The sequence below is a fragment of the Mesocricetus auratus genome, unplaced genomic scaffold (assembly GCF_017639785.1).
Source record: "Mesocricetus auratus isolate SY011 unplaced genomic scaffold, BCM_Maur_2.0 Super-Scaffold_100009, whole genome shotgun sequence".
NCBI classification, from domain to species: Eukaryota; Metazoa; Chordata; class Mammalia; order Rodentia; family Cricetidae; genus Mesocricetus; species Mesocricetus auratus.
Window position 1 is genome coordinate 74,219,857 of NW_024429193.1, and position 144,179 is coordinate 74,364,035.

Sequence of the window (144,179 nt, forward strand, 5' to 3'; positions counted from 1 at the left end):
GAAAGGTCATGAGATCCTTTATGCTTAGAAATGAGAGATTGTTGCTTCCCTTATCTCCTATTATATGAAAGGACAATCCTAGACAAATCCATTAGCATTAGGGAGACACTAGGTGTTAAACCTGGAAATGGCGATGACCTTTTTTTTTTTACCATTGTGTTACCAAAACACAATAATCTTCTACCTTATGAGTAGGACCTACAGTGTTCTTCAGAAAATTCTACGTTCTTTAGATGTAGTCTGATTTTTACCATTAAGTTAGCTAATGCATCAGTAGTTTAAAAAGTTTTAACAAGGGCTTTATGAGAAGCTTCAGAGGGGATAACATGACATGGAGCCCCAAGGTTCTAGGACAGAGAATCATATCACTTCCACCAGATTAATTGATGCCTTTTGAAGAGCAGTTCCTAGCCTGGTGCATTAATTTTTGTTCGCATTCTAGCCAAGCACTGGAGCATTATAAATGACAATGTGATGAAAACCATGCAAGATAAGCCATAGTCTTCCAAATCAGCCATGAAATGAAGTCTGCTAAGTCCACCAACAACCTTCTGTGAATGAGAGCTGGTACATCTTGCAGACCAAGTATGGGCATACCTAAAAGCCCACACTTTTACTTGAGGGTTACGCTGGCTAGCTTGAACTGTTAACTTGACACAGCCTGCAGTTGCCTGAGAAGGAAGTCTCAGCTTACTGATTATCCTGGTCAGACTGATCTGTGGTATGGCTGGTGGAGATTGCCTTAATACTACTTTATTTAGGATAGACAAGACCGCTACAGGTGGTATCATTCCCCAGGAAGACGGTCCTAAACTATAAAATGCTTTATATAATGCTTTATATATATATTTATATATATATAAATATATATATAAATGCTTTAAAAATGTGGGTCTGCAAGTGAGCCAGAAAGCAGAACTCCTCCAAGATTCTTCCATGGACTTTGATTCAGAAGTATAAGCAAAAAAACAAACCAAAACCTTCTTCCAGTGAATTGCTCTTGGTGATGGTGTTTGTCACAAAACAGGATGAAACTATAACAATGCTCAAAACCCATGTTATCCATCACTTTTGCGCACTTCTCTCTGCTCACACGCTTTGCTAGATTGATGGTCCAGAGGAATAAAAGTTTCAAGGTTTATTCTGGAGTGGGTTAGCCTGGGGTATGGAGGAAAACCATTCTAATGAGCGTAGCTTTAACAGCCTGCTTATTAACTTTGTGTAAAAGGGAAATTAGCTAAAAGCGAAAATATATACCAATGGTCAGCAGCAAATGACTTGTTCAGTTTGTCAGTAGTTTAGAAAGGAAAGAATTGGAAATTTGAGAGAAGCCATTCGGTACAAGCATTTGAAATGAAGCCACAGAGATGGGCACTGTATGTGAAATATATCTCTGTATCACATGTGAATGTCCATTACAGAACACCCATAAAGAAAGAAGAAACAAAAAAATGGACATGACTTTTCATATAGTCAACTCCATCCAGTTTCTGTTACCATGGTATCCCAGAACTGCAAAATATATTCATGAAAGAAACAATCACAATGGCTGGGGTGGAATATACCTCAGCCCAGAGGCTTGGGCTCCATTTATAAGGTTGGAATTACTTTTTCTATCAAATTACTATGGTTCAAAAAGAAAACAGAACCCAAACACATCACTTTAAGAGTCTCTTCTTTTGAGGAGTTCTACCAGTCACTCCACTGCCATTGGCTGCATAGAGAGCCTGTCAAGAGGAAATGAACATAATGAATTTGACAGGAAAACTACATAAAATAATGATAGTTTAATTTTTCTGTATTTAGGGCATCAATGAATACCACTGATGTGAATTTACTAAATATTTAGTCCAGCAGTATAGGATCCTTTGTAACAATCATGACAGCAGATCCTACAACTCAGTCTACCACAGAGATGGTGTAAGCCCATACTATGTTCAAGGAACCTTTCCCAAAGATGAAGGAGGTTGTATAGTTTGTGCAGGAAGAAATGATGATTATCAGGCATCTTCAAAATCCAGGACAGTAGTGTGTCTCATTAAGATGCCTTTTCTAAATTTCCCTGAAAGGAGAGGCTCATTACAATCCCTGAGGAAATAGATCTGTGTCATATAAGAGTTATACTCAAGGTCATGCCTCCTGCTTCATGAACTGGTCCTCCTATGACCTGGTCCTCCTTCATCTGCTAGAAAATGACTTTTAGTTGTCAGTCCTCTTTAAAATTATATTCTTAGCTACACTTAGTCAGATTATAGATACAAGACTGTGCTTCTGTTTTAGGTGTGTATCTAATGATTGAACAACTCAAGAGCTTGTTAGAGAACTCAGCTTTTAATCTTAGCTCCAGAACATCCCATATGGTTTACTACTTCTGTCATTGGTGCTGTATTGTAATACCTCTTTCTCTCTCTTTCTCTCTTTCTCTCTTTCTCTCTTTCTCTCTCTCTCTCTCTCTCTCATTTTCAGTCTCCTCTTTCCTCTGATACTGATATTGATCTTAGGAGCATTCAACAACAATCATTAGATCTGCTAAATTCCACCTCATGATCTGTTTCCCAGGAGCAACACCAACCATGAGGAGTTACTTATAGGAGCAGAACTGACATAAAGATAGCTGCATCATCAAAATCCATCCCAATATTGGTGGACAGCTCATAGATTCTGGGAATGAATCATACTGCACAGTCTGATTGTAGTTTAACAGGCTGGAGAGTGTCCTTTCCAAGTGACTTAGTTGATCTAAATCTCTACGAAGCATCTAAGTTGGTTTGTGCTTCTTTTAGGCAGCTGATTTTGTCTCAGAGTCTTCTTTGCCACTTGATTTGTCTGAGAGAGACTCTTGGCTATCTCATATTGCTTGTTCTGAACAAAAGGGGCCTAGTGAATTTGATCGGCTCCAGGGACTTCCTGAAGGTATTTTGAGTTGTTTTCCTTATGTCTTAAGAAACTTCCTTTGGTGATGGAATGTTTCGGGCTCTGATGAAACAAGATTAAAGCTTGCTCCTGGCCATGTAGTTGCCTAAGAGTTTGCATTCACAGTGAGTGACTCCATTGATTTTCACCCATGGTGGGCCATGGTAGGGAGGGCATATTAAACAATTTACAACAACTAGGAAGCGAAAAGAGATGATGATGCAAAGTCCCACTACCACTTTAAGGGTTACTTCTCAGCTAGGCCCAACCTCCCAAAGATTCCTCTATCTACCTACAGTGCCATAGACTACTGATCAAGTCTTCAACATAGGGGCTTTGAGGGATGTCTTTTATCAAAATCCTAACAGTTTAATATTAACATTATATTATCACTCTAACTAAACAGTTAATCTACAATGACTATTTCAGATATTTCAAAACCCCGCCTGTTTTTCCTCCCATTTTTTCTAACTCAGGAAGTAACTATGCCTATGCTTCAAGAATCTAAGAGAACCTTTATATCTTAAGTCAACGTGCAGGCACAGCCATTCCATTCATCTTCCTGTAATGCTAAGTGTCTGACTCTTGACCCAAACCTCTTCCTCATGCTGTCTGCCTCCATGTCCTTTCTCCTCTCTCTTCATCTGGGAATTGGAAACATCAGAAGAGGTTGTGCAGGTATGTACCCAGGGAGATGGAATTGATTTGATGGTCATTTATCTGGGCTCTGAAAATCTTCCTGTGTGTTTACAAAAATAGCCTACTATTCTTGTGATTAGAAAACACTGACCTTCATATTGGAGTTTAATCAGAGAGAGGATCACGGGACTGCTGTAGAAGATGGGATTTATTACAAGTACTTACATGTTTAGCAATTATTTTGATGGCTAATTTGAATCTAAAGTTTGGAAAGAAAATGGAGATCTGCTAGGAATTGAATATCCTGCTGGCTGAGGATACATCAGGCCTACAAAGCCAACTAACATGCCAGCTATTTGGATGAGCTGCCACAATGCAGGACAGTCAGTGTAGACCATCAGAGCAGTGACAGAAAGACTATTGCTTCTATTGCTCTGCAGTCCTGATGCAAAATGAGTCTTCTTGCCCAGACTAGTTTTGTACCTTACAAGATAGGAATTTTCACAATATTAAGATTTTTATAAACAGAAGTACAATTTTATCATGTCTCCTTACCCATGAAGATGACAAAATTCTACCAATTTCTAAATGTATGGGTGTCTGGGTGGTTCACTGTGTCTGTGAAATCTAGCTGCAACTTCTATTTTTGCAAGTCCACAATATATGACATCATACCATCACATGGAACAAAAGGAAAATTTGGGATCTACAACAAATACCCTTCAAAGCAATGCTAAACACTAGTGGCCACATGCCAAAGGTCTTTTCTGATTTGTTGAGCAGAATTGCTGAATGAAATCTGTGAATGTTCATGGGACGGATCCTCATGTACACCTCATTTCATAGTGTCTGCTGGGCCTTCCCACAAGGCAGCTCTCACCGTGTCTATTATTCTCTATGAGTACTTCTAAATTGAGGCTTGAGGCCTAGACCCCCTTAGGGGCATCATCATCTTTACAGGACTTCTATCACCAGCAGATATGGGGTTCAAGCTTTTGCTTTTCACTAATTCAGGTCCAAGTTCTATGAATGTTTATTTGCAGCCAGTGTTAAAAATAATGTAATTGAAAATACATTTAGTGTATTAAGCTGAAGCTCATTTATTTGTTAACCTATCCTTTCCAGAATAATTTTAAAATGTTAACATTTTTTTAGACAGGCCCAGCAGTATGTCTGACTCCTTGCACCCTTTGTATCCTGTGTCATTGATCACTTAATACGTGCAGGGAAGATTCCTTCTGCTCTACTTCAGAAAAACTCACAGCATCTAGGAGGGCTTTCATATTTTGCTTTTGTAAGTAAATGAGATTCTCACTTTTGAACTAGCTAAAGTGAAGAAATACATCCATGTTTATGTATCAAAAGAACTCTCAATTTTTATTTTTATATGACTAAGCTAAAGTGTACCAATTAATGATGTTCTATTTATTTAGAAAATAATCTTTCTGATAAATTGGGAAAGTAAACACATCTACTTCCCAACTCTATTTGTTTGCCACTATAATGAGAACTGAACAAATTACTTCCCAAACGTGGAAATGGTATTAAACCTCCTGCATTTTATTCAGACACTCTCGTACCAGTTTGTTTTAACCATTTGAAGTTGAAATTTGTTACAGTTAATGCTTCAGAGCACATGAGGAAGTCAGTAACCATGCACTGCCATACACTATGAATTTTAAATCTTCTTTCAGATGCCCCCTTTTTTATTTAAATTAGAAACAAGTTCGTTTTACATATCAATCCCAGTTTCCTCTCCCTCTTCTCCTCCCATGCCCCCCACTGATTCCCTATCCCATCCCTTTTCTGCTCCCCAGGGAGGGTGAGGCCTTCCATGGGGGATCTTCAAAGTCTGTCATATACTTTGGAGCAGGGCCCAGACCCTCCCCCCTGTGTCTAGGCTGAGAGAGTATCCCTCTGTTTGAAGTGGGCTCCCAAATTCCATTTGTGTACTGGGATAAATACTAATCCACTACCAGAGGTCCCATAGATTGGCAAGGTCTCCTTAATGACACCCATGTTCAAGGCCTCTGGATCTGTCCTATGCTGATTTCACAGCTGTCAGTCTGGGGACCATGAGCTACCCCTTGTTCAGGCCAGCTGTTTCTGTGGGTTTTATCAGCCTGGTCTTGACCTCTTTGCTCATCATTCCTCCCTCTCTGCAGCTGGATTCCAGGAGTTCAGTTCAGTGTTTAGCTATGGGTGTCTGCCTCTGCTTCAATCAGTTTCTGGATGAATGCTCTAGGATGGCATATAAGGTAGTCTTCAATCTCATTATAAGAGAAGGGCATTTAAGTTAGCTTCTCCACTATTGCTTAGATTGTTAGTTGGGGTCAACCTTGTAGATTTCTAGACATGTGCCATTTCTCTTTAAATGTATAATGGCTCTCTCTATTATAGTATCTCTTTTCTTTCTTTATATATTTTATTTTTAAATTTAAATTAGAAACAAGGTTGCTTCACATGCCAATTCCAGGTCCCTCTCCCTTTCCCTCCTCTCCTCTTGAGCCTTCCCACCAACCCCCCCAATATCCCCTCATTTTCCCAGGGAGGGTGAGGCCATCCATGGGGGTGTCCATAGTCTGTCATTTCATCCAGGGCAGGGCCTAGACCCTCCCTCAAGAATCCAGGGTAAGAGTGCATCTCTCATTGTTTGATGAGAGTCCAAAGTCCATTTGTATACCGGGATAAATGCTGATCTACTACCCAAGGCCCAATAGATTACCTAGGCCTCCTCGCTGACACTCACATTCAGGGAGTCTTGATCAGTCCCATGCTGGATTCTCAGGCATCAGTCTGGGATTCAAGAGATAACCCTTGTCATGTCAACTGTTTCTGGGGGTTAAACCCAGCCCAGTCTTAACCCCTTTGGTCATCAGTCCTCCCTCTGTGTCACTGGATTTCTTGAGCTCAGCTCAGCATTTAGTTGTGGGAGTCTGCCTCTTCTTTCATCAGACTCTAAATGTTCTGTTTCCCAGACTCTCTGGCCATGGGATTGTAGGCTGGCACTCCCCAGATCTATGTCTAAAATCCATATATGAGAGAGTACATGCCATGCTTCTCTTTTAGTATCTCTTTCCTTGCTCTCCTCTGTTCTTCTCCTGACTCGATCTTCCTGTTGCCTCACGTCTTCCCCTGTACCTCACCTTGCATTTGTACTGAACATCCTGATTTGTTTTTCAAATTAATGTGATTAACTCAATCTAATGGGGATTGATAAGTGTAATTTCTAAAAACAAAATGGAGAGGAGTGGACAATTTTTGTTTTTTCTTAGAAAATCCAAGTAAAATATGCCTATACAGTATAAACTTTCTATGAGGTATACAATCAAGATTATTTTGATACATTTATTTCTAAATGCATCTTATATCCCCATGAGAAAAGAAATAGCAAGTAACTATATTGTATTAATGATATTTAAGTATAAAATTTAGACATTAAATAACGAGGACTTGTGGGCTTTTGTAATATATGGAGTCATAGACATGCATAGAGTCAGTTTTGATTGATTGATTAATAAGCCAGCTTAGGGATTCCATTTCGCAGTTTGGATTTAAGATATTCCCACAGGTCCCTGTGTTAAGGTTGCCAGTTTGTGAACTAAAGAGACATAGGAGGAACTTTATGGGATGGAGTATGTAGAGAAGTTATTGGGGTTTACTTTCTATGGGGCTACTGGGATTCTTGCCCTCCTGTCTTTGCTTCCTAGCAGCCATAAAGTAACTAGATCTCCTTTACCATGTACTCCCATGACCGTGGACTATGTTGCTGCAGGAATACTAGAACAGGGTCAAGTGGGGTGCAGAGATGGCTCAGCACTTACTCTGAAAGCAGAAGACCTGAGTTTAAATTCCTAGCACTTGTGTGAAAGCCAGGCATGGCCATGTCTACCCAATAACCCAATGTGGAGGACAGAGGCATATAGATCTAAGGGCCTGTTCTCCAACCAGTCTAGCTGAAACAGGAGAGCTTCAAGTTGACTGAGTGACACTGTCTCAGAAGCTAAGGTGGAGAATTCTCTCCAGTCCCCACATTGGTACACATGGATGTTTCCACATGTACCCACAGAGAAGCAGGAGGTTATTCTAAGAAGAGGTAAATGTAGAAATTCCTAAGGTAGAAGTTCACTGAGGTTAATTTTAGAGGAAAGCTTGAAGATGGGTTTGAATAAAGGGGAAAACTAGGAAAGAGGCCAATATCATCAAGAGAAATAAAATAACTAACAACAGAACAGAACAAGTCAGACAACAAAATAAAAATCTAACAAGAAAAAATGAAACTGAACCATCTGCAACTAAGAGCCAAAGTAAATCTCCATCCCTTACTTGCATAATATTGATGTTTTGTTACAGTAGCAAAGAACCCACTAATGTGTAGTCACACCAGCATGCTGTGGAATATTCCTTTATACTATGTGACTATATGTCGATGTGGTTGGTTTAGCACAGAAGCTGAACGGCCAATAGCTAAACAGGATACAGTTATGTGGGAAAGCCAAACAGGGAATGCTGGGATGAGGAAGGAAGAAATCTGGAAACATACCAGCAGACACAGAGGGAACAGGGATGACCATGCCATGCTAGTAATGGTACCACCATGTGGCAGAGTATAAATAAGGAATATAGGTTAACTTAAAATGTAAGAGCTAGATAGTAATAAGCCTCAGCTATTGGCTGAGCATTTACAATTATATAAGTCTCTGGGTGGTAATTTGGAAGCTGTCCTGGGGTGGAGAAACTCTGCCTATACCAGCAGAAGCAGAAGTTACTAGAATAATACTTATGGCATCAGCACAAACTTTTTGTTGCTACCATTGTTCTGTTTTCTTTATCTCTTTTATTTTGAGGAAAGGACAAAATTTTCAAATGAACAACACTGGAATGGGGCTGTTATCATTTGAGGAGTTAGAAATAAATTATATCTTAGAGTTTGCACAGATTTCATTAATTGGAAGATTTATAATTTTTACAAATTAGATAATTATTTGAATTCAATTTGGAGCAAATTTAATAAAAAGAGCAAAAGGAGGAATATTCAAGAATGAGCAAAATAAAAGGGCAATTGTTTCAGAATCACAATTCTTGTGGGTTCACTCTCAACCAAAGTTCATTACATTGTCTGCTGATTCTGTTATTGAAATTCCTTAGTATTTGGAAATAAGTCAAAGTTACCATGTTCTTGTAGTAAGCTTAATAGTGGATGTTTTTGTTACTGTTATATTGTTGTGAAGAGAAATGATGATGAAGGCAGCTTATAAAAGAAAACATTTAATTGGAGTCTTGTTTACAGTTTCTGAGTATAGGGAACCTGGCAGCAGGCAGGCCAGATTATCCTGAAACAGAAGTTGAGAATTCACATCTCATCTGCACACAGCTTGCAGAGATATATGACAGACAGACAGACAGACAGACAGACAGACAGACAAAGACTGAACTTGTCCTGGGTCTTTTAAATCAGTGATACATCTTCTCCCATAAGGCTACACCTATTCTAATAAGGCCTTCTAATCATTTCCAAACAGTCCCCCTAAGTAGGGACCAAACATTCAAAAACATGAGCCTATGGGGGTCATTCTCATTCAAACTACCATAGTAAGTCTCTCATTTTTATTATTTGTATTAGTTACTTTTATGCTGCTGTGAAAAAACACTCTGGATGAGACAAAGGATTTATTCTGTCTTACAGTTTAAGAGTATAATACATCATGTTGGAGCAGGATCTGGAAGCAGCTGGCTAACTCATATCCAAGTCAGGGAGCAGAATAAGAGATTGATCTATATTCAAAATAAAATAAATTATTTTGTCTTGGGCTTAGACTTATATATCCAGTGTCACTCAATTGGAAAAAACAGATTTTCCCCCCTCCAGCAGATATAAAGGATTGCTAAGTTCTAACTTCACCAAAGTGGCTAGGTTTTCATTCATTCATTCATTCATTCATCAATTAATTCACTTTTTTTTCTGACACTGGGCTTCTATGTGTAGCCTCTGCTGTCCTGCAACTCACTTTGTAGACCAGGGATCAAAGGCATGTACTACCACTGCTCAGCTCATTCACTTTTGAAATGTAGCAAAGCAAAATATAATAAAATAAAACAAAACAAGCCAAAAAATCAGTCACATTGAAATTGGACAAGACAAACTAACAGAAGGAAAATAGTCCAAGAGAAGGAATAAGAATCAGAGATCCAGTTGTTCATACACTCAAGAATCCCATAAAAAACACTAACTGGAAGCCATCGTATCTACACAGAGGACTTGGTGCAGACCCACGCAGGCCCTGTGCATGCTTCGGTCTCTGAGCTCCTATCAACAGCTTTGTGCATATTGATTTAGTGGGCCTTGTTTTCTCAGTGTCCTCTAGACCCTCCGGCTCTTGTATGCTTTCTGCTTCCTCTTATGCAGGGCTCCCTGAGCTCTGAAGGGTGGGTTTTGATGGAGATATAATGTTCAAGTCTGGGTGTTTCAAGGTCTTTCATTCTCTGACTGTGAGTCTCCATAATTGTTCCTATCTGCTACAGGAGGAAGCCTCTCTGATGAAGACTTTTGAAGGTACTGATCTCAACATAGCAGAACATGGTGATATTTTGTTTGTGATCTGAAGATCTGAGTACAAAGCTAACTACACTAGCCAGCCCTCTATAGGCCAGGCAGTGGTGGTACACACCTTTAATCCCAGAACTCAGGACTGACAGAGGCAGATGGATCTCTCTTAATTCAAGGCCACCCTGGGCTACACAAAATTGATCCAGTCCAAAAGACAGACACCTCACGGAAAGGCTATCTCAGGATTTGGAATGACACTCCTTTAACCCCAGCACTAAGGAGGTGGCCACTTTGCTTCTCTTATCTTCAGCTTTAACCCCATTATCTGTCTCTGAGTTTTTATTACTAAGAACAATTAGAATTAGTGCTACAGCAGAATATCATTAGGTGTCATTTTATGATTACCTTTTTATTTTTTGACTAGTATATTTTTTTTTGTTTATACGTTAGGTCCCTGAGCTATCTAGTCTCTGGTCCTTGGTCACCCAAGCAGTAACAGGTATGAGTTCCATCTCATGGAGTAGGCCTTACATCAAATCAGTTATTTCTATACTGAAATAAAGAGAGAGGGGAGAAACTTTTCTTATTTCTGATTTTAGTGGAATTGTTTTGAGTTTTTCACCAGCAAGTTGATGTTGGCTATGGGCTTACTGTAAAGTGCCTTTATTATATTAAGGTATGTCCTTGTATCCTTAATTTCTCATGAAGGAGTGTTAGATTTTGTCAATGGCATTTTCTGTACCTAATGAAATGATCATATGTTTTTTGTCTTTCAGTTTGTTTAAATGGCGGGTTACATTCATCAGTTTATATATGTTGAACCATCCCTGCATTCCGGGATGAAGCCTTCTTAGTCATGATCTTTTTTATGTGTTCATGGACTCAGTTTCCAAGCATTTTGTTTGGAACTTTTGCATCTATGTTTATAGGTAAATTGTTTGTAATTCTCTTTTTTATTGGATCTTTATGTGGTTTGTGTATCAGGGTAACTGTAGCCTTGTAAAATGAATTGGACAATGTTCCTTCTGTTTCTATTTTGTGGAGTACTTTGAGATATATTGGCATTAACTCTTCTTTGAAAGTCTGGTAGAATTCTGTTCTAAAACAATCTAGCCCTGGGCCTTTTTTGGTTGGGAGACTTATTTCATAAGGGGCTATAGATTTCTTTAAATTGCTCATACAATCTTGATTTAACTTTTGTTCATGGTATGTATCAAGAAAATTACCCATTTCTTTTAAATTTTCTATTTTGACATAGTACATTTGTTTTTAGAAAGCATGTTCTTATAATTCTGTGGATTTCTTCAGAGTCTATTGATATGCTTCCCCCACCAACACTTTTCAATCCTAATTTTATTAATTTGGATCTTGAATCTCCATATTTTAGCTATTTGGATGAGGGTTTGTTAAATCTTTTGATTTTCTCAAATAATTAAGTCTTTGTGTCATTGATTCTTTGTACTATTTTTCATTTTTAATTGATTTTAGACCTGAGTTTGATTATTTCTTGACTTTTACACTTTTTGAGTAAAATTTCTTCTTTTTTGTTATAGAGGTTTCTGGTGAGGCATTAAGTTACTAGAATAAGCTCTCTCTCTCTCTCTCTCTCTCTCTTTCTGCGCAGGCATTTAGTGCTATGACTTACCGCTTAAAAGTATCTTCACTGTGCTCATAAGTGTGGGTATACTATGTATTAATTTTCACTGAGTTTTAGAAAGTCTTTAATTCCTGTCTTGACTCATTTTCCATTCAGTATAGAGATGTTCATTTTCTAAGAGTTTATAGCCAGGTGGTGGTGGCTCATGCCTTTAATCCCAGCACTCAGGAGGCAGAGGCAGGCAGATCTCTGTGAGTTCGAGGCTGGGCTAGACTGACAGCCTCCAAAACAATACAGAGAAACCCTGTCTCGTAAAAAACAAAAGAGAGAGAGAGAGAGAGAGAGAGAGAGAGAGAGAGAGAGAGAGAGAGAGAGAGAGAGAGTTTGTAAGCTTTCTGATGTTGTTTATACTCAACTTTAATCCATGGATGTCAGATAGGTGTAGGCTGTTATTTTGATTTTCTTGTATCAGTTAAGACTTAGTTTATGTCCAAGTATGTGGTCAATTTTTGAAAAAATTTCCATGAGGTGTAGAGAAAGTATGTGTGTGTGTGTGTGTGTGTGTGTGTGTGTGTGTGTGTGTGTGTGTGTGTGTGTGTGTTTGGGTGAAATGTTCTGTAAGTGCCTGTTAGGTTTATTTGGTTTGTAACTTCAGTTAGCTCCAGTATTTTTTCTGTTTAGTTTTTGACTGGGGGACCTTTGTATTGAAAAGAGTGGGGTACTGAAATTTCCCACTATCAGTGTGTGAAGGTCAATATATGATTTAAATTGTTGTAGTATTTCTTTTACAGACTTTGATACCCTTGTATTTAGGGCATAGATGTTAACAATGGAGATGTCCTTTTGCTGGATTTTTCTTTTTATGAGTATGCAGTGTTCTTCTCATTAGTTTTGATTTGAAGTCTAGTTTGTCATATGTTAAAATGGATACTTCAGATTGTTTCTTAGGTTCATTTGCTTAGGATATCTTTCTTCAACACTTTCCCTAAGGTAATGTCTATAATTTGATATTGAGATGTGTTTCTTATAAGCAGAAGAATGTTGGATCTTGTCTTTGTATCCATTCCATCATTCTGTGTCTTTTTATTTGTGAATTGTATCTGTTGGTGTTGAGAGATATCAATGATCTATGACTGTTGATTCCTGTTCTTTTGTTGTTATTGTTGGAAGTGGTGGTGGTGGTGGTGGTGGTGGTGGTGGTGGTGTGTGTGTGTGTGTGTGTGTGTGTGTGTGTGTGTGTGTGTGTGTGTGTGTGCCTCCCCTCCCTTCTTTTGACTTTGTTGATCTGGGATTTTTATTTCCTATATTTTCTTGGTTTGAGTTTCCCTTCCAGCATCTTTTATAGGGCTGGATTTGTAGATACATACTGCTTAACGTGAATATTGAAAGGTTTCCATAGCATAGTATTTTAGGTGGCATTAGTGGTGTCTTAGGGTCTGCACCACATGTGTCCAGGCCCTTCTGGTTTCTTTGCTCTATATGAAGTTAGTGTTTTGATTATTATGTGCTAAGGGGACTTTCTCTTTTCATCCTGTATTTTGATATTCTGTATGTTTTTTACTTCAATAGGCATCTATTCCTTTGGGTTAGGGAAATTTTCTTCTAAATTTTGTTGAAAATATTTTTTGTAGCTTTGACCCGTGTTTCTTCTCCTTCCACTATTCCTATTCTTCTTGGATTTGGTCTTTATATAGTGACCCAGTTGTCCTGGATGTTTTCTGCCAGGAGGTTTTTCTAATTTAACATTTTCTTTGACCAATGTGTCCATTTTCTTTTATTATGTCTTCAATGCCTGAGATTCTCTTTTCCATTTTTTCTATTCAGTTTTTGAAGTTTGCCTCTGGTTCCTGTTTGAGTTCCTAGATTTTTCATTTCCATATTTCCCTAGTTGGGTTTTCTTTCTTGATTCTGTTTCTACTTTCAGATCTTTAATGGTTTATTTATTTCTTTCAACTGTTTGTTTATGTTTTCATTGATTTCCTGAAGAGATTTATTCATTCCTCTCTAATGACCTCTATCATATTCAGAAATGCTCTTTTAAAGTCTTTTGCTTGTGCTTCAACTATGTTGGAATCTTCAGGTCCTGCTGTGGTAGGGTTTCTTGGTAATAATGGAGACACACTGTTCTGACTGTTGCTGTTGTGTTTTTATGCTAGCACCTAGGCATCAGGGACTGGAAAGATTGTAATTCAAGATGCTGATATCTGGACTTGTCTTTGTTGTGTGGGTGTTAATCCTTGATTTCTGTTTCCTCCCTGGTGCTGAGGAAAGTGTATGTAGCAGGCTTTTTCTTTTGGGTCACCAACCAACTCCCAAATCATGACACAGAATCTTAATGTCAGTCAGTAATGCTCTGCCTTATCTTATGCTTGTTTCTTGCTAGCTCTTATAAACTTAATCTGTTTGTCTTTACCTATGTTTTTTACCCCATGTGACGGGGGAAGTCATGTGTATATGTCAATAAAGCACTGTTGGCCAATAGGGAACCAAGATAGGTGGGACTAGGAGTCCAGGAGGACTCTGGGAAGGAGAAACACAGGAGGTCAAGATGTAATGCCATGGGGTAGGAAGCCCGGAAATTTCTCTGGTAAGAGAAATACTTAGATCAACAATTATGGGGTAATTACTTAAGTCAGAGCTAGCCAGTAAGAAACAAGCAAGGCCAACAGCTTCATAATTAATACAGTGTCTTGTGTGTTATTTGGGGACTACAACGCGGCAGTGCCCAGGCAACTGGCAGCTGATAAACCAAAGCGGCTAGCAAGGAAAGGCTTCTCTTTACTTTATGTCTGAGAGGAAGATGGGACTAGGAGTCCAGGAGGACTCTGGGAAGGAGAAACACAGGGAGTCAAGATGTAACTGCCATGGCGTAGGAAGCCTGGAAATTTCTCCAGTAAGAGAAATACTTAGATTAAAAATTATGGGATAAATACTTAAGTCAGAGCTAATCAGTAAGAAACAAGCAAGGCCAACAGCTTCATAATTAATATAGCCTCCTGTGTGTTCATTTGGGACTGATGCAGCTCTGGAACCAGGCTGGCGGGAAGGCTTTTCCTTTACATAATGGTGATCAGGAGTGGGATCATGAATTTCCACGCAGAATGACAAAAGCTTTAAAGGAATTTTTAGAAACAAAAGAATGGAAAAAAGCTTGGGTTCTTGGTAGCAGCATTTTCTCAGGTGGGCTCTGTTTTGCTATCGACAAGCAGAGACCCGTGGCTTACTTAAGGGAGTCTTCCTGACTCAGCATAAAAAAAAAGAAAAAAAAAACCCAACAAGTTTCTTTTAAGAGGCTCTGCTAATGACTGAAAGGTGTGTACATACAGCTGGAAGTGGCAGTGACCACATCTCCAAGCCAGTAGCTTTTGCTGGATGTCAGCATGGACTGAGACAGTGAGCTGGAGTCATGCTTAAGCCTGCCATCTTGGAAAAACTGCAGTTTAAACTGCCTCGGTTTTAACAGATAAGACACGTGGTCAGAAAAACGTAAAGATTTACAGTAAAGTCAGACTTGGATGAACAAAACCTCTAAAGGTTTACAGTGTGTTTAAAAATATACATAGGATTGAGAGAGAAAAAGAAACAATATAGTGGTAAATAAATAGAGAAGCCGGCTCTGGTGGCGCAAGCCAGTAGGAATTGCTTCAGAGGCAGAGGCAGGCGGATTTCCAAAGAAAAACCCTGTCTCAAAGAAAAATAAATAAAAGTAAAAGAAATAAAGTAATAATAGATAAATAAATAAGCCACGTAAAGATGGAAAATACACAGAGTCTGGATACTGTACGCTGTTGTGTTTTTCAATTGTTTGATTGCTCAGAAAGGAACAACTACTAAAGTACACTTGATTATAAATGCTGCTGAATTAATTCAACGTATATCATTTGAAAATGCCTTGACTTCAAAATTTAAGTATAAGGATATGTTACTTGGGAAAGGGGTTTTTGTTTATGCTTGTTTCTACAGAAAATGAAAATCTGAGGATTCCTTCCAGGCTTCTATGGTTTGATGAATCAAGACCCCCGGAAGCAGTGGACCAAGTGATTCAACATCTAAAACAGCTAGGATGATGCAGTATTACGGACCCTGAAACTAAGGACTTATACAGGTTTCTGAGTTTTGTCATGATCCCCATGGTGTGAACAGCGCCCCCTCCCAGCACGAAGCAGTTTGGAATGAGCGACGTTCTAATTCCCATCTTGTTTATAAATCTTTGTTTTCATTTAAATGGGGTTGTTTATAATTGGCTAATGATCACAGCCAATCTCTTTTTAATGGTAAAAAGGGGAATTGTGGCATGAGTATGGTTTTTCATTTATTGATACAAATTCAAGGTCAATTTTGTGATATGTATATTTTTCCTCTTGATTAAGTATTGTGCTTATACTGATCTTTTAAAACATAATGCATAATTAAATACAGATTATAGATAGTTACTTATAATAGTCAGAACTTATAGTTAGGTAAGTTAGGTTTTCTAGATATACAGAAATATATTTGAGATAGATAGTCTTCAAACCTTTCAAAGACCTTCAGAAAATGGCATTTAAAATGGTTTAGGGTTTTTCTTGACAATGAGAAAAGTCTGTTCCTGGTAGCACCAATTACGTCTGAGAGGAAGATGGGCATCGAAGAAACTCGTTATGGAGTTTGCTTTCAACATGGCAAGATTAGCCATTTGGGCAAGAAACTGCTTTTGCCTAGACTGTTTAACTGTTACTGTATAAACTGGACATGCAGAACCCACAGGAAAGTGATTGCTGAACTCAAACAGTCCTACAGGGTTCCTGCTTCATGGAAGAGTTTACGAGAATTTCTGCAGGACACAGAAAAATGACTGACAGACTGCTGATGCAGATGAATATTTTGGAATTTCTTGCTTTGCTGAGAAGTGTTCCAGACACATTGTGGCCTATGGGCTGAAGATGGATGCCCCAATGTTACAGAGGAACTTCGGGTGACTGTCCAGGAAGAGAAATGTCTCCGTCAGTTCTAGTGTTTATATATTATCCTTCTGTGGTCTTTGATAGAATTGAAGGCAGATAGTTATAGTTATAGTTTTCCTTAGTTATGATAAAAGATAAGTTACATATAGAACTTTGGACTCACAAGGATGGGATGGATAATTTCTTTAAATCTTGCTAAATGTTGATAGACAAAATGTTGTAACTGTGTTCTTGATAACTGTTCTGCTATATATAATTTGACTATGTTAAAGTTAAGACCTTTCTTTTGTTTAGACAGAGAAGAGGAGATGATGGGGAAAGTCCTGTGTATATGTCAATAAAGCACTGTTGGCCAATAGGGAACCAAGATAAGTGGGACTAGGAGTCCAGGAGGACTCTGAGAAGGAGAAACACAGGGAGTCAAAATGTAACTGCCATGGGGTAGGAAGCCTGGAAATTTCTCCAGTAAGAGAAATACTTAGATTAACAATTATGGGATAAACACTTAAGTCAGAGCTAGCCAGTAAGAAACAAACAAGGCCAACAGCTTCATAATTAATATAGCCTCCTGTGTGTTTATTTGGGACTGATGCGGCTCTGGAACCAGGCTGGCAGGAAGGCTTCTCTTTACACCCATGGCTTTTTACTTTTCTTTCCTTCTTTATGTCCCACTCTGTCTAGGTGACTGACAGCTGCCTGGCTGGCTGGTCCTGGCTGTCTCTCCTTTCCTTCTTCCCTTCTCTCCTATTTATTCTCTCTGTCTGCTAGCCCAATCTGTCTCTCTCATGCCTAGCTATTGACCATTCAGCTTTTCATTAGACCAATCAGGTGCCTTAGGCAGGCAAAGTGAAAAGACATCACATCTTTGCATAATTAAACAAATGCAGCATAAACAAATGTAACACACCTTTGCCTAGCTAAAGTAGTAATCCATAACAGTGTGGTAGCTGTGAGTTGCCTGTGGTCCTAATAAGGTGTTCCAGGTAAAATGTGCTTCTAGATTGTCACAGGGTTTCTAATGCTGTGACAAAACACCACTACCAAGAAACAAGTTGGGGACAAAAGGGTTTATTTGGCTTACTTTCATATTATTGTTCAATATTGAAGGAATTCTGGAATGCAAACATTGCAGGAATTGATGCAGAGGCCATGGAGGGGCGCTGCTAGCTTGTTTCTCCTGGCTTGCTCATCCTATTTTCTTATAGAACCCTGGTCCACCAGCCCAGGGATGGCACAATCCCTGCTCCATCAATCACTTATGAAGAAAATGCCTTACAGCAGGATCTCATGGAGGCATTCTGTGAAATGCGGCCCCTTTCTCTCTGATGACTCTAGCTGATGTCAAATTGACACAGAACCCGCCAGTAGGTGCATATTGAGAGCTGAGACTTAGGAATGGGGATGAGCTGAGGACAGTGAAGCTGCTTCATGAGAGGATGGAAAGCAGATAGATTCAGCTTAAGTGGTCTCCTTGGTGGGACAGAAAGTGAGAAAGTTCACAGCAGAAGGTCTGCTGCAGCGCTGGGCATGAGACTGTGGGATTTGACTTGGAGGAATGGAAGGAGAGGTGAGGATCTTCAATTAGCCTACTTGACTTCCTGTTTAGAGCAGCCTGTAGGCACCCAGGGAGCTCCTGTTGGAGTTGGGGGGTGGGGTAGTGCAAGGAGTATGGAGAGGGAGGTGAGATGGAGGTTAGAGGATAAGATCTCTGTAGTTCACTCTAGGTCAGGGAAGGGGGAAGGGAGGCCTCAGCAGTAGTCTGCTACAGAGTTTAGAATGCCACTGGGGATTGAACATGGAAGAATGAAGGGAAAGGTGCAGATCTGTCTGTCATTTGCATCCCTGCTTCCCTGGCCTGGCAGGAGTAGTCTGTGGGTTCCCAGGCTGGGATAAAGCAAGGAGAGGTGGAGGAGGATTAAGAGGGGGATGTTCTGCAAACTAGGGGAGATCTCAGAGGAGCTCAACCCCAATGCCCCACTGTCTTTAATTTCATATGTCACGACTGTTTAAATGACTCTGACTGTGGGATTTTATTACGGCAGCAATAGGAAACTAATTTCTTATCAAAATGTTCCAACTCCTTGGTAGCTGGTGTTGTTTGCCGTTTAAGTGCCAGTTAGTCCTGTGGAAAGGGAGAAGGCAGTACTAGCAAAGGGAGCTGAGTCAGACAGAGCTTCAAAGTCAAAAGGCTTTTAGTCCATGCCTTTCCTCTTTAAGTTAATAATAATTAGGCTATAAATTTATTGCTAGTTTTCAACAAAAACTATAAAGCATAAATTTTATAAAATGAAATGAAAAACATGTACCCTTTTCTTGACTTGTTGGATTATCCCCATGGGTGAGAAAAGTGAAATTAAAAACCAAATTTATTTTTGACTTACTGCAAAAAGGAATCTATATATTTAAAAAATGTCACCCCAGTAAATGACTTCTTTGAAGAATACAGTATTCTTGTAGAATATTCCCTACCTATTAATACTACACATTGCTCTTTTTGCTGTTTTCATTATTCTTCCCTGGCCCAACCATCCAGTCTTCTTTAATTCAGTAGCAAAGAGAAATATTCAAGAAGTTTGTTTGCTTATTTGTTTGTTTTGTGTTTTTTTTTTAATTTCACAAGTACAGAAAGTATTTTGGTGAGTACGACTAATTATCTTCTGGGAACCTTATGTTTAACAGAGATAAAGAAGTAAAAGACTAACACAAATAAGATAGCTGGTGATGGTGAAACGATTATGAAGACACAGAGTGTGTTGAAATGAGAAACACCATGGAATGTTAACGTGGACAGTGGAGACTGAGTCTCAGAGAAACTATTCCAGGTGGAGTTTCAGGATAACATTTTTGCTGTCTCAAGAACTAGCAACATATATTCTCCATCGTACTCATAATCTCAAGGGTCTGCAAGTGAGGAGGATAAATTTGGCCTGTTGAAATGGAGTGAAGTCAGTGTATCAAAGCATAATCTGTGAAGTAGCAAGTGGTACATAATGCTTTGGGAAATGGAAATAATAACACGTGGAGTATGAAAAATTTGGAAAGATCTGGGAGAATCCTATTTTTCACTTGTGATCTTTGCTGTTTTTACAAGTAGAGATGGCAAGAAACACTTGTTATACTGAAAGACCCCTACCCAGGACCCCCTAGGAAAAGAAAAGCAAGGCCAGGCCGTTGCCTAATGAAAGAAACCCAGACCAGGTGTTTCACCCTCAAAACAGGATGCCTGTGATCACTATAGCAGTCATGGGACCCGGATAATAATTGCTGAAGCGTGCTGGGAACTTTCATATGACAATACTAGAAAACCTAGTCCTTGGCAACTACCCTGGCCCCCAATTGTGTCTGATCACTGTAGCAATCATAGGACCCGGATACTAATTGTTGAAGCATGCCGGGGTCTTTCATGTAGGAAACCTAGTCCTTGGCAACTACCCCTGCCCCCCCAGATGATCTCAGCCCATGCTTCAGTAGCCAATGAAATATCTGTTGCTATGCTGATACTTATGTAATCATTAAAACTCCATAAATAGTGTACTCCCTACAAGCCCGGGATGCTCTGCACCCGAGTTGCAGTAGCCTCCGCAGGCGCCTGTGTACTCAATAAATCACCTCTTGCATTTGCAGCCAGTGGTCTGGCCCCGGTTCTTGGGCAGAGGGTTCGGTTCAGTGCCCAGCGCTTTGATGCCAAGGTTTTTCATTGGAGGTTCCACCGAGATTTCTGCCCCAGAACCACCAGTGCCACCGGGAGGTAAGCTAGCCGGCACCCTGTCTGCTTTGTTCTTTGTTATATGTATGTATGTTGACCTGTCTCCGAGCAGGTTGGCTACGTAGTCATTCAGTAACTAGGGCGGCTTGAGAAGGGGCTGACGAGCCCAGACTTCTCTCCTGCCACCCTGGCAGACGTGCCAGGGATCTGGAGAGCTCAATTGTTTGGAGCTCACGGGCCTGAAAAGGGAAAAACGGGACCACTACTCCTGTTGACCCGTCTGAGTATTTACTTTCGGTTCTCTGCCAAAAGCGCGCAGTGTGTCTCATTGTGAGTTGCTTAATTGTGTTATTTGTCTTGTTCGTCTATTTGTCTTTGTATTTTGAGTTTTCTGATTCAAGCATTGGACAAACCATAACCACCCCTTTGAGCCTTACTTTAGATCACTGGAATGAAGTGCAGATTCGTGCCTCTAACCAGTATAAACTGCACATCTGAGTGGCCAACCTTCGATGTGGGCTGGCCATGGGATTGGACCTTTAACCTAGAAATTATCTTACAGGTTTAGGATCGGGTCTTTGACAAGGGACCCCATGGACACCTGGACCAGATAGCATACATTGTTATTTGGGAAAATTTGGCTAAAGACCCCCGACATGGGCAGCCCGGTTTGTGACTCTCTGACCTCCTCTGAAGGCAGTCTCGGAGAAAACTGTCAGCTCCTCCCCTACCCCCTTCTTCACCCTTGGTCCCTGTCCCAGCTCCAGATCATCATCTACTCCTAGATGATGCAGTTCTCATAGAAATATTACAAGGGGAAAACTACAAGTAACAAGTTTTGTAAAGTTAATTTAAATTTGCTAATAGGTTTTCATGTTCAGGATAAATAATTTTTCAACCCTGTTGATAAGGTGACTTTTACATTAAGACAGCTGTTACATGCCAATTTTTTATGTGTGTGTACAATTGGTTGAGTATCTAATATGCCCCAGGTTCAGTAACTAAACACTTCTTTTTATAAGTTGGTCCTGTGGCTGAGGACTTTGGCCAAGCCTAGCTAGTCACTGGCCCATCGTGTCCCTCTGTCTCTGTTCTTGCCTGCCTATACACATGGTGCAGGTCAGGGGTCTTCTCTTGCTGCCCTAAACACATGGCATGCTGGGCAAAAGTCTCCCCGCCATGTGCCATGGTATAGAGCATGCTGCAGCAGGGTCTCCTATCCCTGAGCATGCAGTGAGGCAGCTGCTCTGTTCTCCAACTGCTCCTGCAGCCCTCACAGCTGAGCCTGCTCCGTCCTCACCTGCCTGCCTTTGAGGTGTGCAGGATGTGAGGATGGGGTCTCTCTCTCTTTCTGTCTCTCTGCCCCATGCACATGGCGTGCTGGCAAAGGAGCCATCTGCCAGCTTTTCCCTCCACCAGAGCTCCCTGCTCAAACACACAGGGCTGGAGCAGGTAAGCCATTTGGCCAGATCAGGTCTTTCCACAGAAACTAAATGGCTTTAAAGTTATAACTACAAGAGAAAAAAATGTAAGCTGTTTACTATGATGTTTCATTTCTACAAATGCTAAATTTTAAAAATTAATCTCTCAAAAATTATGTATGCTTGTTTTGTTAAAAAGTTCTATCTGTATTTTCTGTCATAATCTAAGTTTTATTACAAGCATAAAGCTAAAACCAAAGTGGTGCAGGTTGCCACTGTTTTACAGTCAGTCACATGCCAAGCTGGCCACATGGCTGGCTGGTAGCCATTTTACAAAGAGAGATACCTGATCCACCATCTTAACTAAAGGTGACCACATGAAAGTTATGAGGTACCATCCTATCAACAAGTTTTTATTCAGATTTAAAATGTTAATGCTTTTATACACAGGAATGCTAAGTTTTATAATTTAACAGTTACCCAGATAATAATGGGTTTAAAGGCCTAAAATGTATTTTAATTTTCAATAAAAAACATTAAGGGATTTCAGAAGTTTTTAAAATGTTTTCAATTTATAAGGTTATAAGATATTTATACTGTTAAAATGTTTAAAGCTAGACCTAACAATATATAGTTCTAGTTTTATAAAGGTTAATAAAGTTTATACTTTTAACAGTTAAGCTTAAGGCAGACAAACCTCTAATACTTCAGAGACCTGAAGAACATGGCATTTAAAATGTTAATTTAAAAGTTTATAATATCAGACAGACTGCCAGATCCTAACAGTGACCCAAAGTCTCCAAAGAAGATTATGAGGCACCCTGGTCCCTACACCTGGATTGTGTTAACTCTAACCAGTGAGCAAGATGCCCAAAGGTGACACCTGCTGCTGCTAGGACCTGGCCCAGAATGTGGACAAAGCTGCTGGACACTGGAAAATTGATTGCACCCCTTTTGCCGAGACAAAACAAGGTCAGTCGTTTCCATGTCCCTCTTCCACAGAGAGAAAGAAAACTCACCTTACAGGCCTGGTAGAGATTGATGCTGTTCCTGATACTTGTGCCTCCAGTGCTAATAGAGGAGACTTGGGTATGGCTGTATATGGACTGGTACCTGGCACTTTTTAATAGATTCGAAGACTGTATAAAATTTATCCTTCTTGGATCTCTAAAAGTATTAATTGTTGTCAGCTTGGCATTAGGCAGTCAAATCCACAAGACTATAGTCAGGTTGATAACTCGTTTTATTTATGTAAAAATCAAGCCTTAATATGTCTCAATAAGGATCAAAGGATGTAAATACTTGTTCAGTCATAAGCTCAAGGTTTTCAAGTTTATTTTGGTTGTCATCTAAGTATAAACATAAAGGGCTTTTCATCATGCCATAAATACCTCTGTCCAATTCATACTTGGCTCCCTGGACAGAAGACAAATGTACACTACTAGCCCAAATCTGTAGTTTCTGCTAGGACAAAATACAGATACCCAGATATCTGCTTTTTCTACAATGTAGAGTTCAGTACCAATTGATAATGCTACTGTACCTATAACCTTTATGTCCTTTTATATAACAAAATTTATATAGGCTTCAGAGGATCAAAAGTCATACAGCTTGGATCCACTTCTCACAGGTCAAAGAGGACTCCAGATAAGTACAGCCAGTTATCCCACCTGTCTGTTCCTGAGAATGAGATTTTCTCTCCTGGTCATGGGATTCCTGACCTTCCTGATCACTAATACTATGGGTCTAAGGAGTTCCAATTAAATACATAAGTTTTAACTTCTGTTCGCAGTTTTAAACATGTCTTAAACAGGTTTCCACTTCTGGCAAACACATCTGAACATCAGTTGCTGACCACAGCCTGCTCCTAAAGACTGCGAGCCCTAGACTTGCTGAGGATGTGAACCAGTTCAGCTGATGTGGACACCCCCTGTCTCTTCAACACAGTCTGCCAATCAGCTGCTCCTGGATAGATACCCCATTGCCTAAATTCCCTTTTTGCTTTTGACTTGCATTTCAGCCTTCTTGGGTCCCCTAACTTCGTCCCAAAGTCAGCAAGAAGTAGCATGGAAAGGAATACATCGCCCTCTTTCCCCTGGTTGAGATGCAAAGTCAAAAGAAAAAAATTCCCTTACATAGGGAACAGTATAATAAGAGGGGAGACATATATGCCACTCTCAAAGAGGAATGTTGTTTTTATGCAGACAAGACTGGGGTAGTAACCAAAACTCTGGATAAACTCAAGGAGAGGCTCACTGTTCGTCAGAAAAAAATTTAAATCCCAACAATACTGGTATGAGGGTTGGTTTAACAAATCCCCCTGGTTCGCTACACTAGTCTCTACTCTTATGGGCCTCCTAACCTTTGGGCCCTACATTCACAAACAATAATTCAAGCCTTAGTCCTAACTCAACAATACCATGCCCTCAAACAGATGGAACCATAAGTAAACCTTAAGTAGAGAGGGCTGGACAATAGGTAAAAGATTTTACCTATGCACAAGAACAAGGGGGGGAATGAAAGACCCCTACCCAGGACCCCCTAGGAAAAGAAAAGCAAGGCCAGGCCGTTGCCTAATGAAAGAAACCCAGACCAGGTGTTTCACCCTCAAAACAGGATGCCTGTGATCACTATAGCAGTCATGGGACCCGGATAATAATTGCTGAAGCGTGCTGGGAACTTTCATATGACAATACTAGAAAACCTAGTCCTTGGCAACTACCCTGGCCCCCAATTGTGTCTGATCACTGTAGCAATCATAGGACCCGGATACTAATTGTTGAAGCATGCCGGGGTCTTTCATGTAGGAAACCTAGTCCTTGGCAACTACCCCTGCCCCCCCCAGATGATCTCAGCCCATGCTTCAGTAGCCAATGAAATATCTGTTGCTATGCTGATACTTATGTAATCATTAAAACTCCATAAATAGTGTACTCCCTACAAGCCCGGTATGCTCTGCACCCGAGTTGCAGTAGCATCCGCAGGCGCCTGTGTACTCAATAAATCACCTCTTGCATTTGCAGCCAGTGGTCTGGCCCCGGTTCTTGGGCAGAGGGTTCGGTTCAGTGCCCGGCGCTTTGATGCCGAGGTTTTTCAATACCACTCTGGAACGATAAGAAAATCCTAGACTGTCACAAACATTTGAATCCAGGAACTTGCATCCTCAGAGGTAACTGTGGGAAAAGGCACATCCCCCGCCCCGACTTCTGATATTTGGGATTCTTCCCTACCCCATGTGATCGTATCAGAATGTGGACCTTTGGAAGGTGTCATGGTCATGAAGGTAAAGCCCTTGAGATAAACCTGTACTCAGAAAAGCCAGGTGAGGTGACATTCTTTCGGTCCTTTGAGGACTCAGTGGAGAGCGAGCCTTTTACAAAGGAGGAAGAAGCCTTCTTCAGACATTGCATCAGCTGGAGCTCTGACCTTGGACTTCACAGCTTTGGAATTGTAAAAAAAAATAGGTTGTTTAAGCTACCCACTCTATGGGATTCTGCTTTAGCAGCCTGAACTAAGACATCTACATCTGATGGCAACTGAAATGACCAAAATGGATGACTGAAGAGAAGGGTCTGTATATCGAGGGAGGCTGAAGACACAAGAACAGAAAGGACCCAAGGATCTTAACAGATAAAGACAGCAATCAATGGGATGAAAAAAGAAAAACAGCCACCAAGGCAGAGTAGGTTAAAAAGGAAGATGTTTTGAGTAAAGAACAATAATTTATACAATGGAGAAATGAGAAGTAAAAGCAAAGATGTATGGGCCCCTGAGGTGCTGGTTAGAGCAGTCTGAACCGGAGGACAACTGATCATCTTATAATCAAGAAATGTAGACAGATGAGTAAGCAAGTAAAGGTCAGAAGAAGCAGAGATTTCTTCCTTTATATGACGGAAAGCCTTGGTGTCCAAATGATGATGCCATTAGAAAGAGTGGGTATAAAGATCAAGTCAGGGAGAGAAATGATGTCTCTCAATGCCTGAGACAAGATGCTGTTTGAAGTACAGAGGAAAAAAAACCAAGAGGCTTTATTGAATGTCAGCAAACAAATACAGTTCAAATGACACATAAATTTATTCAGGGCACATCAGAAGATTTACAATCTCATGCCTTCTGTTTTATCACCTTTTTTGACTGATAAGGAAGAGGGATGTGTGGGAGTTTGGGAAAATGGAAGAATATATAAAATAACCATGAAAAAATAAAGGGAAACAAAACTAAGGTTGCTGGGCAAATGTTCCTCTGCAATAACTCATTGGGACGTTAACGCGGTACTACTAGCCTTTCTCCACTGTTTGGGAACGGGTAGCTGGCTCCTGCTATTGGAACTGTGCTGTGAGAGTGTAGCAGACAGACAAGGCAGTGGGACTCAGACTGTCTGTTAGAGAGTTATTCCTTTAATTGTCTGACCACAGTTTGTATTCCCCTTGGTGCCAATAAAACTAAGCAAAGCAAAACACACATGTGCATGCCAGCTACCTTGTCCGTTCTCTGGGTTTGGCTTGGTTTTTGCCTCTTCCTTGCCCAACCACTTCCTCCTTCCTGCTTTCTTACCACCATCCCTAGGGATGCTGATTCATTATGTCCTCGGCTTTTCCTGCTATGCTCAAATGTATGTTGTTCTGTGATAAATATTTGAACTCCATCTATGTTCTTCCTGTCCTAAGCTTCTCTCCTTTACCTACCTACATTCTCAGAGGGCTATTACTGTGTGTTGGCCAAGGAAACAAATCTATTCTCTGATATGTCCTTGTCTTTAAAATAAATACCATTCTGTATGACAATATTAAAGATGGTCTCTACTAACTCCTCAAACACAGTTTTCAATCACTTGCATTTTTTATTTTAAAAATTAAAATATAATTGTATCATTTTCCTCCCCATAATCTCTATCATACCCCTCCACTCCTTTTAAAACTGATGCCCTCTTTTTCTCTAAATATATATAGGGGTGTGTGTGTGTGTGTGTGTGTGTGTGTGTGTGTGTGTGTGTGTGCGCGCACACGCACATGAATATATAAATACAATCTGTTGGGTTCATTTAGTATTGTTAGTATGGATATGTTTTGAGGGCTGATTACTTGGTTTTGGAAAACCAATTAGGTACTCATCCCTAGAGAAGACTAATCCTCCTCTCAGAAGTCCTTAGATGACTGTAGCTTTTTGCCTAGGTATGGGGTTGCAGGAAATCTGCCTTTTCCACTGTGGCTTGTTGGTCCATGATGTCATGGCTCAGGTCTTGTTTAGGTATCTTTGAGGTATCATGTTGTAGCTTCACTGACCTCTTCTTATATCACTAGCTGTTTATCTTCTGCCAAAATAAAACTCTTTAGAGAAATATCAATGTGCCACATACTCTATACCTGTCTTATACTTGCTTTTGCAACTATTAGAATTTCCCATTTTCCTTTTGGTCATTCTGACCACTGATACTGAAGGACCAATATAAGCATAGCAAGGTTTTCTTTCCTCCTGAAGTTGATTAAAAACTCCCTCCCTGGGCTTAGGAAGCTGTGAGCACCTTGTACATGAGCCTATTGTAGTCATTATAGTTTTTTGTTTGTTTGTTTGTTTGTTTTACGAGACAGGATTTCTCTGTATTGTTTTGAAGGCTGTCGGTCCAGCCCGGCCTTGAACTCACAGAGATCCGCCTGCCTCTGCCTTTCGAGTGCTGGGATTAAAGGCGTGCGCCACCACCACCTGGCTTATAGTTAACATGATAGTATTTTATAATATCCACTGACACTCCACTAGAGAGCCGGTACTTAAGGAAGTAGGCAGTATTGCTTTTGATTCACTCTAGCCCTAACAGGTGATTATGGCATTTCCTTGTGTTCATTGTGCAAATACTAGTTTTTCTTTTTTATTTTAAGGCTGGTCTTTTAACATTATTGTGGAAATTGCTCCCTCTCTTATCTTGCAACTAATCCTTGTTGTCTCTCCTTTTAAGAATGCCTTTCTCAGGCTAGGAATGTAGCTCATTATTATAGTGCTGCTTTGTCTGTTTAAGACCCTGTGTTTAATTTTCAGCACTAGAAACAAAACAAAATCAAATGAAAGAATCTCTCCCTGATCTTGGTTATAGTAATATTTTAAGAAAGAAGATCCACGGCTGAATGAAGCTTTCCTTGGTGATTTCTTTCATGTTGGTCACCTATTCATTTTATCATTTATGTTCTCAAGAATCTCCTTATGTTGCCTGAAGGAGTGTGTGTGTGTGTGTGTGTGTGTGCGTGCGTGCGTGCATGTGCGTGCACACGTTAGTGCTGAGAATGGAACCCATTGTCTTAAGAACTCCCGTCAAGTGATGATATCACTGAGCTGCACCTAGCCCCTGAAGTACTTTCTTATCTAAGTTGGGCACTTCTAGATCAGAACTTAAAGGTCATTTAACAAGGGTGATTTGTTTTACTTTTTTTAGTAGAATCTGTACAGTTTATTTTTCGCTAGACAGTCCTTACTATTTCTCCGGAATATCTATGGAATTCTATAGTTTCTGTCTCCTTCTGTGGCCTCTATGTAAATAGTCTTCTCCCTCACTCTGTGGTAGCTGTAAGATGCCCAGTGAGACTCCGTATCTCAGCTCTCACAGATGCCCAGTGAGACTCCGTATCTCAGCTCTCACAGATGCCCAGTGAGACTCCGTATCTCAGCTCTCACAGATGCCCAGTGAGACTCCGTATCTCAGCTCTCACAGAATGCATGGGTAGTGTTTGCAACCACTCCTTTGTTCTGCCAGCACTCCATTCTTACAGGTTGGCTATTTTTCCAAAGATGAAGGACAACATTTCCCTTATTTTTCCCACAGCAGACATACCAAGGGATAATGTTGTACTTTAGAAAATACAGAAGTATTACATTTTATCAGAGTATTTTATTTTGTTTCATTTTTCTTGACTGAATTAGTTACTTTTTTGTTATAGTGACCAAATACCTAGCTGGTAGAAAGTTGAGGAAGGGAGGGATTCCTTTCTCTTACAGTTTAAGGGAACACAGAAAGTTTTAGCTAAAATATATACTTTTGATATAATTTATATTGGAGTGAGTAGCCTTCAGAAAACGAATAACCAATATATTCATTTTTTCCCTAAGGCTTATTTTAAAAACAGTAACAATATGGCTTACAAAATCAACTAAGCTCATAGGGGCTCACAAACATGCTGTGGTTTTTAACTGGGGTTTTTGTGGGATTCCTAATATTGGGAGTGGGGGTGTGTGACTCTTTTGCCTGCTCTTGGGACCCTCTTCCTCCTCCTGGATTGCTTTCCCAGTCTTATTGCATCTTGCTATGCCATGTTCAATTGATATCACTGAGAAGCCTGTTCTTTTCTAAAGGGAAAAAGAGGAGCAGTGGATCTGGGGGAGAGGTGAGCTGTGCAGAAGCTGGGAGGAATGGAGAGAAGGGAAACTTCAGTCAGAATTACTGTATGAGAGTAGAAGAAGCAAAAGAAAACTAAAAGATAAAATGGAAAGAAAAAATATGTTATTTACATAGTATGTGAATTTTCATTTATGAATTTTATTAAGGACTTAAGTTATAAGTCTAACTTATCTAATTACTGTATCACATCATGAAAATACTATTGCATTGAGAACTCTAAAAAATGTTACAGTACAGAAAAATATTTTAAGTTCATACATCATCAACTATAGATTGCTCCTTCCTGTGGGTAGACCATAAGCCCAGGTTGGTAAATGTTAAGGTGGGCAATATGATGGTTCTAAGCAGTACCCACAATGTAATCAGACAAAGTTCACTATACATATTGAAAAGTAAGTCTAACTTATTTATATCTAACTCATCTTATTCTTATATCATAATTAATGTGAAGTTTATATTGACTGTGTTTGTTCTTCTTGATAGTATGTGATTGTATCAAATAGAAAATATTTTAAGGACCCAGCTTCAAGAGTCAGGTATATATTGCTCTAAATAATTTATTAGCAAAGTGACTTTGGAAATTTTATGATATCCTCTGATCTTCCTCTATAAATCACCATAGGATGATTGTTGATCTCATGAAATTGTTGAGGATATAATAAATTGAAAGTACTGCATAATATTGGAGAGTAGTAGATTATATGCAACCTCAATCAATATAAAACACAGAACATTTCATTAAAAATTGATGATATAGTAGCTAATGTTTAGGAGCAACCTGGAGCCTGAGGGAAGAACCTGCTTTGCTTCAATTCTTTGGTCAGTTTAAAGTTGTTTATGTCTAGACACTGAGCTGTTTTCCTTGTTTCACCCATACACAACTGGAACCAACCAGGTTTTGAGCTGATGCTGGGGGATTAAACACAGGACCTCACACAGTGAAGTGTAGGGACCAGCACTGAGTGTCACCTGTGGCCCCTGGAATCAGTGTCTTGATATTGCAAACAGAATTAAAGCTGAAGTAGACGTCTAACTTCCTTTCTGGCTCTTTTGCTTTTGGTAGTTTAATTTTCTTTTCTGGCCCCTGTTTTGTCACAAACATATAGTCATAAAAATAACTTCATATTAAATCGTGAAGTTCTTAATGTACAATACTAATGATACTTCTTGTAGTATGACTGGGATTAAGAAAATGTACTTCTTGCTTAAAATTGAGATTCTAAAATAATTATATGATTGGAGACTAGTTTAAGGATAATATGTGGTGTCAGGAAAACATGTGGAAATGATCTTGGATTATCGACTTTTTTGTCATTATTTCAGTAAGCCTGGCTACTAATCATCTCTTGATGCAAATCTTGTTTTTCTTTCCAATTCATGAATAGAGCTTAACAGAGGACACCAAGCCCATTGCACTCATCAAATCCTGTTGTAGTTTTCTCTTTTATATTTATACTTTTCTATTTTGAGAAATTTTAGAGAATGATGATTTATGAAAAACACATCTTAAGCAGCTGGCTATGCTTTTTTGCTGATATTTGATGATTATAATGCCAAATGGGCTGGAATACTGATGAAAACATCAAGAATGACGATTAAAATTCAGGCTATTATTATAGAATGAGTCAGGTTGAAGACAACAATAAAGAAATGAATTTATATTTAACATTTTATTTATATTGAGAGGACAAGAATAAAAAGTATCTCAAAAACCAAATGGTATTACCTCTTCCAATATTTTATTTAAGATGCTTATAACTTTATTTATATTACATGTTCATGAAATATGAGATTGACATACTTTTGGGTAGGTCTGTATACTGGTTATTCCGAAGTAGGCATGCAACGTATCTCCAGCTAGTTGCAAATAAAAGAACAAAAATAGGGCAGAAAGTAATATCTAATTGGATTCCATGATTCACAAATCTACCATTCTATGAAGCAAACAGAAGCAAACATAAATGGGACAGGGTATTATTTGTGGCTTCTCTTCTCTTTTTCAAATATTTAATCCCAATTAACATGCTTGATTCTTGGAGCAATTCTCCATATTATGTATTGCCATTTGCATTTTGCTTGAGCAATATCAGTCGATAAAAAGTGAGAGAAGCTTCTGGTTTTATTGAGTTTATGACTCAACCAGAGGAGAGAACGCATGAACAACCCTGCTTTCTGTAGTATGTCAGAATGTAACGAATACCATGAGAAAGAAAGTGAAAGGAGGTCTAAAGTAGTAAAATTTGAATTTCTAAATAACATTTACTGAATCTCCATAAGGTCTTGTTATCTGAGAAAGAAGACAGTAGTGTTGAAGAGTTAATTCTTGGCTGTCTGTGGGAAGAGCATTTTGACCACAGGGAACAAGTGGAGGCAAGAAGCACAGATTTCAAGGATGGACAAAATCAGAGCAGCTGAGGAGATAGAAGAGGGAGAGGGAAGCAAACAAATTCACAGAGTTGTGGGGGCCATGGAAAAGGTCTTGGCGGTGATTGTACCTACTTTGGTTCATAATGTCCTAGAGTCACACTGCTGAGTTTTTAGTGAAGGAGTAATATAGTGCTGCCTGAAGCACATTCTGAAGCTGTCTCTCTGGATGATGTGCTGAGAAGATTTAGAAATGGGAGAAGAGTGGGAGAGCAGGACGAGCTGTTGATGTACCACTGTTGTAGGTCAGTTTGGGGATAGCTGATGAGGACTCCTTCTGGGGTGGTTGCAATACATATGGTCAAAAGTAGTTGGATCTCAGGATTTCTACATACATGGTAGATGTGAGAAAAAGAAATCTTGAACAGCTTCACCATTTTTGGTCTTGCAATCCCAGATGATGAATTTCCACCAATGGGAAAGAGAAAAGCTGCTTGTGGAGACACTTCAGCTTTTAAAAGTGTTGAGCCTGATATGTGCAAAAGTTAATAGTGATTGCCATCTTGACAACTCTAGATTCATCTATGAAACAAATCTGGGCATGTTTATGCATGAGGTGTTTCCACGATAGGGTAACCAAAGTGAGAAAATAGACCCTAATTGTGGGCGGCACCACTCGAAAGCTGAGCTATTCACTAAAGAGAATACAACACCACTCCAAAACTGAGCTATCCACTAAACTAAATATATAGGAGTAAGCAAGCTTGAGCCGGGATTTATTGTCCTCTGCTTCTTGACTTTAGAAGTGATGTGACCATCCCACTCCCATTCCTGCCACCAAACCTTCTCCACTGTAAAAATAAATAAATAAATAAAAATATGTATTCATAGAACTGTAAGCCAACAAATTATTTCTCTTTAAGTTTTTTTCTTGTGGAGGAGAATTTATTCACAGCAATGAGAAAAGTCATTAACACAACATCCAAATTATGTGTGAAGGTTTTGATTTTGAAAAAAGCATTTGGATATATAGTACCTAAAGTTCGTCTGGGGTTTGAAGCCAGCCTGAGTCACATAGGGAGACTCCTATTTCAACACACACACACACACACACACACACACACACACACACACACACACACACACACACGCATGTACACACCAAAACAAACCATATCTTTTATCCAAGAGCATACATCCCCCACACAAAGCTGCTTCTTAACCATGGAAATGAAAGCTAGAGTAGTTTAGTACCAAAAGGCAGACACTAACTGGCACAGTCATGCAAAATCACTGTGCATTTCTGATAAATCCCTTCTAAGATCTGTAAATCCCTTAGCGACCTGAGCTTCAATTTTGCCCTCTATAAAACTGGGAAGGATGTGCAATTGTCCAGGCACACCGAGGGGCAGCTGAGACCGTGTGAGCCCAGAGGGGATCCTGTTATGCCCAATGCTCATTGTGCACCGACGTTAAGAGCAGTGTTCTTTGAGCGCTGTACTGCTGCAATGATTCTTACTAGATGAAGCTTGCATGGAAAGGTCAGGCTTCAGAAATTGGAACTGTTGTTCTGACATTTAGAAGCCAGCAGAACAGGCAGAGGATGAAACCACAGGAATTTAGTTCAGTTTGGATCAGGAAGGCCAACTGCTGTCCTACCTCATGTAGCTAGAGTCACAAACCGACCCTTGAGCCCTATCACCCTGTTTCACCTCTTTTTCTCCCAACTGTCTCCCCTGGGGCCCTTGCTGCTACTGCTACGGTGCCCCCTGCAAGGGCCTCGACGTCCTCCCCTCCGCCTTCCCTTTGGTGCGGAGTCTGTTCCCTCGTGGCCGCGACCCGCTCCTCCGCCCGCGGTCCCCGCAGATGTCCGCGGCGCGCCACGGCGCACGCTCGGGGGCGGAGCAGGAGCGTCAGGCTCGGCGGCAGCAGCGCGGGCGGCGGCGGGGACTCGCGGGACGCAGCTGCCTCTGCGCCCGCGACCGGCGCCACCGTCACCTCGGTGGAGGGCTGCGGGGCGCCTACGGTAAGGCCTGGAAGCGAGGTCCCGGTGCCGCAGGCTCCCGATTTGCGCACTGCGGAGGGGCCCAGTGGGGTCCCGGGGTGGGCTCGAAGACGATGCGGATGGAGTCCTATGCTTGCTCGCAGGGGACGGAGCGAGGGCCCGGGATGGGGACACCGGGCGGTGAGGGCCCTGGGGTACTGCGGGGAGGCATCACCTGGCCCTGCATCGGCCACTCTGGAAAGCCACCAAGGGTTGGGGACAGGGGCGCGGGGAGACTGGTTGTGGCAGCCTGCACTGCTACCTGAGGACAGGGGGCTGCGAGCCAAGGGGGGCAGCTCTACTGCTCACTGCGGCGCTGGGACTCTTCCCTGGGGGTCCTGGTGGATGCTGGTGAGGAACCTAGTAACATGCCCTTTGGGCCTGCCGTGGGTTGTAGAGGATAAATACCGGGTAAACCTGGGGGAGGGTTAAAAACAGGACATTGGCAATGCAGATAGAAGAGTGGGGTGGGAATTGGGTGTTTGGGTCTCAATTTTATGGTCTGAAAATGAAGCACACAGAAGTGATTTTAACTATTCTGCTGTCAGTAAATGCTTGATGGTTTGCTTTTTATGTGTTGGACCCTGGCAAGAATATTGTCTTCCAGCCTTAGGCAGTGATATTAAGATCTAGGGGGGAGACTGTCTGAAGAGTGTGAGCACGCTTTCTGTTTTGTTTTATTACTAACACCCAGAATAATCTTTTTGATGAGGAGTGTTACACGAGTTCTCACATGAATGGGAAAGCTAACAAGCCAGCTTATATTAATGCATGGAATTTTCAGGGTAAAAAGTAGCATGCAGAATTAATGATGTAAGTAAAAGCAATGGATTTAGAGTGTGAAAGTCTTTCATACTAGTCTTCCTTTATCTCTGTCAGTTGCTTAATACTTTGAATTAAATACTTTGGTTGCTTTTGAAAAGAAACATGCATTAAAAATCCATACAATATAGATTTTCAAAAATCACATCAAATGTACTAGCCAAAGAGAATTATTTAAACAGTGTGCTAAAAGTCCTTACCGGTATCTGTTTGAACCTATTTTTGAATACTCTCCAATTTAATGCCAAAATTTAATTTTATATAACCTCAGAGTTAGAAAGTGTACATTCTCCAGTTGTATCTTATTGGAATCTTGCTTTCTCCATATGTTCATTTGAACTGAGTTTTACTGTGATATTCAAAAAGGTTTACTGATATGTAACTTAAGTGGTCAGTAGTGTAGGATTTGAGAAACAAATACATTTGCCTATTGGGTAGCCTTAAAAGAAGTCACAGGCTTGTCAAGTGCTTCTTAAGTGTAATCACCTTCCTGTTTTCTCTTGTAGACCGAGCTGCTGAAACTCCATTTTCAAGATGAAGTTTTCATTGGCAATCTCCTTTTTTATTTTCATGTCCTTGTGTGTTGAAGAAGCTTGTTCTAAAGAAAAATCTTCCAAGAAAGGGAAGGGGAAAAAGAAGCAGTATCTGTGCCCATCGTACGTTCTCCACATGCTCACCTTTTATATCCTTCCGCATTCCCATCTTCACCTTATATCCTTCTGAGAGCCAGGCTGCCGCTTTTGCTCGGAAGCCAGACTGGCTACTGAAGTGCCCATCCACGGCTCTTTTCACATGCCCTCATGCAGCAGAACGGCAGAGTAGACAGAGGTTTGGAGTGTGAGGGTGGTCTCTTCCTGGTGCAAAAGGAGGCTTTGTTCATATACCTTTACATACCATTTACAGGAGTGAAACAAGTTATTATAGCTTTCAGAGGCCACTTATGAAACTTTATTTGCATGGGAAGAGTCCATGTTTTGAGTAAACACTAGTTCAAAAAGTATATTTAAAAATAATCTGAAATGAAGACTCATTAAGCACCAGATAAACTATGATCTTGAGGTCTGTTACGTTTGTGTTGGTACATCACCATGGACGTAAATAACATTTTTTTCACTATTTGTTTATAAAGGACTTGCCAGAGAAATTTAGCATATCCCTCCAAAAATGTGTGATAAAATTTGTTAAAACAAAAATCCAGCTACACTTCTCCAAAGTCAACGTTTATCAGATTAGGATCTTTTCTGGGAAGGGTTAATATTACTGGTCAATAAAAGATGAAAATATCTAGCAGGTGAACATTATATAATCATTTATATATATTATAATGTATCTCTAGGTAATAATACAACACATGTGATTATTTTGCTATTATAGGCCATTTCTCAGTTGATTGTTGATATGTCGTGTTGACCACGTACAACATTCTATTCCAGCATCATGACTTGCATATGAGCCATTGTAGTTTTCCAGATGTCTGTAAGAAACACAAAGTATCTTTTAGGAAGAAAAAATTGTAAATTAAGAACTTTAGACTTGATATATTGCAGCTGATACTTGAACAGATGTGAAAAACTAAAAGTCTGAAGTCAGTGTCATGGAGAAAATGTCTAGTGTTAAGTAAGTTCCATGTCATGTCAAGAGGCATCTCCTAATTTTACCATTGACATTCTACCTATTTAACAGTATTATGTCAGGGTCAAATTATGGAGTGTCCTATAGGGTAACCTTGAATTCTATGCATGCCTCTTCTTGACCTCTGTAGCTTTGGGTATCTGCTGAGTGATGAGTGGGCAGGTTTAGGCTTACGCATCACTTGCTGACATCAAGGATTCCTCAGAGTTATGATTTTTGTATCTTAATCAGGAAATCAGCTTTGGAGGGAGCTAGATGATGTTAGAACTTCTTGTCATTTGAAAGACAAATTTCCGAGTTCTAAGTACTTTTTATTGATACAAACTGGTATGTGCCATGGTGGTGGTGTGTGACATGTTTTTCCTGAGGAAGTGCTTTAGTTACCTGCCTCACCATCGAGACCCTGCCATGCTTGCTGCACCAAAAGTCAAACTGTTTCACATTCACGACAGTAAGTCCTGTTCCTGCCATTTACCTTCAGTAGTTTTTAGAGGGCCCATGTTCTTTTTCTTCCAAAACTACAATATTAAATTGACCAACATATATAAATAGTCAGTATATATAGTGTCTATAGTTATTTAAGACAGATTATTTTAGTAAGGTAAGACAGGAAAGTTTCTCTTGAAGAATGTGAAAATTTTCAGACTTCAAAAGGTGCTATCTATCCCTGTTGAGCCCTTGTCACAGTACTTCATGTATGAGTGGAAAGTTGATCTTTGTCAGTTTCTGCCATTGCCTTGAATTTATTTTATTGTATTTTTATAACTTTGAGATTAAGTAAAGCTTTACTGATGGTCGTGGTAATCCCATGAAACATCTAGCTCACCAGTGTGGGAGTAGGGCAGAGATGATGGCTCAGCAGGTAAAGGTATATCCATAAGGACCTGAGCTTGCTCTCTCAAACCCATGTGGTGGAAAGAGAGAGCCAATTTCCAAAGGTGTACCTTGATATCCACACGCATGTGGCAACATGTGCATAGACACATGGTCATTTAAATGAATAAATGTGTTACCAGTAAACATGCCCTGGTGAATTACAGTTGTATATTTTGGGGGTTGAATATTTTTCTTATAAACAAGTATCTCCTGGAAAAGGAAAACAATTCCATAATTCCAACAGTTGAAAGGAGGGTTGGTAGTTCAAAGTCATCCTGCTTTACACAATGAGACCTAGCTGATAAAAACAAAACTAAAGTATAATAAATAAAAAATCTGACTCAAGAACACGAGCTTAAGAAATGAAAAAGTCATTTTTCTGGCTAGAATTTGGTCCACTATATAAAAGTTCTCTAAAAACTTAGGCTAGTATATCAGACATAGTAATGCAGTGTTAAATATTTCTGTTTTTCCACTTGAATAGAAGTTTTTCCCACTGAGAATCCCATTAAGAGAATACCCATTTTAAGATACAGGGAGGTGCTAGAGAGATGTCTCAATGTTATTTTTCTCTTCTGCCTTTGAGACTTCACCTAAAACCAATATATAGCTGAAGTCACTCACTGTTACTTCTCAGGTCTTTATTTTTCATTCAGAGCTGTATATACCCTCTACTTCATGTTACAAAATTGAGCTGCACAGGCTCATCTTGCACTCAGAACTCCTCCACACCACCTCTCCTAATACAGCGTCCCTTTGCTAGCAAATGACTTCAACACCTCCTTTCCCATCCTAGGGCCAATCTTGACGTACTGTCTCTGCCTTAGCGTCCCAAAGCCGGCAGTCATGAAGACTCAGCAGCTCCTCTTGGGCACACATGGAGAATCTTCACTTTCATTCCTTTACAGACATCGCTTGAGTTATCCTCCCTACAATCTGTAACACAGCTTGCTTTAATCTTTCTACCTTTCCACTTCTTATTGTTTTTTTTCCCCCTCAGATCTTATGTCTAATTAGGTCATTCCAATATTGAGAAGCCTTGCAGGAATTCCATGACTTTCTGGATATGGCTGATATTCCTTGTCTCTACATAGAAGACCATTGATGGCTAGAGTCTGGCATCTTCGTCACTATCCTTCCTCTCCATCTTAGTCCCTGGACCAAACAGCGCACATGAGTCACCTGCCACTCACACTTGTTCTTTCCCCTCACTACCAGTGTTCTTCTCAATAAAGAACCATTGCTCTCCCTGTGTTACTTGACTTCCACCTTGATGCTGCTACTCCAAATTCATGGTGGTAACCATCACTTATTCACTGTTGATTCTCAGTCTGTGTGCCTAGACTTTATACATACTACTGCATGTATTCTTTTCAGTCAGCATTTTAAACCGACAGTTCCATAATGACATCAAACTCAACCCAAACTTAAGACGAGAGTTTCTACAGAGAATTGTGTGTTTGTGTGCACGTGCATGCTGTTGTGAATCAAGCTCAGGGACCCATGTATGCTTGGCTGGCACTGTGCTGTCGAGAGACATCCCACTCTTTCCTCGTTTTGACATTTTCGATAATCACCTTCTCCATCTCCTCAGCCCTCTACTTGACTCCCATGTCCGTAATTCTTCCTGTAGCTTATCGGTCAAATCTGTATGCTTCTTCAGGTGTTTGTAAGCTTAGGAGAGAACAATGCCTTACTTGACTCACCAAAAGAGAACAACAGAATGCCTCGTGCAAATTATAGGTAAAGTGAAATTTACTTACTTAATAAGTGCAGGAATGTCTGCTTCTTACTGGCTCTGTTAAGACTGGATTTTACATCACTTGATATGGTCTCAACATATGGACAACAACATGTATTCACAATTGTGTGGATGAGTGGAACATTTTCACCCTAGGTTATGTTTGAATATGGTAGAATTTTGACTTCATAATTTTCAATATTTTATCAGTGGTTAAAAAGACACTTTAAAGAAAAAGAATAATGCAAACTGAAGTGTGTAATACTGGAAAATTACTGTGAGACAGAATTGGTATCCAGTATAACTCTGAATTAGGGCACTAAGACTCAGAAAGAAGAGAATTGCTTATTGAATACTACATGCAGAATCATATATATAAATATGTATATATGTATGAATGGCAGGGTAGGTGAAGAGGGCCTATGTTGGAGAAGGATGGGAACCAGCAGGACTAGGGAGGGCTGATAGGAATGTGTACTGAGGTGAATGTGAACCAAGCACAATGATACACATATCAGAAAATGTCATAATAAAACCCATTTATTTTTATTGATAACAACATCAAAACTAAAATAAAGCAATGGACAAAGCTTAGTAAGATAAGGAAATGAGTTGCCCTCTAGTTTAACTGAGTTGGAATATTTTGAAAAGGTTTGAAGATATCATCATCTTGATACAAATGTATATAGCGTTATAATTGACAGATATTTAAACCAACGTTTATGACCATTTCTACATTGTTCTACTTGATATTTCCAGGACAGAGAAAGGATAGTGGAAGCAATTAAGATCTTTCTGTAACAGGAAGTGTTAAAGGAACTGAGATAGATATTTGAAGGTGTTTTTACATGTTTGAAAATGTGTGAGGTAAATAAGAAACTAGACTTTAGGGCTTGGTACAAGCTAAAAGCCAGGCTAATGAGTAGAAGCTACAGGGAGTGAGATTTTTGGCTCCCATGTAAGAACTTTCTATTAGAGATCAGAGGAGATATGATTGACTTGGTAGTTGTTGTCATTAGAGTCATTCTGGCATGGGAAACTTGTTTGTCAGGCCTATGTTACAGGATTTGAAATTGGGTATCTAGGTAGACCGTATGTTGTTGTTTAAAGCTGTTTCAAACTTGTGAGAATTTAAAACTGTAACCCTAACATTATAGTTGGTTATCTAATAGCAACAGGAAATGGGGGCTTCATTCTACAAAATTGTATTTTATCTTTGGCCAGTTAGGTAGATCTGGCTCTGATTTTTGGTGGATTGACTTGGAAAGTTCTAGTATATAAAATGTATATGACTGTGACTTTGTCCTGAGTTGCTAATGAGAATTTGAAGACCTTAATTAACATAATTTCCCTTTAAACCGGGCTTGATGGTATATGTCTTAAATCCCAGTACTCAGAGGGAGAGGTAGGAGGTTCTCTGTGAGTTCAAGGCCAGCCAGATCTCCATAGGGAATTCCAGTTCAGTCAGAAATACAGAGAGGCACTGTGTCAAAAAACCCAAAAACAACAAACCAAAGAAACAAAAACAAAAACACTGTCATTTCCCTTTGAAATTTCATAACCAGTTTTTGGTTGTTGTTTTAAAATCTTTAAACCTAGAAAAATCTCTTTTCTGACATAAACCAGTGGGAAAGGATAAGTCAGTCCACCATACCTCTCAGGCAAAGACTGCAGCATGACAAATGGAAATAATTGACACTTCCATAGTCAATGGACATGCCTATGTGTTAGTATTTGCATATTCTAGTAACTAGAACGAGCTGAAATATATTTAATAATATCAAGACTAACAATAAAGCAATTTTAAAACACAGAAGGGCACCGCTGTCCATCTCAATTTTGCTCATAGGAGATATGGTAACTCCTTTTCCCTGAGCTCACCTGGGCACTGTCCTGGCTTGCATCACTGGTTCTGCCATTACTGTGCTACTGGTGCTCATTGTTATGCTGAGGCCTCTGAATTTCAAGCATCTGGCAGCTCATCATAGTAAGTGTAATTAATGTGTTTGTGAAGTGCATTAGAGAGCTGTCTAGAACATGACGTGTGTGTCCCAAAGAGGCCATTTAGTGTGTTTTCCAAATGCATCATTTCTTATTCGTACATAAAAAAAATGGGGGACAACTGACAGTGAACAAATCTAACAACCTAGCTCTAAGTTACATAACCAATATCTACAGGCAGAGTTCACTCACAGACAGTAGGGAGAGGCAGCAGGAAGAGAGCTGAAAGTCAGATTGGCCAGTGCACAGCAAGCTATCACACACCCTAGTCCACTGGTTGGGGAGGACAGTGAATGGATGTTGTCTCTGCAGCAGATGCTTCCTGAGAACTGTGCTCCCTGATAGCACTTGATGCTACCTGTTCAAGGCCTCAGTTGTACTTACCTAGGCCAGGAAGGGTGTTGGACACTTGGTATTCACTAGGAAACCCTGGTGCGAGACATGATCACTGGAAAGCCCCCACGGCTAGAGTACATGGTTGCCTGAGTGGTATTGACTTCTGAGCTTTACCTTTTCTTCTCAAACATCTATACATGATTGGTATAGGCTGCTCATCCCCAGGGCATGGCTGGTTATACTCAGGCACTAACTAACTTCTGCCATCTGGAATCAGGATGCTGAACAGGAGTTCCAACATCTTGTGAAACACCATTTAGTTTTCAGATTTTTTTTTAATCTAAGCGCTCACTACAAAATCTTTCTTTTCTCCCTTTTATTTGGTTTATACTATGTCTCCTGTCTGAGGAGCTTCACAAGAAGCCTTTCGTGACTCAGGTAGCTCTTCTTGTGTGGGTGTACAATCATGTCAACCTACATTTACTGTATCTTCCAATATGTTTTCTCAAGCCCTTGAAACTATAGTGTTAAAATTATGTCTGAAGTAACTTAGGTTTTCATCTGGTTCTGTGTACACACTGGAAAGGAATGAGAGTTATTTCAATAAGCTTGTTAATAAGCTAGAATATTTTTTATAAATATAAGGGCACTTGATATCTTTTCTGAGAACTTTTGTCTCTTTCAACATGCAATGCTAGAATATATGCACTTCAGTCACATGTATTGATGAGAGGCAAAATCACAATGAAAAACAAAAGCCACCGTGTTTAGGCAAATTAGTATGGTCACCATTAGTCTCTATAGTTTCTTTCATTTTTTTCTTTTCATTATCAGGCTGAATGGATCTTTACTTAGTTCCAGTTTCTTGTTTACTTGTAGAATTTTCAAGATAAAAATGCTGACCAAAGATGAGATGCTGATTGAAAACGATAATTTACAAAGTGGATACACATGGAACTTGCCTGCGCTGTCATCATTAGATACCTGGACCAGGATGTTTTTTTCCTAGTGTTTGGTTATGTATTTTCATACTATCTACTTTGCAATTTCTCTTTGATAGCATACTGTTATTTTGCAATCACTTGAATTAATGGCCTTGTCTTTCCAAATAATTCTCCAGTTTTTAAAATTGGCATCCTCATTATTCCAGTTAGTCAGGCATGAGAATGAAATGAAGTCTACATCTTTCCTTTGGAATGATATCCTCTATTATCATGTTCAGGTTTCTTTTCAAAGTCTCTCCTCTTCATTTTATTACCAATAGATATATTGTGGTCTTTTCCCAGTTAGTCACCTTACTGTTACACATCTAAGCATACTGTTTTCTTTTTCTTCTTCTCAGTGTTATATTCAATAACCCACAAGTTTTTGTTCTTGCCCGATAATCCTTTAACCCTAGATTTCAAGAGCCTCTTAAATTTATATTCCAGACTTTGACTGCAGTACTATCTCATTTTAGAAAACTTGATCTACCCCCTTTCCCTAAACTTTCCTTGCTTTTATTGTTAATATTTTATAATTAGAAACATAACTTTACATTTATTCCAATTTTGCCAGTTTCTTCAGGATTTAGCTGATCAAATATTGCCTTGTCCTAACAGTCAGAATTTCTAAATAGTTAGCAGTTTCAGTTGAGAGTGAGTTCTATGAGCTAGCAGCATCATGTAGAAATGTGACTAGGTAATGTCTTGGAAATTGATTAAAATTCAACATTTAGAAGGAGTAAAAAGAGTTCATCATCTGATTTTATCTCCCCTGCAGTACTGTGCTAAATGCTGTTGTCATCATTTTCAAAAGTTAAAATTATATAGAACGTTGTTTAGGCAGTCCCAACTGGTACTTGCTTGGTCATAAATGTCTGTTGTGTGTTGTTGGGTTAGTTTTACTGCAGTTTTTTTTTCTTTGATGAATAGAAGAATAAGTCACTTCTAAGTGAGGTCTTGTCTTTATAAAATAAATTATGCCTCTTTTATATAATTCAAATTATAAAGCCAAAGACTAAGGAGAGAAATGCAGAAGACATATGTAAGTTAAAGGATACTATACATGGGTCCAAAGGAAAAAGAATGGAACATTTTAGTAGGATTTTTTTTGTCACCACAGTGATTTTAAACTGGAAAATGTACAACCAAAGTCAAGCATCACTTGGATACTAATAATATTTGAATTTATTTTCATAAGCCTTTTATTAGCACTGATGTTGAACTATTTCCTCCCTCGGAATCCTTTTTCTTTCACATCATGTATTTTGACAGTTGACTAAATTGATTATAATATGATGTCTTTTACTTTTTAGTTAAATCGTATGTGTATTAACAGTCTATGTTGCAAACAGTTGAGAGGAGGTAGCCATATATAGTTTCAGAATATGGGTATGTCAAAGCTTTATGCCTAAGAACTTCATTTATGCTGGATAGCGCATTAGAATCAAATGGGTAAGCAATTAAATTGACAAATCAGAGTGAATTTTTTTATACATCCATGGTTTGATGACAGTACATTTTGAAGTTATATTGGTATGATAAATTCACTTTGCACAAGTCCTCACAAATGATTGACAAGACATTGGGTCATAGCGAGAAGACCATGGCACACACTGAAGAACACTAAGTCAATAGATTTGGCTTTCAGTTTTCTCATGCATGCAGTGAAAAATTTTGATCTTATTCAGTCATGTACATACCTGTTCAATTGAGGCAATTTATATTGTTCTTTATGACTGGTTTATAACCTTCTTATTCAGGGTAAACAGTTTTTTTCAATTATTTTTGTTTATCAGCTTTGATATAGTGAAGCCTAAATAAATAAACGAATCCTACCCAAAATTCAGTTTCTTAAGCAAGTTAGTTCTTAACAACTCCAGTTTTAGATTTGACTTATCAAAGTGTAGGAGTTTCAAAGTAGAATAATGCATATGGGAGTTGAATTGTTGAGGTTATCAACTTCTCATGTTTTCACAAATTAAGGGAATTGACTTTCAGAAATGTGTCCTCTTTTCTTCCTTTGCAGGTACATAATGTCTTTAATGTGGTAAAGAATCAGGTATACTTATTACACAATTCTCTTTTGTTGTTATGCTAGATCCTGAAGAAACATTTGCTCCCTCTGCTATATTTTATGGAAATTTATACTCAGAATGCAGGGAGCAAGTAATCTAAGTTTTTGTACATGTCCATGGTCCCTCTGAGAAATAATGTACATGTGAAGTGAAATTTCATAGAGCCTTCATTTGAATAACAGTGAGCTACAAAATAAATTGCTATTGAAACACGTTGGATAACCAGTCATCAGCCATTTGTTGAAGGCTCCTTGTTGTCTTTTCCTGTGCTGATTTGTCTCACCTGCTGGTGGTGTGTTCGTGGATGTGCTGTGTGATTCTGCTCCTGTGTTTGGGGATGTGTGGTGTGGTTCAGAGGTCCTCTAGTGGCTTCCCTCAGCCTTCTCACTCTGTTTCTTGCTTTCTCCAGTGTTCAGCCTTTCCTCCTACCTTGTTCAGTTCCAGCATGACATTTAGTTTTTGTTACAGAAGAAAGGAATCACACTCTTTGGTAGATCCTCCCAATGTCTGTGCCATCTTCACCCTGCGTCTTTGTCTCCCACTATTCCTTTCTTCCTCCTCAGCTCCTGACTTTAAAGAAGAACATCCTCTTTGGTGAGGGCACCCTGGGATCCACCTTCTCCACTCTGGAAACAACAGCTCTCCCTCAGTTTTATTTGTCTCTAATTTCTCTTGTCCTAAAGGATCTAAAAGCATATGCAAGGGCCTCTGGCCTGAAAAGAAAATGGAGTGTATTCATAGTTCATTAACATTTCCATCTACTAATTGCTATATTTCGTGAACTAAAATGACCTGATTTCTGAGCTTCACTTTGATGTTTCCTCCTTTGTTAGGCTCCCTTTGGTTACCACAGCCACATATTATCTTAGGAAGCAAAACACCCTTGGTCATTCATTAATTTGCCCTCCTAACTACTTTACTTTTTGATACAGATATTATTTTCTTCCTCTTAAATAACTCTAGTCACTTCCTTTACATCATTATTCTTTGGTAAGCACCATGTGCTGTCCACCTGCTTTGTAGTTAGCATCTCACAGTCTTGAGTCTTTTTTTTCCTCTACCAGTCTGACTAGAAGTTATAAGTCACTTTCACTGTCTCCTTAAACACTGACCTTTTCCTGATAGTCATCCTTGCTTCTTACAGCTTCTGACTCATCAATATTTTATCCACGGCAGTTTCTGGTTGTGTGTGTGTGTATATGTGCACAATCAGAATTGTTGCATCTATATCTTTATAGATGTGTATAAATAAGTGTATCTAAGTGCATTTATTTTGTAATATCCAAGCATTAATTTTCCATTTTGTACTGTACTGTCATACAGTCATACAGTATTTATATAAGGGCCTGGTTTTCATTCCTAGTGCAACCACCAAACAAAAAATTAAAATTTGCATAAATGTAGGTATTAAATATTAACAAAATAACCTTTTGAAAAGTTTATGATGATAAATAAAGTTTTAATATCAGTGAAAAGAGCATTTTGGTTTACATTTTTATGTGTTAGTTGTTATGTGGCTGACTTCATGGAAGATACCTTATTTGTTGTCTGCCCTGCACAGATTTGCATTAGGTTCACAATGATATATTAATTTGGCTGAATTATGTGACGAAGGGATGACCACATGCAGATATGACGTTGGGAAAGGGAAGGGCGCTTAAACAACCTTTCCCAATTATGGGTGCTTTTTAATGTTGTGCCAAAGTTAACAAATGATAGCTCCTTGAGAGTTGTTATGTGAAACCTAAAATCAGATCAGTGAACATTTTGTTCCGTTTCATTACAATTCCCTGGTCTGGCATGCACATTGAATGGACTCTTTTGTTCACAAATGATTTTATAACAACACACAGAACAGCTAGAAGATTCTCAGTTGCCTGCTTTGGAAGTCTTCCAGAGGTTGATTATGTCATTGCACAGCATCAAAAGGCACTTCCATTTAGTGCCACTCTCTTTGTTACTGGAGGGAGTATATGAATATTGGGAAGCACTCATAGCAACTAATGCTTTTCTAAGATTATGATTCATATTTGAAATTTTATTTTTATCATTAGCAACAAAGACAGCCATTTTTGGTCAAAGTTATGTGTTCGTTCTATTTACTTTTCTTAAAATAAATCCCAAATATCCACATCTGGAGTGACATAGCTTTTAGTGGTATTAATAAATGATCTTCCAAGAAGAATAGAAATCTAGTTTAGTCAGTGAGTGAAGCCATCCAAGTGTTTTATTCCTGAAACAATTCAGTTTGGGTTATAGCAATAACATTGTGTGTGACTCCCCATATTGTCAGGTACAATGTTAGGATGATACTGATTTAACTTTTAAAATCCAGTGAAGTTATGTTTCCCTAAGTATATCTTTAGAAACATTGCATAGGAACACTAACTTAAAAAATGCCTCAGTTGCCTCTATGTTGGTGATGTTTTCTATGTTCTGAAGGTTTGTGGTGTTATGTATAATTTGTGTAGGCTTATATGTTGTTGGTATGTGATATGTTTTGATTTTGTGGGGATATAGGTTTTAGTGATATGTGGTATTTTGGTGTGTGGTTATATGTTGTTAGTGTGTGGTCTGTTTTCATGTTACATGGTATGTTTTGATGATATGTGATATAATGTGTTGGTTGTGTTGATTTATATGTTGGTGGTACCTGTTGGTGACCTGTAGTATTATGTTTTGGTAGTATGTGTCATGTTGTGGTTATGTGTGGTGTTATATATCAGTGGTGTACAGTGTTGTTTGTTGAATTGTGGGTGTTTATGTATTGATGTGTAGTGCTATGATTCAGTAATGTGTATTGTTAAGTTTTGATGGTGTGTGGTCCTATATATTGGCAGTGTGTGGTCTTAGGTTTTGCTATTGTGTGATGGTGAAGAATCCATTGACATTACATTCATGTGTTTCTTGGTCTGTGCTAACGCACAAGCAGTTTTATCCACCATTGCTTTACTACTATGAGCACAACTGTCAATATTTAACCAAGTACATAGCGTGTTACTAGTTTTATGAAAATAGTTTTGACTGTGGTATGGCCAATTTGCAAACAGGCAAGCCAGGCTTTGAGAACTGTTATTCTAGTGGTCGGTCATCTGTGATGTTTGGAATAGATACAGCTGTTCACTTCTGCTGTGGCCAGCCTTTCCCTCCTCTAGCTTTGCTCTGAATTGCCAGCATCTTGTGCTGGGATACACTACTCAGCCTCTACTGTGGTTCATTCTGCTCCTGCTTCCTGAAATTTTCCCTGCTTCCCTTAGCGTGCACCACCCCTTCTTATCTTAACTGCTTTCAACCAAAAGTCACATGTTCTTCAGACTCCCTACCTTGTAACCTGCACAAAATTCAATACTAAAGATACAGTGCTAATAGTTACAGGTCCCAATTAAAACTGGTTGAGTTAGTTCCAAAGAGAACAGAGAACATTGAACTCAAGTGACCCAAGTCTATTTTCATTTTGCTTATGTGCTCTCACTGGCAAGATCTGCAAAATAGGGCTTAATGAATTTCTCAGGGTTATTGGAGTAAAATATTTTCTGCAATTTTTATATGAAATAAATTAGCATATCCAGAGATGGGAACAGGATTCGTCATTATTGCTTATTTTAATTACTGGGTTCCCTTGAAGTCTTGAATGAACTTCAAAGTTCCTTGAACAGTTTAAGAAGAATAACGGTGTTGCTTACTGAGTACTCTAGTATTATTTATGATTTATTAAAGCTTGTTGATGATTAACAAAAGCAAAGTCAGCCTCAAGCTATAGAGATCAGGCCGTGGTGACACACACCTTCAATCCTAGCAGATGGAAGCTAGGATGTAGTACACACCTTTAATCCTATGACTCAGGATTAAGAAATAGATGGATCTCTCTGAGTTCAAGGCTACCCAGGTTTACACAAGATATAATCAGTCTAAAAGAGTAACAGAGCTCATGCTTTTAATCCCAGGACTCATGAGAGGTATTTAAGACAGGAATAGATTCAGTAAGAGACATTCGTTCTGCAGCCACACTGAGGAGAAGCAGAATTTCGAGACTTGGTGAAGAACTTGTGCATGATTCCGCCCTTTCAGCCTGAGGTAGTGGTAAGAGCTGGTACCTATCTTCTTTGCTTTTCTGATCTTCAGCTTGAACCCCAGTATCCGTCTCTGGGTCATTTATTAATTTGTGCTACAGAGTACACAGTTTTACAAGCCTCCTTCTCTCAGGAATATGCTCTTTTCTGTGAGAGCCGGGTACCATCAGCTGGAGAGATGGCTCCATGGATCAGAGCCTTTGCTGCTCTTTCCGAGGATCTACGTTTGTTTCTCAGCATCCACATCAGGCACCCTATCATCACCTGTTGCTCTGATTCCAGAGTATCAAGTATTCTCTTCTGGTCTTTGTAGGCATCTGGGCCATGTGCCTCACTTCCACACACAAGACACACTCATATACGCATTTTCTTTAGTAGGTACCCACATTGACTCGTAGCTGTGATGAACAGACTTGTGGATAGAAGGGGGTTTTTGGAGCTTCCTGCAGAAATGACCAGTTTGTGTTTAAAGTATTCATCTGGACAAAAAAAACTTTAACTAAAAGATTATTAAATTTTAATGTGTGTTGTTTATTTAAATATCGGTTCATTTGAAGTTTCTCAAATTCTTGATTTATAATTTCTGCCAACTGTGCTTACTCATGTTCTCATGTTATTGTCTGTCAGTATCCAGCATGCAAGAATGTTTGCTGGTTATTTAATATTATGGAGTACTTTACTTGTGACTGCTGCTTGGACATAACTTCCCAGAAGATAGGTTCTAGAGGCTTAGTACCCAATGTGGTGATTTGAGGTGATGATATTTTAAGAACTGTTGCCTTATAGAAGGTGGTTGGATCCTGGTGTCCTCTAGGAGCTAAGTCAGATAAGTTTTGTAGGATGAGTTAGCTTTCAGGACAGGGAGTTGCTTGGCTTCCCTTGTGATGATGCTGGCTTCTTGACAAGTTTGGCATTCTGCTCTTGGACCACAAAACGCGAGAGACAAATGAACTACTTTCCTTTACAAAGTACTCAGATTCAGCTATGTTCATAGTAAGAGAATGCATTAATGCAATTGCTTATACTTCATTTTAATTAATCATTAGCATTTATATTAGCATAAATTATGTATTTAACATAAAGAAACTTTTGTATTTTCTGTTAGAAATACCATGGAGGGCAGTTAAAAGCTATTTTTAACAAAACCAATTTTTGAAAAATGTATTAAAAACTAAAATGTGAGTGTTAGTCATGGCGAAAACCCAAAGGACCAGGAACAAAACAATAGTCCTTGGACCCTGCAGAGTAATGGTAGAAATCAGGCCTCTTTGTTAAGCAGTGAGGACAAGGAAATGAAGCCTGGCTTGGTGGTTTTCACACCGAATGTCTTCTCTGGGCTTTGTTAGGACTGAAGAGACCAGGGCAGACATTGGTCATGGAAGCCCTGGGTGTCTTCATGGCTTCTCTACACTTTGACCATGGAGCTGTCAGGAAAGTGTACTCTCTTTGTGTGTCACAGTGAGAGATACACAGAGAAAGAACTGTGCCAGCTTCCGGGTGTTTTGGAGGCTCCTGGGAGACTGCTATCAGTTCTTGCTGAGCCTCAGAGGCAGTGGTGGCCAAGGCCTGGGGGACCTGGGAGGGGGGCAGGCTTGCTGTGTTGGAGACAGGGGTGGATTGCTGCTGGGAAAGGGAATACTGAAATTTATGCTTGCTCAGGTGTGGATCATATGAGGGAGAAGAGAGCAGAGAGAGGTAGACAGCACACTGAGGGCGAATTTAGAGAAGGAAACCAGAGCAAATGAGATCCAAAGCTGAAGAACAGTCAAAGCCCTTTCTTGGCAGATGGTGCTCTGAGTTTAGGGTCAGCCTGGGCTGTACAGTGGGATCTTTCCACCAGAAAACAAACAGAATTGTCAAAGGCAGTATCTGAGAAATCCACAAAGAAAGTATAGGTTAGTATGTCAGAGGCCAGCAAACTTGGCATGGCAGAGCTAACGCTCTCCCCTTTGTCTATGTCTCAGGAGAAGCAGGAGGTTTGAAGTTTTCCACCAAGCATCTAGTTTTGTTACCAGGACTAGACATGTTGCATATGCAATGACAATTTTGAGTGGTTGGACAGTGCCAGAAGGCAGGTTTCATTCTCTGAAGGTGACTGAAATATTCTAAAAGTTGCTGGACATTCCATCACATGTTCTGGGAAGAACTTAGGCACAAATCTGTTATGGTGGGTGTGGGGAGGTAGAGTTTCATGTTAATCAGTCCTGTGGATTTCAGCTTATTCAATATAAAGTGACATTGTTTTCTTTTTTTAATTTTAAATTTTTTTATTTTTGTGTACATTGGTGTTTTGCCTTCATGTCTTTGTGAGGATGTTGGATTCCCTGGAACTTTATTGCAGAGAGTAAGTTGTGAGCTTCCATGAAGGTGCTGGAAATTGAAGCTGGGTCCTCTGGAAAAGCAGCCAGTGCTCTTAACCACTGAGCTATCTCTCCAGCCTATCACATTGATTTCTCAGCAGTAATTCACAGAGACAGAAAGGACTATCTTTCTTTTTCTATATGGAAAAGAGATAGGTAATTCAGTATTTAGAATAACATCTGTATTTGCTTCCCTGTCCTGTAATGTGGTTTGTACATCATTGTTTCCATAAACCTGCAGGGGTATAATGAAGATAGTATGTCAAAAGAAAGTTTTCTTGTCTCTGGTAGTAAATTATTTGCACATAGGATCTTACATAAGGGAGAGTGACAAAGTCATGGTAGCAGAAACAGCTTAGGTGTTAGGGGTGGCCTTGGGCTTCTCTACTAGGCTTCTGACAGGAACAAAAGTCCCTTTATCTAAATGATTTGTGGAGTCCCTGGAGTGACTTCCTCAAAGAGCTTTGAAGTTTAAATTATTTACTTCTCAATTTCTCTGCTTTAATTCTTTTAAAAATTGGCTTGTAGTGGTAAAGAAAATATTTCCTTTCAAAACGCAGTCCCATCAATTATTAGAGAATTAGAGTAGGGATCTGGGGGAAATAAGATATATGAATATATACCATGTATTTATACAAGAAGGGAAATGCTGTGGGTATTTGCTCAAATAAATCACATGTCCATGACTTTCTTGTAGTTGAGAGTAAATTGTGAATGTCCATCATTTTCCAAAAAGTGTTTTCTTTTTATTTCCACATGACACAAAATAGACTCCTGGGAATAGTTCATCTCACAACACCGTTACTGATCCGGGCTCTTTGTTTATGTTGCCACAGTTCATTCCAGAGACGGGGCTTTTGTGAATTGGTTTTCTGCAGTAATCTTCTCTGTTTACACAGAGACTCTGTAACAGAGGCAGATACCAATTGTCCAGAACTACAGTGCATATCAGCTGTAAGTCAGACCTCTAGTCCAGTCCAGCCAGCCAGGCTGCTTGACCCACTAGGGAGTTCAGCCATATATATAGATTTTCTATTTTGTTTGTCCTTCCCTGCCCTACCCTCTCCTCTCTACCCATCCCTTCCTCCTGTCTCCTCCTCCTCTTCTAACCTTCCCTCTCCTCCTTTCCCTCCCCTCCCATAAACAGAGATGGACAAAGTGTACAGTTGGAGTTTTTGGAGAACTGTGCCCTTTCTTTATCTCCTTGTTCTCGATACAAGTACTGTTAAGCCCCTAGGCTGGGCTGTACTTACCATTGTCTTACCTCTCACCCTCAAGTGGTGGGATTGCAAATACTTGGCTTATTTACTTTGCTTTTTCCTCTGTCAGAAGACGAAACTGTGCCTTTGATACACAGTTAGGAAGTCTCATAATGGTATGTTGTATAACACCACAAAGCACATGCAATTTGAAAAGTAACAATAAACACGGATTACCTAGTCTAAGAATTGAACAGTAGCATTCTTGTGATTTTTTTTATGCTGCATGTATATTACAAATACTAGTTTGAAAATTATATAATTAGTGACTCTACTTTTAGAGATTACTTTACATCTTTTTGTGTATGGCATTTTTGGTGTGTGGTCTGTACGTGCATGCGTGCGTGCGCGCGCGTGTGTTTGTGCGTGCGCACGTGCATGCGTGCCCGCCCCTTGAAAATGTAGGAGCCCAAAGAGGGCATCCGGTCCCTTGGAACTGGAGTGGCAAATGAGCATGAGCCACACTGTGAGTACTGGGAACAGAACCTGAGGCCCCCGGAAGAGCAGCCGGTGCCATCTCTCTCCCGTTTCAGATTTTGACGCACTATACAGTTTGGTGCCATAATTTGTTTGATTAATCTTTTCATTGTTTTAGAGCCTAATTATGGTATCCGGCAAGGCATACAGATAATTATGGCACAGTTCTGTGGCATTTGGATACATACAAGTCTCATTCCCTGGCAATTCCCCTGTCTTCCTCTCACCGTGGGAGCACTGATGTTTCAGATGTGTGTTTTTGCACCTGGCTTTATGGGGCTTTTTTTTTTTTCAGGTCTTCATGTTTCCAACTCTGAGCCACCTCTCCAGAACTTTCTTTACACTGTCGTTTGATGAGCACAAGGACTCATTCTGATACATTCTTTCCTGTGCCTAATCTGAGGTAGTGTTTTATAGCTTTTCTAGGGTTCAGAGCAGTGTTATACATGTGTGTAAAGCGTAGACAGTCAAAAAATTTGGAAGCAAGTGACCGTGTTTCTGTCCTGGGGACTTCTCGTCTGGTTACGCTGACACAGAGTGTAAATTGTTGTAAGAAGCATGTGCTGTACTGCACTGTAGAGTGACAGCTAAGCTTCTCTAACTGAGTTTTGGTTCCCCTTAGCTGTCTTCTTTGCTTCCCCTTGAGCCCTTCTCAGGTTTAAGCGCTCATTACCCCACTGCTTACTTTTATATGCTATCCTAGAGCAGACACCCACAGCTAAGCACTAAGCTGAGCTCTGGAATCCAGTCGCAGAGAGGGAGGAGTGATGAGCAAAAGGATCAAGACCTGACTGGTGAAACCCACAGAGGCAGCTGACCTGGACAAGTGGGAGCTCATGGACCCCAGCATAGGACCAACCCAGATCCACTAAACATGGCTGTCAGTTTGGAGGTCTGGTTAATCTATGGGGCCTCTGGTAGTGGACCAGTGTTTATCCCTAGTACATGAATGAACTTTGGAAGCCCACTCCACACAGAGGTATACTCTTTCAGCCTATATATGCTGGGGAGGGTCTAGGCCCTACTCCAAATGATATGACAAACTTTGAAGATCCTCTGTGGAAGGCCTCACCCTCCCTAGGGAGAAGAAAGGGGATTCAATAGGGGGTTGTGGGGGACAGGGAAGGAGGGGAAGGAGAGGAAACTGGGATTGACATGTAAAACAAGCTTGTTTCTAATTTAAATTTTAAAAAGGGAAAAAAAAGAAGCCAAACAAGCAAATAAACAAAAAGAAAGCCAGAATTAAAAAAAGAAAAAAGTACAAAGTGTGTGGGCAGGGAGCTGCTGTTCAGGGTTTATGAATGAGATGATGTGTTTCTGGTGTTTATATACCCGGCATATTTCACTTAACACAGTGATCTCCAGTTCATTCCAAACTGCTGCAGGGGATAGAATTCATTCTTTCCTTATAGGTGAACAATATTCCATCATATGCACATATTATAGATACTATGTATATGTGTATGTTGTATACATGCTTCCTGTTTTGTTCTTCCATTGAAAGTTACTTAAATGTATTCTAGACCTTGGCTGCTACACAGAATACATCAGTCTAGGTGGGGATGCCAGTGTCTCTTCGATAAAGTGATTTTATTTCCCTTGGGTATATATGTTGAAACTACTGGACCATACGATAAATATATTTTATAAAGGAATCTGTAAACTCTTTTTCCATAGAGTCTGTTCTGACATCTTTGTCAGTACTTTATGAGTTCCCTGCTAACCATGTTTTCATAAGCATTTCAGGGTATTGCCTTTTGATACTGTTCAAAGAAGAACTTTTGCATCAAAGGCTGGTTTATTTATTACTCTTTCTTTCGCTGGTGATGCCTCTGCATTCTGCACAGTGTCTTCCTCTACTCTCGGGTCAGAAGGATCAGTCTGTTTTGGTTTAGTTTTGTATTAGCTTTGTTGTTCTGTGGCTCTGTGACCCTTCTACCCTGTTTGACTCCTGCAGCCAGGACTTTTGGTGTCTGTCCATGAAATCGTTGCCAAGAGCAATGTCATGAGGACGCTCTCCTGTGTTTCCTTTTGAAGTTTTGAGATTGTATGTTTCAGCCTTTAATGAATTTTGAGTTGATTTTTTTGTGTGAGCCAGTAGAAAAACATCTCATCTTCTTTTCATTGTAGGTGTCTGGCTTTCCTGGCACCATTTGCTGAATGCACTGTTTTCTGTTCATTGTGCGTTCTTCCTGGCTGACTTAATGTAGGTTGGTTGGTCATTTATGCTGTATTTATTTCTGGTTCTCTTCAGTTGCATTGGTCTATACTGTTTTAACTACTGAAATTTTGGTATCCATTTTAGGATAAACACATAGATGCATGAAAAAAAACCTCTCTAGCCACAACAATGAGAATATTAAATAGAGAAGGTACTGGTTGGTATATATCAAATTATTGAAGAGTTTCAACAGGAAAAGCCTCTGGTAAGATGAATATGAAATATGAAATACTCTTAGAGGAGAGCCAGACCTTAGAAAAATAAGAAATCAGCCATTAATCACCATGTAAATTTTCATACAATAGCTAATGGCAGTGGAAATCAACGAGCTCGTATAGGCTATCTCTATGCAGTAGTACAGAATCTATTCCATTAATATACCTTTTGCTTTCTAACGTATTTTTTAAATTAGGATATATTATACTTTCTTAAACATGATCTTTCTACAAAATGTTCGATTCTTTTGTGTCTATGACACTGTCTTAATTGCTAACAACATTGGATTGAGAGTGACTTAGATTCATAAAGTCCATCTCTGGGTATGTCTTTAAGGGACAGAGAGGAGTCACTAAATGAGGATGATATTCTCCATATGTGGGCAACACAATCCTATAGGCCTGGAGTCGTGAGGGAATAATTGTCAAGACAGAGGAAGGAAAGGGGCTAATGCATGATGTCCACTCTTTCTTGGCTTTCTAGACAGCTCTGCACCATCCATGTCATGGCCTTCCGAAACTGATGGAGCCATGAGCTCGAAGTAGTCTTTCTTAAACTGTGTCATTTAAATGTTTGCCCCAGCACCAGTCTTCATTGATTCCTCAGGAATCCTTGAATTGTTTGCCATTCTTCCCTACAATAATTTTCATCAGGTTTTTAGCAAAAAGTTTGTCTTACTTTATTTTTGAGCTAGGCTATCATGTACTCTTTGCTGTTCTCAAACTTACTATGTAGTCAAGAGTGACCAAGACTTTTAGATCTTCCTATCTTCCCTTTCCAAATTTGAGGATTATGGGGGTTATGCTACTGTGTCCTGTTTATGCAGGAATGGAAACTGAACCCAGAGTGATCTATCACCCAAGCGTCATTCATGAAGATTTTGACAGGTCATTGCTTTTCATCTTACATCCCTATGGGTAGGGTGGACATTTTAACAGTATTGTCTTCTAATCCATAAACTTGGCTATATTTCTATTTGTTGGTGTCTTTAATAGTTGAATTTTTTATACTCGTTAACGTACAAATGTTTCATTTACTTAGTCAGGGACAAGGTTATTTTTTAAATATCTTACTCTTTCTGATGCTGCTGTAAATATGATAACTATCCAAATTTCTGTTTTATAGTCTATTATTCACACAATGCCTATGTATATATATATATATATACATACATACATACATAAATATGTGTGATTTGCTCAGTTAATGCTGTTTCTGCAGTGATACTTTGTCAGTTCAAATAGGATATTTGTGCAAGCATGTGACAGTACACAGATCAGATGCTAAGGAATTCTACAGATAGGACTGTGTTAACTGCAAACAGACATGCACTTCTGCAGTTGGGACCCATTTTTCTCATCACATGCCTGTCTAGGACTTCTGGCAAATGTTTAGTAGATGTAGTAAGAGAGGACATCTTGCTTTGTTCTTGATCTTAGTGTAACAGCTTCCAGTTTTTCACCATAAAAATGTGATGTTAGATGTGAACTTTTCCTTTGTGGCCTCTGTTATAGAGAAATGATTTCCTTTCTATTTCTGGTTTCTTGAATTTTTTTTTAATTCAGAAGAAATGTTAAATTATTTCAGATTACTTTTTGGACCCATTGCTATAATCCTATGGATTTTCTCTATGTCTCTGTTGATGATGAGTGATGTATAACAGTAATTTTCCAATGTTGAGCTGTCCTCACACCTCAGACATAAGCTCCTCTGGGTCATGGCATGCGCTCATTGTCGGTGCTGTTTTCCTAGTCTTTGTTAAGGATGCTTGCTTATGCGGGATATTGACTTGTAGTTTCTTAAGTATGTTGTCTGGCTTTAGTATCAGGGTCATGCTGTCCTCCTAATGTCCTTGGAAGTTCTCCCCCCTTTCAGTATCTCGGCAGATTTTGACAAGTACTGGTTTTAATTTGTTTTTAGCGTGGTTCAGTAGAATTTACCAGTGAAGTCATCTCTTCCTGGGCCTTATTTCTCTTAATCATTCTCTTTATTAGTTAAAGATCACTTCAAACTTTTATTGCTTTATGACAAAGTCTTCGAGTGTTGGCTGAATCTAGAATTTTAGCACTTGTTCTGAATTAATGCATCTGTGGACATCTAGTGGTTCATCAACATCTTTTATCAGCCTCCTCCCTGTCTGGGCATCTGTTCTAATGCCTCTTATTTCATGTATGACTTCATTTATTCATTGCTTTGTTCTTTTATTTCTTTGTTTTTCTAAGGATATGTCAGCTTTGATAATATTTTCAAAGCACTGTTTTCCTATTCTTTATTTCATTTTATGTTCATTCTTGGTTTATTTTGTTCTCTTTCTCTATCAGATAATTGACATGTACATTTTGCTAGCATTTGTTCGAGGAGTTTTTTCATGTTGTTTTCAATGGGTCACATGAGTCTGTGTTGGTATTTGTTTTGTAGGAAACATACCCTTCCCTGCTTTGTGTGTGTACCTCTATCAAGAGAAAAGCTTGTTCAGTCAATCTGTCCACTGTTCTACAGGTGTAAAAACCTTCATGGTAGTGCAAAATCATGGTGTTCATTCTCCATGGTTTCCAAGTATGTTATGCCCTCTTTACCTTCTGTGATGGGCAGGTCAGAAGCTAGTTCCTCATAGAAAAATTGGAACGATGAATCTGTGTCCTTCCCACCTCAGGAGAATTGAACTCATGGTTTTATTGGTTTGTTCTATGTTGAGATAAGGGAGGGCTGGTGTTTCGTCCTGATTCTTGTTCAAATGACCACTTTGTCCTTTGTAGCTTTCAGTGACTTAAGAATGCTTGTCCATGTCATTGCTGAGGCAGATGACTTAAAATCTAGTCCCTTGGGAGCTCCAGAATTATTATGTTGTTAGATGTGTGGTTCAGCTGTTCCCTGCTGAGATCAAGGCCAAGTTTGGCTTTATTGGGCTTCTGGGTTATGCAGAATGTTTGCATGCTAGTTCAAAGTAATTCTTCCCTACTGTATCTGAGAAGAAAGGACCCTATGCAGGAACCTATCAGTTTTCCAAGAAAAAGCATCAGACTCTCAGGTAGCACATGAACAAATCAGGACACTAGATACTTGGTCTAGTTCCTTTGTTTCACAGGAAGGTCCTGACCTGGGAATTTCCTTTGATCCTGTTTCTGTCCTAGGATAAGGACTATGGTATGAAAGTGTTTCTCTCATTTTCCTACTAGAGACATTGTGGTTGACTTCTCAGTTTTCTGAGATTCAGGAGAACCTCCACTAGTTGCAGTTCTTCAAGTTTCTATGAACTTGTATGTCTGCAGCGGGAAGAAGAAACCAGGCTTTCTTTGTCATTTTAGGTGGGCACAGCGGTGTATGCCTGTCATCCTAGCCTAAGCAGGGCTAAGTGAGTGGCAAGATACAAGGACTGTGAATTTGAGACTAACAAAGGCAACAGAGTAAGATCCTCACCTCAAAAAGCAATTGAATAATACTCGAAATTATTTCATGCTTTAAAAAACAAACAAAAACAAAGCAGAACTCTATTTACTGGAAAGATATAAGCAGTAGCTATAAATAAGAGAAATAGATTACATTTTGCATGAGCACTTGTTATAAGTAGTTTTTGCTTTAGGTGAAAATGTGCTGCCTGTAACCATTTTATTTATATGGAACAGTGTATGCTGTATTTCTAAGTTATTACTGCATATTAGTATTTAATTATGGAGAGGCAAAGAAACTACTAATCTGGTAACAGTGACAATGCTGTCTCATTTTAGAACCTCTTCCTGAACATGATTTTTTTTTTTGGTATTTCGAGACTGGGTTTTTCTGTATTGTTTTGGAGCCTGTCCTGGAACTTGCTCGGTAGACCAGGCTTGGTCTCAAACTCACAGAGATCTGCCTGTCTCTGCCTCCCGAGTGCTGAGATTAAAGGCGTGTGCCACCACCGCCCAGCATGACTTTTTATATCATAGAAATCTGCAAGAATGACCCCCCTAAGTTTAAATCTCTAAAATCCACTTAAAAAATCCATGTGGTAATAGGAGCCTATAACACTTTGGAGACAAAGGCAGGAGTATTGAGTCTTTACTGTGGGGCACCCTAATCTATTGCTTAGATTAGATTTTAGATTCAGTGAGAATCAATCTCTCTCTCTCCTTCTCTGTCTCCCTCTCCCCTGTCTCCTCTGTGTATGTGTGTGTGTGTGTGTGTGTGTGTGTGTGTGTGTGTGTGTGTGTGTAGTTGGAAAGGGATAGTAGGAGATATCCAACGTCAGCATTTAATATCCACATATGTCTGCATATATGGGTATGTGCATTTGCGCACACATACATACACCACACACACACACACACACACACACACACACACACACACACACGTCTAACCTAGTTCTTTTCATTAAACCAAGGGTTCTTTTGAGGACTCTTCAAGTAGTTCATAAAAAAATGAGATAAAAATTATTTTCTTATCAGCAGGGTCCCTTCAATATTTAGTTGATGATCACATAGTATGAGTAATCATTTTGGCTAGATGGAAAGCAAGAGCTACTGATATGTAAACCTGAGGTTCACAGGGAGACATATAGAGTAGCTGCCTGCCAGGGGCTAAGTTAGCTTCTGGACTTAAAGGGGTATCTTACATCTGTCTGAAGAAAAAAAAGGTTAGTATCTGAGAGCTGCATGTTAACTTAACCTTTCTTGCCCTTGAAACATTTCTTGTATGCTTTTAGACCATATAATGTGCTGAATGCTTGTGGAAGCATTTCTTGGCCACCATCCTTAGGCAACAGATTGTTTGGGGATAGCTTATTATCCTTTGCTTTAAAAAAAGTGAAGTCCCCTGTGTAGACTCTCCAGTCTTTCTTAATTTAAACATTTACTTTATATTATTATGTGTGCTCATCATGTGTGAGGGGACATGCATGCCACATCACATGTGTAAAAGTCAGAGGACAATTTTATTGAATCAGCTATCTCTTTCCACCTCTATGTGGACTTCAGGATTTGAACTCATGTCAAATTGAGAAGGATTGAGAAGCAAGTGGCTCTGTTCTCTGAGCTGTCTCGCCCATCCTTTCCTTGTTCTTATCCTTAGCAAACTCTCTGCCCTTGTTTCTTTTTCTTGGAGATGGTGTTTTCCAGAGTGTGTAGCTTATAAGGTATTGTGGAATGATGGTCAGTAGGCACATCCTCAGCAGCTCTTACTGCTTCGATGTAGCAGAAGCCCACATAACTCGGTCCAATGGCACCTTCACACTCACTTTCTTTTGATGACCTTTTATAAGTGTAGTAACCACTGGGGTCAACACATCGTGACTCCTTAATTCTGATTTCTGAAATACCCCATAGAAGAGGAAACTGACAACTGAGCAGTGATAGTGCTTCTGTGATGAGCTCTTACAGCCTTATTATGTGGGTTCCCGTCCACCTTGGTACACTGTTCAAAAGACTACCAGGAATGTTCCTCTTTTAAGATCTTTGACTTTTAATGCATGATTTTTTAAGTATTCTGGAGAAAATATTTAGTGATTATGAATGCCATTAGTCCTGGTACTTCAAGACATTTAGCAGTTTTCTAGACAACGCCAGTTATTTTCTTTATGTGGCTCAGAGTATCAATGTGATATTGAGAGTTTGTGATTGTTGGTTTGGACTAAAGATGCCAGAAATTAATCTTGATGATAGTTTATCAAAATATGCTCCATCGAAATCAGTGAGCCCAACTAATTATAGATGGCCCCTTCTTTCTCTGACTCAATCTAATGAACATGATGTCAAGAGATTTACCAATTGATTTTTATCCTGACCTGACACAGTTCCTGTAGAAAGGTCATCACTGTGAAGTTGCAGGACTTGGTTTCTAGGTACACAGAGATTTTTTCCAGTAAGTCTTTCAACAACTGGCTGAAAAATTTCCAACCATTCAGTAACCAGATGAGCCATCTCTCTGCAAGGGACAAGCTTTCCCCATTAACATCTACCAGCTGCTGGTGCTTTTCATTTACATTGCTGGCACTTGTAAATTTCTTACCACCTGCCTCACCTCCCACCCCACCATCCCCCACCAAGGTTCCTAGCTTCACAGATCTAACTCTTAACATACCTAAAGGTTTCCTCTTTACATTTGAGCTGAAGGTCATTTCTACAGTTGCTTAAACACAATGTAGGTGTGTGGTGCTTTTAATGAAAAATGCTCTAATAGGCTCAGGCATTTGAATACTTGGGCCCCGGGTGGTCTGAAGGTTATGGGGAAAGTATGTCACTGGAGGGCAGTTTAAAAGTTCAAAGCCCCTTCCAGCACAGTCTCTTCCTCCTGGTGTAATCTCTCAGCTTCCTGTTCCTGCACCCTTGCCTGCCACTAGCTGCTTTGCCTCCCTGCTGTGAATCATAAGCCTAAATAAACTCTTCTATAAGCTGATTTGGTCATGGTGTTTTGCCAGACTAACAGAATAGAAATTAATAGGCGATCAAAATGCACAGTGACTGTGGATGAAGAACTTTGTACTGACAGCATGTCATCTTGTCTCTGTGTTGAGGAGACATCTCAGGCTGTGCCAAGTGCATAACTAGGTCATTATCCCCTGCAAGCTTGAATTGCTCTGGACTGCGTTTGGGAACCTGGGCCATCTCACTTTTGGGGTCTTGAAAAGGAAGGTACAGGTACACTGCTGACATGATTCCTATCAGTCCAGCTCTCCACCCTATAGGGCGAAGCTATCCTTTCTCATGGTGTGGTAGTCATGTGCAGTGTGAAGATAAGGGAGGCTCTCTAGGTTCACCTGGGAAGACCAAAGGAACATAGCACAGCAGGGAGGATGACTCTCCAGGGGCCCTCTCACCCCTGTTATCTCATTTCATCCAGGAGACCACCTGGCTTCTGAGGCTCCACTGTATCCTGTGAGAAACACCCTTGTGTCAACTCTGGCTCCAAAGAGCTACATCCAGAGTCCACTTTTTCCCTTGCAGTCATGTGACTCCTATTTCACCATCCTAGTATCACTAAGACTTCTCAGTAGGTAGATACACTATCCTCTTACCATGTACTGTTCTGTGTGTCCACATCTTGCCCAAGCCTCTCAGCTGAAATACAGGTATCATGAACTCCCGTGTGGACCCTTCATTTCTGGTCTTAACCTCTGTTGGTGTCATCTGGCCATTTTAACAAACTCTGCTACAAAATTGTTTCTTTGTAAACTCTGTTGAAGCTGCACACTAGTGGGCCAGTTTATTCTTTCAGTTGCTGGCTTACCCTTCTCTCACTAAACCCTTAGCGGTGTGAGGAGTTGTTTGGATCCAGGGTACAGCCAACACGGAATTACTGGACAAGTTTATTGAAAACTACAGTTATGAATGCCATTTTCATGTCAGAATAATGAACGTGCATGCTTGATTCCCAAAATGCACAGCCATTATGCAGTAATGCACACAGCACATAGCAAATACTCAAAAATTGATAAATGAAGTAAAATAATAATTATACTAAAAGAAATGTAGCATATTGGTCACTGTATACTTAAGATTTTCATTGTTTTTCTTTAAGGAATTACAGTGTATTAGTGTTTTTGTTTTTCCTGATGCTGTTACAACCTACTTGAGACTCCTTAATGTCTTAGAAAAGAAGGTTTTATTTAGCTCATAGTTTGGAAGTTAAAAGCCAAGGATTGGGCAGTCTTTTTAGTCTGTCTTGCTGTGATGACCTATTTGCCTGAGACTAACACCAAACACTGGAAATTTAGGAGCTGGTGAGTGGTGGGGTTGGGGGTGTGAGTGGGAGTGGGGCTTACTTGGTGAGGCAGGAAATGGGGCATTACCATATTTTGTTGTTCAGATCATCCCAGCCTGGCCAATGGGTGCCCAGTTTGATGGCTTTTCAGGACCCATTCTTGAATTGTTTTTCATCATTGTGAGTTTAGTATTTGTTTGTAAACACTTCTTCATTTTCTGTCACTGCAACACTGAAGAAATCTCCCATCAATCTATAAGAGAGAATGGCCTCCTTAAAATGCTGACCAATGTCATTGCTGCCATCATTTGTATTTGCATAGTTGTCTTTGATATGACTTCTTTCTTGGAAAAACAGGAGGCTGTCTGCTAGCTTCTGGACTTAGTGCTTGGGAAGGCATAATCCGAGCACAGTGAGTTCAAATTCCTTGCTGCAGGAAGTTGGGTGATCACGTTTGATTCTGTAACAGAGGGTTTTTTTAGCCTATGCTCCACAGGTTCAAGACTCCCAAAGTGTGCTTGTATACCATCTTCAGAAGTGTATAGCTTCCCGTCATCAGGTTTTATGGATATCTCACCTAACAAAGGGGAGAAACACTGTAGCCTGTTTCTTCCTGGGCTTCCTTCTTTCTCCTTATGTGTGTACTTCTGCTTGGGCCAGGTCATTTGCAGAACAGCACCTGCATGCACCAGTCCTCAGTCCAACAGTGCCTGAGAAAGCCCGTACCATTGCTGCTGCCCTTTTTAGATTATGAAAAAGAGGTGATCCATTGGATATAGAATTTCAGTTGGAGAAAAACAGGCAATATTCCCAAGTATATCTATTTTAAACTGATGAGTTGGAGTTGTCAAGTAATGATAAGATTGTTCTACATTGAATGGTAAGTGAAGCCTCTGTTTAGAAAGAGATTTCTGCATTTTTCTTTGTGTGCTGGAAAGCATTACATCATGCAGCCATATAGCCTGACACGTTCTTTGCATAACTTTCTGTGTTAGTAATGACAGTGGTTCAAGTTTAGACAAGTGAACAACACAGGGATGGTTTTAAAAAGACTTGTTACATAAGAAACCATTTCCCTACTCACTTGATCACTTTGCCTGAGTAAGTTATTTTCTTGATAGCATGTTTCTAAAAAATAAATTCTGTAATGTACTGGAATTATTGATTGAAATAAAATATTCATATGAATGAAACATTCAAAATTTTAACACTCTGCTACCATACCAATTACTATTTGTGTTCTATATACACCACTCATAACACAATTTGCAAATTATATGTGTATGTATGTGTGCATGAATGTGTGTTTTTATATAAACTATCAAATATATGGCATGCATATTTCATTTTGTCTTCTGGGGAAAGTAGATGCAGTAATTCGATCTCCCTCAAATCAACAGAGTATTTTTATTTAGGTTATATTTAGGTTAATATTAGTAACCTAAAACATATGATTACTATTATATGTGGGGGAAATTCCCTGAATTCTTGCCTGAAAGAATAAACTACTTGTTATTTCTTTACATTTAAAAAGGTTTCTGAATTTTTAACATAGGCAAGATGAACTTTTTATTAAATATTCAAGTCAAGTTGTATTTACACATATAAGGAAAAAATAGGACTGAAAAAGATTTCGTATATCTCTTTGGGTGTATGTGTGTATGTGTTTATTTGATTTTTCTGCTGATATTGATTTCATTTGTTCAAATACAATAATTTATTTTAATTGTAAGAATAAATGAAAGCATTCGGGAGTAGCTACAGTGTGATACTAATGAGATTCAGAACAGGCTAGGTCTTATTTTTATTGAGGATTTAGAAAAATGTTTAATAAGGGCTAGAAAGATGGGTGTAGCATATGTACCCTGAAGTATGACTGGTGCTCACAGAAACTATAGCAGGGTGTTTCTTTGAAACAGTGCAAACATCAGAGTGATGCCAGGCAGACTAAGCCCACACTGCAAAGCCAAAGCTTTGAGGCATGTTTTACCCTGAAGAAACCAGGATTAGGAAAGACATCTCCAATCTCCTTCAGCAGTTTCAAATGGCATGACTGTGGGGTTCATCCTGCCTTCTTATAGAGCAAGGCTACCCAAATGAACCTGATACTGAGAAATGTTTTTCTTGATTCTATTTCGATGATTCATACAAAGAAAGTAATAGCAGTCTCTCTCTCTCTCCCTCTCTCTCTCTCTCTCTCTCTCTCTCTCTCTCTCTCTCTCTCTCTCTCTCTCTCTCTCTCTCTCTCTCTGTCTCTCTCCATATGTATGTATGTAGACTGTCCTGACCGGGACTTTGTTGCTCAGTCTAGCTTCAAACTCAAGGTGATCCTTGTACCTCAGCTTCCCTACTTCCTGGATTTCAAGTGTGAGCCACTGTGCCTGTTTGGGCTATTTATTCATCTATAAAACTAACTTCTTGCCAGGTGGTAATGGCACACACCTTTAATACCAGCACTTGAGAGGCAGAGGCAAGTGGATCTCAATGAGTTCAAGGCCAGACTAGTTTACAAACTGAGTTCCAGGATAGCCAGGATTATTACACAGAGAAACCCTGTCTCAAAGGACAAAAAAACGAGACAAATAAAATTTAAAAAGCCTAACATCTTGTGTGAATTTGTTGCAAATTTTATGTTTCATAGAGAGAAGCTAAGCTCCCTTGATCCTATAATTGAAAGTGAGATTGTTTAAAATATTGGGAGTCAAATGTTGCCATTTGGCTTGGACAATGGTAATGAGAAGGTAGGTAATATTTCACTATCATCATGTCAAGTTTCCATGGGACAAAAAAATCAGTCAGGAGATGTGACCAAGCTTTACATTTTAAGTATTTATTCAAATATCATACTACTGCTTTGATTATTATTTTCTGGAGCTTCCCACAAGTATTATCAAATTTGCTTAACCCATCAAATTTACCCACTTATCACCAATCTTTTTCCCTATCTCTCTCAATTGAATAATACCCTTTGGCTTAGGTAAATATTTTTTTCTTTTTAATCAAGCAATAATATATTAGTCATTTGAGAGACTGAAATGAACACATGCATCAGTTCTCCACCTCCATTCCATACCGAAACATTGACCTGAGCCAGTCAGGGCAGGTGGAAAGCGTTCAGTCCTGTTTGCTTAATGTCAGTACAGGGAACAAGGTGTGAGTCTCTTATTAGTCATGGTTTCTGTATTGTATCTAGTTGGTGCCCTATAGATAGATATGGATGAAAGCTACAAAATTGCCATCAAATGATGCATTTATTAGTTTGTGTTACCAGGAATATGATTACATGGTTGAAACAATTTTTTAGAAAAGGGAAGAAGGTCCAGGCAATTTTAAAGACAGTGTAGGTTTAGATTGGTACATTTAGAAAGAGGAGTTACCATATGGAATGGTGGGATTGAGTCTGTGTGGGTGGATAGAGGAAGGGTGGGTGAAGTCTGATAGTGAGGGAGCTGGCATTTGGGTTTGATTGACCCAGTTTATGAGAAAGGAAAAACAAATGTCCTAAAAGTTCCAAACTATACAATTAGAGCTATTGTCCTTATACCTTCTTTTCTTTGCTCTGAAGGAATGTAATTGTAAAGGATTTTCTATCAAGAGACACAATAATAGCAGTCCTTAATTGATTCAATAAAGGTATATTTCATAATTAATTCCATCTTCCTTCCTTGAATGAGAAAATCTATAGATAGGATTGAACACTAATTTGCATCCTAATATTCAGTTTCTCCTCACACCAGCATTCTCATTAGAGAGTCAGATCTTTTGATAAGGGATGACAATTGGCTCTAAGCAGGTAACAATTTTAGTTGCAGTGAAATAGAAAATCTCATTACCAATGCTCAGATCCCTGGAGGTGTGATATTGGAGTTGATAAGGCCATGAGAAGCAATTTAAAAAAATCTATGCAATCTCTTGCACTTTGGGAGATTTAACTAATTGGATTTCATCTATTGCTTAATATGTTTCACGAGGATGATTTCTATCTGAAAGCATTGTCTATAGCAATTCATTGTCATTTTAGCTCTTTCATAAACTTGTGTTGTTTTATAGTTCATCTCTGGTGTCAGAGCAGAAATGTCTACTAGGTGTTTAAGTTGTGATAAAAAGTCAAACAAATTGCATCATCAAAGTTTGCTTCACATAAATTAGTCATTTACTACCACATCAGTACACATTTGACAATACCAGATGTTGTCTCCCTTTAATCTATCTTGTGATCATTATAGGGTTTTGTTTTATTTTTGTTATTGGGTTTAAATGATTGTATGATAAAACTTCATGGGAGGTACAACAAAGCAAAGAGAAACAATGTGTTTTCCCTTGGCTACCAAGGAAGTCCCTTTTATAAAATGTGCTCTTAAATTGTCTATTTAATCATGACTCATTATTTAGAAGTAATAGCAAAATGTCATATAGTTGATAATTAGATATCAGTAAAATATGAAAACATGGCAGTCTATTCTTTTCTAAATAAAGAGTATACTACTAGTATATACAGAAAATATGTAGGGTTTTGTGTTGGTGACTTCTTTGTTTCATTGATTGGACAGTAGAGAGACTTCTTTTAACCCGTTTCTACCCTGGGTAACCATTATGACATTTTGAAGGAAAAAATGTTATTGTTCCTTGGAAATAACATTTTATAAATAGCATTATTATTCTTGGGGATTCTTAACTGTCTCTCTGGGCATGTAAGCTCACATCCTCCTCTGTTTTTGTACCAGCTAATGATATGCATTATTCAAAAAACTGTTCTTTGATGTCTCACTGACATGTACACATTTGCTTGTAGATTGTCTTGCTTAAAGTAAAAAATGAGAAATCTGTTTGGTTCTACTGACTATGAGGTAACCTATATATATGGTCTTATGGTACTGCTTCATGCAGTTAGTAAAATTAATGCTAAGGTATTTGTTTTTTTTCTTTTTTTAAACAGATAACCAGGGATTGTACAGTGTTTGTAGGTTTTTATTTATTTCTCCTTGGAAAAGTCTTGGTGGAATTGTGTATTTGTCTCAAGGGGGCCAAGCCAGTTCTCCGGAGGAAAACGGCCTCTTTCTGTTGCTCTTTATTAATGTTTACCAGCCTCTTCTCTGTCTTCCTTCATTTAGTCAGCAGTCACCAGAGGACCTTGCCCGTGTGCCCCCCAACTCTACCAGCAACATCTTGAACAGGTTGCTGGTCAGCTATGATCCCAGGATAAGACCAAACTTCAAAGGTATGTTGTCTCTGACCCTCCCCACCAGTTTTTATAGTTTAGTATTTAACTCTACCTATGTAATACTGGGTTTCTAATGTACAGAAGGATAGGATTTCAAGTTAACATTTAACTGTCCTGCAGTGTGTTTAGGATCAAAGATATTTAATGCTTAAAGTACATTTTTGTTATTAAGAAAAATATTCATTCTAATAGTTTTATATAGTTGTCAGTTGGAAATATGGAAAGGTATATCCTGTGAATTAATAGCCTGACCACTGAGGTGGATTTCTTAAGTATTGTGTATCCCTAGTCTTAGTGATTTAGAGTTTAGGCTCTGGACATTGATGTGGTGTTCGTTCGTAGACATAACAGTTAATAATTCGTACAACAACCACTTACTCAGGAAAAGCTAACAGTTCTGATTGCATATAACCTCTTTCATCAGTATATCATATTTATAAAAAGTACTTCTTTTCCTGAAAGAAAGATGGCCAACTTGTTTTTAAAAATGAATTAACTTTATGAGTAAAACTTCCCAGAACAAAAGTTATTATTTCAGCAAGATATTACCAATTGTCAAAGCTTTTAAGGAAAAATAAAGCCGTGCTTAAAATAAAAATCTTCATGACCCTATTGCATTGTTGTTACAAAACTGTTTTTTCAAAAAAATATCATCTTGGTAAAATCAGAAACTCTTCATGAAGCATGTCCTCTGGAAGATGGTAATCCTTATTGTTGGGAAAAGCCAGACATTAATGTACATCAGATTAGCATTATAAGGCTTGATTTTTTTTCCCCTTTTGCAGGAAAAAAGGTCTGCAGCTGCTTCTAGTCAACTAACATTCTACAGCTATGTTGTAAAAACAGGGATTTTGTTCATTACTGGAACCTATTCAGTCATTCTTCATAGCAGCATAGTCTGGGTTGTCACATGCCTACCATGCATTGATTCACACCTGGTTCTCATCAGCAGTGCTTATGAGGCTAAAGGCTAAGTTCACATGTTCCCTTTGATAGGCACAATGAGGTAGAAAAAGAAAGAAAATTGCAACATTATACCTTGTTTCTCACTCCATGAACTTTCAAATTATTTTCCAACAGGTCACACAGAAATCTTTATAATGGCCCCATTATAAGTCTGATTAGCTTTGTGCTTTCATGAAATGAAATGGAAATACAGTAATTATTGGTAAAATGCACTGAATACTGTTATAGAAATTAATTTAAAGATTTGAAATGATTAGAGAATGCCAAAATCAAACTATTTTAAAAGTAAATTTTACAGAATAATTTAGTAAGTAGACCAACTAAATTATGCAGTTCACAGTTAAGACATATATTCCAGAACTTATGTAACTTAACAGAGAAATAATTTTGAATAATACATACCAATAAATATAGCTGAAGTCATGTTTTGTCCTATAATTTATATTCAGAAAGTGAAATCAGTAGCAATTGTGAACACTATAACAAAGATTTTTGCTTATAAATGTATTTCAAAATATAAAAATTAAGTATGTATACCATATTATAACAACTCCCACCAAGGTTTATGCAACTGCTAAATTTTTCTTTAATTTTTTTATCCATAGGCATTCCTGTTGATGTAGTAGTCAACATTTTTATTAATAGTTTTGGATCCATTCAAGAAACAACGATGGTAAGATGATAATTTCATATTTATAATTCCAAAACTTTCAGTCACAGGACGGTGTAACCATTAAAATTGGAAAATAAGGAGTGACTGTGAGGAAAACTGCATGCAGTCTAGCATGGAAAATTACAAATTCCCAAGTTGTGTTAAGGAAGAGCTTTCAACACTTATGTGATTTTGCAATTCAAATTCAGCCTAGGAACTTCCAGGCTTAGAAAATATGTATTCCCTCTAAAAATTGTATGCTTTCTGGGGAAAGAATTTATGTACCTAAACACTCTCTCTTCCCTTGCCCTCTCTTTCTCCCTCCCTTCCTTCCCCTCCCCCTCTCTTTCCCTCTTCCCTCCCCCTCTTGCTGCCTCTCCCTCCTCCCTCCCTCTCCCCCCCATTCCTCTCCCTTCCCCTGTCCCTCTGTGGGTGGGCACATGCATGTGCCTGTGGACTACCTCAACTACTCTCCCCTTATTTTTTGAGACAGGCTCTCCACTGATCCTCAAGTTCACTGATTCAGTCATCCTTCTATGTCCACCTCCCTGCCCTGGGATTACAGATGTGAACCACTGTGTCTGGCTTTTTATGTGGGATTTTCAGGATCTGAAATCAAGTCTTGTGCTTTCATGGCAAACAGTTTATAGAATAAGCCATGCCCCTAGTCCCCAAAAGACCACTCAAAAGAGACCCTGTTGAGCCTTTCTCCCATCTATATGAAATAATGAAAACTCTTAGGAAACATTCTTTCCTTTTAGTTTTTAGATGTATGAATTTTCAGGTAATGTTTTAAGTTTCTGGGAGAAGACTTGTTTTCTCTTTTATGCTAATTTTGAGGGAATTGGAATGACCTTAGGGGAGAACTGGTTTTCATGAAGTGTACCTGAAATTCCTGGCAGAGTAGCAAGCACAAAGAAGAGTGAAGAGGAAGCACAGTACCTGTGATCTTCTAGAAAACAGAAATTTGTAGATTACCTGAATTATGAACATTAGAATTGACGACCCATATACTTGTCTTCAGAAGTCCTTCAACAAAACCTACTGTGTTCATAGTTTTAGATGAGCAGGTAATCAAGTGGTATCTTCCCTTCTTGAAAAACAAAATACTGAAGTAATACTTAAGTGGGAGGAAATAAACATTTTCCTTTGTTTTGTATTATTATTTTATTTTTTGAGATACCTATTTCTTTAAGTGATGCTAGCAGGTTTGATTGTAATAGTAGCAGAACCACTACAATATTGTATTATCTTCCAGAATATCTCAGGCTACAGAATAATCTAAAGTAGTCACTCTTATTTTTAGCTACAGAGCTATTATGTTTTTGTATAGTAGAACAACTGTGTGCTGTATTTACTTTCTGACAGTTATAGTAACAATTGTGGTGGATTAGTTGTTGTTGAAGTATGTATTTCAGCATATGTAAGCTCCTGAGCAGTTGATAGTCATAGACTATTGAGAGAGGGAGAGGGAGGGGAAGGGGAGGGGGAGGGGAAGGGGGAGGGGAGAGGGGAGGGGGAGGGGGAGGGGAAGGGAGGGGAAGGGGGAGGGGGAGAGGGAGAGAGAGAGAGAGAATTATTTAAAAATTTGGGGATTGAATCCAAGTCTCACACTTAAGTGACATAGACATACATTATATGTCACTAAAACAGTGTTTTATCTGATTTGAAATATACTGCCATTTGTCACCTAGGAGAAAGAGGAGAAAGGTGTAATGCTCATTCATTTAACAGATGTTTCACCTACACAAGTTCTTCATTTCACAAGGGTAGATGCTTCTGGAGGTGAGAATTTGAGGGTTCTGTTTGATAGACTTGGTCTCTGCACTCCACTTCTGTACCTTAGCGTTCTTTCCTGGCCTCTGGAGCTAATTCTAAAATACTGCTCTTAAGAGTTTATGTTCTCTTGGAAATATCCTGATTCCTCATGTTGCTCATCTTGTCTCCAAAAACAAGTCTATAATGTCTGGGGGAAGATAATTAAATGATCTTTTCTTTGTTATTGATTTTTTTCATATGCCGTCACTTAGTAGATGACATAACCCAAATGTTTGACTCTGAGCCTCATTTATCAAGTAGATTTGTTCTACTATGTCAGTGCTGTATTTTGCTCTTAGTAGTGTTGGCTTCTTAAGTACCCACACAGTTTTAGAGGTATGTCTTTTGGGGATATCATGCTTTATATACTTACTCTGGAGATTTGCTAAATATTTGTTCAACAGGAAAGGACACACACACACACACACACACACACACACACGTGCGCACACACATGAAAATGTCTTCTGAGAAAAAAAACTGGATCTAGACAGACCATTCCTTCATTTTTTTTTTATCATGAACAGAGGTCATAAACTATAGGGCTGACTTTGGAGTCATTCAAGAGGATGTTCATATCTGGGTAGGAATGATAGTGTCGGAGACTACTTATTAAAAACAAGCTAATAAAAAGAAGACTCTCCCCCAAGTGAGAAGTTGGGAAAGTAGAAAGATCAGTTCCACCAACATGTTGGTTACATATTCATGACAGTGAGGTGTTGAATAGCTGACTTGTCACCAATAGACTTCAACTTGAGCCTCTCAAGTCCCTGTTTTGTGACACCTTACAAACAGGAGAGACTAAAATACAGAGTGACAGCATTTTTGCAAGATACCTAAAGTTCCAGTGATAATCACTTTATGCTTGTCCCACTATTACAAAAGGATAGAACATCTCCAAGTGCTAAAGAACCTGCAATAACTTCGATGTGCACTTGTGGCTTTGTTAATTAATGTACTAGAAACTTTCCTTTGAGATGCTACTGAAACAAAAGAAACCTTAGCATTTGAAAGTCCAGCATTTTACTCACTTTAGAGTTTTTCAGGATAGACAGGCAGTTGCTCATTCAAATCTCAATGCAAGACACGGAGCTTGGGGCTGGATAGGACATTAATAGCCACTAGTCAAGTGCCAGACAGATGTGGGACAACTTCTGAAAGGAGAGCGTGATTCTTTCCTCCAGAGCATGACATTGGCTTAGCAGCCTTTGTCAGGTCCCTTTAGCACTGCACAGGTGGGGTGGGGTGGGTTCTCGCATGTTATTCATTCCTTTATTTTTATATTGGATGCCACTGCCTAAACTGAAAGTCATTTCAACTTATTAGCAAATCATGGCTGTGTATCGAAGGAAACACTGCAACCATGGTAATCGTCCCCAAGCTGTTTCTTGTCTCTGTGAATCTGTGCCCTTGCTGCGTGTCCTGGGGTCCTGCTCTGTGACTCTGTGGTTCTCCATTTCCAGGGTCTGTGTGGTTCTCTTGCATTCTGCTACCCCCCGCTGTTTTAAGATATCATTACATGATAAGTGATAATCGCTGACATAAACAGCAACATTGCATAGATTAACAAATAAATATTACCACCCCAACATGAACTTTCCAGAAGGATTGATTCTGCTTTGGCCACTTTCTATAGTACTTTTTGTGACAAATGAAGTAAACAATGAGAATTTGTCTAGGGAACTTCTGCTCTACAGTCACACTCTTAATAGTTGTTGATTTTTCTGTTTGTTCACTACAGTTTGCTTAAGACAGTGGGTTTTCTTAAAGGAAAAGTGAACCATTTCCCACCGTGGAGAACTGGGTATCATAGTTGATTATAATATTCTACACATGAGCACTTTGTCTCATCAGAATCACACAAGAGCTCCTTCATGGAAATAAAAGCCTGTTTATGCAATCCATTTTTCTTCTTTGGGCCTTCTTTGTAATTATATTGAATTATTGCTATGCTACAAATCATGATCCTGTCAGGTTTTCTATGCCATTCTGCTGCATGACTTTCCATTGTTTTAATAATAGACTTCAAATCATCCTGGGCAACACAGCTGTGCTTGTCAAGAAAAGGAAAATCATGTTTGGGATCAGCTTAAAGAGCTTATTTCTAATTCCTTCCAATTGCTCATCTATGTTATTTGATTTTTATCTTTTCTTGTTTGTATAGATTTAAAATCTATTTTTAAGTCTATTCTTTAAAATCCATTTCACTGTACTTATTCTTTACATTTTGTTATTGCTTTTCCAGTATAGTTTTATTTTTTAGAACTATTAGACACACTTATTTCAATTTTTCTTTACTTTTCGTCTTGATCAACTCTGTGTTTCACCTTAGGTATAAAGTCAGAAGTGATAAAATAGTTTTCCTATTTCTTTTTTTTTAAAGCGACGTTTCCTTTCTCTCCCCTCCTCTCTCTCCTCTGTGTGTGTGTGTTCATGTGTATGTACATGTGTGTGTGTATGTGCGTGTGTAAGTGTATGTAGGCTACAGAATGTCTTTGGAGGTCAGAAGAAATTGTGAGAGAGTTGGCTTTTTCCTTTGACCATGTGGTTTCTAGGAATCAAACTTAGGCCAACAGGCAGGTGACTTTGCAGGCTGAACCTTATCTCTACCCCTTCATTTCTTTTCATATTGTGAATCTTCAAGGTTGCCCCTTGGTGTATCAATGTTGCCCATATCCTATTCAGAAGAAAGAGGATATGATGGTGTTCATGAAAAGGAGTTGTTGCAGATACTGTTAAATATCATTGATCTTAAGCAAACGAGTGGGTAGGTTCGCTGTAATGGTCCACTGGAACCCATGAGAGACGTAATGAAAGAGACATGGAGATAAGAGGCATTAATCAGAAGTGTAATAGAGGAAACACGGATTGGAATGCCATGTGGAAGGGGCCATGACTTAAGAAATACAGGTAACTACTAGAAGCTGAAAGAAGTAGGAAGGAATTATGACCTCAACTCCTATGAACGAACAGAAAGCTAGAGTTTCCACCTGGCTATTGTGGTTTTCTAAGATATTGAAATTATAATATTTTGTCACATCACATTTTTGGTCATATGGTTATGATAGCAAACAGCACACTAATATGTATGTTTCTGCATGTTTGTAAATAATACTTCCACAGGCTTAAATTCTGCTGGAGGAATGTGTGATTAAATAAAACTTTTTCCTTGTCCTGCTAGATGTTTATCTAATGATGTCTGACTCTCTATGTGCCAAGTATCTCACTTGATTTGTACTGAGTAAGTTCTAAAATATCTCTTTAAAGTAAATACTACTAAGAAGTTGGAAGGGGATCTATTTAAAGATAAATCTTTGAAATTGTGGTATCTCTTTGGCAAAGTTACTCTTTTAGTATAAAAATGTTGAAAGAGTAAGTTTTGTTTTTATGGGTACTTCCTTTTTACCTGTTCTCCACAACTATATCATTTAGCATTAGTGATGAAATGGCATAGGTCATAGCACTGAATGCTTTAGGAAGGAGGAGAATATTTAAAAGTTTGGTTTTCTCTTTCTAGTAACTCATCACTTTCAATACATAGGATGAAAATTAAGTTGGACACTTGGAACGTGTTTAAACTGTAGAACTTGTAAAAAAAATCACAGGCTTCATTTATCTTTTCCTGTATTTAATAGAAATAAATTGAGCACTTTCTGAACACAGTCCCATCAGGTTTCTGCTTGCTATCTTCCTGCTCTTCGGGTCCTTCCAAAACTTATAGGTATAAAATAAACATCAGTGTAATAGCATTACAATGTTGGGCCTTTGGGAGTTGAAAGGGACTTAAAGCGAAGCTCTCAGTCACAAAATTCATACCCAGCAAAGAGGACCAGAGGGAGCTTCTTTTCCCATTCCAGCTTATGAATTGGACAAATAAAGAAGTTGCTCTGAGGAACAGACATTCATCTAACTTCCAAACTCTGAAGTGTGAACAACACATTTCTATTGCTTAGAAATTGCATAAAGTAGCTGGGAGTTGGTGGCGCACGCCTTTAATCCCAGCACTTGGGAAGCAGAGGCAGGCGGATCTCTGTGAGTTTGAGACCAGTGTGGTCTACAGAGCAAGTGCCAGATAGGCTCCAAAGCTATACAGAGAAACCCTGTCTCAAAAATCAAAAAAACAAACAAACAAAAAAAGAAATTTCATAAAGTATCATGTTCTTACAGAATGGATAAAAATGCTAATCTCATGGGATTAATAGTCTGATGTCAGTAGTCTTAGTAAAGAATTACAAATACAAATAGGCAATTGGTGTAGGCTTGGAAAAATGTAAATGCCAGTAAAATAGTGTTAAATATAACTTACTAAAAAACTTTAAAAAGCTTTTAGTTAGTATTTTCATAACCCAATCACTCTCATGGGAAATTTCTAGCCTCATAAAGTTTATATTTGGCATCATTGTGGGACATGTTTCTGAGCAATTATTGACAGAACCTTAATTATAATGCTGCCAGATGCTGCAAATTTTGGTCCTTTTATTTCCTTGCATACTAATTTTAATTCTTTATCACAGTGCAAAGAGAGCAAAAGAGTTAATGATTGCTTATATAGGAACCAGGTAAAAGTGAATCACAGAAGAGTTTGCCTAATAATCTTATGAAATAAAGATAAACAGTTCTTACTACTAAAATATAATTAATGAAACATAACTGGCTTTAGTGTCTCATTGTGAAATGTTTTATTACCTTTGAGAAACAGTTTAATTTGAGTGTTAATTGGTACTGAAAATTTGGAGAACATCCATTATCCAAATAATGAATAATTGCGAGTTATTTAGAATGAACAATGAGTGTTATTAGTGACCAAATACTTTATAAACAATTAAGTCATTCCTTACAACAAAGTGGTCTGTTTCTGATGGAAATTTGTTTATTACAAAATAAGTGATAGCATTATGATTATTGTGAACAGTTAAAAAGGACAAATAATAAATTTCAAAGATAGTTGTCTTAATATAGAGCATTTGAAATGTCAATAAGTAGTAATTATTTAGTTTTTCATTAAACATTAACCAAATGTTACCAACTAATGAATTCTTATCTTTTAATGAGTGTTGAGCAAAGCTATTAATTGTGTAATGAAATTTAAAATTTTCTTAAAGTATATATGACCTTGCTGTAGCTTGTACTGAAATGGAATATATAGTTACATAATTAATAGAAAAGTGTCTTTGAAGTTCTCTCAAAATAAAACAATAAAATATAATAATAACAAATGATACATTGAGTGAGACAGCTTGGGGAATTGTTTATTGGGATATTATTTTATTGGATATCTGTTAAAGACAATAAAGTAGCCAGGATAGTTTTAGTCGGTGAAATGCTTTCCAGGGAACCATGCGAACCTGATTTTGGCCTGAAAAATCCAGAATTATAAAAGATGGGCATAATTGCTCTTAAAGAGCATCCCTCTATGTGTTTCATTAGAAAAGAACAGGCTTCTAAGAGATAACCTTACATGACAAAATAAGATAAAGCAAAACCATCATATGCAGGCTGGGCAAGGCAACTTAACAGGAGAAAAAGAGTCCCAAGAAAAGGTACAAGAATCTGGAGTCCCATAAGAATACTAAGCTTATATACATTCAGGACCTGTTGCAGACATGTGTAAGCCCTGTGCTCGCCGCTTCAGTCTCTGTGAGCTTATATATGCCTTGCTTAGTTGATTCAGAGGGTTGTGTTCTCTTGGTGTCCTCTATCTCCTCTGACTCTTACAGCCTCCCCACCTCCTCTTCTTTGGGTTTTCCTGTGATCTGGGGGAAGGATTTAGCAGAGACCTCAGTTTAGACTCTCTCTGAATATTATGTCTCCCTATGGGTCTCTGCACCTGTTCCCATCTACTACTAGAAGAGGCCTCTCTTATGATGGCTGGGCAAGGCACTGATCTATGAATATAGCATAATGCCATTAGGCATGGTTTTATTGACACGTGTTTTGACTAGTAGTCTTTGTAGTTTTACCCTAGGTCTCTGGGCTAGCTAGTATCTGGTTCTTGGTTACCCAAGCAATGTTGGATACAGGTTCCATCTCATGGAGTATGACTTAAGTCAAATCAGGTATTGGTTGGCTAATCTTACAAGTTCTGTGCCTTCATTGCCCCAGCATATTTTGCAGGCAGGATACATTGTAGGTCAAAGGTTTTGTGGCTGGACTGGTGTCCCTGTTTTTCTTTTGGTAGCCTGAAGAGTAACTCCCAGCACCAAAGAGACTAGAACATAGGGGTGAAGACTCAATGTGGGAATCAACTTGGCTTTTCTAGGTGTAATGAGTTTTATGGATGCAGTGGGGCCCCTGCCAGTGTAGAGAGAGTAGCCCTTTGTCTTAGCAACAGCCGGGTTTAGGGGGGAATTTCTATTGTACCCGCTTGGCCAACAACTCAGTTGAATGTAACCCAGTCCTGCTACTGGAAGCCTTGCCTGGAAACAGATGGTTAGTTGAGATACTGTATCCCGATTACTAGGAATCCCCACTAGGATTACCTCCATACATTCCAGGAAGTTTTCACTGCATTAGTTTTCCAACTCCTTCCCAAAGGACCTCCCAATTCAGATTGTCTCTCCCCACACTCTCTTCCTCAACTTCATCTCCCCCATACCTGATCTCCCCTCCCATCCCTACCTGCCCCCCACTCTACCTGTAAGATCTATTCTATTTCTCCTTTCTAGGGACATCCATGAATCATAATTGGAACACTCTTCTTCACCTAACATCTCTGGGTCTGTGGACTGTAGCTTGATTATTATTTACTTAACAGCTAATATCCACTTATAAGTGAATGCATACCTTATTTGTCTTTCTGAGTCTGAGTTATCTCACTTAGAAAGATTTTTTTCTAGTTTCATTCATTTGCCTGCACATTTCATGATGTCAGTTTTCCTCTCTTGTTTTTAAAGAGCTGAGTAATTCTCTGTTGTGTAAATGTACCACGTTCTGTTTATCTGTTCTTCTGTTGAAGGACATCTAGGTTGTTTCCAGTTTCTGGCTATTACCATTGAAGCTGCAATGAACATGGTGAGCAAGTGTCTTTGTGGCAGGATGGAGAGTGCCTTTGGTATGTTCGTAAGAGTGGTATAGAGGGATCTTGAGGTCAGTCAAGTCCCAACTTTCTGAGGAATTATCAGATTGACTTTTAGAGTGATGATACAGATTTGCACACTCAGCAGCGATGGAGTAACATCCCTCACGCACCACATCCTTGTCAGCATGAACCATCACTTGTGTCAAAATTAGCCATTCGAACAGCTGTAAAATGGAATCTGGAAGTAGTTTTGATATGTATTTCCCGTATGACTAAGGATGACAAACATATCATTAAGTGTTTCTCATCTATTTGAGTTTCCTCTATTAGGAATACTCTGTGTAGGTCTGCATCCCATTTTTTTTTTAATTGGATAATTTGTTTTCTTGATATCTAGTTTTTTTTGAGGTTCTGCATATTTTGGATATTAGTCCTCTATCAGGTGTGGAATTGGTAAAAATCTTTTCCCATTCCATCAGTTGCCACTTTGTCCTATTGATGGTGTCCTTTGTCTTACAAGAGCTTTGCAGTCTCATGAGGTCTCATTAATCAATTGTTGATCTTAGTGCTTGTGCTATAAGGTGTTCTGTTCAGGAAGTTGTCTCCTGGGCTGATGAGTTCAAGGCTATTATCCACTTTCTCTTCTATCAAGTTCAGTTTATCTGGTTTTATGTTGAGATTTTTGATCCATTTGGACTCGAGTTCTGATGTTAGAGTCAGTCTCTGTGGTTACTCCTCTGTGTACAGGTACTACTGTCTATATGCGGGTCCTTGCTGGGCACAGGTGTAGCGTGTTTCTTATGAAGCAACTTTATTGGTTGGTATAGAATCTTTGTGGTTACCTGTCTGATCACTGGTGCTGATTTTGTGGTCCTTGCATAGTCAAAGGTGTACAGTGTCTCTGTAAATTCACGTGGATAGCCAGAGCAGACTCCCCTCTGCTTGGTTACTACTCAAGTGCAGATTCTAATTTCCATGTTTTCTTTGTTTTAGTTATCTGTGCACTTGGGTTGGTGTCTTCCAATAAGAACAGAAGTTTTTTGGTGTTACCCTTCCTGTGTTGTTTGTGCTGCACCTGGACAGTTCAGGTCTTGGGGTGGCCAGTGGGTGGTCTAGCTATGGTCATCTGTCAACCTCTAGATACTAGAAAGGGCTATGCCAAATTTTCCATTTGTATGCCTTTGATGCTGTTACATTTAAGCATTTTCCGTTGTTCATTCTTCTTATAAAAAGCTGTTGAGTCACACTCCAGTCTGTGGTTCAGATGAGATTTCCACTGTGTGGAATTCTGCACAGTTCTGACTCAGTTTTGTTTCTATTTAAGATAAATGTAATCTGCAGGTCACCCTCAGAGTAGTCCCACAGTCAGCCAAGCAGGGAACAGAGGGACCTTTTATCTTATAGCCACTCAGTTGTGGACTCAGTGAGATCTTTATAAATCTTCTTGCCTTTCTTCTGATCAAATCAAGAAGAGTGATTTTTCTGCTACTTAGGTTGTGTGTAGACCTGAAGATCCCTGTCTAAGAACAGGCCTGCTCAGTGAAGATGCTGACCATGCTTCTGAGTCTTTATTTCAATTTCCTTTGGTCACTCCTGCTCTCCATGTGGCTCCCATGGGAGTTTGTCCTTGCACTAGCCTCCAACACTTTACGAATTGTCTGGTTCTGAGAGTCAGGACTGAATTTTCTGAGGCACTTCTCTGTTTTAAGTTGTGCTTGCAACCCTCTGCATTTGAACTCTGTCTACCTTCCTGTTGCAGGCTACAGAGCTTTAAGGCTCTTGCTTTCCTCCTGTTCAAAGTTTCCTGTCTTTCTTTTTATTTATTCATCTATTCATTCATTCATTTTTCCTTTTTAATTTAAATTTAGAAACAAGCTGGTTTTACCTGTCAATCCCAGTTCCCTCTCCCTCTCCTCCTCCTCTGCCCCCCACCAACCCTCTATCCCATCCCCTTCCTGCTGAATTGAACTCCTGGAATCCAGTTGCAGAGGGAGGAGTGATGAGCAAATGGTCAAGACCAGGCTGGAGAAACCCACAGAAACAGCTGTCTTTCTTTCATAAGGAAAGAGCGAGTGTCTGTCTGCATCATTCACCTCCATGTCAGTTGCTCTCCAACTTATCCCAGTTTATTCCACAGAGGTTCTATCAGGCAGTGTCTGGGTGTCACTAGCCACACTCTGCTTTCAGATTAGTGTAAATTTTTAAAAGTCATCCGTGGAGAGCAAGCATTGCATGATACCTCATATTCCCTACAAAAGGATTGTAGGTTTTCAAGGTTCCCAATGCTTTGCGGGGATTTTCTGTGTATTCTGCCAGTGTTTGCTGATAAACATGCTTTGAACTTAGTGTACTAACAAACATCGTAATGTACCTTGAATTGTGTAGAATCGTTGATTAGACTTTTGAAAAGAATTAAAGAAAAAAAGGGAGAAACAAAAAACTGTTGCAATTATTCCTTAAAAGGTTAATTTTGTATAAGTTAGCCACACAATTTTGGAAACTGGTACAACATAAAACTATGCTTCCAGAAATACCAGTTGTGGTATGTGGAAATTTCTATCTGTAATAAATTCCTGAACTTCAACCCAAAATATTAGAGGCAGCTTATTCTGTAATTATGCAAATTATGCTGAAGTTAATTAAAGGTTAGCATTGCTTTAATCCTTCCCAGATATTATCTTGAATGTTATTATGAAATATTGATAGAGTGTCCATGAAATTAATTAGCAGTAAACAAATTGGCAGACATATTCCACAAGGTAATTGTTTTGGTGTGAAGAATGCTAATGAGTTTTTAGAACTGCTATCTCTTTATGTGCATGTACTGGCCTCCTTAAAAAAGGAAAATCTAATATTAAAATAAAATACAGCTTCCTTACTCTAGAAATCTGCTCTGGAAGTTCATGAAGCTATATACAAATGATGATGGAGACTCTTTAAGCACATCGTGCTCTATAAATGTTATTTTCTCTGTTTTTTATTCATCCTTACTTCGGGCAATGATTTGAGGTATAAAATAGTAATAAAAAGAGAGGAAAATATTTGAATTCAGATGGAATGTGCATGTATCACACCATGATAATTGTACTGAGGTATGAGAGATATGAGAGAGGATATGTGAGTGATGGTGGCTCAAGGTTAACTCTCAGTTCCCTCACCTGCAGACAAAGGCAAAACAAAATGAGACACTTAAGCATTATTTTCCAGTAAAGCGAAGGAAGCCGTTAAAATCTCTGGCAGTTAGGTGTCATTTTTTGTAATGTGCCCTCACTAAATATGCTTTCTGCACATTAAAGAACTATAAAATGATGAGACAGTAGTATACCAATAAACAAATGAATCACTAAATAATGAAGAGAAGACTCAATCTGGGATAGTTTCACAAAGTGTCATCTACTTAACATGGGAGTGTTGTATTTTTTTATATAGATCCTGGTTAAGACTGCATTGTCTATATCAATACAGCAAATACATGTTTAAGTTTATGAATGTAAATATATATTGGTGGGATGATGTCCCTTGGCAAGGCACAGTACTTTGAGAAGGTGATTAAAATAATCTTTAAATATATAACTTTATACTGTCAATGATTTGGGCAGATTATGTCAGAGACAGTAAACAATTTGAAAAGGATTATCTTTGAATTCTCAGTATGATCTCAAGTTGAGTCCCATCCCATGCTTAGGTAAAGTACAATGATCAAAATTCTATGAGAAATTGACTTAATATGATGTATAGTAGTGCTGAAGAGGAAATCATGAATGGCTGTGTGGAGCAGACACAAATGCTTTTCAGGAGCATCATTGTGTCTCCTAGGAACTTGGAGCTGCCATAGTTGTTTTAGTAAATAATCACTTATCTCCATTAGAATTATATATTGTGCAAGTATACTGTGTGTGTGTGTGTGTGTGTGTGTAAGAGAGAGAAAGAGAGTACAAGTGTGTGTGTGTATGTGCTCACATGTGCATGTGAATCTGTGTGCTAATGTAGTATTTTAGTAATGTCACACATTGTAGTGCCAGTCTTTGTATTCTGAATGACAGGACTCTTCTCTCCACCTGCTACAGTAAGGTCAAGTGCTCAGACATGTGCAGACATATTCATATAAGCCTTAGCTGACTTGACAAGGCACTTCTAAACAACCAGTATATGATTTTCAAGACTTAATTAATATGTTGAATTTTAAAATCTTTTTTTTAGTTTTAAATGACATGCTAATTCATATAGACCTGAACAGCGTGGTTTTTAGTATGCTTGTTGAACACACAGTGGTCATTTATGTGAAGTTGGCATGCCTAATGTGTCAATGTGTTGCAGTCTTTACAAACGTCCAGTGCAGGTTGCTGATAGAGATGAGTAGGCATCACAGTACTTTCTGAACTGCAGCTAGGTAAGTGCAGTTAGTCAATGTCTTACCCTTCTTCAAATACTGAACAGAACCTGAGCACAAAAACAAGCTGATTAGAAGAGGAAATTTCCTTTTCTTCTCTTTTCTAGAAACTATGCTTACAAACTATGCTTTAAAATATTTATATATATGTAAATCATATATACTTATACCTTCTAGAGAAGTGTTGATTTTAGTTTTTAATAAAAGTGATCTACCACTTCTTTCTATTTCCTTAGTTGGAATTTAGATTAGATTTAGTTGGATTTAGAATTTAAGTTTATATTCAATTCATTATCCAAAAGGCTTTGGAGGGATAAAATAGGAACTTTAGATTATTGACTACAAAGAAGGCCCTGAGATTCCACATAATTTATGCCTTGAATACTTGCTTACGCACTCTGAGCATAGTGGATGCAGTGAAAGTCACTAATGGTGAATATTAGTGTGTACTGATGATCCAGTTTGTGCCTGAACTTTATCCCCCCACCTCTTTTCCTCTCCTTCTTCCTCTCATCTTTGAAATAGGATCTCACTCTATAGTACTGGTGAACCTGGAACTCAATGTAAACTTCAACTAGCCTCTGCCTCCCAAGTTCTGGTATTTACCACCGTTTCTGACCAGATATCCATACTCATTGGCAATTATAAAATACTTTAGTCAATTAAACATGGTTCCTTTGTTCATATATTTTTAGTATTAAATGCCAAAAAAATTGGTTCTTATAATTTTGTGGAATTAAAGTTTCTGAACATGAACTAATAACTGACTGAAATATTTCACTATTTGCATAAATGAAGTATAATGTGACATTATGAATTTTGTATCCATTTTGATCAGTTTCACAAAATCCAAATCTCACTTCACTATAGTCCCTAGTCTCAATGATAACTCACATGTGTGAACAGTTATGAATAGATTTCCTTTAAACATCACAAGAATATATATCAGCCCTTTGAATCTGAGTTTCATATGTGTTCATTCCTGCACAAATGAATTTTGGCCAAAAATGAATACTATACTGGAAATATTTAGATCTGGACATGTACAGTCTTTTGTTGTTGTTTTTTACTATAAGCCTTATTTTATAACAACTCTTCATGTAGTTTTTAACTGCTGCAACTAATGGTTTAAATGTATATAGGATTGCATAGGCTATATGCAAATTGTAAGCCATTTTATATACAGATTTTGACACTCATATGAAGTCTTGGGACCAGTTACTAGTGAGTATCAAGGCACAATGCTGTATGTAGAGTTTATCGTACATATGTATGCACTCACATTACCCATTTTATTGTTTGCTTCTCTATTTAACAAAGGACAGATAGAAATGTTTTCCTCCTGTTTCTTATGCATTCTTAATTTTACCCTACTTTGCGAGCAGGGAGAATTATTGGAAGTTCTTATGTTTATATAATGCTATCACCCAGCCAAGTGGAAAATATTTGTTTGCTACTAAAAGTAAAAACACTTTTGTTGTTAAAAGGAGCTATAAACATACACGTGTCATGCATGCATTTGTTTCATTTTTAAGCAACTAAGTATATTAGCATGCAGTGTGCTTTTCTCCCTCCAGGACTACAGAGTTAACATTTTCTTGAGGCAGAAATGGAACGACCCCAGGCTCAAGCTCCCTAGCGACTTCAGAGGCTCTGATGCGCTGACAGTAGATCCCACAATGTACAAGTGCTTGTGGAAGCCTGACTTATTCTTTGCAAATGAAAAAAGTGCCAATTTTCATGATGTAACCCAAGAAAACATCCTCCTGTTCATTTTTCGTGATGGAGATGTCCTTGTGAGCATGAGGTACCCTTTTATACTTAATTCCTGTGCGTTTATATTTTCCTTTTCAAATCAGGGTGACACAGAAATGTATATCCAATGATTCAATCTCTCTGCTTCTGACTTCAGGTTGTCTATTACTCTTTCATGCCCTTTGGACTTAACTCTGTTTCCCATGGATACACAACGCTGCAAGATGCAACTTGAGAGCTGTATGTAAATGAGGCCATAGATGATTTGAGAAATACAATGATTATATCTGCACAATATGTTCTATTATTGTGTTATATAACTGTGAAAACCATAATGCTTTGGTCATGCATACTAATTAAGATAATCTTGGGGAAGACAAATCTTTCTGCTGTAGTTGGCCTTTAAGACAGTTGATATTGGTGTGTTTCTTATTCTGAAGATTAGGTTTATCTGGATTAGTAATGCAGAAAATACACACAAAATTAGGGTCTTCTGACAAAATAATTTCTCTAATGTTAGTATTATCATAGTAAAAATATTAGAGAACATTGAATTACATGTAAGCCCAACTAACGGCATTTCTTATGGAAGTACAGATAAATTATTTTTTATAAATTTCATGTTTCTGTTCCTATGATTGTATTTTTCAGTTTATAAAAGGTTTATTAAATGTTATAACCTGTAATTTTATATGAAAGGTATTAATCCATTTTCTGTGATGATTGTATTTATAAAATACTTGAAAAATGAATACTGATATCACAGGAATATTCAGCACAGATGCTTAAAGATTAAGCTATTCCTATGAATAATAACCACTTTGTAAAATATACTGTTTATATTAGATTACATGTTATTTAGTGGTTATTTGCTGTTTGTTATGCACTGAAATCAATCCTAATTTTTCATGATATTTCTTTCTTCCTAACAGATTATTTTTGTAAGTCTATGCAATGTTTCAGTGCCATATAATAAATATATATTAGAATATATTTATTAAATAAATCCATATTTACTCAATACACTCATTTGACACACCTTGTAGGATTTTAGAAACAGATGGCCGTTGATATGCAGTGGTAGGTTATTCTAGGATGTAGACCTGAGTTGTAACCACATATACTAAATCCAGGCCATGAACTCCTGGTTACTTTAATGAAGCTATTATGATGTTCACTTAGAGTACAGTCTTACTGCTTTTTTTAATCATGGTGCAGTTCCTTCAAGGAACATTGTAGTGATTTATTTACAATCATACCTGTTCTACTTCAGTTTTTTTGCTTGTTTTGTTTTTTTATTTTAAATTTTGTTTTGTTTTAGTGGGAGATTACAAGGGCAGAGGGTAGATATGAGGCAATTGGGTAGAAAAGTGCGATTGGAATTCATGATGCGACATCCACAAGGAATAAATAAAAGTTAAAAACAAAGTTTAAAGTAAAAAAAGAAAAAAAACCCTTTAGGTATATAGTGCATGCTTGTAAATGGACACATGCAGAGAGCTTACATTTTATTTTGTCACCATTTAATTGATAGCAGTTATGAATGTTGACACAGAGAAGAGATTTTCTATATATGATGACCTAGGGTTATATCTGATTTTGATGATTATTTAACCCTATTACTTCGTCATAATGATGACATGTTTTTCTTGTGCTGATATTTTGTGCTTGACCATAGATTCAATAGCTGTAAATTTTAAATTACCATTCCATAACATTATGTCATGTTTTCTTTCCTTTTCTATGCTAAGTATGAATTATTAAAATAACAAGAAAGCACTCATAAGTATATTTCAGTCTAGCATGTTCATATATTTATTACAGTTGGTTATACAACTGATGATTTGAGATTCATCTGGCAGTCAGGAGATCCTGTTCAGTTGGAAAAAATTGCTTTACCTCAATTTGATATTAAAAAGGAAGATATTGAATATGGCAACTGTACAAAATACTATAAAGGCACTGGTAAGTGATATTTTAGAAGGTAAAACTAATCAATGTTTTGTTTTAGCTTTAATATTGACTAAGGAACAAATAGAGGAGAGATGCTTTAAAATAAGCTAATTGTGAGAAATGTACCCTTATAACCACGTGTTAAAATCTTTTCCACAACCACATTCATTTCAGATGTTTGGCCTTGTAATTATGGAATAGATTGGTTTTGGTCCATGTAATTCTGTTGGTAAGAAGTTGTCGATATTTCATTATAGTAATAAAACATTATAATGAATATAGTAATGAAACAAACTCCTCCAGGTAATGGCTTTCTTAGTTGTTGCCATGTTTTGACAAGACTTTCTTTGGCACTAAGCATTTAGTATAATTCAACATAATCTCTCTGTGTTTATCTTTTGTTTTTTATTTATGGGTTAGTTTACCTGTCTTGTTAACTTTAAAATCATTGAATTTTGTGTACATTAGAAACAATAAGAATGTGAGATAATTAAGCTTTGTGAATATTCCCTATATAGTGTCATACAGTAACCAATTTTGAAAAGCAAAGCAAATTAGCTGCAGTCCTTAAATTATATTGAACATGTGAAGAAAGTCCTATCAGTGTCCCACATTGAGGGACATCTGTTGGATTCTGCCAACTTGTCCACTCTGTAACAGAGAAGGGGAGTGTGGATTAAGGAAAGAAACAGGCTAGAAACCGAAGGCAGTGTCAGGAGGGCATCCTGGTGAATTCTGGGATCCACCTTAAGTTTATTGCTCAATATTCTTATACACCCCAACCAAAAATTGTGGAAAAGGCAAAAGACTTCTTTATCATAATACAAGGAACAGACTTAATTACTTCCTTAATTCTCCAAACATTTAGTAACCACACCTGAGATCAAACATCTTGTTATCTGACCTTGGTGATTAAGACATCTAGTAGCCATACCTTAGATCAAACCTCTTTCAGTAGTCACACCTTAGACCTTTAGGTCTTAGGTCTTTAACCTTGAAAGAGCAAGGGTAGTTTTGAACTCTCTGACCTTAAGCCAGTATGGAACAGAGCCACCTTTATGGACCCTGTCAAAGTGTAAAAGTCCACTCTTCTCTTATAATGTATGGTAGCTGTCCTGGGGGTCTGCATTATCAGCTGTAGGTCACTGAGGAGGTTTGGTAGTATTAATACATTTCACTTAACAATATAAAATTAAACAATACAGAAACTTAATTGTGACATTATTAGCAATGATCAGCTCAACTTGTAAGCTGCCTGCAATTCTGTTTTGGAAAGCAGGTCATGACAAATGTATTCAGAAGCAGATAGGAGCTAAGTTTATGTTTTTGGAGGCATTCATATTATGTAAAAGTCAACTATTATGATATCATCAAGGCAAAATACATTAAAAGTTGCATTTGTACAGTCCTAAAATAAATGCATGCAAGTCTAAGAAATTTGGTGGTAATAATTAAATTTTTGTTGTTATTGTCTGCATCTGTTGTTGACTATCAGATACATTGATAAGATTATATACTTTTATGGGTAGAACTTAGAGTAAAATATAAGATACATCATAAATACAGTAGTAAATAGTTATTGAATTTAAGTAAAGAAAATTTAAAGTTCTTATTTCTTAGAAGGAAATGAAAGCATGTCCTGCAAAGAAACAATTTAAAGAGGTTGTTCTTAACCGTCCTAATGCTTTGACGTTTTAATACAGTTCCTTGGGTTGTAGTTTCCCCCAAATCATAAAAATATTTTTGTTGTTACATCATAACTGCAATGTAACTATTGTTAGGAATTGTAGTGTGTGTGTGGGGGGGGTTGTTTTCTGATGGTCTTAGGTAACCCCTGTGAAAAGGCTGTTTGACCACCAAAGGGTTCACAACATACAGGCTGAGAATTGCTGATTTAGAGGATTGCTTTAGAGGTCCTGTGAAGTTCTTTGAGAGTTTCTTTTTTATTTGATTAATCATGATGAAACCTTACAGTCCTATTAGCTACAGAAGACAGCATGAGGTTGTAGCTAACATACTTGGGGCATTTACTATGTTTCAGATTCTTTATAAATACTTATATGAATTAGAAGTGAAACATTAATGTTTGGATAATATTTGTGATACTTTGTAAAATTAGCTCAAAATATATATGATGCTAGACATGCATACTTGTATAAAATATATAGACATACACACACAGTAGTGTAAAGAAATTCTGACCTGGCATTAACTTTACTGAAATTATACTGTTCCATGAATAACAGATAGTGAAGGTAAAGAATAGGTGGACCCAAAATGAAAATAGTCAAGTTGGGTGCCTAAGTGAATAATGAAGGGAATCGACACAGGAAATAGAGAGTAAATTGAAATTTCCCAATGCACATTTATATCAATTAACTGCCCACCTGCCTCTCATAAATATAACAGACTAGAGAAAGATCAAAAAAGATCAAGAAATGTTTCTCATAAAAGTTTATGAAGCAAATCACTGTAATATCCAGAATGCATTTTATGGCTGGATGCATGGACAGCTCATGAAGTCCCCTAGTGAGTACCTTTATGAAAGTACATGTTGAAACTATGCTTTAAACACATGACATATGGTATTTAGTCAAGCAATCTTTAAGCATAGTGAGGTGGAATGTAAACTTTTATTTTAAGTTATACCAATTTATAGTAACTATATACTACTATATATAATATAGATACTAATATAGTATGTATGCCTATATGGTATCTGGAGAAGATTCAAATATATGATTTGCTTAGAGGTACAGATACATTGTTCTTCATTTCATATGTAGTAGGTGAATGAAAGAGTTACCTGCATAAGTGTCACTGTTTCAAAGCAAGGTATTTTGAGAATCACATTTTAGGAAGCACTGTGAGCCTTTTTACGAAAGGTTGTACTTTTGAAATATTGAAAATGATTGTTGGCTAGAAGCACGTTTTGTTATCAGGGAGGAAGTTCATACGGGCGCTTTTAATTTTTCCCTCATCTTATAAAATCTGCAAATAATATGTACTATATTGCTTTTATTTAATGAAACTAAACTTAGCAAGCTGCACATCTTGTTTCTGATGTATCAGTTAGCATTTGCTCCCAGACCTCCCCACTAATTGCTTTTGCTCCATATTGATGTTATTACCTTTCTAATCTCCATGAGACAGTATTGGGTATAACTCATGAGCAGACGAGCTTTCTCATGTAACTTAAAATGATTATGAATGTCATTTTTAAGTCAAAATTTAAGACATTCTACTCTATGGGAGTACTGCCAAATATATAGGAAGATTATGTTAGTGTGTGAAACATGTTTGTTATTCCCGATTATGGTGACTAGGTAAATATTACTTTGTAACTGTAAGGCAGTGACACAGTCTTATTCTTCTTTCTATAATTACTTCACTTATGGATTGTTCATTTGTGTCAACATTTTAAAATAATTATGCACAGTGTCAACTAAAAACAACTGGAGATTTTTAACCTTTGTTATTTATACATAATATTACACTTATTAAATAGTAGATGCCAGTTTTTATCTAAATAATGCATTTTTATTGGGTCTGGAGGGTCTGCTTGTAATTCCAGAACATTTAAGCAGAAGGATCACAATTTTGAGATTAGTCTGGGATATATAGAGTGACTAGCTCAAAACAATTAAATCTATTAAGTAATAAGCATTATATATGAACTGTTAACCAAAAGGACCAAAACATTTGAAAAACAATCCCCTACTTGGAAGTATGTCTTCTTTTCAAAGGGAAAAAAGTCAAAATATTCCTGTTGCCTCTCTCTCTGTCTTTCTCTCTCTATCTCTCTCTGTCTCTGTCTCTCTGTCTCTGTATCTCCCTCTGTCTGTCTGTCTCTGTCTCTGTCTCTGTCTCTGTCTCCCTCCCTCCCTCCCTCCCTCCCTCCCTCCCTCCCTCAATACAACAAAAGCCATCATCATGCCAGACTGCCAGTACTCATCAGTAAATTTTGGGACTATGTGGTGTTTGGAAGCTCCAGAATGATATTCTAGAGCAGTTTTTGCATTTGTCCCAGCAAGAGGAAGTGAAAGTCCTTTCCCCAGGTAGAACTTTGTGAGCTGCAGGAGGGGAAGGGGATGAAGAGGTATGTCCTGTCTTCCTACTTCACAGGCCTCTTTTTTTTTGTTGTTTTTGTTATTTTGTTTTTTTGAGACAGGGTTTCTCTGTGGCTTTGGAGGCTGTCCTGGAACTCCCTTGGTAGTCCAGGCTGGTCTCGAACTCACAGAGATCCGCCTGCCTCTGCCTCCCGAGTGCTGGGATTAAAGGCGTGCGCCACCAACGCCAGGCTCACACGCCTCTTGCAATCGCTGGAAGCTTTTGTCTTTTTTCTTACTACTGCTTACATGAATGTTTGCCTAAAGTTTTCAGGGTTAACTGTGCTCTTGGACACTGACATCCCTTCTCCAGTGGATGTGGTTCACAAGGCTGAAAGCTAGGAGGACAAAACTCAGTCCAAGAGCCTTTCCACTTAGAATTAAGCTGCTGCTTTGATTCAGAGCTCATGTCTTACTGGTTAATCTTATATGCTAACACGACTGCGGGGGTTGGGGGAGGCTAGGGAGGGATTGAAGGGCTGCATTCTCTCTCACAGATTTAATGTCTAGACCTGCCACAGAGCAACACATGAGCTCTGCTCTTCAGTATCATGGTGAGGTGGTGGAGGTCAGGGAAATCATGTCCCAGCCCCTTTATAAAATGTCTCCAACTAAAGGAACACACTTTGCAGCATTTACTTTGGAAATTGCCAGAAGTGGAAGTGTACTGTGCCTTGCAGGTCGTTCTGACATGATTCTATGTGGGGATGACCCTGTTGCTTCTCTGGCATTGACAGGCTACTACACTTGTGTGGAGGTCATCTTCACCCTGCGGAGACAGGTTGGGTTCTACATGATGGGCGTTTATGCACCAACCCTGCTGATTGTGGTCCTCTCCTGGCTGTCCTTCTGGATCAACCCCGATGCTAGTGCTGCCAGGGTACCTCTGGGTAAGTCTACCTGCTTCTCTGCCACCATGACAGTGGGATCAGTTGAGTATCCTATCCTGAAAACATGAGGTTTCCAAGTGTTCCAAATGCAACAGGTAGAAAATGACACACTTTAACTTCCTGGGAGACCACAATAAAATCACAATGTATTAAAAATGTATAAAACTGTCCTCAGGGTTTGTGTTTAAGGTATGAAATATAAGTGAATGTTTTTTTGAACTTGGATCCTATCCTTAAGGCATCTATAAAATATTTACATATATTTCAAAATAAATTGGAAGCACTTGTGCTCAGAGCATTTCAAGAAAGGAAATCTAAGCTGTGCCCTTATGTGCTGAACGCATTACCAATTTCTTTGAAGCAGGGAGTTAGAAGAGATGGCTGTCTGTTATTTTGAGGGAGGAATCCTTCAGTATCTGACACACTGATCTATATTTTCTCAGTGTCTATGCTGTTGGTAATTAAGTTTCTTTTCCTTTTCTGAGAATTTTGCAGGAGTTGATTTATTCTATTTTTTCCTGTAAGTACTTATTGACTGAATGTATTCATGCACCACCAAAATGTAAAATCTTCAATAATGCCAAAGTTCAAAACAAATAATCACTTTGGTGGAAATTATTGTAAATAATATGCATCTGAGGCTCAGAGGAGATGAAATCATGTACTACTTACTTGATATTTCATCAGTAATGGCTGCATGCATGATAGTGTGAACCACATAACCTACCTGTATTAGCAGGCTTTCCCATATAGGTTTGTATGGGTGCACTCTGATGTTCACACAATGACTAGGTCACTTGAGGATACGTTTGTCCAAGCATGTTTTCATCTTTAAATGGCGTATGAGTGTCATAATATGATCTATTCTTAAAAAATGCACACACAATACCATTCAAGTACTGTTTCTCTTTCCTTTTAATGTTCATGTGCTACAACTTACTATTTTTAAGACTGGTGCAAAGAAACACCATTACCCAGTCATTTGAAATTTGCATCTGTTTAAATATTCAAAAGTATTTGCTTCAGCTTGGGATAAAGCTCAGTGGTAAAGAGTATGCATGCATATGTGAAGTCCTGGGTTCCATTCCCAATAACCTCTGGCTCCCGCTCATGAAACTGTTTCATGAGGAAATAAGCAGGAACTCTTTCTGCAAAAAAAGTAGTGTAAACATTAGTGCCACCTGAGTTTCAATATGGATATTTGGGAATTTTCCATTTTCTGGACTTTTTGCATCTCACCAAGACTTCACCAGAGGAAAAACTCTGTTATACATGGCTTCCCAGAAAGTGATAGCCTGCTACTTTTGGATTTTGTTTTTCCTTCAATAAGCTTTTGTATGTGTCTCCTTCTGAAGTTATTGAGGGGAATACATAAAATACTGAGTTTTATAGACATATACATGCATGCCTGTGAATGTTCTCTCTTTCACACACATACGTAAATATATGTATATATACATATATAAAACCTAAAGGTGATATATATTGTAATATATATAATATATGCACTACATTTAGTATTATATTAGTATCAATATTAGTATTATATGTATAGTATATGTATGCATTACAATTACTAACTATATGTCTATATATTGTTATATAGCTGACAAGATACTTTTGGATATTTAAATTCATTCAGCATATATATTTTTTGCAGTGACTGTTGGGTCCTAATCAAGAATATGACAATGTGGTCATAAAAATGAATAGAATTTGTTAATAGGATTGATTAAAACATCTTAGCTTGAATGTATTTATATTTCTTTGCAAAGAAGCAGACACCGAATAAGTATGACTTATATAATACATAGAACAGTGATATAAAGAACAACAGACTTGTCAGAAAAAAGCTTTAAGAAGAGATAATTATGCCTAAAGAAAGTGAAGAAATGAAAGCAATTCCTACTGTTACCTAGGAGAGAGCAAAACATGGACTTGAATCTTGATCATTAGTAACAATGAGGTCTGGACTCCTGGACATCTCTTAGTGCATTATGTTTTTAAGGATCTTACATAAGTCAGACAGGAAGCTTCTTGAAGCCTTCTGATGATCAGACTCCAATTTTAGTTAGTTACAACTTTAACCATTGCCTGATTTATTGTAGACTGACTGATGAAGAAAAGGTAGAAACAAGGAGAGCAGTTACGAGATTGATGAAGGAGACAACTGGTGTTGCTTAGGCCGATAATTGATAGTATTCTAGACTTTTATGCTAATATCCTACATAAAAGTTAAAATCCTTGAGACCTATGTTGACTTCAAAATGTACAACTGACAAATGTTTTACCAATCAAGTCATTATTTCAAAATGTGGTAAGGATCTAAGAAAAAAAAAAGTAAACCAAAATACAACCAATAGGGGGATACACTGTATCCAGTGAAGCTGAGACTCAGCGTCTTGGCTGATAGCATCTCTCTGTGGACATCACTGGTCATTTCTTTAGTCGAAAGGTGTACTGTGTCTATGCCAGCAAATCATTTTCTACCCTGACCCTCTTGATGGTAGAAAGAGAGGGAGAAAGAGGAGGAAGAGTGTCAAAAAAGATGAGAAAGACACCTGTAACTGCAACAGTCCATCTCTTGTGTTCTATGATTGCTTAAATTGTCATATATTACATAAACTTAACTACCTTACATTGAATACATGTGTGTTTATATATAATGTTGGTTTTCCACCTAAATTTTGGAATGCCTGTAGCATTTCTTTAGTATTCCTTTTCTGAGATTTTCTTTCTGAAATGAACAGGAATGTTTTATACTTTATCTTCCTTTTTAGACATTATATTGTTAACAACACAACAGCAAAAACAACCAACCAACAAATAAAAAGCTTATCGAAATGTATGTACTCTAGTCTTGTTCATGGATGAAAACTCCTCCCACAAGTAAAAGCCCTCTTTTTTTTTTAAAGCTGAGAAATCGAACAACTAGTCTAATCACAGAGCTCTATTATTCTCTCAGAGATACCATTTAATGTTTCTTGACATCATTGATCCTCAAATCATATACACATTGATTTAAATTTACTTATTTTTAAAATGAAACTTATTTGCAAACATTTTCCAATCACAATTACTACTTCACATAGTACCATACTTTCCTTCTGGTCTTCAATCTTTAAAGTCACCTAAGGATTGATTGTGGGAGACACCTAAGAGTTGTTTGCTGTCTGCTAACAGTCATCAGAGAGTGATTTTAGTGAACGACCAGTGGTTGCGAAGCATTTCACAGGTGTAAACGCATCTGGCGCTCCTTCCGTTGCTAGGCATCTTCTCGGTGCTCAGTTTGGCCTCAGAGTGCACCACCCTTGCGGCAGAGCTTCCCAAGGTGTCTTATGTGAAGGCGCTGGACGTGTGGCTCATTGCCTGTCTGCTCTTCGGGTTTGCTTCCCTGGTGGAGTATGCTGTTGTCCAGGTGATGTTGAACAATCCCAAAAGGGTTGAAGCTGAAAAGGCCAGAATCGCCAAGGCTGAGCAAGCCGATGGGAAAGGTGGGAATGTCACGAAGAAGAACACGGTGAACGGCACGGGGACTCCAGTCCATATCAGCACTCTGCAGGTAAGACTGGAGAGGACCATGGAAGTGCGTCACCCATCATCCTTTGTGCCAGGAAGGAGACACTGTGAAAGACACGGTGATACTGCCATTTATTTTCTATAGATGAAAAGGAACTGAGTTCACCATGCATTTTTGGAAGTATTTTGGGGACAACATGTCAAAGACAACCTAGGAAAATCTAGTATCTTAAAATATTAAAAACGTTCCAATGAGTTTAAAATCACAGCTTCATTTTGATGTTCATCATCACATGGGGAGATATTTCCAGAACGTATGCTTCCCTGTTAATTTTCACCTGTTAGGCTTTAGTAAGAAGCCAATGGACTTGTGGGGCTGCATGGTCCTTTATCCAGCCCCGAGACTTGAAGAGCAAAGCTATTGGTCAGTCACTCTCATTTTCTTACTAACTTAGGTAGTTTCCCATAGTTGGTCAGCAACTCTCTTACAGGCTAGATGGCTGGCCCTAAAGGGTATCTTTATACACTGTGAAGGGTCTGTCTAGCCTATCCATCATGGCTCTTAAGGTTTTCTCCCCTTAGCCCTTTTTACCACCTATCATGGGTTAAAGATTCAGTCCCAGAGCAACTGGCTGCTTTACAAATTAACTGTGCACTTATCCACAGATTCCTGCTTAATGCTCATTCTTTGGAAGGGAAGTTAGCCAGGACACTTTTTATGTGGAGCAAAAGGCTATACACTCTACAGGAGACCTATAGATGTCACAGCTGGGAACACTGTGCCTACTCAGCTCACGTTCTGGTCCCATGGTGCTCTGTGTGTTGATCCCCACTGTCCTTTACCTGGACTTCTAGAAATATGCTACACATGGAATTTTGAATAGAAAAGCCAACTAATTCTTCCTGTATTGAATACATAACTTTTTGTTTTACATTTTTTAAAATTTTTAATCCAGTGCACTACTATTCAAAGCTTAAAGCTTCTGCCTGCCTATTTCTTCCACATTGAGAGAAGTTTCTTTATGCCATGCGACCTTTTTATACTGAATTACTGCTCCTGAAGGAGACGTGCTTCATTAATGTAATATCATGACTTAAGCCATCCTTTGGTGTAACTCTCTCTTCTCTGTCAGTCACGTCTATAGCATACATGAAGCAAGGTTTTTTGTGATGGCAGAATTGTTACATAGGTTTTATTTCACCAATCTCTTATGCTTTAAATATATATATAATATATTACATATATAACATATATATGTATAATATATATTACATATATATAACACATATATTGTATAATGTATTACATATATATATATATATTTGAGACAGCTCCCCACCGATCAAGTTCCATAACTGCCACTGCCACCCACATTCAGAGGGTCTAGTTCGGGTCCCTGTAGGTTCTCCAGCTTTCAATCCCTGAGCTCCCTCTAGCTCTGGTCAGCTCTGGAATCAAATTGAAGGCATTCTTCTTTTCTACGCTCCTGATGCTGATTTTCTTAAAGTCTTATGACTATAAAACCCAGGGTTTCCATGGAACTGAGTGGGAGGAAAAGAAGACAAAGCCTATTCTCTTCCTGGAAGCAGAGGCCAATGTTTATTTCAAGCCATGAGAGTCTTTGCTTTTCCTGCACCTCACCTGACTCAAATGATTAAAGATGAACATCAATGCCCTACTGTTTTACTTTCCCTTTCCTTCTTCACTTTTTATTTGTCACCCCATTTGTCTGTGTTTTCCAATGTGTCTTTGACTTTAGCCTCCTGAGGGCTGTGTTTATAGGTTTAGGACATCATACCCGTTTTAATGCTTTGTTTACTTTTGTTTTACACCAAGACAATCTTTTTTTTTTTCTTCAGAGAAATTACAGTTCCTTTTCCCAGCCTTTTTCCTTAGTCTTTGTGCCATCAAAGCCTCAGACGCTCCAGGCACTGAGTAGAGTTAGGGGACTGTAGGATATGCTTCCACACATTGAGATCTCCATCAGGAAGATGAAAAGCTCCTTTGTTTCCAAAGCATGTATTTATTTCTCACTTCCAGAAATGCAAAAATGAGCACTGGGACTCCTGCACTGTGGGAAGATAAACCACAGTCACCTGTCATTCAGTTGTCAACTTTCTGTCAATGTTAAACCTCCTGTCATTGTCATCCCTCTGTCTATGTTGAGCATTCTGCCACTCCATTGTCATCCCTCTGTCACTTACATGTGGTCCAAAGTAAGTTACTATTAATGTTCCCATCAAGTTGATAATAATATATAACTTGGTAAGTTCACAAGCTTGGTACATATTAACACATGAAATAAAATGAAAATAGAAAAATATTGACTCTTACCTTTTGAACTCAATCCTTCTATGAAAAAATACATATGTAATTATGACTTTAGATTCACAATCTGCTTGTTTCAATGTATTTTGCTTTTCAAAACACAACAAATTTCCGAGTAATTTCAGTTAGATGATGTGTCACTAATTTTATTCTAAATAACAATAAAATATTATAAACTTTGAATTATGAAAACCTAAAGATTAATTTAAAAAATAATAGTATCCTCGCTATGGAAAAATATAACTAAAATCATAAAAGCTATAGTCCAGATTTCAGTATGAAAGCTGTTAGGAAATGTAACTGTGACCGTTATACAAAATTATGTTTTTATCTATATATCTGGCATCAGGGTCCTCTCCATAAAAACAAAAAGATGGTGCTGTCATAAGTTTTCAATATTTCAGTAACTAATGTATCTGTCCATTTATGTGTTTTTCTTTTCATCCATAAAATATCTGTTCTCACTACTATCCTTTTCTTAACACTCAGCACTTACTGTACACAATGGTTCTAACAGACCCCATGCTCACAATTTTCAATAATTCAATTAACAGAAGCTGATGACTTATCATGAGAGCCATTTCTTGATCAGAAAGACATGCCGCTATAATTGCATTGATTTTGATTCAATAAAATCTGTCCAATATTTTTCTCTGAACATCTTTTTTATCATCTATAGACAATATCTTAAGTGCTAGAAGTTTATACAAAATTATTTGCCTTAAATGAAGCACAAACAAAATCTTTCAGTTTGAATTTGAAAATATTACAGCCTTATCAATAGTTTTTGTTGTTGTTCCTGGCAGCTTTAACTTTATACTCCCACATTTCTGTTGTTATCACCTTTCAGAAGTCACAGTGTATGCAATGAGAGTAAATGAGATTTGTGAAAAGAAATGATAAAAAAGTGATGAACTTAGGGTTCAAACAGCCAAATTAGGAATGTGTTGAGTATCCTACTTAGGTGCTCATTTCCTTACTTATGAAATTGTAGCTGCTGGAGATAACATTTTATTATGAAATCCTTCGTCTTGGTATATATGCATTTTATTTAATAATGAGTTCAAACAACAAAGAATGTTTGTGTAAAAGATCTTGTTAATGGAATAAAAATGCACCCTCCAACTAGTGTATGAGACATGACTTGTTGAAGGACCTTTGAGGAAGGAGTCTTCCTAGGAGGGCACCTAAAAATACTCCTCCTTCAGTTGTGTCATCATGGATCCCTTTTCTAGAGCACTTGTGGTGCACTTGCACTTGACTAGAACATGGGAGCCATGCAAAATGTCACAGAGAGTTGCCAGTGATTCAAGTATGGGAAGGCAGCAGCTTCTGGGAATTCTTTTTTATGTGATTGTTATGATATTAAAGTTCTGCTTTCCTGACTGATGAGATTAGATATTAAAGTCATCTGAACTTTTTGTGGCTATATTCAGAGGCTGACAGTCTTACTGCAGGACAAAAGCCTCCTCGTCATTGATTAATCAGCAGTTCTGTTCAGAAGCAGGAAGTCAAAGATGGAGGTTCTGAACTGACACTTAGAGTCATATTTTCTGTGTGCACATCACGTATTGGGCCACAGATAGATATGTATTTTTTAGTATCTCAATTGAGGAAAGTCTTACAACCCTAATAGTAACCCAAATTAATGTTGACTCATGCTTTATTTCTAAGTATAAAATATTTTAAAAGTTCATTCATTAGTATGAGCCTTGTTATTTGGGTAAACTGTAGAGCTTTCTGTATTGTTTAGTGATTTCTGAAATGTTTAATGATTTCTGTAAAGTTTAATTTATCTGGTGGATTAATCAGTTGACTTTTATTCCTTGTTAATTTGTAAACCCAATTTTAAAATATCTCTTTGAAGAGATATGGTACTTACAACCGTAAAATGTTTATTACTGGATGAGGCTTCTATGATGATAGTTGGGGTATTCATCAATCTGATTACAGGTAGGCCAGTTCGGGCACCCTCTATTACTGCTGGGAGTCTTAGCTGGGGTCGTCTTTGTGGATTCTTGGGAGTTACCATAGCTCCAGGTTTCTCCCTAAGCCCATAGTGGCTCTCTATTACAATATCTCTTTCATTGCTCTCCTGCTGTATCAATTCCCGCCTAGGCCATCTGGATCCTTCCTGTTCTCATCTGCCCTCCCACCCCTTGCCACCACCCCACCCTCATCATCTAATGTCCCTCCCTGAGTGATCCATGTGTTCCTCTTAGGGACCTCCTTGTTACTTAGTTTCTCTGGAGCTGTGGAGTGAGAGAGAACTGTGCTTGGAATGTAAAGTGAAATTTAAAAAATTAAAAAACTGGAAAAATTTTATTACATCATCTTCATTTTTTATGCTTAGGTTGGTGAGACCAGATGCAAAAAGGTTTGTACTTCCAAGTCTGATCTGAGATCCAATGACTTCAGCATTGTTGGAAGCTTACCAAGAGATTTTGAATTATCCAATTATGACTGTTATGGAAAACCCATTGAAGTCAACAATGGACTTGGGAAATCACAGGCAAAGAACAACAAGAAACCTCCGCCTGCCAAGCCAGTCATTCCAACAGCAGCCAAGCGAATTGACCTTTATGCAAGAGCACTATTTCCTTTCTGTTTCTTGTTCTTCAATGTTATATATTGGTCTATATATTTATGATAAACCATTTCCATTTGTATGAAATACAATACCATTTCATTGTGACCAATGCAATTCATAATTGCTGATCTGTGAAAATTTTGCATTTTCATAGCAATATATTGCATTTTGGATGCCACTTAATTATAATAAAATACAGCACCTTACTTTTGAATGGCAGCATGATCCTGTAATGTCTCTGCTCCAATATGAGATAGATAGCTATATGTATGTATATTGAGCATAGTGCTTTATGAATCAATGAAAAATAAGCATACTACATAATCTACATAATGTGCTCTTCAGCTACTGTAACTCTGTAACTGCAAATACTTCACATAACCCTGATGAAAACATGATGTGCACGCTGACTCCTGTTATGGTGACCATTCTAATGTATGTAGTATCTTACATTCCCTTCCTTGTAACTTTCAAAGAAAGCCAACTTATTCTTCAATATTTTTCAATAGTGTTATCACAGTTAAGCAAAATTGTATGACATATTGTTTAATGTTTTAAAGAGAGGTAGATCAGTAATAATCATGCAGGTTCATTGAGAAATAAAATCAAAATTATATGTTTATAAGATCAGCTTATTTTTAAGTGTGCTTGTGTTGTCCAAATGCCAGGCAATAGAATAGTAAGCATTTTTGAAGAAAAGAGAAATATGGTTAGTATAAATGCATACTAAATTCTGGCATCTGACAAAATACAAACAAATAAATGATAGGTGTATTAATTAAATATTTTGGATAAAATAAATTATTTAATCCATCTTAAGATCTAAATCTATTTTCATGCCTTTAATTTGTTGACATGGAGAGCATTAAGCATAAGCCTTAAGAAGAGTTGCACATACTTTCAAACTGAATGGAGTAGTGACATGTGGTTCCACATCACTGTCAGACTCCAAGAAAAACTGCTAACATTAACTTGAACTGAAAGAATCATAATCATTGAAGAACTTAGCTTGTATGTTTTATTATGATGCTTCTGTATTTCAAGTAATAGTCAACTGTTTTGGGAGCTTGTGTTTTTTAATTTATTTGAATGTATTTGGATATGTTACAAAACAAATATTTAGTACAGAGTGACTTTTATTTAAATTTTAGAGTTCACTTTTTCTTCTTTCTAAATATCTAGGCATTGAGAGCTGACTGACTTTATCTTGTTCTTACCTGAAAATGACCCCTAAGCCTCCTCTTTTAAGAGTGTCACAATGTAACTGTTATTTCTGTCTCAGCTAAAATTGGAGCTACTAATAACTAATGTAATGTAAACATAAGACCAAGAAAGTGTTTTACATTATTTGGAGTACCTTTGTTCTTGTTGGTTGTTTGTATGGCCAAGTCATAATATAATGCATTAAAAGTATTATTTGTGAAATTACCATATGCAATTCACTGTGATTTTTGATTAACTGAAGATTTTTAACTTAAAATATCCTTGATTCTTTTAATGGTATATAGATTAATCCTCTGTAGTCTCTTAGTACAATCTAGTTATAAAAGCAAGACCATGTGAATAATTTCAAAATATCATAACTAAAACTCCTAATGAACTTCAGAATTCTTTGTTTTTCTAACATAACATTTTATTATACACAATAAATAATTTCCTTTACAATTTTAACAATATCTGAGAAATTTCAAAACACTATCTTTCATTATAATCAATAATTTAAGTGAAATTATATGTGTTCATAAGTACATATATACGTGCTCATAAATTGATGTATGCAAATGCATTTATATTTGTTTATGGGCTTTTTCTTCCAGTCACATACACCTTTTGTTTCCATTGGTTATTCTATATGTGAACAAAAGAATATAACTATAGAACAATAATGACAACAGCAAAATCCCTGGAAGGAAGGTGAGAGAATGGAGAAAATAGAAATCCTTAGGCAAACAAGGTAAATGCTTCCCATGTAAATATCTGCTGGTACAAATAAGAGATCTATGACAAAGACTGATGTGGTTTTCCATTCTTCAAATTAGTATATGCGTGCCTGATACTTTTATGTAAGTAAGAAAGTATCTAATTGTAAGGTGAAAGTAATATCTCTTGCCTAAGATTTGTTGACAACTAATATAATGTACTGAGAGTCAGGCATGGGTGAGAGTTCTCTTAGGTTTTATGTTTTCTTTAAACATTTTTTATTATTTATTTAAATTAGAAACAAGCTTGATTCCCATGTCAGTTCCAGCTCGGTCTCTCTCCCTTCTATGCTCACCCCCCGACCAGCCCCCCAATCCCCCACCCAATCCCCACTCCATTCCTCAGGGAGGGTAAGGCCTTCCATGGGGGATCTCTAGAGTCTGTTATTTCATTCCAGGGAGGGCTCAGGCACTCCCCCAAGAGTCCAGATTGAGACAGCATCCCTCATTGTGGGATGGGCACCCAAAGTCCATTTGTGTGCCAGGGATAAATACTGATCTACTACTCAAGGCCTCATGGATTGCCCAGGTCTCCTCACTGATACCCACATTCATGGGGTCTGGATCAGTCCTTTGCTGGCCTCTCAGCCATCAATCTGAGTTCCAAAGTACTTCAGGATTCTTTCAACCAAGACCTAGAGAAATATTAGTTTAATAGTATGGCAATCGGGAAAAATATCTTAAGCATGTACCTTTTTTGAAAATCTGTAAAGATATTTTCTTACATAGGGCCTTTGATCTAGGGTTTTAGAAGATAATGTCTTATAGTAAGGTCAGTGTCATTATATAGAAATGTATGGCGAAAGTAGTGGGAAATGCTTTTCTTCGTGTAATGCAATATAGTAGCCTCTTAATATCAGACCGTATCTTCAGTCTACAGTCTCTGTCCATTAATGCCTATTTATTTTTAGAAACCACACACATCTGTTTAGGATAGGCACATTGGATTGCTATCCTGCCTTTTTTTCTTTATTTGCTCTTCCCAGGGTCAATATGTTGGGATCCCAATCTGGACCTTATATTAGGTGTGTCCAACCTCTGTCTAACTTGAATATAAAAAGTAATTTAACATAGTAGTATACAAAATAAATGATATTTAGCCTCACATTATTTGGATTTTTCACATTATAGGCATAGTATTCTTTCCAGGTAAAGATACACTTACAGTCACATATCTAAATTCTGCCTCCTCATATTATTAGGATTGTTTTTCAATATGGAAATAAAGTTGCTCCTTTTCTAATACAACACCGTATACAATAGTTATCTGTGTATGAAGGTGACAGTTTATGGGAGATGGGTGTCCAAAGGAAGTTACTGACTTGGAAAACAGACATGTAAAACTTTGCTTCCTTTCCTCACATTTCTGCTAAAAGATAATAATGTATATTTTCATCCTAACAGTCTCAAACTCTCAGAAAGCCAGTTCCTACCCAATTTTGTGCTATAATTTCATGCCATTGACCTATTTCTTTTCGATCTTTTTTTCACTTGACATTGTTTCAGAATGTTCCAAAGAACTTGAAAAATTACAAAGAATTCCTCTGTAAACTTGCTCTAAAGTCTGCAAATACTCCTTTCTCAAACATACTGTAATTCTCTCCCACCCCTGTGTGTGCATAAGATGCTGAATATTTTTTAAACTTTAAAGGGCAGATAAGATGTCCTTTTACCTATGCAACTTGCGTTTCCCAAATTGCAGTGACCTTTCTTTTCATGACCATAGTGATAAAAATGAGTCCACACCAGGAAATGAGCACTGATAAAATTCAACCTTAAAGCTGCCTCTCTATTTCCTGTTACTCTCCTTCATGAGCCAATGCGGGATCACGTGCTTCATTTTATTGCCATGACATCAATTTCTTTAACATTATTGGGCCTGGAAAGAGGATTAGTGTTTTAGACTGTTTTCAGGTCTTGGAAGAGGACCCTAGTTCAGGTTTGCATCCCTGTGCAGCAGCTCATAACTGCTTTTAACCCGCTCTCCAGGGAAATGGCTGCCCTCTTCTGGACTCTGCAGACCACCCATTGTAGAATTCATGTTCACACACACATAAATAAGAATATTTTTAAAAAGTGACCATGCCACTCCCCATTCAGATATATTTAATGGCTTGTGTTAGGCCTCAGTGAAGTAAAAACAACATTCTAATGTAATCATAACGTTATTTATACCCTAATATCCAACCATATTTTTGGTTTTGACCATTATGGTTGGATATTAGGGTATAAATAACTCTCATGTTTAGATTTAATTGAAGTGCCAAACTCATGAAGCCACTATTAGGAAAATGGTTAATTTAATGGCTTATTGTTTCTTTTAGGTAGACCAGCCTTGGATGTCATGTCTACAAATGCTCCTTTTAATTCATATGCATTTCATTCAGATATAAGTGTTTTTCATTCATACAATTTCCTCTCTGGTGAATAAGGAAGTTAGAATATTTTCCTCTGAAGGTGCAGCGCATAAATTAAGCATCTCTAAAGTCCATTCACTTTATCACATGTGAACAGTGGATGTGACATTTAAGCAACCCGGGTTAAAACGGCAAATAGTTTGCCATCTTTTCTATAACCTTTACTAAATATGTTCATGCTGAATGCTACCCTTCTTTACAAAGTAAGGGTTACTCAACTCGCTTTGTCAAATTGTTGGCATACTTATGCAGCATAACAATGATTTCTCACTGTTTTACAATAAAGATAGACTTAATCTTCTAGTGGGTAAAAGCAAGCTCTTGGAAAATATCAGCTACATCACCAAAGGAATAAGAACATTTCCAAAACATCCATATGATTAACAATAACAAAAACTCTATGCAAGCCACGTTCAAAGTTATATTCCTCGTGTTCATGCGTGCATAAACTAGGTCCTTATATTTTGATAATTTAACATTTTCTCTGTAGCTATTTATGTGTATATCACATACACATCTATCATTTTATTGTGTCTTTCACCAGCAAGAACATTGAGGAAGTTCATAAATTTGGTTTGACTTTCATTTTTCTTAATTCATTTTTGAGTTTCTCATATCTCACATGCCACACCCCAAGTATGTTTTAAATCAATAAATGTGTAGATACTCTGTTTTGCTAAGGGATTGTATAAGTCTAAAACTGGCAAGTTGAATAAAGTAGAGCTTCCACTAATTAATGCATGCTATACAGTAGTTAACAGTGTGTGAATTTTAAATCCTCCATCTCTAAATCATTGTAATACATTAAGATACAAATTCCATTAACAAAAAAAAGCCTAAGAAAGATCTAAGTCGTTTTTGTAAGGAAAAGGGAGTTCTTGGGAATAAAGAAGATAGTGAGTAAATTGGCTTAGCTGATTAAGTGCAGCCAGAAGTTCTGAATGGGACCTCTGAGACGCACAAAGTAGAAGAAGAGAGCAGACAGGCCACCACAAGTTGATCTTTGATCTCCACACACATATCATGGCACACACACCCCAATAAGCATAATTAGAAAAAGAATTGATGTGGCTAACTAAAGATAGTTTAATAATGTATAATAGAAATTTTTAAGCTAGAAGCTAACCCAAAGAATAATTACAAATTGCAATATATAGTAACAGTTCAGTCAAAGAAGCCATCAAGAATTGTTGGGAGGGCAGCAGGTGAGTTTTCTTAGCTGATGGTGTAAGTCTCTCTACCTAACATGTATTTTTTAACTAAAGCTGCCATATGCTGTTAATCCTATAACTTGAAATGATTTTCAGTAATTCTCAGTTTTCAGTGGGAGGCAGTTACAGTTCAGTCAGTCCTCCTTGGGGAAGGAAGTGCAGGATAGTAGAGCCTCTCCTGGCTCAATGGCTTACCAAGACTCTAGGCATGTCTGCAAGGCCTCTGTCAATTACCACCAAATGGAAATTGTATTGGTCAATTATCATTGCCTCACCCAAGCCACTGAGGTAAGGCACAGAAACACTGTGTGTGAAATGGAATGGATGACAAGATGAAGAGGCCAAATGCCTTAGCTTTGAAATTCTCCATTATGGTCTCAAGATGCCCTCTGCTAAGTTAGAGTTGTAAAAATTGCTTTGCAGGAGAAACCTGGCATCCTGCGACAACAAGCATGTTTGCTCTTTGAAGACTACAGTTTATGGAAATTTCCTCCTAAAACATGGGTCATATCTGCTAGCTTGACTCCAGTGTTTAGCATCAGTACAAGTCAGAATCAGCCAGCTTGACAGCTGCGAAGATATCTTTGGTTTATTAACTGAGACCATATTATATGGGACTCATTAAGAGGGAATAACCCAATAAATTCTGCTTTGGCCTAATATAAAGCCTCTTTCTAAACACAGCTGCACTTTTCCTGTTCATTCATTCCTAGGCTCAAAAGCTCTTTCATTCGAAAAATCACAAGTTTCCACCCAGGGTGCTGGCATCATCTTGGAAGTTTTGAAATTTTTTAGGTGAATTAATTTCAATGTTCATTATCACATACCGGAGAAGAGGAGAGAGTGATAGAAGGAAGCTTTGACCTGGAATGCCGGCAGTGGGTTTGTTGTCAATCTTGTGATTTTGTCCAAGAACTTCTTCCGTCTCTGTACTTTTAAGGAAGGATAAACAATTATCTATGAATCTCCAATAATAAGTGCATTCTTACTTTTATGGTGGTTTTGATTTTTTGTTTTGTTTTCTTTTCTTTGTAACAGTTTATTTTATTTATTTATTTATTTTTAAGTTTAAATTTAGATTAGAAACAAGGTTGCTTCACAAGTCAGGTCCAGGTCCCTCTCCCTTTCCCTCCCGTGCCCTGCCCCCAGCCCCCCCATTATCCCCTCATTTCCCCAGGGAGGATGAGGCCCTCCATGGGGGTGTCCATAATCTGTCATTTCATCCAGGGCAGGACCTAGACCCTCCCCCAAGAGTTCAGGGTGAGAGTGCATCTCACATTGTTGGATGGGAGTCCAAAGTTCATGTGTATACTCGGGATGAGTACTGATCTACTGCCCAAGGCTCAATAGATTACCTAGGCCTCCTCACTGACTCCCACATTCAGGGGGTCTTGATCAGTCTCATGCTGGATTCACAGGCATCAGCCTGGGATTCAAGAGTTAACCTTTGCAAGGTAAGCTTTTATGGTGGTTAAAACAAATGTTTGGAAATAGCTGAGGCTACAACTTACTTTTAAAAAAATCCTTATAAAATTTGCTGTGTGATTAAATAAAACCTACATGGTCATTTTGACAAAAGTTTCAGGTTAATTCTGCTCCTAAGAGAGGTTAGTATCACAGCTATCCAAATAAGAATAGACTAATACAACTTAAGGATAGGTGTGGGTGGTAGAAGGAACTATAAATTACAAAATTAGATCTTCTTGGACACTGCAATTTTAATCTAGAGGCCACATTTATGGGTTAGGCTGCATGTATGAAAAAACAATATCCTAATGCCAGGACTTCAGAGTGCACACACTTTCCACGCCATTAAATGGAATGTAGGAGGAAATGAGAAATCTTATGAACATTACAAAGAATGAGGACATGTTTCCCGGATCTATTAAACAGACTGTACAAATGGAGCTCCATTACTTGTACGATATATATATATATATATATATATATATATATATATATAATGTATATATGACTAGTTCTTATAATGATTATCCTGGAAAAACTATGATTCTAAGTTAGTTTCTGAAACATAAAAAGAATTTTAAATTATGTTCCATAGAATGGTAATGTTAATGGTATTTTATTATATCCAGTGCTTTGAACTGAACTGAGATAGTTCCATTACCAAATAGAACAGTAATTCTCAATCAATCAATACATGAAATTAACACAATTCCGAACAACTGATAATGTTTTATGTTCTGAAATCAACTTTAAGTGTATGAGGCAAACTTCCAACTTTTAAAATCACATTGAACTCCCCTTAACACAATATGCTATATTATAACCACCATATCTATCCATTCTCTGAAGAACTTCTTAAACTCTTGAGAGATGGAAGTTTATGGCTGAGTACAAGCAGATACCAATTAATGTGCCAGCCCCAATGTTAGCTCTGGATACACACTAGAGGGTCATAAGAAGAGGATGCCACCACTCCAAGGAAAGGACCTGAGTCGTCTGAAAATTCAGCCACACATTGCATACTGGTTTTGTAAAAAAAAAAATGTGGTGATATCCTGCTTGTACAGGTGATATCCTGTTTGAAGATGAGAGAATGGAGCTTGCCACTAGCTAACCATAGAGGTCTGGAAGTCTGTACAGACAGGCAGGAAATGGGGTAGCTAGGTGGAAACAAGATATAAGCAGGGAGAAACAGGAAATCACTGTCTTGCCTGCTGAAACTCGAAGGAGGTAAGGTGTGGCTGTGGCTTGCTCCTTCTTCCTAATCTTTCAGCATTTTCCTCTATATCTGACTACAGGTTTTCATTATCCATATCAAGTGAGAACTCCATTTATAAAAAAAATCTTTCAAAGACTTCAATACTTTCTTTTTTTACCAAAGTTAAACTTAGGTGAAAATGATTTGAGATTAAATACCTAAAACAACTAAGAAAAACTGGAAGAAGCTCTAAATATGGAAGAATTATTAATAGAAGATGATATGGAGTATATACTTGCTAGGTGGAAGTTAACCACTTCAAATGAGGGATTTTAAAAGCATCAAAGATAGATCACTCTTTCTTCAGTGCCAAGTACCCTTGAAATTTGACTACTGTGTTTTCTACTCATAAGAACAGGCAAACATAAACTATGGTGTGTGTGTTTGAGCGATAGGTAGTCTAATGCATTCTCCTGACTTATCCATGACACCATTAGGATGTTGTTAGCCAATACACAGACACACATATTTTTATATGTAATAAATTCCAGACACTTACAAATTTACTAGATGTGCTGCAGATCTTTGTAGAGGTATATATATATATATATATATATATATATATATATATATATATACATGAATACATTAATTAGTGTTGTATTCACAAGCATGTGCTATATTTTTTCCTTTTTTTAAGTCCTGCATGCTATACATTTTATGTATGTTCCATAACAGTTTCGCATTATAGTTGCATTAGGAGCCTTTTGCCAGCTTGCCTATTAAAAGATCAAATAAAATAAGTGTGTGCTAATTGATATGAACCAGATGGCCCACAAAGAAAGACTTAGTCTCAACAGATTGTTCCATTTACTTATTTGTATGTTTATTCATTTTAAAAAGCTGCCATTCTTGAATGTACCCCAGGCCCATTCTTCTGCACCTCATAAAATGAAGTGTACCCTCACCTCCTTCTAGTCAACAAAACAACTCCCATTTCCTATATGCCACATGGTTCTGGGAGGAATCCAACTAATTTTCTTCTCCAGACTCCTAGTCTAGGTCTTTTAGGCTTGCACAGAATTCCAATAAATTTGGCTCATTCCACATAGACCATGTCACCCTTGTCCTCCAGAGTTTTGGGGACCTGGTGGTGTTTCCTAGGTTGCCTTATTATTGAGTGTATTCCCAACTCTTTTCCAGTTTCTGAAATCAACTCTTTTAGTTCCCTCTTCCTATTTGTTTTCTTTATTGCCCTCTTAAATACTATGTCTGAATAGGGTTCTATGTGCTCAACGCTGATGTGTATAGTCACAATTTTCCATGTTTGTTCACATTATACTTCAAGCTATGGGATAGACATCACATGTGTTGAATTCACACTGGCTCTGCCTTTTTCTCTCACTGTGGACTCACTGGTTGGACTTGGAGCTTTTGTCTTGTTGCCTAATAATGTTCCCGGATTCCTGATCCACCTATCAAACCTGTTTTCTTTTGAGGTTGGTGCTATGCTATGTCTCCTAATGTTGAGTGTGTGTATGAGAGAAAAGGGGAAGAAATGAAGGAGGAGTGACAGATGAAGGGGGCTAATGCAAAGAGCTGTGTTTCAAATTTTCGCCTTAGCATAATCCTTTTATATTTTAGTATAGCCATGAAAATTGTTGTATTTCTTAGAAATGTGATTGGCCAACCATATTTTTATGTCACTTAAGTACAGAAAGTGCATGGGAGTCTCACTAGACTCATGACTTTTGTTACTTCCTGTGTCTCACCCATTTGTGGAAGAAAGTCTGGAATTAGTAGCTCTTTGATTTTCCAGAATTTTTATGAAATGAAATTGTCTTTGTGTCACAGAAGGTATAATGGAGGATATTTATGATTCTGAGCTCATTTTGAAAGTCTTGATTTCCATTGATGTTTGCTTGATGGTTGAAGATGTTTAGTAAACTTTTCATAAGCCTCCTAGTCATTTACACACCTTCTTTTGAGAAATGTCTAATCAAGCTGTTTGCAAGTTTTAAAACTAGGTTATTTGCTTTCTTTCTACTTACATTTTTATGTGTTTTAAATGGCAACAACTTATATGTGTTGACTGCAAATAGGCTCTTTCTTTTGTATGCTTTCTTTTCCTGCATGATTGTTTTCCTTGCATGAAATATATGCATACACACTACGCATACGTATACAGGCTAATCAACATGAACCTCAGTGCCAGACATCCCTTGTTATCTACTTTGCATTGATGGACGTGGAATTTCCACTAACCCTCCAAACATTACAAGCTGTTGCTTGTGGTCTTGGTTATCCTCCCGAATTTGACAGTGAGATGCTTTTACTGAAGAAACTATGTATGTGCTTCAAAGAATATAAAGAAATAAAGCTGGATTCCTGGAACTCTCATTCATAATGGCTAGTTGTCAGGGTGCTGGAAGTGCTTTACCTGCTATAGGAGGAGATAAAGAAATCATCAGCCTTAACCATCTGTGTACCTTGAGGGCTACAATAGCAACTGTGGCAAGACATGTCCACAGGAGCAATAATGACACAAATGTAGTGGGAATAGCCAACTACTACCTTATTGGACTTGAAATCAGCTTCACAAGTTGGAACTTGTATTTGCAACTGTTACTTGCTGCATAAACCTATGAATAGACAAGTCATAGGACCTAGGGAAGAATCTACTACCATTTTGCTGTTGTTGTTTTTGCAAAATGGGCATAATATTAAACCAACTCCAAATGAATTATTTCTGTGCCCATAGAGTAAATAATCTCTCAACTTTCATCAAAGAATCTTCTCTCTGCACTATGTGTGGAGCTCTTAATGACACAAGGAAAGGAGAAAGACCACTGACTCAAATCATCATGGTCATATTAATTACAGAGAGGAATTAATTAAAACAAGTATTCTTATTTGAGTGCATGGCCTACCTCCCCCTAAGACATGAATTGAGAGGTCATCATTGAATGTATGGAAGACAAGGTTTTTATAGCTCAGGGACAGGGAGTTTCCAAATGGGGAATTTGAACGGCAAAACAGAAGTGGTTAACGGAGCAGAACATAAGCATTACAAAACTAATCACAACAACCTCCTGAAACAAAGACAAGATTGCCAGGTAGTTGTGACCATAGGTAGTCAGAACAAGGTAGAAGGAAGATGCTTAATAAATATTTGAAAAAAAGTCATGGTTGACATTCCTGGAACAGACAGTACAGAACAGTTTGCATTTAATATTGTAGGTAAGACATAGCCCAATTCCTGAGAAACAGATGGCTAAACATAAACAGGAATGAATTTTGTTTGTCTCTACTGTAAGAAGGCTTTTAAGCCTAAGATGGAGGCAGGCTGGCTTTTCAGGACTAACACAGAGATTCACAACTGGTGGAGGTACAGAGAATGAGGGATTGCAATGCATTTAGCCATAATCCGGACATCTATATCATCTCTGCTCCCTTAAAGTTCAAGAATCATTCCATAAAATGGAATGGAGCAATGGTAAGAACAACAGGCAGAGTATGACTACAGGAATACAGTCTTTTATGCTTACAGCAAACAGTTGCCAATTTGAATGGCTACCAGTTGTGACATCATGCACAAAACCTGCATAGGCTCAGACCAGACATACTCCCAGAATGGAAAAGGTTGATGGGCACAAATGCTCATCTTTAGCTAAGGAAATATTGACAATTGGTAACTGCTGGGAAGGGAGATCATTCTTCAGTGTGTGGCCCCTGGTAGTTCAATTACACTTTTGTAGAAGATCACACATCCAAGAGTATATGGGCAGTACAAACTATATTTAATTGGTGTAGTTTTTGTTTTTTTTAAAAGGACACACTGTTGGGTGAGAAGAGAAAGCGATGGATCTAGGAGTAGTTATGAGAGAGCAGTGAATGTGATTATAAAAACAAAAAAATGTACTAAACCCTCAAATGACAACTAAAAAGAAGAAAAAATGGTGTCTGTACCGAGAATATTTGTCTTTTATTTGTAGCTACTTCATGGTTAATAAAAAACAGTTAGCTTTTATATACTGATTTAATTTTTTCCCAGAAATTTTAGTGATTTTGTTTAATATCTAGTAATCTTTTGGAAACTTATTTTCTCTATATTAGAACAATTAGTGATCAGATAAGGTAAATTTAACTTCTTTTAAATTTGATTTCATTATATTACTTCTCTTATGTAATCGCTCTGGCTTAGATGTTTTTTCTTTTTAATTTGTCCTACATTGTGTTTTCTAAAGATGTACTGTGTTCTGTGGCACCATGCTTCTGATGAAGTATCAGATGTCAGTGAAATTCTTGTTTGTACAGGCCAATTGCTCTGTTTTACTATATGATACCATTTTTCCTTGATAGTCTAAATTTTGACTAAATACATTTTTATTTAGTCAGCTACTTCTAACAGTAACTGGATATTCAAGCCCATTTTTATGATAACAACATACTGTTGTTATTATGATAGCTCTGTAATACAACTTGATTTCAGGGATAAAGATTGTTTTAGGTGTGTGTGTGTGTGTGTGTGTGTGTGTGTGTGTGCACGTGAGCATGCCTGTACACACATGGGTGTGCATGTCTGTGTGTTTTCATATGAAGCAGATGATTGTTTTCATTTTTGTTTTTAAATATCTGTGAAAACCTGTGCTGGGGATTGCGCTGAATCTGAAAATTGTTTTTGCGTAAGTACGGGAAATCTTTTCATCTTCTGATATCTTCTTCAGTTTCCTTCCATAATGCCTTGAAGTTTTTATTATACAAGTGTTCCACTTGCTTGGCTAGAGTTATCCCAAGATACTATTCTTCTTGATCTATTGTGAAGGTCATGTTTCTCTGATTTGTTTCTCAGTTTTTTGTCATTCGTATACAGGCAGGCTATCAATATTTCTGTATTAATACTATATCTGGCTCCTTTGCTGAAAGTTATGTGTCATCTGAAGGAGTTTTCTATCAGAGATTTTAATGCCTTTCGTTTGTAACATCTTATCATCTGCATTTAAAAATACTTTCTTCTTCCTTTCCTGCTGTATCACCTTGATTTCCATTCTTATTGTTCTAGCTAAAACTTCAAATAATATATCAAATACATAAGGAGACAGTAGACAACCTTGTCTTATTCCTGAATTTTGTGGAAATGTTTGAATTTCTCTCCATTTATGTTGATGCTGGCTATGAACTTGTTGTAAATTATCTTTATTATGTTGAAGTATGTCCCTTGTACCCCTAATCTCCAATGATTTTTATCATGAAAGGATGATTTTTGTAAAGGACCCTTTATGTATAAGTTGAGATGGTTATGTGGCCTTTGTCTTTCAGTTTGTTTATGTACCAAATTATATTCAGCAATTTGTGTGCATTTAATCATCCCTGAATCTCATTCATGAATCCTACTTAATTTTGGTAGATTTTCGTATGTGTTCTTCAACTTACTTTACAAGTATTTCTTCAAGGATTTTTGCATAATGTACATGAGGAATGTTGGTCTTTAATTTTTTGCAAGTAATTAGAATTCACATAGGAGCAGGTGTGCCAGTATCAACCATTTCTTGATGCAGTAGGATACACACCAAGCAAGATTTTGTAGACATATTCTCCAAATGAAATATTTGATCTGATGTCTTATACATGCTGAAGGAAGTTTATTCAATGTTCATATTAGCTATTTTTTCTCATTGCTATGACAAAATATGATAGAAAAGCAGCTTAAGGAAGGCAGGGCTTGTTTTGATTCATACTTTGAGGGTGCATTTCTTCATGATGGCTGTGCTGGCAGTCGGAGTATAGAGAGGTGATTACTAGTTCTCCATTCATTTTATTCTTTTATTCCTCTGGAGTCCCAGCCCATTCATTGGTGCTGCTTGAATTCAGGGTGACTCTTCAGTTTAGCCTATCATTAAACACACTCATAGACATACCTGGACGTGGGTCTCATGTGTGATGCTAAATCCCATGTAGTTGACAGTGATGGTTGGCCATCACAGCCTTGAAACATTTCCTTTTGATACTGAAAACCTTTAAGTTTCCCTAGGTAGACTAGTTCTACCCTCTGCAGGACATTCCAAAGGTAAGAACGCTTGACACAAAAAGTGTTTGTCAGGTAGCTTGTGAATTGGCATATTCATAAATAGATGTCATTTCTAGGCTTGTCTGCTCATTCCCCACAAGTGGAGAGAATCTTCCTGCATCTTCTGCTAATGCTCAGTTTTGTGGTTCACTCCTTTACTTCAACTAAAGTCACCATAATGAATATTTATTTCAAAGTATTAGCAAATTTTCATGTTTCATTTTATGGACTATTTTACAGTAAAAGTATAGCTCCCAAATTATTTGACCTCTGGGACATGTACTCTTACATGTATGGAAAGGATTCTTTCTATAAAGCATGTTGACTGAGTCCATATCTCCTTTCTTTTCTTTGAAATTTTACAGCTGAATTAACTCCACCATGTGTGGTTATTTGAACTTAAAAACAACATGTGGCCGGGCGGTGGTGGCGCACGCCTTTAATCCCAGCACTCGGGAGGCAGAGGCAGGCGGATCTCTGTGAGTTCGAGGCCGGGCTGGACCGATAGCCTCCAAAACAATACAGAGAAACCCTGTCTCGTAAAAAAAAAAAAAACAAAAAACAAAAAAACAAAACAAAACAAAACAAAAAAACAACATGTGATGAGAAGTGTATTTTTTTAATAACTGGGAAATTCCTTATGGAAGTGGTTTGAAATCATTTGTGTTTTTAAGTTTACCTCTCAAAATATTTTCCCCAAATGGAGACCATTTTCCATAATAAGTGTGATTTTTAAAATTTTGTTCTACTTATTAGTCTGTGAATCTTTTGCTACCTGTCATAGAAAAACAATTTAAGGAAGCAAGGGCTTCTTTTGACTCATATCTTGAGGATGCATTCCTTAGTAATGGCTATGTCAGCAGTCAGAGTGCAGAGAAGTTGAGCGGTAGCACATGGAAGGATGTTTTAATATCACTCTTTCACATACCATAAAGTGACAGTACCATTTGCCACTCTTTCTTAGCAGAAAGCATGTTCCATAATACATATAGAATTTTAACACATGGTAGTGACTCACTGTTATTATAAAGTAAATTATGAGTTATAGGTTATATTTGGCCTATGATAAAGCTATATACTATTAATTGTAATTGCGTTTCCTATAAGGCCTGTGTCAAGGCAGCACACTGTAAATTTTCTGACCTCTCCCTACTGTAATATTACAATTTTTTAATAGCCCATACTATTAGAAACATAATAGTTGCTATTGGAAATTGTAATATCTCCTTTTTAAATCCATGGTATTGGCCCATTATAAAATAGTACCAGAGGTAAGCAGACTTGTAACATCTTACAATGTTTAACTTAGACTTACCATTATGTTTCCATAAATGTCCCTGTTACATTTGCCATCTGCTATTCCATAAGCCAATGTTAAATATATCACATTATATAAATATTATAAATCAAAAATATCTTCTGTATTTGAGAATGTCAGTATCCTGTTATCACTGTTGATGGGCTTGGCGTTCTACAGGGACAATTACTGCGTAATTTAAATGGAAGACTAGTTAGATTTGACTACGAATATTATAAGTTGACAAGTAATCCCACAGTCATTCTTCATATCATCTTTTGTCAGCATCCTGCTGGAATCAAGTAGAATTTGTGTATCAACAGAAATCTAGGGTTTCTCTCTCAACACAAGGCACTCAGTACCATATATGAAAGAATTGGGGAATCCTTCCTAAACTCTGTTAGGGAAATAACCTCTTGCAGAGCATAATTGCACTTTTTCCTCACAAGCGCCAGCAATTAGGAATCATTCACTCTTATTCACCTTTGTTGTTTCATTTAGTCCCACTGTTGTAGCCTTGTCCAGCTTATTTTTCCTATCCAGTAACAGGACTGGCAATAACAGCACGCCTGCCGATTTCTTCTTCATACTACTCCCAAGTAGATGTAGTAGGAGGAGACATATAAAAAAACCCGAGAACTGTCTGTCCCATTTGGTAATTTGTGACACATTTATACTTACACTGAGTTTTCTGGATAATTGTGACTCATATGGATGAACCTTTATAAATACACACTCTCAGATTTACTATTATTAATATTGTCTTTTTTGTTGTTGTTTTTGTTTTTTACGAGACAGGGTTTCTCTGTATTGTTTTGGAGGCTATCAGTCCAGCCCGGCCTCGAACTCACAGAGATCTGCCTGCCTCTGCCTCCGGAGTGCTGGGATTAAAGGCTTGAGCCACCACCACCCGGCAATATTGTCTATTTTTATCATAGTCGCATTTATTGCTCAAGTTAGTTCTAGTGATTTAAGTGAGAATGACCTCCAAAGGATATATGTGAATGTTTGTTCCCAGATGGTGGACTATGTGAGGAAGGATTAGGAGGTGTAGTCTTGTTGGAGAAAATGTGTCACCTGGGGTAGAATTTGAGGTTTCAAAGCCTGTGTCAGGCCCAGTCTGACTCTCATCTGGCTCCATCTGGTAGATAAGATGTAAGCTCTCAGCCGCTGTTCCACTGCCTAACCTGCCTTTCTGCTGCCGTTTTTCCCTACACGATGATCATGAACTCATCCTCTGAAATCTAAGTCCCCATTAAATACTTTCTTCAGTAAGTTACATTGGTCTTGTTATCTCTTCATGGCAATAGAAAATCAGCTAAGACATGTTTAATCCCCATATGAGAACAGCAAACACTTAAATAATCATTACAGAATTATAGATCCAGGTGTTGTTATTATTTTTTTCGTCGAATCTTGCTTAATAATTTCTACAAAGTATACCTTTTTATTTATCAAATGAAATATATACATGTGTCCTGAAACAGTAGAAAATTTGGTATTCTAAATTTTAATAATTTTCTCTAAGGTTGTTTTTGGATGTGGTATAAGAAAAAAGGTGATGCATAGTCTGTGTCTATTCTAGTTAAAGGCCATTTATGGCTTCCAAGTGCTACTGGTTGAGCACCAGGATCATCAGCTCTGCAGGTATCCGTTCTCTGCCTGTTGACATTGGGCATAATTTCTTCTTCTTCTTCTTCTTCTTCTTCTTCTTCTTCTTCTTCTTCTTCTTCTTCTTCTTCTTCTTCTTCTTCTTCTTCTTCTCCTCCTCCTTCTCCTTCTCCTTCCTCTTCCTCTTCCTCTTCTTCTTCTTCTTCTTCTTCCTCTTCCTCTTCCTCTTCTTCTTCTTCTTCTTCTTCTTCTTCTTCTTCTTCTTCTTCTTCTTCTTCTTCTTCTTCTTCTTCTTCTTCTTCTTCTTCTTCTTCTTCTTCTTCTTCTTCTTCTTCTTCTTCTTCTTCTTCTTCTTCTTCTTCTTCTTCTTCTTCTTCTTCTTCTTCTTCTTCTTCTTCTTCTTCTTCTTCTTCTTCTTCTTCTTCTTCTTCTTCTTCTTCTTCTTCTCCTTCTCCTTCTCCTTCTCCTTCTTCTCCTTCTCCTTCTCCTCTGCCTCCTCCTTCTCCTTCTTCTTTTTTTTCTTTGGTTTTTCGATACATGGCTTCTCTGTATTGCCTTGAAGCATGTCCTGGAACTCTCTCTGTAGATAAGGGTAGCCTCAAACTCACAGAGTTCATCTTGCCTCTGCCTCCTGAGTGCTAGGATTAAAGGAGTGTGCCACCAACGCTTGTCTCGGGGATAGCTTCTTATTGAGTGCTAACAGTAACACTTCATTCAGATAATGAGTATGTGTCCTGATTATTTGTTTATAACTCATCAGCCAACTAGGCATTTATTCTAGTTTTCAAATCCACTGCACAGTTGGCAACAATGTTAAATTGATGGTTATATGCATGAACTATAGTATTTTTCCCTCTAAATTCTCATAAAGAATGTCATATCTGAATACTCAATGTGCAGGCAGGCTCATTTGCTGTGAGCTTATCCAGAGCCCATTTGTCAGGCTGTATAACAAGACTTTGGTACAGCCCAAGTCTATTCCAAAACTCTTTAGAGGGTCTGAAATCTAATTCCTATTTTGTTTTAAATTAAACATCTCTCAGCTCTGTCTCCTGAATGTATTTGCCCCTTTGCAATAATTTTGCCATCTGCTGTTGTTTTGTGACAGATCCCCAATTGTGTTGTGGGCCAAGTATTGAGAATTCCCACCAGTGACCAGAGAATTTAGTTTTCTTCAACTGAAGTAGAATTAGTTTTTGCCTACACAACAGAGAAAGTAAGTACGCATTTCAAATGTGAAGTTTGACTTATTACAAGATTGGGTATTGAAGGCAGATGGTGCTGCTGTTGTAGGATGCAATGAAAACTATAGAAGGTGATGTTCCAAGTATTAAATAAGTTGAACTTGTCCTTGGAGACTAGACTTCAGTCTATTGGTCTCTACCTTTCTGTGTCTCTTTGTCTCTGTCTCTGTATCTCTGTTTGTCTCTAGTTCTGTGTCTCTGTGTGTGTCTATCTGTCCCTTTCTCTCTCTCTTTCTACCCTTTGTTATCACATGCTCTCATAAACAGGGATTTCACCCTTATCCCAGGACCAGAGTAATAAAACTGGAAAACTATGGATGGATACTCTGAAACTATATGCCAAAATGAACAACTCTGTCCTTTAATTAGTTCTTTATTTTTAGCATAACGGTAGATAGTTACATAGTACAAACAATTGGAGATAGGTACCAGAGTAGTGGGTATTTGCTGACGATAAAACATGGTCATGTGGCTCTGTAACCTTTGAAAGTCATTTGTGGGAGGTATTTGGAAGAGTTTAGCAATGTGAAGTACAGAAAACCCAAGTACTGGAGGCTCCTCTTACAATTCAGGTGTGAGCTCAGAACAGAATATTCATGTGGTGTCAGATGGAAATAAGGGCTGTCCTGAGAAATGGAGTATAAGTCATTTTTTGTTACATTCTCGCAAAGAACTTGTCTGCATTTTTCTGCAACCTGAGACTTGTAAGAGTGTTAGATTAAAAGTGAAAAACTAATTGATCTAGTGGGAAAAAAAATTTAAACCCATTAAGCATTCAGGCCTTAACATGTTTATTCTGTACGTCTTGAAACAAATTTAAAATGCTTATCCATTGATCAGGAAAGACTTTAAAGTTGGCACCAAAAGACATGATTTTGTAATAGATTTTTTTTCTTTTGGTGTTTGGTAAAGTGGGATTATCTATTGCCTATATCTTTGTGAGTGTAGGTATCTTTGTTGGGTCTAGGTTTTCCTTCCAGCACTTTCTGTAGGACTGGATTCATGGATACATATTGTTTAAATATGGCTTTGTCGTGGAATATTTTGTTTTCTCCAAAGTAATTGAAAACTTTGCTGGATATAGTAGTCTGGGCTGGCATCCATGTTCCCTTACCATTTATAGGACATCTGTCCAGGATCTTCTGGCTTTCATAGTTTCCATTAAGAAGTCAGGTGTAATTCAGATAGGTCTGCCTTTGTATGTTACTTGGCCTTCTTCTTTAGCTGCTCTTAATATTTTCTCTTTATTCTTTAGGTTTTATGTTTTGATTATTATGTGGCCAGGTGACTTGTTTTTCTGGTCCAGCCTATTTGGTGTTCTGTAAGATTCTTGTATTTTCACAGGCATATCCTTCTTTTGGTTAGGGAAGTTTTCATCTATGATTTTGTTGAATATGTTTTCTGTTCCTTTGAGCTATATTTTTTTGCCTTCTTCTATACCTATTATTCTCAGGTTTGGCTTCTTCACGGTGTCCCATATTCCCTGGATATTTTGTGTTAGGTATTTGTTGATTTTGAGATTTTCTTTGGTTGATGAATGTATATCCTCTAATGAGTCTTCAACAGCTGCAATTCTCTCTTCTATGTCTTTTATTCTATTGGTGATACTTGCATCTGATCATTTACCCAGCTTTTCTATTTCCAGCATCCCCTCATTCTGTGTTTTCTCTATTGTTTCTATTTTAGCTTTTAATCCTTCAACTTTTTGAGTTATTTCCCAATGAGAGAGGTCATTCTGTAAATCTGTCTCTTATTGGTTGTTGAATGAACACTGTTGGCCAATAGGGAAACAAGATAGGTGGGACTAGGAGTCAAGGAGTATTCGGGGAAAGAGAGGCAGAGAGAGACACAAATAAGAGTAAGAGGTCCGGACCCTTTCTCTGGTAAGAGAAATACTTAGATTAACAATTATGGGTTAAATACTTAAGTCAGAGATAGCCAGTAAAAAACAAGCAAACAGCCCACAGCTTCATAATTAATATAGTGTCATGTGTGTTATTTGGTGACTGTAACTGTGGCAGGGCCCAGGTGTCTGGTGAGGATGACTACACTCTGCAGTTTCCTTCATTTGTTTGGTTGTTATTTCTTGGTACTCTTCAGATTCATGAAGAGATTTGTTTTATTTCTTGAATTTTTTGGTTCATCTTTTCCTCCATTTCATGTATTTTTTGTTTGTTTTTTCTTCTATTTCTTTAAGAGATTTCCTCGTTTCCTCTTTGAGGGTTTCTATCATCTTCATAAAATAATTTTTAAGTTCTGTCTCTTCTCCTTTATCTATGTTATGCTTTTCAGGGCTTGCTAGCATGGGGTCTCTAGATTCTGGTGGAGTCATGTTGGTCTTTCTATTGCTGAGTGAGTTTTTATTCTGTCTTCTTTCCATCTCTTCTCCCAGTGGGTGCAGGTGGGGTCTTTCTGTCTCCACTGGTCTCCTTCTTTCCTGAAGCTGAAGCTGGGCACGCTGGAGGGTGGGGTCTGGAAGGACTGATGTCTTTTCTGTGTAGCTAGGTCCTCTGGATGCCAGGAGTGGGCCCCCAGACGATTGAGGGAGTGGGTGATGGGTAGCAGGAGAGGTCCCAGGGGGCCCAAGCTCACCTGAAACTGGGCACACTGGAGGGTGGGGTCTGGAAGGACTGAAGACTTTCCTGTGTGCTGGATCCACTGGATGCCAGGAGCGGGGGCCCGGAAGATTGAGGGAGTGGGTGATGGGTGGGGGAAGGATCCCAGGAGGACCCAAGGTCACCTTGGGCTGGGCACACAGGTGTGGGGAGAGCTGTGGGTTGGGTCTGTGAGGACTGATGTCTTTCCTGTGTGGGCAGGTTCTCTCATTGTTAGGACCAGCTTCCGGAAGATTGTGGGAGTGGGTGATGAGCAGGAAAGGAGTCCCTAGGAGGACCCAAGATCACCTGAAGCTGGTCACACCATACTCTATTTCTTTTACTTTTATTTATTTATTTATTTATTTATTTATTTATTTATTTATTTATTTCTCTGAGACAGGGTTTCTCTGGAAATCTGCCTGCCTCTGCCTCTGGAGCAAATCCTACCGGCGTGTGCCACCACAACCAGGTTCTCTGTTTCTTTTACCACTATCCTGTTTCTTTTTCTCTCTCAAGCCTATGTAACTTTTAAACACACTGTAAACCTTTAGAGGTTTTTCTTCACCTGAATCTGACTTTTCTGTAAATCTTTATGTTTTTCTGACCATGTGTCTTATCTGTTAAAAGCATGGCTGTTTAAACTGTAGTTTTTTCAAGATGGCAGGCATAAGTTTACCACACTGGCCATGAAAGTCTCTGTTTGTCTCTAGCCAAACAGAGCCCACCTGAGAAAAATACTGCTAACAAGAAACAGTACTTATCTCTGCTCTTTTGTTTCTAAAATCCCTTTAAATTCAATCCCACTCCTGACAACCATATGTAATATGTTTCTTTCCCCACCATCTGCCTGGACCCTGCCAGAGTTGCAGTCCCCAAATAACACACACAGGACACTATATTAATTATGAAGCTGTGGGCTGTTCTTACTGGATACCTCTGAGTTAAGTATATAACCCATAATTGTTCATCTAAGTATTTCTCTTATGGGAGAAAAGGGTCGGGACCTCTTACTCTGGTGGCCTACATGGTGTCTGCCTGTGTCTCTCTTTCCCAGAATCCTCCTATCTCACCTATCTTGCTTCCCTATTGACAAACAGTGCTTTATTGACATACTTCTCCCTCAGAATTATTCATGCATCATCACACTCTTCCCCACATTACAGTATGAGCACTCCCCCTGGTCATATATATTGATGGCATGACTTGATAAGAGGTACTGCACATGCTATGTGTACAGTTCCTGGACTCAATTAGATCTCTTTATAAGCATCTTCATGCTATCTTTCAGGGGTCCTGAGATTTCAATGACACTTTCAGAGCTTGAACACTGACCATTTGAGTGCTGTGAAGATGAAGTGTATGGACTTCACATTTGTGACCTCTGGTAGCCTGAAACCAGGTGCTATCTGTGTGGAAGGACAAAGGTTCAATCACTCTCCAGTCATGTGTTTTAGGAAGCTACAGGTATTGGCTTGAGTCTGGGATTTCTCCTGAGGTTGCATCCTTTTGTGGCATATTCCTCTTTTGAATTTGGCTTCTTCCATGGTATTCCTCTTTTGAGGAGGTTCTTAGGAATTTGAACTCTTGGTGAGACTCTGTTTCCTAGGTGATCTAAAACACTGAATTGTGTGCAGTTTCTCTGTTGATCTTCAGATGCTTCCAGGTTTTAGAGTAGGAACAGTAAATGGATAGCCTTGGCTACTGGCTTTCTTTCCTCTTTCCAGTGCTGACATGTCACCTCATTATGTACTAACTGACCACTTTTTTACTGGGCTCAGACATGGCCACAGAACTCTTTCCTGCTACACATGCCAGAAGGCTATTGACAATCCTGGAATATTTTAAATTCAATAATTCAATGTAAAACCAATAACAACAAATACTGAGTGCTTCCAGCACTCAATCTCTCATCCCAACAATACTAGAGAGTTATAAATGATACCAAAGTCATGATGCTTACTGTGCTATATAACTTCCTCCTAAGTGATCACTGATATTTTCTTCACAGTTTAAATTATGCATGAATAAAGAGATCCTATAGCTCTTAGGTCAAAGTGAATGAACAGACGATTCTGTCATATGGATTATCACTAGAGTGCCTTGGCATATTCAGCACCTATTTGGTATGAATTTCTCCCTATTGAGTTTGATGGTCATTGTAGTTGAATTTGAGGTGAGAATATTGAAGATGTGACCCTTGTGCTTTCAGAAAATTTCAAATTGACTTTTCAGTAACTATTTTTTAAAAGACCCGATAAAGTGCTAGAGAGCTGGCTCAGTACTTACGTGCACTCATTTCTCTTGCAGAGAATCTGAGTTCACTTTCCAGAAGCCACACGATGATTTATAACGTTGTAATTAGCTCCACAGGAAAACACTCCCTCTTCTGACCTCTATGGACACTAGGCCACCTGTGGTATACAAACTTGCATGCAGGTAAACATTCATACACACAAAATAAAACAAATCTAAAAGACATGATGATCTGGTCATGAAATATATATATATACATATATACTATATATATATAATGAATTTTATTCATCTGTAAATAAAAATGAAATTTGTACAAGGATATATAGAAATGGAAGTCACATAAAAGTAATAACCTAGGCCCAGAAAGACAAATACTGTTTTGTCTCTCATTTGCTCTGAGGACCCCACCTTCTAACAGTTAAATATGCATATCCAGATGGGAGTAAATATGAATAAAGGTCAGGAAACTTGGAAAGGACTTCTGTGTTTGGATAAGATAAAAAGCTTTTAAGGGAGTAAAGAAGCAGGTGGGAAAGACAATAGGACAAAACAGAAGAGCGAATACCATCGGAGAAAATGGCTAGCAAGAAAAGGGGTGAAGACAGAAACATGGGGGGAAGAACCAACCAAAACAAAACGTGAAAATCAATGTAATTCTTTGTAAGCTAATTTAAAAGTGATAGTTAAGTATTCTAAACAGCAATTCTCTTTCCTTATGACAATACCTCTGTTTATTTCTTCTTGTTCCTTATTGCAAGATATAAAACTTTTTAGCTTTTGTACTAATGTCTTATTGGTGATCTTCTAATTTAAGAAAACACTAAATAAAATTGTCATAAGAACAGGGATCACATTAAAGTTATTTATTGCTGTATTTCCCATGATCCATTGTCCTGCCGGTAGAGGAATTAAGCGAACATAATATGAATGATAAATGAAGTAAGATGAAGGGATAACCGTGAGGAAGACTGACCTACAAAAGTGTATACATATTTTAGAGGATTTGAACTATAACTTGTACTTTATCTCTACATTTTTTTATGAGACAGGATTTCTCTGTATTGTTTTGGAGGCTGTCGGTCCAGCCCGGCCTCGAACTCCCAGAGATCTGCCTGCCTCTGCCTCCCGAGTGCTGGGATTAAAGGCGTGCGCCACCACCGCCCGGCCTATCTCTACATTTTTTATTGTGCATTCACATGCTCAATGCATGATGAACACTGGATAACATATGATTTTAGGAGCTAGATATGATTTACATATATTTATGTCTAACACTTGCTAGTTTAGAGTTGTTAAAAATAACATAGCCCTGTAAGTAGATACAATTTTATGCTTGATAGACCTACTCTGAGTTAAAAAATATGCAAAGTGTTAAGTATCAACTGTTTGAAGCATGTAAACATTTAATAAAATACTTATTTTTGAATGCCATTGTACACTCTAGCTTCATTTTTATATTATAAAGATAAACACAGTCAAATAGTTATTACCTCTACAGGTATTTTTACTTATACTCCTTAATGTGAACACAGAATGTTACCTGGATTATGAAATCTTACCTTTAATATGAGAGGTAAAAGATTGGAAAATATTCCCATTTACAGTAGTTTAAAAAGATTATCTCAAAGTAATTGTAAGCAAGTAAGTGAAAGATATCTACAGTAAAAATTTCAAAACATCAAAAAAGGAAATTTAAGACACTACAAGATAGAGCTATAATGCTCATGGATCAACAGAATTAATATTATGAAAATAGTCATCCTCCCACAAGCAATTAACAGATGCAGCATAATACCCATAAAAATTTTAATAACTTTTTGTAGAAGCACCTCAAAGAACCTAAAAACTCATATGGAAGCACAAATGACTCTAGATAGCCAAGGCAAATGTGAGAGGTGTAGCAATCCATAGTTTTCAGTAATTCTACACAGCCATGTTAAGGACAAACTGAAATGAAGTAAGAAATAATCAGCCAAACAAATAGAAAATCATGGTATTATCATAAAAACCACCTAAAATATATGTTTGTGTCTATAGACAATTACCACTCTCAGCTATAATCAGAGAAGTCTCTCTTTCTAGTGAACTGCTGTAAGTGCAGATGCTGACTGTACAAAGCACTGTGGATAAACAGTAGTTGATCAGTAGAAAAGAATACATGATCTAGAAGTGAACCCACATGGCTCTAGGTACACTATTTTTAAATTAGGTAATTTCTTTGATAATTTCATACATGAATGGGATGCATTTTAATCAATAGCACCCCCCACTGTTACATATCTCTCTACTACTTTTATAAACTCTTCTCTCTATGTATCCTCTCTCCAGATGTCTAGGTTTGGAATTGTTTTATGATGATGTAGTTTAACCAAGGCTATCTGCATGAGAGTTGAATTGGAGCTATGCACTGGAGCCTAAGGGGGTCATCACATCATCTCTCTGTGAATCTATGAGTAGCAAATAGGTCAGCAGGAAAAAACAGGATCCTTGACCTCTTTCCTTTATTCTTGCCTCAGTGTTAATTTATCCACTGTTAGACACAATCAGCTCTGTTACCCATAGCTACTTTTCTCTACTGCCCTTCTCCCTGTCTTTGGCTTCTACATGTTTTCCAACTTGTATTTCACAGTATTCTCTGACTCTTGGAGGGTATGCTATTGGTGTCATGTTTAAGCTAAGGCTGAGCACTCAACTACTGTTTATCCACAGCACTTTGTACAGTCAGCATCTGCACTCACAGAAGTTCACTAGAAAGAGAGACTTCTCTGATTATAGCTGAGAGTGGTAATTGTCTACAGGCATAAACATATATTTTTTGAGGTGGTTATTAACCACCTCAAAACTATGTTAACCTGGCTAGCCAACAGAACTAACACATACACATTCAATAAACACACACACACACACACACACACACACACACACATATACGTAAATACATCCACACATGTATTTGAGGAGGTAGTTTGCCACTATGTTAATTTGACTAACAAATATAATTAAGTTCTGCTCTCAGGCCTACAGCCTCCTGTACCCTGGCCTATTAAGCTGGTTTGCAGTATCAATAGATCCCCTGTCACACTGTGGAATAGCTTCAAATTCAATCAGAAGGTAGTTAGATATTTTTGTAAGAGTGATGCCACTATAAACAAGTACACATACTTTCCTGGAAAGTTGATATTGTAGTTTGTAAGATTCATAGCAGGTAAGACTGGAGATGCTGCTGATTCTAACCCCACACACTTACCAGTAGTCTTCACAGCACTTTCCAGGGGTGAGGCATCCAGCCCCATCTGACCTTGGATTCTGTGTATCACGTTTGTTAGCCACCTGATTTATGTCAAAGAGGCCAAGCCTTACACCAGAGAAATGACAGCCTGTTCAACAAAGGGTGCTTGGAAAACTGGCTAGTCTAAGAAGAATGATTCAAAATTAACCAAATACCTTAATTTTAAACCTGAAACTCTGAAGCTGTTATGTACACAAACTGAAAACACTCTAAAATGCAAGTATATGGAGAGATTTTTCTGAAAAGGAATCTAATAGCACATGACATGATACCAATAATGATATTGAATAAAATAAAAAAATATTCTGTGCAGCAGAGGAAAAAAATGAATTAATATACATTCCAGAGAATAGAAGAAAATCTTTCCTGGCGCCTGAAAAAATATTAGTGTCTAAAATATATAAAGAACTACAAAAAATCTAAAAACTGGAAGAAGAAAAAAACCAAACAAACAAAAACCAAAACCAGGTCCTGGTAGGTGGTTCAGGCAGTGATGCACTGGCCTCACAAACATAATTCCCAGAAAGTATGTTAAAATAAAACAGACAAACAAACAAGAAGCCTGCCTGTCCGGGTATACTATAGAATATAAGTCTGAATGTGGCTGTGTATATTTGCAGTCCCGGAGTCTAGGTGGGAGAGACAGGAGACTTCTTGTTCCAGCCAGTCTAGCTGAACTTGACAGTTCTGGATGAGGTGAGAGAATCTGGTTCAAAAATATGGTAGAGAATGACTAAGACATGCTCTGGGGAATTATGCATGTACATGTGCAAATGAACGTGTGTGTGCTTGGGCATGCACACCCCCCCACACACACATAAAAACAAATGAAACGATACAATAAATAACAGACTAATGAAATGAACGTATCATTTTCAAAAAATATAATGCAAATAGATAATGAACATATGAAACATGCTTAAGATCATATCTATCAGTGATATGCAAACTAAAAGCACAACCAAAAGTGCTACCATCAATAAAACACAAGAAAGAAATTTTGGGAGAGGATGTTGAGATAAAAGAACACTATACACGACTCATAGAAATACAAATTTTTTCCAGCCACTGTGAAAATCTGAATGGGGGTGCCTCAAAAAAAATAAAATTAAGGCTCTTACATCATTCAGCTATAGCTCTAGGATAATACACCATAGAAATTCCTGTGCACCTATGTTTATTGCCCCACTATCACTATAGCAAGGATGAGGAACTAGCCTATTTATGTCTCTACAGATGGGTAGATAAAGATGTGGTACACATACCCATATTTATATGCAATGGACTCTGTTTATTGTAGGAATATGGATGCAGGTGGAGGCCCTAATATTAAGGGAAGTATGGGGATGACAGCAAGATAACTCAAAAGGTAAAGGTACTTGTTACACAGGCAGGCATGGAGACCCGCGTTCCATCCCTCTGCCGTATGTGAAGGGAGAAGACAGAACCAATTCCACAAAGTTGTCTTCTGGTGTTCACATGTGCTCAATGGCATATGTGTCCCTTGCCATAATGCACATACACATACATAATAACAATGAAATTTTAAAACAGAAATGTAAGCCAAGCACTAAAAGATGAATATCACATTCTCTTGTTTATGCATTCTAAAATAATTTATAAATGTACAAGACCATATATGTGTATGCACATGCATACATATGGGGCATAAATGCAGAAGAGAGACTGGGCAAAGGAAGGAGACCAGCAGGAGAGGGAGGGTGGTTTGAAGAGAAAAGTACAAATAAGATCCAAGTGTATATTGTACTTGAAAGAAGTTTTACGAAACCCAGCCTTCCATACAGTGAGTATGACCAAATAGAAAAATGAAAATCCACTAAATCTTAAAAGCTACTCTGACGTTTTAATGACTAAATATAGCAAATAAAAATGAAAAATGTCATGGAAAGAATGTACTTTCTGATAGGAGCAGATCCCTATGCCCCAAGGGTGGTCTATAGAGAAATATATTTACTTATATTGTGGTCTATAGAGAAATCTAAGCTGCAAAAATTATTGTCCTGTAGCTCATTTTAACCGTTTCCAGTACCTTGTCCTTTTCATTACTGGAAGTGAAGAAGCATTGTTTTCTGTCTGTACCTCTAGAAATATTATTTGAAAAGTTTGGTTGCTCCAGTGCTGATAGTGTGTTTCACCTCACCCATCTGTCCTCTCATTGACTCTGAAAATGCCTAAGAGAATCAGTGTTCTGAAGTTGGCCCATCAGAGTCTGAACTGCCTCCAGGGAGCAGGTGTGTCTTTGACTCTTTTCCCCCCTATTGGGTTTCCTTGTCCAGCATTGATACAAGGGCTTTTGCCTTGTCTTATTGTATCTTTTTGTTGTTGTTGTTGTGTTTGATTGTTGTCTCTTGGAGGCCTGCTCCTTTCTGAACGGAGCAGGTGAATCTGGAGGAGAGGGGAGGTGGCCCAGGGGAGCTGGGAGGAGGGAAGGGAAAGGAAACTGTGGTCAGGATGTATTGTTTGAGTGAAGACTCTATTTTCAATTTTAAAATGTCTTCAGTTGTATTCTTTTATTTCTTTCTTTAAGAGTTTTACATCTCATTGAAAATAATTATTAATGACTTGGAATGCTGTTCAAGAACTGTATTAATATTTTCTATAGTAACAGAACCAATATATATTATATATATAGAATCCATATATAGTTGTAATAGTGGATTTCTTCACATGATCAGAGTGCTGGGATTAAAGCCGTGCACCTCTGGGTATCTCTGTATCCTGTGGTGAATGTAATCCTTATGGTTGTCACAAATCAAACAAGTCAAAGAATGAAGCATATTAAACAGACCTTACTGACTTGAACCCCAAAGACAGTTCCTAAAAACTTAAACACCTTGAACCTAGATATCTCGCTAAGTTGCTAAACACACTCTCTGAACCCACAGGGAAGAAATTTAGTTTAATATGATGATAATCTAGTGGCTTCATCCTGCTGGTACAGTAGTGGAAGTCAACTTTTTAAATCAAGTGTCGCTGAAGGCTTGGACAAAGGAGAACTCAAGTCTTGCCCTGTACCTGTGGATAGCAACAGACTACATTAGAGAAGGAACAAGGGTATGTTTTCGAGGGATCACTGAATACCTTCTTTATGGGATCCAGCTGTATGCTTCTCTGTTTCTTCATAGATAGATGGATGGATGAATAGACGGATGGATGGATATCAATATATCTATCATATATCTTACTTATCCAGGGGATTGTCTATAAATTCAAATACCCTCCCTACTTTTTCATCCTTATATGTCCTTGCTGGTTTTGCTTTGGCCTACACACCTAACAACTTTTTAACTTTTCCTGAGATGGGGATTACCTGAAGGATTCCGGGCTGGTATCAACTCCTGGGCTCAAGTGTTTTTCCTTCTTCAGCCACTTTTATTTGACTAGAGGACGGTGAAATTCCTCTGCATTCAGAACACAAAGGAAAGCCCAATATTTCAAAGAGGGCTTACACTAGAAAGAAAAACAGTTCTCCTACCCTCTTTATTAGAGGAAAATCACAGCATAAATTGCATCTGTAAATTATCTTGCCGCTAATGGTACCAGGACTTCCCCTCCCTGAGCTGTGCTCTGTAATGCATTCCAGGGAAAGAGAATGTTAACAACATCTCCAAATTAGGCTTTTGTGTGTTGTCCAACAGGAATATTTTTTTCTAAAATTAGTGAAAATTGTAGTATTGCCTGCATTTACAATTAACTTTTGAGAACATTGAATTTTTTGGTGAGGTTTGTTTGTTTTTATTTTTCTTCCTTAATTAAGTAAGCCACTTTGATGCAATACAATGTACTGAAAGTAAAATTGTGATCCTGATGTCACCACTTAGAATTTTCTTTTAGCTGTAATTTTTAAAATTACATTCCTCACAAATAATGTAAGTTAGCAAAAGTCTCTCCATAGTATACCAGCTGTGTATGGTATTGCTATTTTATCAAGGAGAAACCAAAACAAAACATAAATAAAGAAAAACAATGAAACAAAGAAAGAGAATTAAACAAAGGAAAACAATGTAAACAAAACCCCATGTCTTTTTTTTTTATGACAGGGTAAAATGCTGTTTTTAAATAGTCTTCCAAACATGACATATTTTAAAAATGGTATCAAACCACTATGTGTATTGTTAAATGAAAGTCTCCATTGTTGAGGGGAATGCTGGATAGTGATACTAGGAAGCTAAAAAATTCTTCTATGGAACTCATTAGCACTACAGATGCAAAGATATTTATAAATCATAAAACTGTTAGAGTGAGGTAGGTATTCAGTACAATTTGGGGCTTATTTGGATCTCAATATACTTTATGATTTGGGAATCTCTTGGGTTGTGTACATAGTAGTAGATGACACTGTTCCAAGTGATTTACTGTATTAAGACTGTTGAGGGCACAGCCTGGAAACAATAGAATATCACATTCATAGCAGATATAAAGTCTTCTAAGATTTGAGAAGGTTTTCCTGTATAATGTTATGTAATTTCTCCTTTATTACTCTTAGTACTATTTATCTATCTGCTTGATGGGACTGTCTTTTTTCTCAGCATTCCTTTCTCAATCTCTCAATTTTTAACAATATTCGTGGCTTCCATTATTTCCTAGCTCCGGTGATGATTCCCAAATAAGAACAATTAGTTTCTTTTTCCATGCACATAGGTACTGTGTTAAAGTGGGCCATGAAACCTAGATAGGTAAGTTAGGATAAACACTGGGAAGTCTGAACTCTGCGGAGGACATTTTCTCCTGCAGGAGAAAATATACCAGTTTTTACAAACATATGAGGAATTAATCACAGGCTTAGATTGATCTCAAGTCTAAGAAAATGAAAGTGGTTAGCTCAAGCAAATTCTGGCACAGTTTTGGCAGGGAGTTCTGCCTGACAATGTATTTTGATAGTATCCGGTAGGAGGTATTTTCCAGTGATGTCAAGTTCAAATAAACTGTTTTTTTCTTTGTTTATACTTTATATTGTTTTTCTAGTTTTAATAGTTTTATGTAATTGCATGACAACCTCTCCTTGAAAACAGGTTTATTAAAGTATGTATGGGTCTGTGGAGTTAAGTGATATTATTTTTTTATTTTTATTTTAATTTTTTTCATTTGCATACCAACTCTAGTTCTCCCTCCTTCCTCTTCTCCTACACCTATCTACCTCCCACTTTTCCACCCCCATCCACTCCTCATAGGGGTAAGGCCTCCCTTGGGGAGTCAACAAAGCCTGCCATATCAAGTTTATACAGGATAAAGCCCCTCTTCCCTGTATCAAGACTGAGCAATGTATCGCATCATAGAAAATGGGCTCCAAAAAGCCATTTCATGTACCTGAGATAAGTCCTGATCCCACTACCAGCACCCCCCAACAGATCAAATCACATAACTGTCACTCATATTCACAGGCACTAGTTTGGTCCCATGCAGGTTCCCCAACTATCAGTCCAAAGAACTCTAAGATGCCATCTTACACACCTGCCAGAATGGCTAAGATCAAAATAACTGATGACAGCTTATGTTGGAGAGGATGTGGAGAAAGGGAACATGCCTCCACTGCTGGTAGGAATGCAAAATTGTACAGCCATTTTGGAAATCAATATGTCGATTTCTGAGAAAATTGGGAATCAATCTACCTCAAGACCCAGCAATATCACTCTTGGGAATGTACCCAAAGGATGCATAATTATGTCACAAGGACATTTGCTCAACTATGTTCATAGCAGCACTATTTGCAATAGACAGAATCTGGAAACAATCTAGATGCCCCTTACCCAAAGAATGGATAAAGAAAATGTGGTACATCTACACAGCAGAATATTACTCAGTGTTAGAAACAATGACATCTTGAAATTTGCAGACAAATGGATGAAACTGGACAAAACCATCCCGAGTGAGGTAACTCATACTCAGAAAGACAAATATAGACCTACATCCAGTAACAGATGGAAGCAGATGTGGTGATCCACAGTCAAGCACTGGAATGAGCTCCTAAAGTTCAGATGAAGAGATGGAGGGGGGATAATATGAGCAAGATAATATGGTTCAAGATCATGGTTGAGATATCATCTTAATATTCCATTTTCTTGCAGTATCTTCTCACTGCTGATGCTGACATAGAAAACAACTTTTATGGTAAGTTATACTGAAGGTATTAGCAAAGAGCAGAACAAATCAACTTTGGGTGTGAGAGTGCCCCTCTGAAGGATGGAGGCCTGTCGTTGCAGCTCCCTGGGAAGCTTGTGTTACTGAATTAATGAGCACCAGGTTCAGGGAGAGACCCTCTCTCAGAAAATAAGGTAAAGACGGATATAGAAGGACACCTGCCTTTTCTCTACACACACCAGAACACATATACAAATACATGTACATGCAAATACAAATATACATACATACAAGATTGCTATTAGAACTAGAACACCTCTTCCTAAATTAAGAATACTCAGTGTATTCTTATTGTATTTTGCTTGATTCTTTTATAAAAGGAAATATTTCCATTAAAAATTATTTCTGGCAAGATATGTGGCAAAAATCTGTAATCCCAGAACTCAGGAGGCAGAATTAGGTGGTGATCTCTGAGTTCCAGGCCAACCTGGTCTACAGAGTGAGTTTCAGGAAAGCTCGGGTTACACAGGAAAACTTTGTCTCAAAAACCCCCAAAAAAGTTCCTACATAAATTTTCCATTATACATTCCAGTCGAAAATTCAACATTCAGATTTGTTATGAAAAGCTATTTGTCTGGACCAAAAACAATGGGAATTCCTGGCAAATGGGAATTGATCTTACTTTTCCACATCACCAATTACAGGTGACTTCTACCTAATAAGCTACAACTGCCTTCCTATGAAAAAACTTACCTATCAAAATGCTATATAGAAAACAGCCTAAAAGTCAGACAGACTTGTACGTTAGGTCATGGATGAAGGGTAACCTACCCCACAAAACTGCAAGCAAGAGTCTAAGTTCATTACTCAGGTGTTCCCAATCTTTGGAGTCAAAATGAGAAATTTCATTTTTCTTTATTGTTTTTTCCTTGGAGGGAACAGAATTTAAAACCCCATGCTTATGAGGCAAGTTGCTTTACCAAGTGAGCTTACTGTCCAACCCCCAGTGGATAATTTTAATGATGATGTTAAAATGTTCACTGAGTTTTGAAGCCCTCCAAATACACAGTGCACATCATCTTTGTGTTCTCTCTTCTGTGAGTCTTGGGAGTTGTCTATATCTTCTCTGAGGCTTTATAGTCTTGCCCATCAAAAGTAGCCAACAGCCATGAAGCCCTTCCCTGGCCACACCATCTCCCTGCATCTTAAAACTGATGCTGCCAAAGTAAAGTCAAACTCTTTGCATTGTCATTCTGACATTGTCTTATCCTAACATAAGCAGATTTGGGAGGAAAAATATCCAAACACTAGATCTTTCCACACTGTCTTATACAGAGTCTTGCCATGTGTATGTTATATCTTCCCTTTTATGTAAAGGTTTGATGGGCAGATATAGGCAAGATAGATTCTACATCCTCTTTCCATTCCTTTCCTTTTGTTGTTCTTACAAAGACTAACAACCAAGCAATTTACACATGAACACTGGTAATGAGTAAGCCCTCAGCATACCAGACTTGTGCATCCTCATTCCTGATGGTTTCCCAGCAGTTTATCTATTATCTCAACATTTCTCTGAATTTTAATCAGTCTTAAAAGGGGATGGCCAATGTGTTTTAGATGAATTACCATTTACTCCCTATATTTATTCTCTCTTCTCCACAATGCCCTCTGCTTTAAGCAACTGACCTGTATGAGCTACATCAATCGTTGATGCCCTCAGTTGACTTTAAACAGACACCTGTATAGTTGAGAAAGAAGAAAGACAGAGGGCAGAATTTCTTTCTAAGATGGCCCTTAAACAATTCTTACCCTTTAGATGAGTAGGACTGCATTTTTCCAGGTGGCGTTCTTTGCATGACTCTTCTTGGATTCAACAACTTACCCTCTTTCTCAGCCTAAGAATATCACCAGCTCTGCTGCATGATAGACATTTCTCTATGAACCCCCCCAATCCAAGAGCTTTGTAAGCGAAACATGCTCAGATAATTCTGCTGGGATGTGCTGTCTGCTTCTTCAGTAATCCAAATACAAGATAGTTGATACTTTGGTGGCTCTCAGATATGAAGACTCATGGTAAGTCTCAGGATCAGGTTGCTCTTGTATTTAAGTGCCAAGGAATGAGCATTTGCAGAAAGGAGGGTGGGACAAGATAATTATTAATGTCAGGTGCTGACATTATGATGACTAGGAAATTTTTTCATTTATATTGACACACTATGTAGAGAAACTGGAGGGATGTTACTGTACTTGTAATTGTTGCAACAGTAATGGATTCAAATATTGGTAATGTTAAACATATTTTCTGGTCTAGGATTCAGTTACAGAAGTGAGAAGTTAAAACTTATGAGCACACTATTAGGAAGTAGTCCCTCATGTCCTGTTGCAACAAGGAACTTGTGGTACAAGACAACACAATTCTGACTTTTGGTAACCAAAGTTTGCAATACTAATCACACGTTCTACTGCATATTTCTAGTTTAAATGTAGTAGTGTTAAGGAGTGAAACTGTGATGAACATAATAAAGGTATTTATAAAAACCCAGATGAGCCGGGCGGTGGTGGTGCATGCCTTTAATCCCAGCACTCGGGAGGCAGAGGCAGGCAGATCTCTGTGAGTTCGAGGCCAGGCTGGACCCATAGCCTCCAAAACAATACAGAGAAACCCTGTCTCATAAAAACAAAACAAAAAAAAACCCCAGATGAGTCTGAGCTCTATGGAATTCTGAATTCCCTCAAATTCCTGTTCCAGAAGAAGTTAATCTTTCACCTTTTTGAGTAAACCACCTCTTATTTAAAAAAAAACCCAGAAGCAACAATGAAACAGTTGATGCTCAAAAGATAGCCAGTTCTTCCCCTCTCTAGCATCCCTCCCTTGTGACCATCTTATTTATGCACACAAAGAGGAATGAAGGTTGATCTGGATGGCCACATGGCGCAGGGTTAAGTTAGTACATTGTTTGGATGACACCATGGCTAATTTGGACAGATATAAAAGAAGGTGGAATCCTCTTAAAAGCCTTTGTAGAAAATATAGGGGGCAGAGCATAGTAGATAAACTACTAGTAAGTAAGGGATAACTGAATGTAGCTGTACCTGACAACACAGCAAGGAAAGAAGCAACTCTCAGTAGGCCTTTTTCACACACACACACACACACACACACACACACACACACACATATATGGAATTTAGTCTTACATTTCCATATCACCAACAATGCATGACTTCTCTATAATAAGCTAGGACTGCCTGCCTAACAACAAGCCTGCCTATCAACAAAGCGATGTAGAAAACATCCCAAATGTCAGGCAGACTTATACTTTAGATCATGAAAGGTATAACTGACCCCACAAAATTCTCTCCAAGCAATAGTCCAAGTACACGCGCTCAGATCTTCCCAGGCTCTAGAGTCAAAATGACAAATTTTATTTTCCTTTATTACTTTTCCATTAGAGGGGACTGAATCCAAGACCCCATGCATATGAGGCAAGTTACTTTATATTGTAAAATTGCAGAAATATATTGCTGTGTGTGTGTGTGTGTAAAATGTTTGGTTATATTGCTTAGACACACACTATAAGTATGACATTTGGAGTCAAAGCAAAAGTGTTTATTTAATACAGAATTCAGAGGAGAACTGTTTTTCTAATCCCTTAGGCCCAATGTTTTGGAAATGTATGGAGCTCACAGATTCCAGTATAGAGCCTATGGGAAGAAAATGAGGGAATGGATAACGTGCCCAGGATTTGATGTAGGAAATTATCACCTCTTAATTGACGACATGGACCCATTTCAAAAGTAGCTTCTGATTTGCCTCTGGGCCTTGTTGTATACTGAGCTTTTCTCCAGTGGTACCAAAGGATTCTGCAAAATGATCTCTGATGCATAGAAAACAGGTAATACTGTCTTCAGTGGACTGTAAAATTAGACAAGCGCAGAAGCAATCCTGTAAAATGGAAATCATATATGTGGAACAGAAAATTAGCATGTGTGTATGACAAAAATAAATTATATAAGAAGATGGCCTAAGTACATTCTCCTGCAGGCTTATTTTCTTATATACCCTCCCCATGTGATAGTTCCTGATCTTCTGATGGTTGAGGCTGAGATGCGAACAGATGATCATGATCATAAACATTATATTAGTATTACTAATGGTTCAAAGTAGATGATATCTACACAAGTCTTCACTTGGCAACGAATGTGAAAGATATTAGCTAGTCTCTTAATGACACAACATGCTTTGCTTCTTAACATAAAATGAAGAAAAAGAGGGAGCCTGAAACTGGGAACGTTGCCACTGTTGTACAGGATGCAAGGTGTTTCAGCTGCCAAGGGATGCATAGAAGAGAACACTAGTGATGGAGGGAAGATGAGGGAAGAAGGGGGAAAGAGCGAGAGAGGTATGGGGAGAGAGAAGAAGGGATGAAAATAAGGGGAATGAAGATTTATGTTTCACCCTTCCCCTATGGGGGTCTGCTGACCAGCTTGTGACTAGGAGCTTCTAGTAAATACCTCTTGTTCCCTTCTCCCAGTAAAGCCTGAATGCAAGTTCCTGTTTTCCTCCCATCCTTATTGTCAAAATTCAAGTTCCTGTTATCAGCCCACCCTTTGCCGGAGGACCCTTGGAATGTGAGCCCCTGACCTTGGTAGTTTCCTGCCATGCGTGCTTACTGGTATTTAATGCTCCACTCTTGTTACAATAAATACCATTCTCCTTGCAAGAATGAGCCACTGTCTCTTGTCATCATTTAAATCCTCAGGACCTCGCCAGGATCATTGAGAAGTGTTGTAGCCGGTACCATTCGCTACAGATTTGGAAGGATGGAAAGGAAGAAAGGGGTAGGGTATGAAAAGGTAAGGAGAGCCGGGCGTTGGTTGTACACGCCTTTAATCCCAGCAGAGGCAGGCAGATCTCTGTCAGTTTGAGGCCAGCCTGGTCTACAGAGCGAGTTCCAGGACAGCCTCCAAATCAATACAGAGAAACCCTGTCTCGAAAACACCAAAAAGAAAAAAGAAGGTAAATGTAGGGAGAGAGAGGGAGAGAGGGAGAGAGGGAGAGAGGGAGAGTGGGAGAGAGGGAGAGAGAGAGAGAGAGAGAGAGAGTGAGAGAGAGAGAGAGAGAGAGAGAGAAAGAGAGAGAGAGAAAATCTGTGCACCAGAAGTCAGAAGTACACACATGGGGAGAGAAACACTAATCAGGTGAACAAGACCATGCAAGGATGACTGTGATGTTGCTTTCTTCCTAAGACCACATACAAAATGGCTTTGATATCACAAGTTTTTCTGCATCAAAACCAAACTGGCCATAGTCATCTCTCAACACTCCCTTTGTCAATAGCAAAGATCAAGACTTTTCTGTGAAAGGCCATGGGTGTTCTCGCTTCATTCTACCCCATCTAAATGGATGAGATGAGCTTCCCACCACAGGATAGACTCATTCTGCACCATGACCTGCCTTTACAACACTAAATGTTCCTTGAAGTCTTCACACTGGTAGCTACAGGAGGTCTTTCTTGTCCATGTGGTCCTTTGCTACTTTCACTCCCAAAGTCACTCATGCTGCTATCACGTCTTGCTCTGTCACATGAAGCAATCGACTTTTATGGAACTAGCAACCTGACAATTCTTCTTTGTTTGTACCATGCCAAGCAGCACCCTAAAAGAGTGAGTAATGACATAAGGAAAGGTTTATTTTTCTATTGGCATCCACGTGGTATGTCTCTTATGAACAGAATATAACAGTTCTGGAATAAGGTAAATGATACCACTCAATGTTATATATGACTACCTACTTGAAAAAGTTTTGCTACCTGTCCCTAAAATTTGAAATGAGTGCATTGACGAAGGGAAGAATGTTTCCACCGTTGACTGTACTCTAGATGCCATGGAAGCTGACTGCTCTTATCTATGCTGAGCAATTCAAGCTCCTCTAGAAACAAGAAAACAGTGCCAGTGGCAGCTGGTTGACTGATCCTGATTGAGGGTGAGACGGTGCTGACTATAAAATTTAAGATCAGAGGAAAATACTTGGAAGCCAGGAAACTCAAACCTAACATGTCAGCATAAAACCTGACAAAATCAAACAAAAGGAAACAGGAAGGAAAAAAAACTGCAGAAACACAACAAAGAAAAACAAGAGTTTGAATGCTACAGAAATAAGGGGGCTTGGGTTAAACACACCAAAGAAGCATGGTTAGCGTAGATGCCAAGAAAACCACTGTATATGTTAAAGGAAGCGGTTTTAATAATAAATCTAAAATATACACTGTGATAGAAAAAAAGAGATATGCCAATTTAATTTTGTGACTTACACAGCACAGTGTCATTGACTCAAGGCATAATGCTGCAAGCCCATCTTTAGAAATGACTTACCTTGCATAATGGAAACTCTACAATTATTAAACAGAATCTCCATTTTCCACACCCTGAGCTTCTGTGGTACACCATTCTACTTTGTGCTTACCTATTCTAGACTACTTGAGAATACTTCAGATTGGTAGAACATAGTGTTTGAACTTCTGCTACAGAAAATTTCTCCTGACATATGTCCTCAATAGATACCCACTCTTTGTGCAGTTAGCCTTCTTTTTTACTTGTGAAAGGAAGCACTCATGTGATTCAATTTTGTGTATGTACTGTTTTTTTTATATATTCATATTTCACTTGTTTTGTTTTTTCATGACTTCATAACTTGGCTATTATCAGTGTGGGAAGCTGTGTTTTCTGGGCTGCAGTTGGAGCCAGCCAAGCAGCCTGAGATTTGTACCTGAGCGGACAAGTGTGAACTAAACAGAGAATAACTAAGGAAGTCAAAGGAAGCCGGGCGGTGGTGGTGCACGCCTTTAATCCCAGCACTCTGGAGGCAGAGGCAGGTGGATCTCTGTGAGTTCAAGGCCAGCCTGGTCTACAGAGCAAGTTCCAGGACAGCAAACAATATAGAGAATCCCTGTCTCGAAAAGCAAAAAAAAAAAAAAAAAAAAGTTAAAGGAAAAGATGAAGACACAAAACACAAAAATAAAAATAAAACCAGGAGGGCAAATCAGTCAATACTGAAATTGCCACGAGTTTATTTTTCACCACTATTATATGCCTTAACCAGAAAGGGGAACATGGTATCATGTATATGGAACAAACTTTTCTTCCTCTTTTCCCCAAGGATTCAGTAACCACACCTTAGATTCAACTTCTTGTTACCCAGCCTTGAAGGTCAGGAGTAACCACACCTTAGATCAGGTTTGCTGTTATTTAGAATAAGACAGCCAAGGCCAAGATCAAACATCCTACTGCAGCCACGCCTTTGACCTTTAGGTCTTAAGACTTACTGAGGACAGTTTGAACTCTGTCCCTGAGCCAAGATGGAGTAGAGCCATCTTATGGGCACCGACAAATCAGTATAGCTAAAAAAAGCATAGAGTGTTACTTCTTTGAGATACCAACTCCATTTTTTTTTCCAAAGGGGGAATTGTTCTGTTTCAGTTGAGAAACTTCCATACTATTTCACATAGGGGCTGACAGTGAAAGACCTCGGCATCAAAGCGCCGGGCACTGAACCGAACCCTCTGCCCAAGAACCGGAGCCAGACCACTGGCTGCAAATGCAAGAGGTGATTTATTGAGTACACAGGCGCCTGCGGATGCTATTGCAACTCGGGTGCAGAGCATACCGGGCTTGTAGGGAGTACAATATTTATAGAATTTTAATGGTTACATAAGTATCAGCATAGCAACAGGTATTTCATTGGCTACTTAAGCATGGGCTGAGATCATCTTGGGGGCAGGGGTAGTTGCCAAGGACTAGGTTTCCTACATGAAAGACCCCGGCATGCTTCAGCAATTAGTATCCGGGTCCCATGACTGCTATAGTGATCAGACACAATTGGGGGCCAGGGTAGTTGCCAAGGACTAGGTTTCCTAGTATTGTCATATGAAAGTTCCCAGCACGCTTCAGCAATTATTATCCGGGTCCCATGACTGCTATAGTGATCACAGACATCCTGTTTTGAGGGTGAGACACCGGGTTTGGGTTTCTTTTTCTTTTACTAGGGGGTCCTGGGTAGGGGTCTTTCAACAGTACTCAGGGATTCAGTTTCTTCATATCATGACCCATGTTCCTTTCCTCCTCATCTTCTTCATTTTCACGGACTTCACTCATGTTTTGCCTTTGTGTGTTTTAAAATAAATGCTTGGAGACTGTGTAGTGTATTCTTTCATGTGTCCAGCAACTCTGCACCTTTCAATTAATAAGTATAATATATTTATATTTAAAGTGCTTTTATCTAGGGAAGTTTGTTGCCTATATTTTGTAATATTTTTATGTGTCTTTCAGATATTTTGAATATTTCTTTTTGTTTCGTCTGTTTATTTAATTGATATTCTTTGGCTAGTAACTCATTTTCTTCTGTGGAATTTCTGTATTTTCTTTATGGTTACCATAAGGATTATGAAAAATTATCTAATGCATTATGTACATACTAATATGATAACAGTTACAATTACACACAAAAGCTGCCCTTGTATCTTTCCCCATTTCATATTGCCGATACCAAAATCTGTATTGATACTCTGAATCTATTAGCACATTTATTATCTTTAGTATTTTATCTTTATATTTAATGTTAGAAGTTGTATCACTATTACAAGAATATTATGTTTATCTACACATTTACTTTTACCAATCGGTTTTATTCCCGTTTCTATTTAGTGTTTGTTCATATTTTATTATTTTCCTTGTCATTTATTTTTTTCTGATACAATACATCCCAACCACAGCCTCCTCTCCTCCTAGTCCCCCCTCCACTGCTCCTCTTTCCGAGATCCTCTGTACCTCATTTTCCCTTCAAAAAAGAACAGGCCTCGCAGTGGTATCATCAAACATGGCATAACATGATGCAGTAAGACAGAGGCACGAATCTTCAAGACCAGACAAGCCAACCCAGTCAGAAGAAAAGGATCCCAAGAGCAGGCAAAGGAGTCACAGACACCCCCACTCCGCTGTTTGGAATCTCACAAACACGCCAAGCCAACCACCGCAGCATGTGTACGGAGGGCTTACCTCAGACCCATGCAGGCTCTAAGACTGTTGCTTCAGTATCTATGAGCCCCTACTAGCTCTGTTTATTTGATTTTGTGGGCCCTGTTATCCTGGTGTCTTCCATGCCCCCATCTCTTTTGTGCCCTCTTCTGCAGGGTTCCCCAAACCCAGCCTAATGTTTGGGTCTCTCCATCTGATTCCATCAGCTATGGGAGGCAGCCTTTCTGATGACAAATGGGCTAGGCACAGACCTATGAGTTCTGCTTAGTGTTTGTTTCTTACAAATTGAGGGGTTCTTTTCCCAATTTAAAAAGGTAAGTAATATTGCATCTCTCAGGGTTTTTTTTCCAAGAAGAAAAGTCCTCTTCTTTATGAAATATAGTCTTGCTGGGTACAAGAGTGGCAATTTTTTAAAAATTCTATTTGAGAATATCATTATCCTTTACAGCTATCCCATGCCTGCTGAAAAGTACACTGGTGACCTTGTAGAGTTCTTTTCACATAAAGTTTTATTTTATTCTTTAAGTTTTGAAATTTCTATTTTTCTCCAGGTTTTGAAAATTTGGATGTAACTTTGCCTAGGTGTTCTTTTGAATTCTTTTATTTGTGTTGTCTTCGTCTTTTTGTCTTTGAATGTCAATTTTCATTCCTAAGGCCCAAGAAACTTTCCACAGTTATGTTTTACAAGGAACTTCCTGGTTTACATCTTGGTTAAGTTTCCTCATGTAACGCCCACAGTTGGTCCTCTGGTTTCTTTTCCCAAGAGGTCTTAATCCGTCTCCATCCCTTTACATTCTTATTACTTTTTATTCTTTGACGGGTAACCTGAAATGACTTAAGTACTGGACCTCTTCTTGCTCTTCCACCGTTCATCCTCCATTGGATCCTCACAGTTGACTTACTGTTTTATTGGCCTTAAAGGTTTCTGACACCTTGCACATTTTCTATTTCCATTAAAATTTTTGTTTTTATCTTGTGCATTTTTACAACTGCTATTTTTAATTCATTTGTCAGTTACTTATGTATTTCCCTTGTATTTGGGACAGTTTCTGTCATTTTGCACTGTTCCTTTGTTTGGATTATGTTTGGCTTTTACTTCATTTTTATTGCCCTTTTAAGTGTTACTTTTGTGTTTTTAAAGAGTCTTTCAGGTTTCCCTGATTGTCTATGTACATGGTTAGCATCAAATAAACCTGGCCAAAGATCCTCTGAGCTTGTGATCCTTTGTGTTACTACAAACTAATGACTTTGTAAAATTCACAAACCTCTAGTCTTCTTGATCACCTTCTCACTATTAGGTGAGATGGAAGCCATTTCCTCCAGAGCAGCTGACCGAGTTAAAATACCAGATATATATTTTCTCCCCAGAGGTGAAAGAACTCCCCCAGCCCTGCTCCCAGTGTTAAGTTACACTGTCGTATTTGCTCACTATCATTCCAAAGGCACTATCACTTGCTAAGTCCATGTCAGTATTCCAAAATAAAAGCCAGTCACCTAATGTTCATTTACTTTGCAGGGAAATCAGATTTATGATCCAACTCTTCTCCTCCCTAGAAGGAAGTTAGAGCTAGAGATTTCCTCCAGATTCAATGGTACTGTGCCATTCATGAGGCTATAGCAATAAGGCTCAAATCTTCCTACTTACTTCAATGTGGCTGTTTCTATACTCATAATTACTTTTGAAATTACTCACAAAGGAAAATAATCTGTGTATTGTATGATAAGTGGAGGTAACAAATCTTTTTCTTTCACCATCTCCCTAATGTTATTGTTTGTGGCTATAATTGTAAAGCTTTAATCACATATAGACATAGAATTGATTGCAACTAGGTTTTATGATCATTGGTCTTAACCCTCACCTCATTCTTACATTGATGCTTTATGAAAAATACTGCCTGATATCAACTTCAGTTATCACATGCTTAGTGAAAGTTAAAGTATTAGCTTTATAAAGATGTTATATGGGATAATAGTAGAATTAGAAACCTTGAAATGTAATTAATTAAAATTTTATGTTCATTGACAGCATTTGGAAACAAAATTATTGAAAACCATGCTGAACTTTCTGAAAAGATGAATAATCAAGGAGATAAAAAATTAGAATCTTTAGTATGAGCAAAGCTTTTATAAGCCACCAAAATTTCTTTAAAGGTACCCACGTATATCACTTATTTTTATATCACAAGGACAAAGCATATGGAAAAATAACCTAAGAAATGAAGGATACATTTTTTGGCTCACAGTTTAATATTATAGTCCATCATGATGGGTGTCATGGTCAGGAAGGCTTATGGTAACTGGTCACATTGTATTTACAGTTGGGAAACAGAGAGAGATGTATGTTTGTGCTCACCTTGTTTTTTAATTTTCATTTATTTTTTCTTTAGCCCATGGATTGGTACTAAGAACATTTAAGGTATATCTTCCCACCTCAGTTTACCTAACTTAGAGCCCCTTTCCTGGACAAGCCCACAGATTTCTGTCCTAGACTATTCTAGATCTTGTGAGGTGAACAATAATCACACCACACTATAGTGTTCAGATTGCTTCACAAATATTTCCTTTCTGTGAGTTATTTTTAATTATTTTTGTATGTTGACTTGAGTGTAGATGTCCATTGAGGCCAGAAGAAAGATGGCTGATTCCCTTGAGCTGGAGTTACACAGGTATTTGTGGGTCACCAAACTTGAGTGTTCAGGCCTGAACTCAGGTCCTCTGCAATAGCATGTGTACTCTTATCTGCTGAGTTATCTTTCTAGCCCACACAAACTCTATTAGCATTCTGTTTTAAATAAACAAAAGTGAGAAACTGTTCCTTGGGTCTATGTTCAAGGTATAACCTTAGATACATATTTTTGCAAGGAGAAAAATTATTATAGGTTTATCCAAAAAAGGAGTATTTTAAG

At 38.1% G+C, this 144,179-nt stretch overlaps 1 protein-coding gene across 2 annotated transcripts; it reads left to right on the top strand.

The window, feature by feature from the left end:
• The first annotated feature begins 33,415 nt into the window (after positions 1-33,415).
• Glrb (glycine receptor beta) lies at positions 33,416-100,936 on the top strand. Of its 2 annotated transcripts, none has more exons than XM_005076150.3 (10): positions 33,416-33,537; positions 34,884-35,033; positions 67,410-67,516; positions 69,091-69,158; positions 83,941-84,170; positions 84,276-84,358; positions 85,943-86,083; positions 90,918-91,070; positions 94,340-94,632; positions 99,272-100,936. In XM_005076150.3, the coding sequence occupies exons 2-10, from the start codon at positions 34,912-34,914 to the stop codon at positions 99,566-99,568; spliced, it is 1,494 nt and encodes a 497-aa protein (XP_005076207.1). In that variant the 5' UTR covers positions 33,416-33,537; positions 34,884-34,911; the 3' UTR covers positions 99,569-100,936. The 2 variants fall into 2 exon arrangements, with proteins under 2 accessions (XP_005076207.1, XP_040608542.1); XM_040752608.1 differs by lacking the exon at positions 33,416-33,537 and adding an exon at positions 52,483-52,590 and having other exon boundaries at positions 34,907-35,033.
• Positions 100,937-144,179: the final 43,243 nt, after the last annotated feature.

What these genes read in the sequence shown, in the direction of transcription:
- Glrb (XM_005076150.3), top strand. Translation starts at nt 34,912, where the DNA reads ATGAAGTTTTCATTGGCAATCTCCTTTTTTATTTTCATGTCCTTGTGT. An exon ending in CCATTCAAGAAACAACGATG is followed by an intron (nt 69,159 to 83,940) that starts GTAAGATGATAA and finishes TTCTCCCTCCAG; the next exon opens with GACTACAGAGTTAACATTTT. An exon ending in GATGTCCTTGTGAGCATGAG is followed by an intron (nt 84,171 to 84,275) that starts GTACCCTTTTAT and finishes TTCTGACTTCAG; the next exon opens with GTTGTCTATTACTCTTTCAT.